We start from the raw sequence: 133,160 nt of genomic DNA on the forward strand, positions 1-133,160 counted from the left end.
GTTAAGGCCGTTATCTTTTGTGTCAACAAAAGATAACGGCCTTAACTTGGACTTGGGATTCCTCAACCATTATGGCAGTTTTATGACTATCTATTAGCTGAAGCTTGACCCCCTCTGTGTGAGTGTAGTATCCCCCCCCTCCCCCCCTCGCTTTTGATGTATCTTATCTGTAGCATTTTTTTTTTTCAATCCCTTCTAACATTCTGCTTAAACTTTGTGATTTGTAATAGTACTGTTTGGACTTTGAAGAAGGGGACATACCCCGAAAGCTTGTCCTCAAAATAGTATGTTAGTGGAATACATGTTAAAATATATTCACGTAGGCCAATATATTGTAAATATATGTTGCATTTATAATTTTTTTTCTAAATATATCGGAAATATATTTCTCTACCATATGGGTATGGACATTTGGGACCACAATGCACACAGTAGTGTTTCTGCTGGTGGTTAGTTGTCTGCACAAATAAACAATATCTAAAATTAAATGTAGCCATTGAACCTGCTCACTAAAGCGTGAAATGTGGCCGCATTCATGTGTAAAAACCCCTAGGTGTTGTGAAACAACTGAATAATAATGCCTGGCTTTCTGCATAATTAACCACATGAAGACCAATATATTAAAACTACTTCCTGTCCGGGCCACTCTTCAGTTTTTTGCACTGTCTCACTAATTATTATACAGGATTTATACACTAATCTTTACTTGGTCATGTAATACTGCACCCAAAATTATTTTATATAATTTTTTTGAGACAGATAGAGCTTTCTTATGGCGGTGTTTAATCACCACTGTTTTTTTTAACTATATAAAGGAAAAAATACTGAATTGTTTGTAAAAAAAAAACGTTTCCCTTAGTTTCTGCTACAAAGTTTTGCAAAAAAAATACAGTGCTGTGAAGAAGTATTTGCCCCCTTCTTGATAGATATACCCACATGGAGGAAAAATATTTTTTAAAAATATTCTTCCCAAATATGTTGACAGATATTAGAAATACTACAATTTTGGCCGTAGTCAATATATTTTTATATATATATATATATATACGCACACTGCATGTTGAAATGCATTTTTTATATAGTACAAAATATTTTTTTTAAATATATTGTTCAGATTTTTTTTTAACATATAAGAAAGTCATTTTAACAGATATGTTTACATATATTTGTAAATGCATTCCAAAAATGTACATTGAATGTATTTTTAAAGACATACAGTATATTTTAAAATGTATTTTTAAAAATATCTACATTTTTGGAATGCGTTTACAAATATATGTAAAATATATGTTAAAATTACTTTTTTATATGTTAAACAGAATCTGCAGAATATTTAAAAAATATATTTTCAAACATATGTCTTTGGAAAACACATTTAAATAACATTTATGGAGTGCATTTACAAGTATATTTAAAAATATATGTTTAAATGCATTTTTTTAGATGTTCAAAAATAAAGTTAGAATATATTTAATAAATATATAGTTTTACAAATATTCTTCATATATTTTGTAATATATATAAAATGCATTTCAACATGCAGTGTGTGTGTATATATATATATATATATATATATATATATATATATATATATATATACATACTGCAGGTTGAAATGCGTTTTTTATATATTACAAAATATCTGAAAAATATTTTTTTTAAAATATATTCTTCAGATTTTTTTAACATATAAAAACAGTCATTTTAACATATATTTTTTAATATATTTGTAAATGCATTCCAGAGATGTAGATTGAATGTATTTTTAAAGATATACAGTATATTTGAAAATGTATTTTTAAAAATAGTTTTCATATATTTTGGAATAAAAATTAATTTCAACATGATAGATAGATATAGATAGAGATATATATATATATATATATATATATATTTTGAAATATATTGAATATGGCCAAAATTGCAGCATTTCAAATATATGTCAATATATTTGGGAAGAATATTGTTAAAATATATTTAAAACATATTTTTCTTCCATTCTTCCATATGGGTGTGTGTATGTATGTATGTATATATATATATATATATATATATATATATATATATATATATATATATATATATATATATATATATATATATATATGTATGTATGTGTGTGTGTGTGTGTATATATATATATATATATATATATATATATATATATATATATATATATATATATATATATATATAGTACAGGAACCTTTTCCAAAATTCAGTTGCATTGCTGCAAACAGGCACCATTGAAAAAAAAAAGGGATTTTCATGCACATGTGACTCAAGTTGCATGAACAGAGCCTAAATATCATATGGGACTTTGCCTGCGATTCTCTACCCATTGTGATATTTTTTTAAAGTAATAAATAAAAACAAAAAATTCAGCTTAAAGAAGCCATCCAAGGAAAATTAACTAGGAATAATGTTTGAATGTACACTTTGCAAGGCATTATACATAAAAAAAATAAAATTTATTAAAAAAAATTGATAAAAAAAGGCAAAAAACATAAAAAGAATAACAATACAATTATAAACAATAAAAATACAATGAGGACAAAAAATTCAGCTTAAAGAAGCCATCCCTCCAGGTCAAGGAAAATTAACTAGGAATAATGTTTGAATGTACACTTTGTAAGGCATAAAATATAAAAAAAATAAAATTTATAAAAAAATAAAAATAAAAAAGGCAAAAAACATTAAAAAAAAAACAATACAATTAAAAACAATAAAAATACAATGAGGACAAAAAATTCAGCTTAAAGAAGCCATCCCTCCAGGTCAAGGAAAATGAACTAGGAATAATGTTTGAATGTACACTTTGCAAGGCATAAAACAAAAAAAATTAAATTTATTAAAAAAAATAAAAAATAATAAAAAAGGCAAAAAACATAAAAAAAATAACAATACAATTAAAAACAATAAAAATACAATCAGGACAAAAAATTCCGCTTAAAGAAGCCATCCCTCCAGGTCAAGGAAAATGAACTAGGAATAATGTTTGAATGTACACTTTGCAAGGCATAAAACATAAAAAAAATAAAATTTATAAAAAAAAATAGATAAAAAAGGCAAAAAACATAAAAAAAATAACAATACAATTAAAAACCATAAAAATACAATGAGGACGCAATTAAAAAGAAAGTTTAAATTGTTTGAAGACATAATGTAGAGTCAGGAGTGAAATATAGAACGTGATCTATATGCGTTCCAGCTTTAGGGGCAGTTGGTAGCTACAATCAAAGGGTAATAAAAGATTATATAAAATATATAAAAAATGGCAACACTTACAGACCAAGAAGAGCAATACCAGAGCTGACATGGTTCCTCCAACCCGCAAAACGGAATGTCTACTTTAGCTCAGGCCAGTTTTTTTTTCTGCTCTGCCTCTCATCCGCTCACCCAGACCACAACATGCAGACAGGGCAGACTCACGCCATTTCGAAGAAAAAAAAAAAAAAGAACTCATATCAGGTATTCTGTCAGATGAGGCTAACATTTTACTTCCCCTGCCACAATCTTAAAGAAATATCTCAGGCAAGTTTGTATGAAATCAGACTTTAGTCTACTAATATGTGTTTGGCTAACTATGGTAGAAAGAAATGAGGGGGGGGGGCACCTACAGCAAAAAAAATTGACCCAACATAATAGGTCTATGATGGCAAAGCAACCCAGGACCTCAGTACGTCAGGATCATTGTGTTATGCCCATATGGAAGAGAAATAGATTTCATATATATTTAGAAAAAAAAATTATGGAAACATTTGGAAACTCGTGCACTGCCCGAGGGCCCGGGGTCAGTAGGGGGCCCCATGAGATGCCCCTGGTACCTTTTTCATAGGCTTTTTTGAGTTTGGGCAAGGACACAGGGGCCCCATGATCCCCTATTGCCCGGGGGCCCCCATGAGTTGTCAGTCCACCCCTGTATGAAACGATGCTTCAAAGATTGATGGAGGACCTCTTACCAGATAAATCTGCGCATATCCACTGAATTGGAAACCATATAAGAAATCCAAGAAGGTTTACATTTGCCTGGCATATGATGTCGTTTAATTGAACAAATAATCCTCTGTATAGCCCAGACGCGATGATGTCACCGGAGGAGCACAGAAGCTGGATTGGACGATAAAGTAAAAAAAAAAAAATTATACGTATATCAAAAACTCATATACTACCAAACGGAATACCAAAAAAAAGGAGACATTGCCACCAGACCAATATGGTACCTTTAATAAATGTGGCTCACACCCCGAAATAACCAAGCAGCATGCGATTACTCATATCATCCCTTTGTAATTATATCTCCTCAAAAGAGCCAAAAAATGTTGCCCCAGAATGGGTTCTAAAACACAATATAAAAAGTAACAAATATAATGGATGCTCATACCTACATGGAAGAAAAATATACTTGAAAATATTTAAAAAATATCCTTCCCAAATATATTGACATATATTTGAAATACTAAAATTTTGGCCATGTTTCAAAATACAATTCAATAAAATATATATATATATATACTGTATATATATTTATGTATATACAGTATATATATATTATTTCAAATATACATATATATATATATATATATATATATATATATATATATATATATATATATATATATAATTATTATATTAATATATATATATATATTTATATACATATTATTAATATTATACAGTATTTATAAAGCGCCAATAGTTCGCTCAGTGCTGTACATTACAAAGGGGGACAGAACATGTGACAGAACAATACCAATGCAATGCCAAACATGAGGGGATCGAGGGCCCTGCTCTTTCGAGCTTACAATCTAGGAGGGAGGGGGTGGTGGCACAGGAGGAGATAGCTGTGGGGGATGGAGTGGTAGGAAGAGTGGAGGAGGTCGGCAAGTTAGCAGGGGGTGGGGTAGGCTTCCCTGAAGAGATGGGTTTTCAGGGTGCGCCCAAAGGAGAGGAGAGTAGGTGATAGTCTGATGGGTTGGGGTAGGGAGTTCCAGAGGATGGGTGACACCCTGGAGAAGTCCTGGAGGCGGGCATGGGAGGAGGAGACCAGGGAACTAGAGAGAGGGAGGTCTTGTGAGGAGCGGAGTGTGCGTGTTGGGTGGTACTTGGATATGAGGTCAGTGATGTAGTTCGGGGCAGTATGGTGGACGGCTTTGTACGTCAGTGTTAGGATTTTGAATTTGATTCGTTGGGCAATCGGAAGCCAGTGGAGGGATTGGCAGAGGGGGGTGGCGGAAATGGAGCGGTGGAAAGGTGGATAAGCCGGACAGGGGGGCGGGTTTCGAGGTCAGCTGAGATTTTTTTTTTTTCAGGGTGTGGGGCAGGGGTGGTGAGGTCGGGGGTGTGTGTTTTAAGGTCTGCTGAGTTAGTTTTTTTTTGGGTGTGGGGGTGGGGTGGGGGTGGTGAGGTCAGGGGGTCGGGTTTCGAGGTTCATCTGAGATGGGGTTTTTTTTGGTTTGGGGTGGGGCAGGGGTGGTGAGGTTGGGGGGCGGGTTTTGAGGTCAGCTGAGGTATTTTTTTTTTTTTGGTTTGGGGTGGTTGGGTGGGGTGGTGAGGTCGGGCGGCTAGTTTTGAGGTTGGCTGAGATAGTTTTTTTTTTTTTTTGGGGTGTGGGGGTGGGGCTGGGGTGGTGAGATCAGGGGGATGGGTTTCGATGTCAGCTGAGAGAGTTTTTTTTTTTTTTTGGGGTGTGGGGCTAGGTTGGAGAGGTCAGGGGGGTGGGTTTCAAGGTCGGCTAAGATAGTTTTTTTTTTTGGGTGTGGGGCTGGGACAGGGTGGTTAGGTCAGGGGGGCGGGTTTCGAGGTCAGCTGAGATAGTTTTTTTTTTTTTTTGTGTAGGGGTGGGGCGGGGGTGGTGAGGTGTGGGGGATGGGTTTCGAGGATGGCTGAGATAGTTTTTTTTTTTTTTGGTTTGGGGTGGTTGGGTGGGGAAGTCGGGTGGCGGGTTTCGAGGTCGGCTGAGATAGTTTTTTTTTTTTTTTTTTGGATATGGGGGTGGGGCAGGGTGGTGAGGTCAGGGGGGCGGGTTTTGAGGTCAGCTGAGCTATTTGTTTTTTGGTTTGGGGTGATTGGGCGCGATAGTGAGTTCAGGCGGCTGGTTTTGAGGTCGGCTGAGATAGTTTTTTTTTTTTTTTTTTTTTGGTGTGGGGGAGTGGGGCGGGGGTGGTGAGGTCAGGGGAGGTGAATTTCGAGGTCGGCTGAGAGAGGTTTTTTTTTTTTGGCGTGGGTGGAGTTGGGGCGGTGAAGTCGGGGGGCGGATTTCGAGGTCCGCTGAGATAGTTTTTTTTTTTTTGGATGTCGCTGTGGGGTGGGGGTGGTGTAGACAGGGGGGCGGGTTTCGAGGTCAGCTGAGATATTTTTTTTTTTTTGGGGTGTGGGCTGGGGGTGGTGAGGTCAGGGGGGGGGTGTTTTGAGATCTGCTGAGATAGTTTTTTTTTTTTTGGTGTGGGGGTGGGGTGGGGGTGGTGGGGTCGGGTTTCGAGATCAGCTGAGATGGGGTTTTTTTTTTGGTTTGGGGTGGTTGGGCGGGGTGGTGAGGTTTTTTTTTTGGGGTGTGGGGCTAGGGTGGAGAGGTCGAGCGGCTAGTTTCAAGGTCAGCTGAGAGAGTTTTTTTTTTTGGGGTGTGGGGGTGGGGCTAGGGTGGAGAGGTCAGGGGGGTGGGTTTCAAGGTCAGCTAAGATAGTTGTTTTTTTTTTAATGTGGGGGTGGGGCGGGGGTGGTGAGGTCGGGGGGATGGGTTTCGAGGTCGGCTAAGATAGCTTTTTTTGGCGTGGGGGGAGTGGGGCGGGGGTGCTGAAGTCGGGGGGGTGGATTTTGAGGTCGAATGAGATAGGTTTCTTCTGGCGTGGGGGGAGTTGGGGCGGGGTGGTGAAGTCGGGGGGGTGGATTTCGAGGTCGGTTCAGATTGTTTTTTTTTGGTGTGGGGGGAGTGGGGCCGCGGTGGTGAGGTCAGGGGCCGAATTTAAGATCAGCTGAGATAGGGTTTTTTTGTGGCATAGGGGGAGTGGGCCGGGGTGGTGAGGTCGGGAGGGCGGATTTCGAGGTCGGCTGAGATAGATTTTTTTTTTTGCCGTGGGGGGAGTGGGGCGGGGGTGGTGAGGTCGGGGGGGGGGTGGAATTTGAGGTCGGCTGAGATAGGTTTTTTTTGACGTGGGGTGGGAGTGGTGAGGTCGGGGGAGCGGATTTCGAGGTCAACTGAGATAGGGTTTTTTGGGGTGGGGTTAGTGGGGTGGGGGTGGATTTCGAAGTCGACTGAGAGTTTTTTTTGTCGTGGGGAGGTTGGGGGTGCAGATTTCGAGGTCGGCTGAGATAGGTTTTTTTTGGCGTGGGGGAGTGGGGCGGGGGTGGTGAGGTCAGGGGGGCGGATTTCGAGGTCGGCTGAGATAGGGTTTTTTTTTGGCGTGGGGGGAGTGGGGCAGGCATGCTGAAGTCGGGGGGGGGGGGGGGGGGCGGGTTTTGAGGTAGGCTGAGATAGTTTTTTTTTTTTGGCGTGGGGGGAGTGGGGTGGGGGTGGTGAGGTCGGGTGGTTGGAATTTGAGGTCGGCTGAGATAGGTTTTTTTGGCATGGGCGGAGTGGGGCGGGGGTGGTGAGGTTGGGGGGGCAGATTTCGAGGTTGGCTGAGATAGGTTTTTTTCTGGAATGGGGGGAGTTGGGGCAGGGTGGATATGTAGTCTGTACAATATTTTCCCATTTTTTCTTTCTGTGGCACGCCTGGACGTTGATTCTTGGGCTGTAAAGCTGCATGCTAGGTGTGCTATTCAAAATGCATTTTACTGCTCCAGTGCTGGCTATGGAGTCTGTACAATATTTTTCGTCTTTGTCTCTTAAGGAACACACTATAACTTGTATTTCACTATAAAAAGGCCCTTGTCTTTCTCTGTCTCTCTCTCTTTTCTAGTGATGGACCAAACACCCCCCTGTTCGGTTGGTGGTTGAACATTCGAACCTAACAAAAGTTCGACCGCAAACCGGGAAAATTCACTAAGGGGTGTCTTACCACATCCAAGTATGTGGTAATATATCGCACATAATTTTTCCAAAAAAAGCCTACTACAACAAGGCATGAGTTATGTGGTATTTTAGTGAAAACATTCTTTAATGTTTCAGCTGCCACAAGAAAAAAAAAAGAATTGCCGGCAACTAAAAAGTTTGCGACAAAAACGGTGTGGGGTCCCCCCATCCATATCCAGCCTTCAGGTTTGGTATGGATTTTGAGGGGAACCCCCATGCCAAAATTAAAAAGAAAATGGCGTGGGGTCCCCCCCAAAATCCATACCAGACCCTTATCCGAGCATGCAGCCTGGTAGGTCAGGAAAGCTCGCTTTTCCCTCCCCTATCCATTTGATGAGCAAGCGCCACCCCCCTCCTGCACCAGACCACATGCTCTCAACATGGGGGGTGTTTTGGGGCAGGGGGCTCCTCCCCAAAGCAACTGTTGGGGACAATGTCCTCTTGCCCACAACCTTGGAAGGTGGTTGTGGGGGACTGCGGACGGGTGGCTTATCAGAATCTGGAAGCCCCCTTTAACAAGGGGGCCCCCAGATCCTGCCCCCCCCATGTGAATGAGTATGGGGTATGCTACTCATTCACAAAAACAAAAGTGTAGTGTAAATAATGACAGAAGACAGTCTTTGACAAGTCCTTTATTAAAAACAAAAATAAGAAAAGTCCCCCGAAGTAGATCCAATGTTAATCACGATACCCACCCTAAAGGTTGGTGTTACGTTGGGGGTCAGATCAGCTGCTCACTATGGCCACACACATGACAGTCCACCACCCGCCATCACAGTGACATGCTATGCTTATTAGTATCTTTTTGTTACCAAATCATTACAAAGCAGTGGTATGAGGCTGACATGGGGGCATTTTAATGGGAATATCTAGACCCTAATTTGACTGGTGTTGAAAGATTTACACGGCTAATATTTTGCTTTTTGAATTGTTATTAAATGATCTAGGACAGGGGTCTCCAAACGTTTGAAACAAAGGGCCAGTTTACTGCCCTTCAAACTGTAGGGGGGGCCAGATTGTGTCCAGTGGAAGTAGAAAATGTCCTGGTATCAGTGGGACTAAACAATACCCAAGGCTTGGTGGTTAGTAATTGGGGGGGAACAATGCCCCATCGGTGGTGCCAGTGGGGTAATTAGTTCCCCATTTCTGGTATCAGTGGGAGGAATAGTGCCCCGATGCTGGTGTCAGTGGGAGGAACAGTGCCCCATCGTTGAGGTCAGTGGGAAGAACAGTGCCCCATCGTTGAGATCAGTGGGAGGAACAGTGCCCCATCGTTGGTGCCAGTGGGGTAATTAGTTCCCCATTTCTGGTATCAGTGGGAGGAACAGTGCCCCGTTGCCGGTGTCAGTGGGAGAAAGAGTGCCCTGTCGCCGGTGTCAGTGAGAGGAACAGTGCCCCATTGTTGAGGTCAGTGGGAGGAACAGTGCCCAATTGTTGGTGTCAGTGGGAGGAACAGTGCCCAATTGTTGGTGTCAGTGGGAGGAACAGTGCCCCATCATTGGTGTCAGTGGGAGGAATAGTGCCCCATCATTGGTATCAGTGGGAGGAATAGTGCACCATCATTGGTGTCAGTGGGAGGAATAGTGCCCCATCATTGGTGTCAGTGGGAGGAATAGTGCCCCATCATTGGTGTCAGTGGGAGGAATAGCGCCCCATTGTTAGTGTCAGTGGGAGAAATAGTGCCAAATCGTTAGTGTCAGTGGGATGAATAGCACCCCATCATTGGTGTCAGTGGAAGGCATAATGCTTCGTTTGAGTGGAGGGAAAAGTGCCCCAAGGACTGTATAAAAGCAAGCAAAGGGTCACATCCAGCCTGCAGATTGGAGACCCCTGATCTAGAGGAAGTCAAAGGTACTCTTCTAGGGGTTAGTCAGCTAAATAAAGATCTGCAGTGATCATATATTGACATGGCAATCTTTTGTGCCATTTTTGTATCATTTTAATAATTTTGATTCAGAACGAGGAAGCACCCAAAGCTCTCATTGTGTATCTAATTTTTAGTAATAAAAACCTGACAGAGGACCTAACCCTTTCTCACACCATCCAAACCTCTAAAAAATTAAAAGGGGCTTTGAAGCATAGTTTTGAGCAACCAACATATTTTGGGGGTTCACGGGCCCCCTTCATTCGGGATTATGGAGATGAAATAGCTGTAAAATATCATACAAGGGCTTGTTTCAGTCGCCAGACTAACAGGCTTTTCCAAGATGCATACTGTATATCATTTACAGACAGATGCTTCTACATCAGGGATTTCCATACTTTCTAAACAAAGAGCCAGTTTACTAGCCCTCAGACAACAGAGCGGACAGGCTAGCCCGAGGGAGTAGAAAATACCCCCCCCAGTATCCATGGAACTAAATAATGCCTTAGGCTCAGAGGTCAGAGTGAATAAAACATTAAACAGCACCTGTGGTCAGTAGGAGGAAGACTAATGCCCCATCATTGGTACTGCCCATTGTTGGTGTCAGTGGAGAGGAATAGTACCTCATTGTTGGTGTCAGTGGGGGGATTATCACCCCATTTTTGGTGTGATTGGGAGGAATAGTATACCAAGAGCTGGATAAAGAAAATCCAAGGCCTGTTTGGAGTTTGCAGACCACTACTTTAAATAAACGATCACCCAATGCATAACAGATCTTCAACTTGTGCCTACGACTTGTACATAGGTCACTTTTGAGTTTTAGGGTTAAATCTCATTGTGAAAATCCCCTGGAGACTTTGAATATGTGAAGTTGAATTCAGAACGTCATTGGAAGCCTGGAAACATCATCACCGGATAGGAGACTCTGGATATGTCAAGTTGAATTCAGAACGTCATTGAAAGCCTGGAAACATCATCACCGGATAGGAGACTCTGGATATGTCAAGTTGAATTCAGAACGTCATTGGAAGCCTGGAGACATCAACACCGGATAGGAAACTCTGGATATGTCAAGTTGAATTCAGAACATTATTGGGAGCCTGGAAACATCATCACCGGATAGGAGACTCTGGATATGTCAAGCTGAATTCAGAACGTCATTGAAAGCCTGGAAACATCATCACCGGATAGGAAACTCTGGATATGTCAAGTTGAATTCAGAACATTATTGGGAGCCTGGAAACATCATCACCGGATAGGAGACTCTAGATATGTCAAGTTGAATTCAGAATGTCATTGGAAGCCTGGAGACATCAACACCGGATAGGAGACTCTGGATACGTCAAGTTGAATTCAGAACGTCATTGGAAGCCTGGAGACATCATCTCCGGATAGGAGACTCTGGATATGTCAAGTTGAATTCAGAACATCATTGGAAGCCTGGAAACATCATAACTGGATAATCTTCATGTCTCTGTTCTGGGTTTTATTTCAGAGTAGACAACCTGCTGGAAAACAGAAGATTATTATGGATATATATATAAATGGGGGGGGGCCCTTCTATTCTGTTGCTGACCTTTATTGCGTATACAGCCTCAGTATATTCTGTCACTGGACTTGACCATTGATTTATACCAGTGGTGCTCAACCTTTGGCTTGCTGGCCACATGTAGCCCTCGGACCCCTCTGATATGGCCCTCGGACCCCTCTGTTGTGGCCCTTGACCTCAAACCAGGGAAGTGCATGCCTGGGGTCAACAACCCATTGATCACGATCTGGGCTTGCCAACCCACCATCCCAGAGCGTCAGAGTGCATTGAGATGGTGCTGGCAGTGGAGGAAGCAGGTGGCCACAGAGGGAGCAGGAGCCACATAAGCCGATGCTTCCTCTGTAGCGCCGGCTCCTGTCTCAAGTGAAGTAATACCATGTGGCCTTTGCCCGGGACTTTTATAGCTGCCTGAAGCCAGCAGAAGCTTAGACAGGATAGGTGGCGATGGCGGTACCCATATGGAAGAAAAATATATTTTCAATATATTTAGGAAAAAAAATGATACGTGTGAAATATATGTCATGTATTCCAAAAATATATAAGTATAAATGTAATAAATAAAATAAAATAATAAATAAATATAAAGGTGTCAATATAATTGGGAAGAATATATTAAGAATGTATTTTTAAAATATATTTAAAATATATTTTTCATCCATGTGGGTAATACCAAAGATGCATTGTTTCTCTCACTGATGCCAGGACAATTTCTACTCCCAATGGCCACAGTCCAGCCCCCCTAAAGTCTGAAGGCCAGTAAACTGGCCCTTTGTTCAGAAAGTTTGGAAACCCTTGCTCTATATAATAGTAATTGTAATAAAAATGAGAAGTTATCACTTTGAGACCCTTTACGCTTGGAAAGCAATTCTTTCAAATGGCTATTTAATATGCAATAACAAAGCTCTTTATCTCTGGGATGACAACATTGACAACACAGTCTTCGAGGTAACCACTAAAGACAATGAGTTGGCAGCTACCATAGAAGGCAAAGAATTTTTAAAAACCATGAGTAAAGAGTTCTACCAAGATGATTCCAACAGTTGGGTAGCACCTCTACCATTTCGTACCCAAAGAAAGAGACTACCAAGCAACAGGGTACATGCAGAATCACAGTTTGTTTCTTTAAATCCGCAACATCTCCAAGATACGTACATTCCTCACCCCGGACACTACCAAACAACTTGTACACTCCCTCATCATCTCACGCCTAGACTATTGCAACTCCCTTCAAACTGGCCTACCCAAACGAACGCTATCCCCACTCCAGTCGATCCTGAATTCAGAGGCAAGACTCATCCACCTCACCAACTGCTCCACATCTGCCACCCCCGATTGCCCAACGCATCAAATTCAAACTGCTAACCCTGACCTACATAGTCATTCACAACGCTGCCCCAAATTACCTAAACAACCTGATACCCAAATACCACCCTACCCGTGCCCTTCGCTCCTCACAGGACTTCCTACTCTCTAGCTCCCTGGTCTCCTCCTCCCACACCCGATTGCAGGATTTCTCCAAGACCTCCCCCATCCTCTGGAATTCCCTACCCCAGTCCATTAGACTGTCACCTACCCTCATCACCTTCAGGCGCACCCTGAAGACCCACCTCTTCAGCGAGGCCTACCCCACCCTCACCTAACAACTGACATCCTCCACTCCTCCTACCACTTCATTCCCCACAGCCATTTCCTCTTGTTCCACTTCCCCTCCCTCCTAGATTGTAAGCTCGAAAGAGCAGGGCCCTCGAACCCCTCGTGTATTGTATTGTTTCTTTCCTGTCTCATGTTCTGTCCCCCTGCTATTGTACAGCGCTGAGCAAACCCTTTGGCGCTGTATAAATACTATATAATAATAATAAAAAAATAATAATGCTACTTACGGTTTCAACAATTGTAGGTGAAGCAGCTACAAAAGAAAAAGAAGAATTATTTCAGAGCTAAGTTACAGGGGCAGATATTTCCAAATTTGTAGATTTTGCAGCTACAAAAGAGACCTTTGGGCTTTATGGGCCTATCTATACTGAACATGAGATCAGATATTTCCAATAAACAGTGGGCACTTACGATGATCTGGTGTTTCTAGAGCACTGCACCTTTAACCTTAACTCACAAGTTCTATGTAGGATTTGGATTGACCTTCGGGCCTTATTTGGACCCTGGGTATGAACTCTATATTTTTAACTTTTTGTTTTGTTTTTGAAAAGCTTAAAAAAAGTAACAAGGGGTACCTTATGGATGACTTTTAGTTTTAAAAAACCCACATGGAAGAAAAATATATTTGAAATATATTTAAAAATATTCTTCCCAAATATATTGCCATATTTTCGAAATGCTACAATTTTGGCTATACTCAATATATTTCAAAATATATTTCAAAATATATTTCAATATATATATTGCATGTTGAAATGCATTTTTATTACAAAATATATGATAAATATTTTTAAAAATGCATTTCAAATATACAGTATGTCTTAAAAAATACAAATCTACATTTTTGAAATGCATTTACAAATATATGTGAAAATACATGTTAAAATTACTTTTTTTTATATATATATTAAAAAAAATCTGAAGAATATATTTTAAAAAAATGTTAAAATATTTTTACATATATTTGTAAATGCATTCCAAAAATGTATATTTTAAATTTTTAAAGCATACAGTACATTTGAAATCTATTTGTACATTTTTTTCCATATATTTTGTGATAAAAACGCATTTCAACATGCAGTGTGTGTATGTATGTATGTATGTATGTATGTATGTATGTATACACACTGTATATACAGTTGTGACCAAAATTATTCAACCCCCACTGAAATTGAGTGTTTTGGCCAGTTTGACATTGCTTTTGATCATTCAGTCATCTTGCTTACATTTACATTAAAGAGGCACTTGTAGGTCAGACAAATATAACATAACAGTTATAATGAAATAACCACAAATGTCTTTTCTGTGCTCACAGCATTATCAGTTTTATTCAACCCCCAAGTGACATTCAATCTTAGTACTTAGTACAGCATCCTTTTACAGTTATAACAGCTTTTAAACGTGAAGCATAGCTTGACACAAGTGTCTTGCAGCGATCTACGGGTATCTTCGCCCATTCTTCATGGGCAAAGGCCTCCAGTTCAGTCACATTCTTAGGCTTGCGCACTGCAACTGCTTTCTTTAAGTCCCACCAGAGGTTCTCAATCGGATTTAAGTCTGGTGACTGCGATGGCCACTCCAAAATGTTCCAGCCTTTCCTCTGCAACCATGCTCTAGTGGACTTGGAGGTATGCTTGGGATCATTGTCCTGTTGAAAGGTCCAACGTCTCCCAAGCCTCAGGTGTGTGACGGACTGCATCACGTTTCCATCCAATATCTCCTGGTACTGAAGAGAATTCATGGTACCTTGCACACGCTGAAGCTTCCCTGTACCTGCAGAAGCAAAACAGCCCCAAAGCATGATTGACCCTCCACCATGCTTCACAGTAGGCAAGGTGTTCTTTTCATCATAGGCCTTGTTCTTCCTCCTCCAAACATAGCGTTGATCCATGGGCCCAAACAGTTCTAATTTTGTTTCATCAGTCCACAGAACACTATCCCACAACTTTTGTGGTTTGTCCACATGGCTTTTGGCATACTGCAGTCGACTCTTCTTATTCTTTGGAGACAGCAAGGGGGTACGCCTGGGAGTTCTGGCACGGAGGCCTTCATTACGCAGTGTGCGTCTTATTGTCTGGGCTGAAACTTCTGTACCCACATCTGACAAATCTTTTCTCAGTTCCTCAGCAGTCACACGGGGACTTCTCTCCACTCTACGCTTCAGGTAGCGCACAGCAGTCGAAGTCAGCATCTTCTTTCTGCCACGACCAGGTAGCGTTTCAACAGTGCCCTTTGCCTTGAATTTGCGAATGATGCTTCCTAAGGTGTCTCTTGGTATGTTTAACATCTTTGCAATCTTCTTATAGCCATTGCCCTTCCTGTGAAGAGAAATCACCTCTTCTCTTGTCTTCCTGGACCATTCTCTTGCCTTCACCATGTTTGTAACCACACCAGTAAATGTCTAGAAGGAGCTGAGTATCACAGTCATTTTAAAGCTGCCTAATTGGTGCTTATTATGCTTGATTGCTGCTCGGTGACATCCACAGGTGTTTTCAATACCTGATGGAAAGCACCTGTATGAACCTCTGTTCTTCAGAGTGGTAGTCTTTAAGGGGTTGAATAATTGTGGCAATGAAGAAACCACATAAGAACCATTTACTACTGTATTACATAAACAATTGATGTCATTTTAGTTGCATTTGGGTAGTTACAACGTCCTTGTAGGATTTGATTCTGAATACAATTCCAAATGTACACTATAGTCCCTAAACCCCTTTACAGCATTGGGGGTTGAATAATTTTGGTCACAACTGTATATATGTGTGTATTTACTGAAATATATTGAATATGGCCAAAATTGTAGCATTTCAAATATATGGTAATATATTTGGGAAGAATATTTTTAAAATATGTTTCAAATATATTTTTCTTCCATTTGGGAAGGGCTCACATGTTCAATCATTTGTTGGCAAAGCATGCACTGGGATTCTTCAGTGACCTAGTGGTGGTTTCCAAGTCATCCTTAAGATGACCCTTGTTGCTTTTTTTTAAGCATTAAACTCGAATAAAGGGCTGACTGGTTCACTTTAAAGTGGAGTTCCACCCAAAAGTGGAAGCTGCATTTATCTGCCCCTCCCCTCAGCGAACTGAGTCAGAAGTTTGATCACCCAACCCCCCCCCCCCCCCCCGGCAGCCATCTAGGAAACTCAACAGGTACCAGAGGACTGCGGTCCATTCACAAACTGCAGCACGACTTGCACATGTGCAGTAAGAAGCCATGAGGCTTCACAGCCGGCTTCCCTTAGTCAAGATGGTGGCACCAGCATCTGACAGTTGATTGAAGAATCGGCTCAGGCTGAAGATACCGTGGGATGCCTGGACAGGTAAGCTCCCTCATACAGTATTTGTAGCTGCTGACTTTTAATTTTTCTTTTTTGAACAGGGTGAGGACCGGGGGTCCGGAACTCCGCTTTGAGGAATGAATCCATCCAAAATGAGTGGTCTACTATTTTGTTGAAAAGACAATGAAGATAAAAGTATAATCTGCCACCAGTGCTGCTTACCGGTTATGCTGGTAAAGTTGACATAACATAGGCCTTCATCAGTAGGAATGTGTGCGGCAGGGGCTAAAAAGTTAGAAAAATACAAAATGTTATTCCTAGCTGCAAATAACAATAATAAGAACACCAGTCCATGAGGATATATTCCTCGGGGCTACAGTTTCTAGGAACAAAAGGAAATCTAAATGTATCAATAGGAATGTATTAAAAGAAGAACAATGAAAATCTAAACACTGCGATAATGATGTAATATGTAGCCACTTAAAATACATGATATCGTCCACCAAATAAATGTATTTATATAAATGCAATAAATGAAAATACATTAAATATATTATGAATTAAAATACATTGAATTAAATATATCATTAAAATACATTAAGTTAAATATATTAATTAAAATACATTGAATTAAATATATTATCAATTAAAATACATTAAATTGAATATATTATTAATTAAAATACATTAACTTAAATATATTATTAATTAAAATAAATTGAATTAAATGTATTATCAATTAAAATAAATTCAATTAAATATATTATGAATTAAAATATATTATTAATTAAAATACATTCAATTAAACATATTATTCATTAAAATACATTCAATTAAATAAGTACATTACCTTAAAATATGCCTAACCCTCTATTTTGAAGAATCCAGACCCCCTAAGGCCATCACAGCAATTAATTCATTTCTACTTGCCGCACTGTTGAGTAGCCTACCTTTACGGTTCACCTTAATATCAGCGTACCACATATGTCCTTCCCCAGAGAGATCTCCGTGCGACTCTAAAAAAAATTATTTATTACAGGGTTCTAGTAGGGTGATAATTAGAAAAAGAAACCAACAAATTCAAATATAATATGATTGTGGCATTACTAAATGACGGAACTAACAAAGGACTAGCTTGGAGAAAAGGTTTTTGTGCTATGACAGACCTCTAGTTCAGGGCCGGATCTAGCCTGGCTGATGTGGGAGTGCAATAAAAAATGTCAGAGGGGCAGAGAACAGGAGGTCAGCAGGGCAGTGTACAGGGGTCAGCAGGGCAGTGTACAGGGGTCAGCAGGGCAGTGTACAGAGGTCAGCAGGGCAGTGTACAGAAGTCAGCAGGGCAGTGTACAGAAGTCAGCAGGGTAGAGCACAGGGGTCAGTAAAGCTGAGAATGGGGACAGCAGAGCTGAAGACAGAGGTCAGCAGGGGGGATGACAGGGGTCATAACTGGCAGGGCAGAGGACAGGGGTCACGACTGGCTGGGTAGAGGACAGGAGTCACTGCTGGCAGGGCAGAGGAAAGGGGTCACTGCTGGCAGGGCAGAGGACAGGGGTCACTGCTGGCTGGGTAGAGGAAAGAGGTCACTGCTGGCAGGGCAGAGGACAGGGGTCACTGCTGGCAGAGCAGAGGACAGGAGTCGCTGCTATCAGGGCAGAGGATAGGGGTCACTGCTGGCAGGGCAGAGGACAGGAGTCACTGCAATCAGCGCAGAGGACAGGGGTCACCGCAGAGGACAGGGGTCATTTTTTCCAAAATGTTTGGACTTTTTCATTTATATAGCAAAAAAATAAAAATCCCAGCGGTGAATAAATAAAGTTTTATCTGTCTCAAAAAAAATGCTAAAAAATTCATATGGGTACAGTGCTGCATGACCGTGCAATTGTCATTCAAAGTGTGATAGTGCTGAAAGCTGAAAATTGGCCTGGACAGGAAGGGGGTAAAAGTGTCCAGACCTGAAGTGGTTAAACCATCAATTTTATCTTTGGGTTCATTTTTACATGTTTAAAGCCGTAAGAAATCTTCAGTTACCTGTTTCTCGAGGGGCTGCTGGTTGTTGTTTGCTAGTAGAAGTTAATGATAGTTTGCATCTCTTCTTGTTGACGAGTAATATTACGAGGACAAGGAGAATGCCGATGACCACAATAGCGACCGAGGCTGCTGTGATGTTGTGTTCATGCTCTACACATGTTGGGAAGAGAGATACATTTCGGTTAAGGGAAAGCAGAAATAACATGGACCATTGGGCAAGAATTGGGCCATTTTTTTTTTTAATAGTTGCGTTTATTGAAGATGTACAGTAGTACAGACAAAGACAGGTACATAAAACCTAATCAAATGGTCATTATATGACAAAGTATACAGAATACACAAATAACTGAAAGCAGAAGAGTCCCACAAGTCCCCAAGACAAGCTAGTCAAACAAGAACTTAGTGTGACCCAAAGGCCGGTGTCTAGCCAGGGAAGGACAAGGAGGACGAAGGGAATAAGGTGGGGGGAAAGGGGAGGAAAGGGGAGGAGCAGGAGGAAGAGGGCATGGGAGGAGATTAGGAGGTGCAGACAGCAACACAGTGTTCAGGTGCTACAAAAATCTTCAGATAAAATACCTGGAGAAACCACAACCTATACTGTGAGACCCAAAGCCTCCACCCACCCAGCTCAGATTTGATCAAATTTTGCTGGACAGTACGTATGTAAGCCCTTGGAGGTAAAGAGCACCATTAATTACCTCCTTCCAACCAGAAACCGTGGGTGGGGTCGGCAACTTCCATCCCAAGAAAATTTTTCTTCTAGCATCATAAGTAGAGAAGAAGACCAACAGCTTACTATGCTGAGGTGCCTTCACAAGATCAGTAAGTCCCAACAGCAGTATCAGCGGGTCCATAGGAACAGACAGGGTACTAACTGCATTGATAGTGTCCAATACTCCAGTCAAAACGGGACGCAGCCTCAAACAGAACCAAAACATGTGGTTAACTGCCTCCTGCCTGCTATATAAAGAAATGATGGCCATCGGCGGTTCTCTCATTCTGGGAGGATGTCATATGACGTCCTCCCACTCTAGCAGTGCATGCGCACCCCACGGGGGGAGCACGGCGATCAGTGGTGCGCTGTGCCCCTGCGACACAGATGATCAGAGTAAAGAGCTGATGACGTTAGCTCTGTCATGTGATCAGCTGTGTCCAATCACATGTAAACAGGAAGAGCCAGTAAGCGGCATTCCTCAGAGGGGACATGTACACTGATCATCAGGGCACTGATCATTAGGGCACCGATGATCAGTGTAGCCCCATCAGTGCCACCAGTCAGTGCCCATCAATGCCACCTGTATTTGCCCATCAATGCCACATACCAGTGTCCATCAGTGCACATCAATACCACATATCAGAGCCTACCAGTGCAATCAATGCCACATATCAGTGCCCATCAGAGCTGCCTTTCAATGCCAACTATCAGTTCCAGTCAGTGCTACCTATCAGTGCCAGACAGTGTCACCTATCAGTTGCAGTCAGTGCCCGTCAGTGCCGCCTAACAGTTCCAATAAGTGCCGCCTAACAGTTCCAATCAGAGCTGCCTATCAGTGCCAGTCAGTGCCGCCTATCAGTGCCATATATGAGTGTTGCCTTACTGTGCCCATCAGTGATGCCTGTCAATGCCCATCAGTGCCACCTATCAGTGCCCATCACTGCAGCCTAATTAGCGCACATCAGTGAAGGAGAAAAATCACTTATTTACAAAATGTTATAACAGAAACTAAGAAAAAATGTGTTGGCTTTGTCTTCTTTACCAAAATCAATAAACCTTTACTGGAGTAACCAGTGGCACTCCCATCCTCTTACACCTTGCTTAGAATTCAATATAGAGTTGCTTTAACCATTGAAACATCTCACATAACCATTGACATAATATATTATCCGTGATTCCAATATTCTGCATCCACACCCTTACCCTTTATCTGGACGGATACCTCCTCACTCCTTTTCTTTACACTGTTGGACGGAGTTCTCACTTCACAGGAATAATTCCCAGTATCCTCCATCTGAGCGGCTTGGACTCCATATTGATTGGACAAATTGAATCCTTGAACATTCCGTCCATTTTTGTAGAAAGCAAACTGCAGTTCTGTCCTCTCTCTGAACAGTCTCATGTTACATATCAGGATTAGAATGTCACCTTTCATCACTGTATCTTGTATTGCGGTAAGATTTGGTTTTAGAAACAGCTCTAGAAAACAACATGAGGACAAAAATGTAAAATAAATGCTACTTTGAAAATGTAGCACCCTTCTAGCCAACTAGGGGGAGCTAGATTCCAATTGTTAGCAAGGAGGGCTGAGTAGCAGCCTGTTTGTGATAGCTTGCAGGGGTCAAATTGTGGTCAGAGCTGAGAGGCTCTGCATATCAGCCCTCTGGAATTTCCCCCTGCTCTAGACCTTTGGAGAAAGATCTAGAATCAGTGGGTGGATCTGAAGAGTTTGTACTTTTAGAGCACCTTGGCCAATCTCCAACAGGAGGCTAGGTAAGGGGCCAGGACCACCCTTAACCGAGCGTGCTCAGCAGGAGAGGAGGAAGAAAGTTCGGGTGGAAGTTGGAGATGGAGTGAGGCTTGAGAGAAGAGCCTGGGAGGGGGCTCAGATGGAGAGGGGCTCACCTACAGGTAGTGGAGCTTGGAAGGCCCTTGGAAGTTCATTCTCCGGAGCTTAGTAAATGCGGTAAAGCTTCACTTTGCAAAGAATGCCCAATCACAATCAAGAAAAAAAAAACTGTGTATTTTGCTTGCACGTGATTGGATGATGGAAGTCAGCAGTGCTTCTCATTTACTAAGCTCTGGAGCAACCACACTTGAAAAAAAAAGTCTATTTGCCTTTAGTAAATCAACCCCCCAAGTGAGTGTTTAGCAACAACAATAGATTCACCTTGTATCTGGATATATAATTCTGCACTTCTTTTCACGACAGTGTAGTCTGCAGTTCTCACTTCACAAAAATAATTCCCAGAATGCTCTAGTCTGACATTTAGGACATTACTGGTTGAATTCAAATTCGGCACCTTTTGTCCATCTCTATAGAAAGTAAACTGTAGTAAAGTCCCCTCTCTGTGTGGACTGAGACTTGTATTACATGTTATGTCGTCACCTTCTCTTACTGGATTAACCTCCTCCCATCTGGCCCATGTCAATAAACGGCAGCACGGGAGCGCTGCCGATACAGGTGCCCCCCGCATCCATTGCCTGTGCGCGCTCCCTGGGATCGGTGCCCACTGGGTCCTCCGGACACACCTCTGTGTGAGGTCCCGATTCATGTGATCACTGATTGGATCAATTGTGGGTGTATGATTATAACTTTTTTTTTTTTTTAATGGTTTAACTGGATGGATTTTTGTCTTTTTTCAGCCAGACTAACTATGTAACTATAACTATGTGATCCCTGATTGGCCAATCAGTGATCACATGAATAGTAGTAAGCAAGATGTCACTTCTGACATCATTGCTTACTACGTGTGAAATCTGTGAATGATCACAGAGGTCACATGGTACAGGGCTATTCCCAACAGCCTTGTACCATGTGACAAGCTGTAACCAATCACAGCTCGCACAGTATTTCTCAATGGCTGCAGGAATGCAGCCAGAGAGAAGGAGAAATGATTGCTGTTACAGCTTTTATTGGTGTAAAAGCAATCGCTGTAAAAAAAAGAAAAAAAATCTTCATCTCCCCCTACAAGTAGTACATGGTGACACTGTACTACTGGGGCGACGGTATGTTTAAAAAAAAAAAAAAAAAAAACATAAATAATATAAAAAAATAAAATAAAAATGTGAATTTGTTTTGTAAAATTATAATTTTTGGTTATAAACTAATTTGGGTTATTTTTTTTTTTAACTAAAAAGATAGATGAATAAATGTTGGCCAAGATTTATGAAGAAAGATTATTTATTTGCAAAATTTTTTAATAAAAACACTTTTTTTTCAAACTTTTTGGACTTTTTCATTTATAAAGCAAAAAAATAAAGATTCCAGTGGTGAATAAATACCACCAAAATAAAGTTTTATCTGTCTCAAAAAAATGCTAAAAACTTCATATGATTACAGTGATGCATGACCGCACAATTGTCATTCAAAGTGTGATAGTGGTGAAAGCTGAAAATTGGCCTGGACTGGAAGGGGGTGAAAGTGTCCGGACTAGAAGGGGGTGAAAGTGTCCGGACTGGAAGGGGGTGAAAGTGTCCGGACAGGAAGGGGGTAAAAGTGTCCGGAGTGGAAGGGGGTGAAAGTGTCCGGAGTGGAAGGGGGTGAAAGTGTCCGGACTGGAAGGGGGTGAAAGTGTCCGGACTGGAAGGGGGTGAAAGTGTCCGGAGTGGAAGTGGTTAAAGAGGAACTAAACCCTCCTCTCCTTTACAGCCAGGGAAACTGCCATCTTAAACTCTGTTTGATCTGCAGTTGCCATGGAGCTGCACGTCATCAGTTATGACACCAGATCAGGGGCGGACTGACAACTCATGGGGCCCCCGGGCAATAGGGGATCATGGGGCCCCTGTGTCCTTGCCCAAACTAAAAAAAGCCTATGAAAAAGGTACCAGGGGCATCTTATGGGGCCCCCTACTGACCCTGGGCTCTCGGGCAGTGCCCGAGTTTCCAAATGGTCAGTCCGCCCCTGCACCAGATATTATTTGATGGGTTTAGTTACACTTAAAATACAATTTAATTTAAATAGCAGATGGGCTCTCTAGTTTTGTCATAATTCAAATATTCACTGATTCCCCCCTAAGCTACCAAGCTGCTGTGCCAATTTTTGTATAAATAATACCTCCCTACAACCTCTAACTCACAATGATCCGCAATTCTAGGGTGGGCAGTTGGGAAAAACTTCCTCTTCACCTGAACATTCCATAATGGATACCCATCATCCTTCACATGAACCGCCCTTGTGGCTTCACACTGCCCATCTGACTTTCTTCCTCCAATCAGGTAAGACCCACACCCCTCCACACTGCACTCACATTTTGCGACACTTTTCTGACCTGTTCCTCCCCTTATTCAGGCAGACCCTCCGTCTGTTTTTTTTTTTCTTCTCCAGGTCTCACTTTCGCAGGAGCTGGCTCCAGCAGACTCATTCGATTCAGACAAGAGCTGCATGTCTTCCCAATGGCACAAAATCTAAATGTTGCCTACATATAGGCAAATGACCTTGTGGAATGTAGATCCTGAGGATATTGTTTTTGGGATCAATAGGGACTATTTTTCTTGTAGGAGAAAATTTTACCATACTTTATAAAGTATTTATTTATTAAGAGAAAGTTATAATATTGGGATTTAGATTTTTTTATTACACACTCTTGAGAAATGAAATTTAAATTCTAAATTTTTTGATATAGCTATCGTAATGGCGTATTTGGCTTTAGGACCTCCAGACTACCTGCACAGTTGTATCGGTTCCTCTTCTGGACTGAAATGGTTTACTCTGATTTCACCGCACAGTGGGAGCTTCTCACCACGTTCATTAACCTCCCTGGCGGTATTCCTGAGTGTAGCTCGGGGTAAAATTTCAGTACCAAGAGCGGTAACCCCGAGCTACACTCGGGCTTACCATGCAGCGTTGCTCAGGGAGTCCCTGCAGAGCTTACCTTGTCCTTCGCTCCCGCGATGTGTCCCCTGCAGTGTCCCCGGCCATCTCCTTCGGCCGATGCCTGTCCCTGTGACATTGGGCGCCGGAGCCGGCGGCAAATTTTAAAATTTTAAAAAATGCCATTTTTTTGAAAACGAATATCACATAGTAAAACATTCCTGTATCAAACCATTTCATATACATTTTGTCCCGAGTGCGTTGTCCGGCGCCCTGCCTGCATTTTTACTGATCTTTCTGCCTGGAAACTGAGAAACGTCCATGGCGTCCAAAAAGCGTCCCTTTAGGTCAAAAGCGGTTTTAGACCGACTAGAGAACAGCGATAGTAAATCAGAACCACTTGCAGAATTGAGTGATAATAATCCGTGGGGGAAATTCCTCATCAGACACTGAAAACGATTCTGCGACTTTGCTCAGTGATGTGCGAACTTGGCGCTCTATTTCACATTTCAGTGTTTTTGGTTTGATTATATTATTGAATTAAATTTATTATTATTATATTATTATTTTTTATGATTATTTATTATATTATAATTTATGATTTCGTGTTTCAAGTTTATCATACCCGGGATGTTTACTAGACTCTTGTTCGGGCAGATTTCAGTGAGTTATTCCTAAGAATTACAGCCTACAATAAAAAAAATACATATTTCCATGCAAAAAAATGTAACGCTTTCAGCACCAAAAATCTGAAATAATCAGACCGCTAGGGAGGTTATTAGATGCAGCAAGAAGGGCAGAGCATGTCTCGTTTCCTGGCTGGAGGAAGGCCAGTGTCATCTAACTCTTTCCTACCCACCCTGACTATAATTGGTCCAACCCTTTCATTCGTTGGATTTCAGTTCTTTCAGTCGTGGAGGCTCAGCATCACATGTGGGAGTCTGGCAGGTGGTAGATTTTATTCATTCTGCCAATATGTTGAAACACTTGTTGGGTATGACCATACCAGAGACCTAGAGTTACAGTTGGTGTTATAGACACTTCCATGGCACTTACTGTCATGAGCACTTACCTCTGATGTGTAGGGACACTTCATCTGTGCAAGTTACATGTTCATCCCAAGAGAATGTTCTCTCACATCTGTATCTTCCAACTTGGGTTTTATTTTGTGGAATTTTAACCACACCAGGATCATTGGTTGAAGACTGTATGACACCTTCTTTTTAGAATGTTGTATTGATGACCCTATACCCAGGGCGGCTGTGACATCTTAGGACCAGGTCACCACTACCCTTATATACAAAGGGAGGAGCCTGCAGGATGACCGGACCTGCAGCACAAAACTATTATCAGACTATCTATAATAAAGAGAAGCTGCCCACATGGAATAAAAATATATTTGAAATATATTTTAAAAATATTCTTCCCAAATATATTGCCATATATTTGAAATGCTACAATTTTGGCGATATTCAATATATATATATATATATATATATATATATATATATATATACCCAGGGCTTTCTTTCTGCCGGAACGCGGCGGTACTGCGTTCCGCCACCTTTTTCTTCTTGTCCCCGCTCACCGACTGCCTCTGCAGAGCTGACAAGCTATGCAGAGCAGCGAAAGTGACAGGTGCCGGACGCGGCTTGTTTATGTCATGCTTGCGCGTGCCCGGCACCTGTCACTGCCGCTGCTCACAGCCGGTGAGCGGGGACATGCACGCTTCACCCCCCCCCCTCTACCGCCAGCGTGTAAACATCGGGGGCGCGCGGCCACCCCCATAGGAAAGGTGTATCTTAGTACACCCGGCGGTGCGCGCTGACGTCATCACGCCCTCTGCTCGTCGATCCTACCATAGCGCGGATCGTCAGCATCAGGTAAGGAGCGGCGATACAATTTTTCTCGCTTTTCTTGCTAATGTGGGGGGGGGCAGTGTTACTCGCTATTCCTACTAATGTGGGGGGGGGGGCGGTGTTAATTCCATACATTTACTTTTATAGCCCCTCCCAAATTTTACTTGCATTCCTGTTCTCTAAAGGGGTGGTCCTAGGGTTTGATGGGGGCGTGGCCAGGTTTGGGTGGGGGAGTTCCACCACCTTTCCTCTGAGAAAAAAAGCCCTGTATATACCCATATGGCAGAAAAATATAGTTAAAATATATTTTTTAAATATTCTTCTCAAATATATTGACATATATTTGAAATGCTACAATTTTGGCCATATTCAATATATTTCAATATATATATATATATATATATATATATATATATATATATATATACCCATATGGCAGAAAAATATAGTTAAAATATATTAATATATTGACATATATTTGAAATACAAACATTTTGGCCATGTTTCAAAATACATTTCAATAAAATTTATATATATATATATATATATATATATATATATATATATATATTGATATATATATAGATATATTTATATATCTATATATATATATATCAATATATATCAATATATATATATATATACACACACACACACACTGCATGTTGAAATGCATTTTTATTACAAAATATATGAAAAATATTTTCAAAAATACATTTCAAATATACTGTATGTCTTTAAAAATACAAATCTACATTTTTGGAATGCCTTTACAAATGTATGTAAAAATATATGTTAAAATGACTTTTTTATATGTAAAAAAAAATCTGAAGAATATATTTTAAAAAAATATATTTAAAAAAAATATTTTTCATATATTTGGTAATATATAAAAAACGCATTTTAACATGCAGAATATATATATATACTGTATATATATATATATATATATACACATACTGCATATTGAAATGCATATTTTATATATTCCCAAATATATGAAAAATGTTTTTATAAATATATTCTTCAGATTTTTTTTAACATATAAAAAAAGTCATTTTAACATGTATTTTCTACATATATTTGTAAAGGCATTCCAAAAATGTAGATTTGTATTTTTAAAGACATACAGTGTACGGTATTTGAAATGTATTTTTAATAATATTTTTTATATGTTTTGTTATGTATAAAAAACACATTTCAACACGCAGTATATATATATATATATATATATATATATATATATATATATATATATATATATATTGCATGTTGAAATGCGTATTTTATATATTACAAAATAAATGAAAAATATTTTTATAAATATATTCTTCAGATTTTTTTTAACATATAAAAAAGTAATTTTAACATATATTTTTACATGTATTTGTAAATGTATTCCATAAATGTAGATTTGTACTTTTAAAGACATACAGTATATTTGAAATGTAATTGCAAAAATATTTTTCATATATTGTGTAGTAAAAACGCAGTTCAACATACTGTGTATGTAAATATATATATATATATATTTATTGAAATATTTTTTGAAATATATTGAATATGGCCAAAATTGAAGTATTTCAAATATATGTCAGTATACTTGGGAAGAATATTTTTAAAGTATATTTCAACTATATTTTTCCTCCATGTGGGTAAGGAGGATTTATGAAGTAATGAACTCACCATCACTGACATCCAGCCTGAATTTAGCACTTGTTTTACCGTTTTTATTCCGGCACTGGTAGGTCCCGCTGTGTCCAACCTGAGCAGATGTGATTGTATAGCTCTGTCCTTCTGCCGCTTTCTGATTATCTTTATACCAGTAATGCGTCACACCACTTCCTCCATTGAATGTCATCGTTATATTCTCTCCTGTCAGTAACTTGTCGTATTCTGGTGTGAAGATCCCCGGATCCCCCTCTACAGGAACTTGAAGAAGAAAAGAATAAAATGACCTGACCTAATTCCGATTCAAGGGATCATAGGAAACAGAGAACTCTGTATAAATGAATCATAATCCATAAATCAGATACAATGGAAGAATTGTGCAAAGGATAAACAGACAGAAATTAGAAGTAGTAAGATTATGATCATCTGTATAAGTGCCCGGTCATACCGATGCGATTTCAGGTGCGGTTTGCGAATTGAAATCGCATCTAATGAATGTCAATGTCAGTGTCTTAACATGTGCGATTTGCTTCTAAAGTAGTTCTTGCATTACTTTTTCTGCAGTTTTGTTGCAATTTCACATACATAGAATATAATGGAAATCGTACTGCAAATTGCAAGACATCTTCACAAGTAGTCTTCAGAAATTGCGCTGAAAGTGATTGTAAATTGCAGCGGTGTGACTGGTGACTTAGGGCCGATTCACACTACAGAATCGCAGTCCAGATGCGTTCTGGATACTTTCTGCATAGCGTTTCCGGTGCGTTTTAGATGCATTTTTGATGTATTCCAGTATGTACTCAGATGCGGTAAGATACCGCTTAGTGAATTGTTCCTGTTTGGAGTTCAAGGTCGAACTTTCATTAGATTTGAATGTTTGACCACAAAGCAAACAGGTGGTGTTCTGCCCTTCATTATTGGTGATCAGTGGTTTTGATGCCCCCTGACATTAGTGGTCTGTGGTTTTGGTTCCCCTTGCATTGGTAGTCAGTGGGTTGTGTGCCTTTTACATTGTTGGTCAGTGTTTTTGGTGCCACGTTTACATTGGTAGTCAGCGGGAGTGAAACAGTCATTGGTGTCAGTGGATTACCTCTAGGGATTCTGCCTTAAGCTGGAGTGTCCCTATTCCAAAGTTTGCAGTAAGCTAAGCTATAGTCAGCCTGAGCTCTAGTTATAGGTTTCTTCTAAGTTCAGACTGTTGTCTACTTCTGTCTTTTGTCAGGGAGCAGGGGCGGACTGACAACTCATGGGGCCCCTGGGCAATAGGGGATCATGGGGCCCCTGTGTCCTTGCCCAAACTCCAAAAAGCCTATGAAAAAGGTACCAGGGGCATCTCATGGGGCCCCCTACTGACCCCGGGCCCTCGGGCAGTGCCCGAGTTTCCAAATGGTCAGTCCGCCCCTGTTAGGGAGTGTCCCTGGTGGATAGAGCAAGAAGAAATATTATTACCTACAGTATTCTGCTCTGGAAAATCACTGGAGGGTTTATTGCCTGTGGTGCAAGCTGGTTGGTCAGAATAGTGCCCCCTTTTAGCTGGTGGCTTTCCTTTTAGTTGGCGGTCAGTGTAGAACCCTTTTGTAGCTTTGGTGAAAGATTGTGGTGACTGTTTTTAGTTGGTGTAATGTCCATTTTCTAGTTGGTGGTCAGTGTTTTGGTGCACGTTTATTTAGATGGTGAGTGCTTTTGATGCCCCTTACATTGGTGGTAAGTGGTTTTGGTGACCCACCCAATGTGGCCGTTGGTTTTTGTGCCTTCTGCTTTAGGGATCAGTGTTTTTGCACCCAATTTACATTATTGGTTAGTAGTTTTGATGCCCTCTGCAACAATACAAGGCCCTGCCATAGCAAAAACCTAGGAGAAAATAGCACAGGATTCTCAAAGTTGTAATTTGAGAAGTTCCAGGTAGTTTAAACCACAGCATTTGTAATCCCAGATGTAGATTGACCTGAATAGAACTGTCTTCAAGCCTTACACTGGGCTGATTCCTTTCCCAGCTGTAGAGGCTGTCCTTTTCCCTGGTGGACTGCGGGGCAGTGAAGATCCCTCTTTTCAGCTCCCAGACTGAAGGTAGACCTTCCTTTTCCGGGACCCTCTCTCAGGCCCCACACCTGCAGCACTTCCTCACTCCATCCTCCACCCAACTTCCCTCCTAGCCAGGCTCTGTCATATTTATGGGCCAGTCTGCCACACTGCCAGGCCCCCTGCCTGGAACTGGTCAGACATATGCAGTTCTGCCCCTCCTACCTTCCGCCTTCTGACTTCTAGAAACTTTTCCAGGCTTCTAGAGCAGGGGGAGGCTCCAGAGGACTGTCCTGTAGAGCCCTCCAGCCCTGACCTTAAGTAACCCTCTGACTTACACGCAGGTTTCTAGCAAGACTCTAACTATACTGATAAACTATCTATACCAGAGGGAGCTACACATGGGCCAGGTAATTGAGTCCTATCTATATTGGGTTCCACAAGGCACTAGCCACATGGGGTTGTGTTGATGCTGTTTGATAACTTTATCCTTGCAAGCCTGCAGTGTACAGGGATGCTAGAACCAAAATTAACATAATGTTCGTATTGATCATAGTACAGAATTTTTAAGAAAGCCTGGTTTGTTGGCTCTCATAAGCCCGTTCATGAAAATCATATTTCTTGTGTGTAATTACTTCATTTTAATTTATTTTTAACACTTTAGGAAAGAGATATCTGAAGAAAGTAAACAATATTTACCTGTGTATTCTATATTGGTATCATGAGTACTATACGTCTTATTGAAAGTAGTCAGGACTTGTTTTGAACAGCTATAAGTAGCTGGTGAGTCTATAGATTTTATAGGCAGTAGATCAGATTCATTGGTCTGGATTATCAGATTGTCCTTGTAAAATATTGTCCGTACGGCAGGATATGGTGAGTAGCATCGAAGAGACACATCATCACCTTCTTAAATAGAGACTGGAGCCTGAAGGACGACCCAACCTGAAACATGGCGAGAGATCTATTATATCCATTATGTCACACACGTAACTCCGGGGAATTAATAAGATTGACCAAAATGGGACATACAAGGTTCAAGGTTCTATTGCAATTTTCAGCTCTTTTAGAATTTTCTAGTATAACATGCCACAATTGCAACCGAATTATTTTTGTAGGCTTGAACTCTGGTCAGCCATTAAATGCCATTAGGTGTAATAAATTCACTAAAGGAAAATGTGCATAGGCAGAATTGCATAGGTAAGCACAGAGGTAAGCTCTTCATAGGATCGATAGCACCACTATCAACACATCCCTACATGCCAGGGTGCTAGGTGTAACTCTGGATTCTGAGCTATCCTTTCAGGCCCACATCCAATCCCTGTCCAAATCATGCCGCCTCAACCTCCACAACATCTCCAGAATACGCCTCTTTTTAACCAATGATACCACAAAGCTCCTAATTCACTCCCTGGTCATCTTTCGCCTCGACTACTACAACTCCCTCCTCATTGGCTTACATTTACATAGGCTATCCCCCCTTCAGTCCATCATGAATACTGCTGCCAGGCCCATCTACCTTACCAACCGTTCAGTGTCTGTTACCCCTCTGCCAATCCCTCCACTGGCTTCCACTCAGTGTCCTTTACCCCTATCTGCCAATACCTCCACTGACCTCCACTCAGTGTCCTCCACCCCTATCTGCCAATCCCTCAACTGGCTTCCACTCAGTGTCCTCCACCACTCTCTGCCAATCCCTCCACTGGCCTCCACTCAGTGTCCTCCATCCCTCTCTGCCAATCCCTCCACTGGCTTCCACTCAGTGTCCTCCACCCCTCTCCGGCAATCCTTCCACTGGCTTCCACTCAGTGTCCTCCACCCCTCCCTGCCAATCCCTCCACTGGCTTCCACTCAGTGTCCTTTACCCCTATCTGCCAATACCTCCACTGACCTCCACTCAGTGTCCTCCACCCCTATCTGCCAATCCCTCAACTGGCTTCCACTCAGTGTCCTCCACCACTCTCTGCCAATCCCTCCACTGGCCTCCACTCAGTGTTCTCCACCCCTCTCTGCCAATCCCTCCACTGGCTTCCACTCAGTGTCCTCCACCCCTCCCTGCCAATCCCTCCACTGGCTTCCACTCAGTGTCCTCCACCCCTCTCTGCCAATCCCTCCACTGGCTTCCATTCAGTGTCCTCCACCCCTCTCTGCCAATCCCTCCACTGGCTTCCACTCAGTGTCCTCCATCCCTCTCTGCCAATCCCTCCACTGGCTTCCACTCAGTGTCCTCCACCCCTCTCTGCCAATCCCTCCACTGGCTTCCACTCACTCAACAAATAAAATTTAAAACAATAACTTACAAAGCCATCCACAACTCTGCCACCAGCTACATGACCAACCTGGTCTCAAAATATCAACCAAACCGTTCTCTTCAATCCTCCCAAGACCTTCTGCTCTCTTGTTCCCGTGTCACCTCCTCCCATGCTCGCCTCCAGGACTTCTCTTGAGCTTCTCCCATCCTAAGGAACTCCCTACCCCAATCTGCCCTGCAGTCACCTAATCTATCCACCTTTAGACGATCCCTGAAAACCTTTCTCTTTAAAGAAGCCTATCCTGCTTCTACCTAGTCAGCCGCCATTTATTTCCTCCATCAGCTCATCCCCCCACAGCTATTACCTTTTGTATCACTCAACCCTTCCTCCTAGATTGCAACTAGCCGGGCTCTCTGGTTCCTCTTGTACCAAATTGGATTGTAACTGTAATGTCTACCTTCATTTTGTAAAGCACTGCGCAAACTGTTGGCGCCGTATAAATCCTATATGATAATAATAATAGCCTTCCTAAAGGACTAACAAATAGCATTTTTAGAATTTCATTTCTAACGTGTTTATTTTAAATTTATTGTATGAAAAATTTTTTTGATGTACACAATAAGAGATACGGTGAAACTTTTGTACATTAATCAGACATTTTTTTTTTTTGCAAGAACAATAAAAATACAGAAATGAACATAGACCAGAACTGGATTCCAAGTTAATTTTAATTGGTGGAAAAAAGTCATATAAACCTTTTTAAAGATAATTAAAATGATCTTGGGCACTTTTATACAGTTCTGAAAGCATTTCTGAGTGTTCTATAGTATATTAGAGAACTTTTTACATTTGCCATAATCTATAAGATTTTCCTTTTCTAGGGGTATTGTCCACAATCTGGCAACTGCTATTTTCATTGTAAGTCGGTATTAATGTAAATAGTTTAAAGTAGAAGGGAAAAGCTAAGCAATAAAATCTTAAATTTTTTTGCCTCCCCAGTATTCCCAATTGCCCTGTATACATTTTGTCATACGTTGCAATCTAAGTTTTTAATGTATTTCTATGTGTTCACATGACCGCAAAGCTCTGACCCCTCTCTGTAAAGGTTGAGTGGTGACAACAGGAGCAGTGGTCTCCAAACTGGGGCCCTTTGCTTCCATTAATTTGACCCGTTGGGGCAATATTCCTCCTATGGACACCAACAATGAGGCATAATTCCTCCCACTGATACCAACGATCAGGCACCATTACTCCCACTGACACCAAGGACGGGGCACTATTCCTCCCACTGATACCAAGGATGGGGCACTATTCCTCCCACTGATGCTGATGATGGGACACTATTCCTCCCAGTGATACAAATTATGGGACACTATTCCTCCCCCTGATACCAATGATGGGGCACTATTCCTCCCACTGATACCGATGATGGGGCACTATTCCTCCCACTGATACCAATGATGGGGCACTATTCCTCCCACTGATACCAATGATGGGGCACTATTCCTCCCACTGATACCAATGATGGGGCACTATTCCTCCCACTGACACCAATGATGGGGCAATACTCCTTCCATTGACATCAAAGATGTGGCACTATTCCTCCCACTGATACCAATGATGGAGCACTATTCCTCCCACTGATATCAAGGGTGGGGCACTATTCCTCCCACTGACACCAAGGATGGGGCACTATTCCTCCCACTGATACCAATGATGGGACACTATTCCTCCCAGTGATATCAATGATGGGACATTATTCCTCCCAGTGATATCAATGATGGGACACTATTCCTCCCAGTGATATCAATGATGGGACAGTATTCCTCTCACTGATACTAATGATGGGGCACTATTCCTCTCACTGATACCGATGATGGGGCACTATTCCTCCCACTGACACCAATGATGTTGCACTATTCCTCTCACTGATACCGATGATGGGGCACTATTACTCCCACTGACACCAAGGATGGGGCACTATTCCCCCCCAGTGATACCAATGATGGTGCAATACTCCTCCCATTGACACCAAAGATGGGCATTATTCCTCCCACTGATACCAAGGATGGGGCACTATTCCTCCCACTGATATCAAGGATGGGGCACTATTCCTTCCATTGATATCAAGGATAGGGCACTATTCCTTCCACTGATATCAAGGATGGGGCACTATTCCTTCCACTGATGTCAAGGATGGGGCACTATTCCTCCCACTGATACCAAGGATGGGGCACTATTCCTCCCACTGATATCAAGGATGGGACACTATTCCTCCCAGTGATATCAATGATGGGACATTATTCCTCCCACTGATACTAAGGATGGGGCCCTATTCCTCCCACTGATACCAAGGATGGGGCACTATTCCTCCCACTGATATCAACGATGGGACACTATTCCTCCCAGTGATATCAATGATGGGACATTATTCCTCCCACTGATACTAAGGATGGGGCACTATTCCTCTCACTGATACCGATGATGGGGCACTATTCCTCTCACTGATACCGATGATGGGGCACTATTACTCCCACTGACACCAAGGATGGGGCACTATTCCCCCCCAGTGATAACAATGATGGGGCACTATTCCTCTCACTGACACCAATGATGGGACACTATTCCTCTCACTGACACCAATGATGTGGCACTATTCCTCCCACTAATACAAACTATGTGGCACTGATCCTCCTCCTAGTGACCACCAGCGCTATGAAATTTTTTTATTTCCACTGGCAACAATCCACCCCCGTAAAGTCTAAAGGACAGTAGACAGTAAACTGACCTTCTGTTTAGAAAGTTAGGAGACCCTTTACATAACATTGATGTCAAATTGGGTCAATCAAGAATGTTAGCTTGGGTTAATGTGAAAATTGTGATCCAAAACTGTTATATTTGCAGACACTGCTATCAGATATGATACGTCTCCCACCTCAAAGCAGCTCCTAAAACACATAGTAGATAAATACTAAATGTTTAGACGTAATAAGCATTTGTGGACAGGAAGCTTTAGATCAACTCACCTTTGGTAACATTCAGTGTGACAATCTCACTTCGCTCTCCAGCACTGTTCTGGCACTGATAATCTCCACTGTGTCTTATCTCGGCCATTGAAATGACATAGTCCTTTCCTGTGTATATTAGGATATTATCCTGGTACCAATAACAGCCCAATGCATCAGACTCCACATCACAATTCATCGTTATCTTCTCTCCTATGAGGATCCTATTACAGTTTGGAGTGACCATCACCACAGGCCTCCTCGCATATTCTACAAGACAATGTACATTAGTCAACTAGAAAAAAAGTGTACCTATCTGTAAATAAAGGTATAGTTATATACAGTGGGGCAAAAAAGTATTTAGTCAGCCACCAATTGTGCAAGTTCTCCCACTTACAAAGATGAGAGAGGCCTGTAATTGGCATCATAGGTAGACCTCAACTATGAGAGAGAAAATGAGAAAACAAATCCAGACAATCACATTGGCTGATTTGGAAAGAATTTATTTGCAAATTATGGTGGAAAATAAGTATTTGGTCAATATGAAAAGTTCATCTCAATACTTTGTTATATATCCTTTGTTGGCAATGACAGAGGTCAGACGTTTCCTGTAAGTCTTCACAAGGTTGGCATACACTGTTGCTGGTATGTTGGCCCATCCTCCATGCAGATCTCCTCTAGTGCAGTGATGTTTTGGGGCTGTCGCTGGGCAACACGGACTTTCAACTCCCTCCAAAGGTTTTCTATGGGGTTGAGATCTGGAGACTGGCTAGGCCACTCCAGGACCTTGAAATGCTTCTTATGAAGCCACTCCTTCGTTGCCCGGGCAGTATGTTTGGGATCATTGTCATGTTGGAAGACCCAGCCACGTTTCATCTTCAATGCCCTTGCTGATGGAAGGAGGTTTGCACTCAAAATCTCACGATACATGGCCCCATTCATTCTGTCCTGTACATGGATCAGTCGTCCTGGTCCCTTTGCGGAGAATCAGCCCCGAAACATGATGTTGCCACCCTTATGCTTCACAGTAGGTATGGTGTTCATTGGATGCAACTCAGCATTCTCTCTCCTCCAAACATGACGAGTTGTGTTTCTACCAAACAGTTCTATTTTGGTTTCATCTGACCATATGACATTCTCCCAATCCTCTTCTGGATCATCCAAATGCTCTCTAGCAAACTTCAGACGGGCCCGGACATGTACTGGCCTAAGCAGGGGGACACGTCTGGCACTGCAGGATCTGAGTCCCTGGCGGCGTAGTGTGTTACTGATGGTAGCCTTTGTTACGTTGGTCCCAGCTCTCTGCAGGTCATTCACTAGGTCCCCCCGTGTGGTCCTGGGATTTTTGCTCACCGTTCTTGTGATCATTTTGACTCCACGGGGTGAGATCTTGCGTGGAGCCCCAGATCGAGGGAGATTATCAGTGGTCTTGTATGTCTTCCATTTTCTAATTATTGCTCCCACAGTTGATTTGTTCACACCAAGCTGCTTGCCTATTGCAGATTCAGTCTTCCCAGCCTGGTGCAGGTCTACAATTTTGTTTCTGGTGTCCTTCGACAGCTCTTTGGTCTTCACCATAGTGGAGTTTGGAGTGTGACTGTTTGAGGTTGTGGACAGGTGTCTTTTATACTGATAACAAGTTCAAACAGGTGCCATTGATACAGGTAATGAGTGCAGGACAGAGGAGCCTCTTAAAGAAGAAGGTACAGGTCTGTGAGAGCCAGAAATCTTGCTTGTTTGTAGGTGACCAATTACTTATTTTCCACCATAATTTGCAAATAAATTCTTTCCAAATCAGCCAATGTGATTGTCTTGTTTTGTTTCTCATTTTGTCTCTCATAGTTGAGGTCTACCTATGATGCCAATTACAGGCCTCTCTCATCTTTTTAAGTGGGAGAACTTGCACAATTGGTGGCTGACTAAATACTTTTTTGCCCCACTGTAGTTAGTCTCGCTGAAAAAAGACAAAAGTTCATCCAGTTCAACCATTAAATAAAAAACAAAAGTTATAATCCTACACCCACAGTTGATCCAGGGGAAGGCAAAAAAACCCAGCAAAGCATGATCCAATTTTCTCCTGCAGGGAAAAAAATTCCTTCCTGATCCCCCGAGAGGCAATCGGATATTCCCTGGATCAACTTTACCTATAAATGTTAGTATCCAGTTATATTCTGTGTATCCAAGAAAGAATCCAGGACATTTTTAAAGCAATCCACTGAGCTGGCCAGAACCAACTCTTGAGGGAGTCTATTCCACATTTTCACAGCTCTCACTGTGAAGAACCCTTTCCGTGTTTGGAGGTTAATTTCTTTTCCTCCAGACGTAAAGAGCGCCCCCTTGTCCTCTGTGATGACCTCAGGGTGAATAACTCTACACCGAGTTCACTATATGAACAACTGATGTATTTAGCAGCAAACTCCTGAGGCTCCCTACAGCATCCCCTGCATCCAGTAAGCCACCTCCATCTCCATCCACCTCCACCCCCACCCCTGCATCCGGACAAGACATCCCCATCTCCGTCCATCCTCATCCCCCCATTTCCATCCATCTTCACAGCAGTGTTCTTCCCCGCGGACACCCATGGCCGTTGTCACTAGGGGTCACCCGTGGCCTGGTGCATTGGCTTCTCCCCATCGGCTCCAAGGGACATCAACTCTTCAACTCCCATCCATCCCTCTCCTCCTCAAGCCTACCCTCCTCCTTCAACCTGGAACCTCCACCTGGACCCTGAACCCTGCCAAGCAAGTCTCCGCAAGAGCACGTACATCCTCCCGCAAGAAACAGCCACACAACGCTCCAGACCCGACCACCCAGAAACAACTCACACTGACCCCAACCCAGCTTGACCCAAAGGACTAGAAATAGCCGCACAACGCTCCAGATCTGACCACCCAGAGACCACTCATGCCGGCCCCAGCCCAGCTTGACCTAAAGGACTAGAACTCTAGCTGAATGACACTACAACGAAAAACCCCACTGCACGCTAGACAATCTCCAATCAAGCTCCCCTGGAAACCATCTCTCCAAACCCGATCCCCACTCCCTACACCCTTAATCTCTAGCTACTGGAAGAAAGACATAGCGACGAGATACGCCACTGCACGCTGGACTATCCGCAGCCAAGCCTCCCACCACACCTATCCGCCACCCCGTGTATCTCCCTAAAATGCCTCTTCCACTCCTCATACTCCTCTCCTCCGTTCCCAAAATCTCTTCGCTATATTATTATTATTACTATTACATCTCGTTTATATAGCGCCAAAGGGTTTGCTCAGCTCTGTACAATAGAGGGGTGGACAATACATGAAACATTACAGCACCTACAAGCAGCACACGAGGGGTTATACGGCCCTACTCTTTCGAGCTTACAATCTAGGAGGGAGGGGGTAGTGGTACAGGAGGAAGTGGCCGTGGGGGATGGAGTGGTAGGAGGAATGAAGGAGAGCAGCAGTTAGGTGAGGGTGGGGTAGGCTTCCCTGAAGAGGTGGGTTTTCAGGGAGCGCCTGAAGGTGAGGAGGGAAGGTGACAGTCTGATGGATTGGGGTAGTGAGTTCCAGAGGATGGGGGAGGACCTGGAGAAGTCTTGCAGTCTGGGGTAAAGAAGGTGCGTATTTTGGCGATGTTCTGGAGGTGGAGCCTGCATGTGTTTGTAAGTGATTTGACATGAGGTTGGAAGGAGAGGTTAGAGTCCAGAATGACTCCAAGGACTTTGGCTTGCGGAGCGGGATTGATGGTGGTGATGTTAGTAGTGATGGATAGGATGGGGGGGGGGGCGCGGGCAGGAGGGAAGACGAGAAGCTCGGTTTTGGAGAGGTTGAGCTTGAGGAAATGGAGCGACATCCAGTCAGAGATGTCGTTTAGGAGGTGAGTGATGCGGGCGGAGAATGTGGGGGTGAGGTGGGGGGTGGAGAGGTAAATTTGAGTGTCATCAGCGTAGAGGTGGTAGTTGAAGCCGTGGGAGTGTATGAGTTTGCCAAGGGAGGAGGTGTAGATGGAGAAGAGAAGGGGTCCAAGGACAGAGCCCTGGGGGACCCCAACAGAGTGGGGGAGGGAAGGGGAGGTGGCACCATTGTAGGAAACGCTGAAGGAGCGTCGGGATAGGTAAGAGGAGAACCAGGAGAGAGCGGTGTCTCTGATGCCAAGGGAGAGTAGTTTATTAAGGAGGAGGGGGTGGTCAACTGTGTCGAAGGCCGCGGAGAGGTCCAGGAGGAGGAGGACAGAGTAGTCGCCTTTGGCTTTGGCGGTTAGTAGGTCGTTGGTAATTTTGAGGAGGGCGGTTTCAGTGGAGTGTAGGGGACGGAAGCCGGACTGTAGTGGATCAAGGAGGTTGTTGTCAGTTAGGTGGGCGCTTAGGTGGTCGTAGACTAAGCACTCCAGGAGTTTGAAAGTGAGTGGCAGCAGGGAGATGGGTCTGAGGTTGTTTGGGTCAGAGGGGTCCAGGGAGGGCTTTTTGAGTATGGGGGTGATGTGCGCATGCTTTAGGGGGGAGGGGAATACGCCAGTAGAGAGGGAGAGATTGAAGATGTGGGTGAGGGACCAGATGAGGGAAGAGGGGGGTGACTGGAGGAGTCGAGAGGGGATAGGGTCCAGGGGGCAGGTAGTGAGGCGGGCTTCTGAGAAGACCCTGGTGACTTCCTCAGTGGTAGCGGGGCTGAAGGAGTGCAGAGCTGGGGGGGTTATGGTAAGCGGGGTCTTGGGTGTGGAGGGGGGCAGTGCGGTTGCGAGGTCAGAGGAGGGAAGAGATGAGGGGGAGATAGGGGGGGGGCTAGGTGGGGAGGTTGATTGCGAGTTGACTATGTCCTGACGGATTGCATCAATCTTGTTGTGGAAATGAGTGGCAATTTCGTGGGCGGTGAGTGAGGTACTGAGTGGAGGAGGGGGGGGGAGAGTAGGGAGTTGAAGGTGGAGAAGAGTCGGCGAGGGCAGGAGGAGAGGGTGTTGATCAGGTTTACGAAGTAAGCCTGCTTGGCGGCGTGGAGGGAGGAGGTGTAAGTGAGGAAGGCAGATTTGTAGAGGGAGAATGAACGGGGGGACCTGGTTTTGCGCCATAGTCTCTCTAGCGCGCGACTGCGGCGTTTGAGGCATTTAGTGTGGTCGTTCTGCCATGGTTGGAGCAGTCTGGGTTTGATGTAGCGTGTGGTTAGGGGTGCCAGAGAGTCTAGGGTAGCTGATAGTGAGTCGTTGTACGTGTTAGTGGCTAGGTCAGGACATGACAGTGGAAGGATGCTGTCATGTAGGCGGTCGGCAGCTGAGTGGAGGGGGGCCGGGTTCAGGTTGCGGAGGTTGCGGCTGGTGATGGTTTGGCGCTCTGGGGGGGGGGAGTTAGGGGAAGGGGAGATGGAGAACGTGAGGAGGTGGTGGTCGGAGAGAGGGAAGGGGGTGTTAGAGAACTGGTTGAGGGTACAGAGGTGGGAGAAGACGAGGTCCAGGGTGTTCCCATTGATGTGGGTGGAGGATTGAGTGTGCTGTGTGAGCGCGAAGGAGGAGGTTAGGTGGAGGAGTTGGGAAGTAGCCGGGCTGTTGTCGTTGATGGGGATATTGAAGTCCCCGAGGATGATGGTTGGTAGCTCAGAGGAGAGGAAGAAGGGAAGCCAGGCGGCGAAGTCATCCAGGAAGCGGGGTATGGATCCGGGAGGCCTATAGATCACTGCGATCCTTAGGGGGGTGGGGGTGATGAGCCGGATGCAGTGAGCCTCGAAGGAGGAGAAGGTTAGGGAGGGAGGGTTAGGGAGGACCTGGAAGGTGCTCAGCGGTGATAGGAGCAGGCCGACCCCACCACCTTTGTGACCGCTCAGTCTTGGTGAATGGGACCAGACGAGACCTCCATAGGAGAGTGCCGCAGGGGAGGTGGAGTCAGTGGCCTGTACCCAGGTTTCGGTGATGGCTAGGAGGTTAAGGGAGTGGAAGATAAAGAGGTCATGGATGGCAGTAAGTTTGTTGCAGACCGAGCGGGCGTTCAGGAGTGCAACCGAGAGAGGGGGGATGGATGCGGGGAGAAGGGGCACAGGTATGCGGTTGAGGGGGTTACGGCAGCTGGCGGGAGCAGGGGGGTCCCTAGAGGAGGGGTGAGGTGGCGAGGGGCCAGGGTTCGGGGAGATGTCCCCAGCGGATAGGAGAAGGAGAAGGGTGAGGAAGGTGGCATGGGGATGGGAAGTGCAGGAGCATGTGGGTCTGATAGTGGTGGCATGTGGGTCGACGGGGGAGTGGAGTAGCAGGAGGAGGTGGTGAGTGCCGTAGTGGGGAGAGGGGAGAAGTGAAGGGGCAATGTAGAGCTGTTTTGGGGGGGTAGGCGGGTAGAGGGAGGTGATTTTTGGGATGCTGGAGAGGAAAACGAGGAGGAGGAGTGCAGGAGGCATGTTGGGGTGGGTGGGGTGACGGTTGGGTCAGGGGAGGTGAAGGGAAACAGGTCAGGGCAGGGTGGTGTGGGGAATCTGTATTACCGTGGGAGAGTCATTTGAGTCCTTCTGTAGGGGTAGAGTGAGGGTGGCAGCTGGTTGGCAGCAGTCTGTGGGTGCAGTAAGCTGGCGACCGTGGATGCTGTGGCATGTCTTCAGTGGGTACGGTGGTTCGGCTAGCGGAGGGGTCGTAGGGTGCGATGGCTGGGGGTGTTGGTAGGCACGGCGACTGATGATGCTGGCGGCTCTGTGACTGGGGTTGTTGAGGCCAGGCGTCGGGTGCTGCGGGCTCGGCGTCGTGAGGCGCTGAAGGTGTTGAAGGGCGCAGCGTCAGGAGGTGTTGAAGGATCGTCGTCAGGGTCGAGCGATCGTCGGCCCTGCGTGGTTTGTGCTCAACCTCGATCTGTTGCGGCCGGTAGGAGAGACCGCGGCTTCAAGGGTCGTGGTGGGCCACTAGTCGCCGGGGCAATGCCAGAGGGAATAGCGTGCCGGAAAGCAGGGTGCTGGGTGAGCGGTCCCTGGTGGGGTGGCTGGCTGGTAGTCCCAGGTGGGGTGGTGGGCAGGGGATCCCTGGTGGGATGGTGGCCGTGCTATCCCTGGTGGGGTAGTAGCGACCCCTGGAGGGATAGTGGCTTAGGGTCCCTGGTGGTTTGGGGTTTCCGGTGGATGGTGGGATCTCTGAGTGAGTCCCTGGAGGCTGGCGGTGTGATGGTGGTTGGGCTCCCTGGTGGGTAGTGGGCGCCCCTGATGAAGTACCTGGTGTCCTGGAGCGTCGGGGTGGAGGTGGATCCCTCCTAGGTTAGCAGGACCGTTGGTGGTGGTGGTGGTGGGTGGCTATATCCCTCTGCTCCTCCCAAACAACTGTATATTATGCCCTCACTGCTTACTTGGCCCCTCTACGGCACCCACCACCTCCTCCTAATACTCCACTCTCCCACTGACCCGAACACCTCCACTGGTGGACTTACACGCTCCTGCACATCCCGCTCCCATGCCACCTTTCTCACCCTTCTTCTCCTCCTAACCGCGGGGGACATCTCCCCAAACCCTGACCCTCCACCACCTCGCTCACCCACACGACACCCTCCCACTTCCACGTCCGGCCGCAACCCCCTCAACCTAGTATCTGTCCCCCTGCTCCCTAAACCCCCCCATTTTCGTGTGCACTCCTGAACGCCCGATCGGTGTGCAACAAGCTCACCGCCATCCACGACCTCTTTGTTTCCCGCTCCCTAAACCTCCTAGCGATCACGGAAACCTGGATCCAAGCCACTGACTCTACCTCCCCTGCTGCACTCTCCTACAGAGGTCTCACCTGGACCCACTTACCCAGACCCAACGGTCGTAAAGGTGGTGGGGTTGGTCTTCTCCTGTCACCACAGAGCACCTTCTGAGTCCTCCCAAACCCCCCCTCTCTATCCTTCTCCTCCTTCGAGGCCTACTGCATCCGACTATTCTCTCCAACCCCCCTGAGGATTGCTGTAATCTACCGGTCTCCTGGACCCATATCCCGCTTCCTTGATGACTTTTCTGCCTGGCTACCCTTCTTTTGTCTCCTCCGAGTTACCCACCATCATTCTTGGGGATTTCAACATCCCTGTCAACATCGACATCTTTTGCACTCGCACAGTGCATACAATCCACCACCCACTCCGACAGGAATATCCTGGACCTTGTCTTCTCCACGTCCTCTAACGCCTACCCATCCAAATGTCATACTACTACCGGTTGTAACCTCCGCAACCTGAACCCTGCCCCCCTCCACTCTACAGCTGATCAACTTTACGACAGCATCCTTCCCCTGTCCTGCCCCGACCTGGCCATGACCGCCTATAACAACTCACTGTCAACCGCCCTTGACTCGCTAGCGCCTTTAACCACACAAAACATCAGACCCCGACCGCTCCAGCCCTGGCAGACTGATCACACCAAAATTCTCAAACGACGCATAGGCGCTGGAGCTACTATGGCACAAAACCAGATCCCAACTAGCATTCACCCGCTATAAGTCTGCCTTCCACACCTACACCTCCTCCCTCCACGCTGCCAAACAAGCATACTTCCTGACCCTCATCAAGACCCTCTTCTCCAATCCTCGCCGACTCTTCTCCACCTTCAACTCTCTACTCTCTCTGCCCCCACCTCCACCTAGCACCTCACTCACCGCCCTTGAGATTGCCAATCACTTCAAAAACAAGATTGACGCAATTCACAGGGACATCGCCGCTGCTCAAACTTCCTCTCCACCCATCCCCTCTCACACAGCAACCCCCTCATCACCCCTCTCCCTCGGCCTCACCACTGTTCAGACCTCCACCTCACCTAACATTCCTTACACTGAAGCTCCCTTAACACTCCACTTCTTCGACCTTACTACCATTGAGGAGGTCACCAAGGTCTTCTCTGAAGCCCGTCCCACGCACCCTCACCCACATTTTTAATCTCTCCCTCTCTTCCGGCACATTCCCCTCCCCTCTGAAGCATGCACACATCACCCCCATACTTAAAAAGCCCTCCCTGGACCCCACTGACCCGAACAACCTTAGACCCATCTCCCTGCTGCCATTCACATCCAAACTCCTCGAGCGCTTAGTCTACAATCGCCTAAGCTCCCACCTCAACAACAACAACCTCCTCGATCTCCTACAGTCCGGCTTCCGTCCCCTACACTCCAACGAAACTGCCTTACTGAAACTCTCCAATGACCTGCTAACTGCCAAATCTAATGGCCACTATTCAGTGCTCCTACTCCTCGACCTCTCTGCTGCTTTCGACACAGTCGACCACCCCCTCCTCCTCAAAAAACTACACTCCCTTGGCCTCAGAGATTCCTCTTTCTCCTGGCTCTCGTCCTACCTATCACAACGTTCCTTCAGCATTACCTATAACGCTACCACCTCCCCCTTACTCCCCCTCTCTGTTGGGGTCCCTCAAGGCTCTGTCCTCAGGCCCCTTCTCTTCTCCATCTGCACCTCCTCCCTTGGTCAACTCATACACTCTCATGGCTTCAACTACCACCTCTATGCCGACGACACGCAAATCTATCGCTCGACCCCTCGCCTCACCCCCTCAGTCTCCGTCAGAATCACAAGCCTACTGAACGACATATCAGATTGGATGTCGCTCCACTTCCTTAAACTGAACCTCTCCATAACCGAGCTCCTAGTCTTCCCTCCAGCCCGCACACCACCCCCCACTGACTTCTCTATCATGTCCAACAATGCCACCATCAGGCCCGCCCCGCAGGCCAGAGTACTTGGTGTCATTCTTGACTCCAATCTATCCTTCCAGCCCCAAGTCCAATCACTAACAAACTCGTGCAGACTCCACCTCCGCAACATCGCCAAAATACACACGTTCCTAAACCCAGAAACCACTAAGCAGCTCATCCACTCCCTCATCATATCACGACTCGATTATTGCAACTCCCTCCTATCTGGCCTGCTTCGCCATAGGCTATCCCCACTTCAGTCGCTTCTGAATACGGCAGCCAGACTTATCCACCTTACCAACCGCTCCGTTTCCGCCTCCCCCCTCTGCCAATCCCTCCACTGGCTTCCGATTGCCCAACGGATCAAATTCAAAATCCTAACACTGACGTACAAAGCTGTCCATCATACTGCCCCAAACTACATCACCGACCTAATATCCAAGTACCACCCTACACGCACTCTTCGCTCCTCACAAGACCTCCTTCTCTCTAGTTCCCTAGTCTCCTCCTCCCATGCCCGCCTCCAGGACTTCTCCAGGGCATCACCCATACTCTGGAACTCCCTACCCCAACCCATCAGACTATCAACTACTCTCCTCTCCTTTGGGCGCATCCTGAAATCCCACCTCTTCAGGGAAGCCTACCCCACCCCCTGATAATTCCCGACCTCCTCCACCCTTCCTACCACTCCATCCCCCACAGCTATTTCCTCCTGTACCACTATCCCCTCCCTCCTAGATTGTAAGCTCCAAGGAGCAGGGTCCTCAAACCCCTCTCTCTCCCCCGAAAGATAAGAAGCGCCTGAAGCTACAACTGCAGATATTTGTGAAATGTCTGATTTAAGATCAGGTAACAACAATGGTGTTTTGGAAAAAATGTGTTAAGGCTTGGAGAGGAAGTGTCCTACTTCAAAAGGTTAGAAGTAGAGCACAGCACTTGGTTTGCAGAATCAGCTCCACCAGCAGCTGTGCTACTTTTAACAGTCTCTATTACATTGGTGTAAAAAAAAAAAGTCAGCGTCAGACCACACTCATGTTCTAAAGAAAAAGAAAGGTTGTCAGAAATCTGTTCATTTTGGCAAACACGTAAGATTTTAAAAAATTTTTTGGAGGCTGCAATTTTTACTTACAAGAACAAAATCTGTAATAAACAACAGCTTACCTGGGTGTTCTACCATTAGATCTGCAAGAGAACAAATAGTTTGTTATACAGATGATTCTGCAGGTCGGTATTCCATTTGCAATCCACAGGGACTATAAATGGTTCATCCTTTAAAGTTCTGTGGTCCTGAAGACTATCTTAGAAAATGGTGATCCTAAACTGTTCCTACCGTCATGAAAAAATATGTCACAGGCAGCCTTGTCCAGGGGCAGAATAATTCAGAAGATGTGGGCGAGAGTGCTCAGATTCTAAATTTTGATTCGTAGTACATGGTTAGTTGTTTGTAAAAAGAGTGCAGAGTCTTTGGTTAGGCAGGTCCTGTGCATGGAAAAGGGCCTCCATATAGAAGGAGAAGACCACCAAACCAAATGTATAGAGTCCAAAGTATTCCCTCATGAAAGGTAAGAAAAGGTTAATACTAAAAGTAACTTGGGGAGGGGTGGATGAGCGTTTCTCTTTAAAGTGATACTAAACCCCGGACCCTGCATTCACTATATCCGGTCTCCCCCGGACCCTGCATTCACTATAGCTTGTCTCCCCGGACCCTGCATTCACTATAGCTGGTCTTCTTGGACCCTGAATTCACTATATCAGCTCTCCCCAGACCCTGCATTCACTATATCCGCTCTCCCAGGACCCTGCATTCACTATATCTGGTCTCCCCAGACCCTGCATTCACTATATCCGCTCTCCCAGGACCCTGCATTCACTATATCCGCTCTCCCCGGACCCTACATTCACTATATCCGCTCTCCCCGGATCCTGCATTACTATATCCGGTCTCCCCAGACCCCGCATTCACTATATCTGGTCTCCCCGGACCCTACATTCACTATATCTGGTCTCCCAGGACCCTGCATTCACAATATCTGGTCTCCCCGGACCCTGCATTCACTATATCTAGTCTCCCTGGACCCTGCATTCACTATATCTAGTCTCCCTGGACCCTGCATTCACTATATCCTGTCTCCCACAGTACACACAATATGGAAATGCAATTTATTTAGTAAATGTAAACTGCTAAATAATCTTTTCTCAGCAGTTAGAGCAGTCTTGTGAATTCAGCAGAGCACTGGTTAAAGCTTGTAGGAGGAGTTTTCTTTCTGCTGTAGGAGGATGTGAAACCTGTGACCCTCTGTCTGGAAAGTGCTGATTGGCCCTGTGCTGATCACATGCACCCTCCTAAGAAAAAACAAAACAAACCTCTCTACCAATAAACACCAAACTGAGCATGTGCATGTGACCACGGGTTCAGTCTGTATTGGGTGGTCATTTAAACAAGAGGAGGGGCAGAGAAGACAGGATCAAACAGCCTTTTTTACACAATGCAGAAGATTAACCCCTTAGGTTCCACAGTGAGTATAACCAGCATGCTTTACTGCATCTACAGACTGATTGGACTGTTGTGGGTTTAGTAACACTTTAAGTTTTTTCGAACATGTGCCGTTCATATATAAAAACTGAAATCAACAATGCTGGACATTCAGCAGTAACAGACAGTAACCAGTGAATGCTCTGCTTTAGGCAACCCAAGATTACAAATAGCGCCCTATCGGAATAAAATAGGAATAAAAAAAATAAAAGAAATTAAAAGAAATTACAACCCCAGAAAGAAAGTTCAGGGGAAACTTTCCAGCAAAAAAAACAAAAACAAAAAAACAAAAACAAAACATAAAATAAAGAATAACCTAAAATAAAGACCCAATCAATATAAAATAAAAACCAAAATGCCCCCAAAATAACCCCTTGCCCTCTGGAAGATCTACCCCTTCTCCTGACCAGGCCATTTTTTGCTATACGGCACTGCGCTACTTTAACTTACAATTGAGCGGTCATACAACACTGTACTCAAATGAAATTTATATCATTTTTTCCACACAAATAGAGTTTTCTTTTGGTGGTATTGCATCATCACTGTTTTTTTTTTATTTTCTGCGCTGTAAGCTCTCACGCACACTTGACGTTTTGTTAACGCTGGTAACGTTAGCTGTGTAAAGTCACGTTAAAAACGTGAGTTTTTCAGCTATTTTTAGTGTTTTATCATTAGCGTTTCGCTGCATTCTTTAGCGTTTAGTTGTGTTTTCCACGTTTGCGATTTTTAGCATTTTTTCACAAAAAAGTCCAAAAAACGCCGGTTTGTGGCGTTTTACCATATTTTGCCGCATTTTACAGCATTATAGCGTTTTTACAGCTGAAAAACCCACTAGTTTCGTTTTTTTTTCCAGCCAAAAAATGTCCCAGCCAAAAAATGTTGATTACAGCCTATGTGTTCATGGATACAAAGGATAACATGCTGGGGGGTTTATTGACTGTAGAAAAAAAAACATCAAACGCCAAAAACAGCAGCGGTCAGGGGCGGACTGACCATTTGGAACCTCGGGCACTGCCCGAGGGCCCGGGGTCAGTAGGGGGCCCCATGAGATACCCCTGGTACCATTTTCATAGGCTTTTTTGAGTTTGGGCAAGGACACAGGGGCAACAGATCATAAGCGAAATCTCCTGCGCTCAAGGACTCAGGCGGGTGGCGAATAGATGGAACCAGACCTGGAAAGATCGACCACCAATGCATGTAGAGTTGTGCAGCTCCAAATAAGGCTGGGGAAGCCCGACCAATACTGCAAATCGAAACAAAAACGAGAAGCGCACCAACCTTGCGCATTACCTCAGTAACCAAAGTTTATTAATTGTAAAATAATACTCACAAACAACGAACAAAATCAGGCATATAGGTCCTCAAAGGGACCTGAAAAGTAGAAAGCCAGCGCAAATCCCATCATGGGGGTAGATACTCAGTACAGCTGATGCGTTTCGAAGGGCATCCCTTCTTCATCAGAGCTCACTGAACTGAGAGGGCTCACTCCCATATATACCCAAGAACTGAAAATAAGCCCTCCCCACTGGGTTGGGCAGTCTCAGGTTGGGAGGAGGGGCCAAGGTGTCATCAAAATGCAATTGCCATTTGTAATGCCAACAGAAATAAATAAATAAACATAAACAAAAAACCACTCAATATACCAACAAGTGTATGCACAGGCCAGGTAATACAGGTTGTTTTATTATTTTATTATCTTTTTATTCTACATTATTCTACACAATCATTTATATGTATGTGTGTATATATAGGTTTATTTATTTATTTATTGACAAATTGATGCCTATATGCCTGATTTTATTCGCTGTTTGTGAGTATTATTTTACAATTAATAAACTTTGGTTACTGAGGTAATGCGCAAGGTTGGTGCGCTTCTCGTTTTTGTTTTTCGAAGGACACAGGGGCCCCATGATCCCCTATTGCCCAGGGGCCCCATGAGTTGTCAGTCCGCCCCTGGCAGCGGTAAAAATGTCCAGTGTGCATGAGGGCTAAATGAAAAAAGACCGAAATTACAAGAGCCAATGACAGCGGGTTAGGATGGGGAGAGACAGTTAAAGAGTTAGTTAAAACTGCCTGTTGATCTCAAATTAACCACAAAACAAAATGAAAAACATAAAACAGGCAGCACAAGGTTTGTTTGCCCAAAGAGCTAGCAATCAGGACCAAAGTATAGTTTTCTAACTGCCCTGATCTTTCCTTATGCAGTTTGTGAGCTTTTCCTATCCTTTCTCCACAACAGCTTCCATAGCTGCTCTGTGCCCCTCTTCTTCGGTGAGAGGGGGCTTGACCTATCCAAAAGCCCCCTTATTGGCCTTACTAACATTGCTGTCCAGGGTTCAAAGGCTTAAAAATGATTCTCCAGAGACAATCTGCAAACAAATTAGCAAAATCTCAAACCCACAGGATTCCCCTCGAACCTAAACCTCATCCCTAATGTTAATGAACGTGCATACAAAATATGCATGTATAAAATTTCCATTACATATGAAAAAGTATTTTTTTTTTTGTAACCATTGGGTCCCCAAGATAAATCAATTGACTATTAGTCCCTGACAGATACATGCACCCAGATAGTGGAACAAGACATAGCGAATCCAGTAGTAATTGGTAATAATATTCGGAATAGTTTCCATACTTACAGACGAGGATGAATATCTGGCTTGGACCCCACAGCCTACACATTACTCCAACTAGTCTCGGCAATGCTGCATCTGTAGGAACCAGCAGTTTTTTGGCAATATATGTCGTAGACAGAGCAGGACTGAAATGCTAGGTGTAGTACTCAGTTGTTTAGAGAAGTCAAGCTGGAAGGGGAAGGAAGGTAGACAACCACAGGTTGGACAGATACTAGATGAGCATCATCAGAACAGTCAAACTACTGAAATGTATCATCACAACAACCTGGTCGCAAGCATTTTGAGAAGGAGACCATCAACAGCAGGCGTCATATCTCAAGCTTGACTGGTTTCGTTCATAAGAGACCATTGAGATGTCATTTCACCACTAACAACAACTATATGAGAGAAGACCAAGAGTGTGAAAAACCACAAGATGGCCTATTAACAAAGAACATGAAAACGAAAGTTCAGCTACGTAGGCATATGAAGAAGAATATTAAAGAGGAACGTAGAAATGAAACTATTGACTTTTTCTAAATTATCTGCAGATTTATTCTATTCCCTTTTGGTAAAAAAATAAAAAAAGTTTGATGTAATGCAGAATACAGGTTCTCGTGCTATACTCACTCACATACAGGGGCGGACTGACAACTCATGGGGCAATAGGGGATCATGGGGTCCCTGTGTCCTTGCCCAAACTCAAAAAATCCTATGAAAAAGGTACCGGGGGCATCTCATGGGGCCCCCTACTGACCCCGGGCCCTTGGGCAGTGCCCGAGTTTCCAAATGGTCAGTCCGCCCCTGCTCACATACACACACCTCGGTTTTTGCATTTCTCATATATTGGTGGATATCTGGCTCAAACTGTATCTGTAAAACTGTAAAGAAGTATCTGCTCTGACTTCAATCACAAGAGTTTAGCAGCAAAAGCACTTGACTGATCATATTTTTTTTCGCTCACATGCTATGAGCCATTATTTTTGGCCCTGTAGACAGGAGTAGGGGCGGACTGACCATTTGGAAACTCGGGCACTGCCCGAGGGCCTGGGGTCATTAGGGGGCCCCATGAAATGCCCCTGGTACCTTTTTCATAGGCTTTTTTGAGTATGGGCAAGGACACAGGGGCCACATGATCCCCTATTGCCCGGGGGCCCCATGAGTTGTCAGTCCGCCCCTGGACAGGAGCGTATTTATCACAAGGCAAACAAGGCACTTGCCTAGGGTGGCATTCTTCAGGGGGGCAGCACTTCCCCCCAGAAGAAGGGATTTAAGAAGGGACACACGTGCTTTGGAAACCAGGTGGGATCTGAGAGAGGCTGCAGGCTGCTTGAAGGTGTATGTAGGGCCTGACTCTTGTTCCCAGAGCTGTGAAGATGAGTGTCTTTTTCTCTATTATATAAGAAAGGGGGGAGGGTAGTGGAAGGCTCTCCCAGGTGGGGGTAGGGGCAGAGGCGGACTGCAACTTATGGGGCCCCCGGGCAATAAGGGATCATGGGGCCCCTGTGTCCTTGCCCAAACTCAAAAAAGCCTATAAAAAGGTACCAGGGGCATCTCATGGGGCCCCCTACTGACCCCGGGCCCTCGGGCAGTGCCCGAGTTTCCAAATGGTCAGTCCACCCCTGGGTAGGGGTGTTGTTGGTCATCAATGTCAGGCTCTCTCTGTGGACTGGGAAGGAGGGGGTGTTGGTCTGTGTCCATGGGGCAGACGATTTTTGTGTTGCCTAGGGCAGCACAAACCCTAAATACACAACTGCCTGTAGACCGTATTCTTGGAGAGATATGAAACTCTATCCCTGGAGACATCCATGCTGGATGTGCATTCAACTGGTATAAAGGAAGGCTCCGATCACTGTCCTGAAATGAGTAATCCTCCCATGTTTTGGGATGTGAGATGGAATCAGGCATGTAAATACTTAACTAGTGTAGAATAGATGTACTAAACTAAAACCATAGCTACTGATGCATACTCCCCCAACTCTAATTATACCAATGAAGGAGACCAAACCCAACAGTTGGAGTAAAATGGCCATCATGGCCTTCTATTAACAATTCAACTTAAATAACACAAAACATTCCTTAAAACAGAAACATAACCATAAAAGTTGTTGGTCTTAGAAGGCCCAAAACAATACCGTTACCCCTTGACCAAAATATTAATAATAAGCCTCCAGCCGCAAAGCACCGGCTCGGAGACAAAACTCACAATCCGTAGTGCACAACATCCACCTTCCAGTTAACCTCCCTAGCGGTCTGATGATATCCATATTTCTGTGCTAAAAGCGGTACATTTTTTTGCATGGAAATATGTATTTTTTTATTGTAGGCCTGTAATTTTTAGGAATAACTCACTGAAATCTGTCCGAACAAGAGTCTAGTAAACATCCCGGGTAGGATAAACCTTGAAACACGAAATCATAAATTATAATATAATAAATAATCATAAAAAATAATAATATAATAATAAATTTAATTCAATAATATAAAACACTGAAATTTGTAATAGAGCGCCAAGTTCGCACATCGCTGAGCAAAGTCGCAGAATCGTTTTCAGTGTCTGATGAGGAATTTCCCCCACGAATCATTATCACTCAATTCTGCAAGTGGTTCTGATTTACTATCGCTGTTCTCTAGCCGGTCTAAAACCGCTTTTGACCTAAAGGGACGCTTTTTGGACGCCATGGACGTTTCTCAGTTTCCAGGCAGAAAGAACAGTAAAAATGCAGGCAGGGCGCCGGACAAAGCACTCGGGACACAATGTATGTGAAATGGTTTGATACAGGAATGTTATACTATGTGATTTTAGTGATTTTAATGAATGTCACTTTTTGTCATTTTCAAATTTCCCGCCGTTCCGTCCTCATACGTCCTGACATCACAGGGAACGGAACCCAGATGACAGATGCCGGCATCCGCCGGAGGACATTGCCGGGGACACTGCAGGAGGGACATCGCGGAAGCGCAGGACAAGGTAAGTGATCGAGGGATCGCGGAGCAGTGCCGCATGGTAAGCCCGAGTGTAGCTCGGGGTTACCGCTTTTGGTACTGAAACTTTACCCCGAGCTACACTCGGGAATACCGCCATGGAGGTTAAACCTTCGTTAATTGGAATGCACCCGGGAACACCATACCACCGATGGGTCCCAACCATTCACTTTAGCTTCAAATTTTTTTCCACCTCCGAAGACCAACAATCCGCCCAAGAGCCATAATAGACCAGGAACCAGAAGACCTAAAACCAACGCAAGGGAGGGTGGGAGGGAAGTTTCTTCTTCCGCTGCCACTCCTGTTCTGAAACTTTTTACCCTACACCATTCCCAAGGGTGCTAAAGACCCCACCCCGCACCACGCAATCACCAATTGGGTAAGCCTTCGTGTTTTAAAGGCTTCCAGCCTATACTTAACCCTCTCCTGTCTGTACTACCCTTTTCACACATTCATGTCTGCCCTTTGCTATTTTTTTTTTTTTTTGCTACGGGCATCACTGTATGTTCTGTTTTGTGCTATGCACCAATTAGAGTTGAGGGGACACCATATCACCGATGGGTCCCAACCATTCACTTTAGCTTAAAATTTTTTGGTGCCTCCGAAGACCAACAAATTGCCCAAGAGGCATAACAGACCAGTAACCAACAGACTTAAAACCAACGCAAGGGAGGGTGGGGGGGAAGTTTCTTCTTCTGCTGCCACTCCTGTACTGAAACGTTTGACCCTACACCACTCCCAAAGGTGCTCAAGACCCCACCCCGCACCACGCAATCACCAATCAGGTAAGCCTGCGTGTTTTAAAGCCTTCCAGCCTATACTTAACCCTCTCCTGTCTGTACTACCCTATTCATACATTCATGTCTGCCCTCCGCTATTTTTTTTTTTTTTGCTACGGGCATCTGTCACGGATCCACGGTCGCCGCCACCAACAGGCGACAATCGCACGACCGCGACTAACAGTAATACGTCACGCCCACGGCGTCAGACCCCAGACCTTCTCACCAAACTCGTGACCGAAGGACTGGCCGATCTAAAACCGCGGTGTGACGCGCGTAACAAGGCCACATTTAGCTGCACCCAGCACAGCGATTGCCCAGCTAATGGACTACAATCGGTGCCTGCAGCCTAAATGCGCTTGTTACTGGGTCGGGTTAGTTAGGCAACTAACCCTCTACTGCCACCACCACTTTTGTCAGAGACTGGGAAACTCCCGTTATCAAATATACACTATAATGATTGAAATATTGATCTATATAGCACGGCCCGCAGACCTGTTATACAGAGATATAGCAAACAGTAGCGTCTCTTCAAAGGCAGGGATTCGTGAATTGCAAGTAAGCGCTTAGAAACAGTTTAACACTTTCAGAAAGAAAGATTTATTACAAAAAGGGTCAAAACAGGTGCAATAAAATATTTACAAAGAGATGTCACAAAAATATATATATATGTATATAAAGACACAGCAAAGGGATAATTAGGAAGAAGATTACAGGGTTAAGTTACTTGCCCATATACCTGGGTTTGCAGATCCAAGTTGAAAGCAGGGTGATTTCTTGATCTCCTTTTGTTACGATGTTGCTGGGAGATCTCTGTGTGTGTGTGTCAAGCTCTAACTCACTTGTCTCTCTTAAAAGTCCCTCTCAAAGGGGGGCTCTGACTACACGTTTTGGGAGTGGTCAGTGGGAAACTCTGTATTAACTATAGCCTCATAATACATGACATGAAACATACGGTTGACCTGAGGAATGTGCAATTACTCTGGGCAGTTTGATAATGTGTGGGCTTACGCCATTTTGGGTCAATGCTTCCCAGCCCTCTGAGAAATGCTGCATTATCAGACGTAGGTGAGAAAGGTGACAGTTCCCCCAGACTGCTGGTGCCAACTCAAGATGTCTTAACCTGGTTGACCCGCACCATCTGTCAGGAGATAACGTTTGCCTCGCAAGACTGGAAAGGGGGGATGTGAGGAATGAGCGAGGAATACCTCAAATAACAGAACGGAACAAGAAAAAAAAGGTTGAAGGAGAACTCCGCTCCAACTCTGATGAGCAGGTTTGCTACAGCATCGCTGTATGTTCTGTTTTGTGCTATGCACCAATTAGAATTGAAGGCTATTTTATTCCTTTATTACCTTCTCAACATAACCTGTATGATTATACTGTAGCCATAACATCCAAATTGTTTGATGTTTCCAGAGTAACAGTTATGCTTGCATTGACAAAGCTTGATTGTGAAGAATTGTGGCCAAAACCCACAACTGACTGATAAAGACCATCAAACACCAATGTGGATTGTGGCTAAAAACCCAGAAGTACAGAAGCAAAAGTGAAAGCAGAATTCAGTATATACTGTAGCTTGGAGAAGCCATTTCCACAAAAATAGAACTTCACAAATTTAAAGTGTTAGTATAAACTGAAGGTTTTTTTACCTTCGTGCATTGTATGCATGAAGGTAAAAAACCTTCTGTGTGCAGTATCCCCAGCCCCCCTAATACTCACGTAAGCCCCCTCTCGATCCAGTGATGTGCACTGGAGTCTCGGCTGTCCTGGGACTCCCTCTTCTCATTGACTGAGACAGCAGCGGGAGCCATTGTTGTCAATCACAGCAAATGAGCCAATGAGAGGAGAGGGAGGGCGGGGCCAAGCTGTGGCTCCGTGTGTGAATGGACAAACAGAGCAGAGGTTGCCCCCATAGCAAGCTGATTGCTGTAGGGGCATTCGACTGGAAGGAGGAGCCTGGAGTGCCGGTGGGGGACCCAAGAAGAGGAGAGAAAAACCACTACACACAGCAGGTAAGTATAGATATTTTTGTTGTTTAAAAAACAAATGATGCTTCTAGAATCATTTTAACATTCATGTAGTGGAAACCAACACTAAGGCCTAATTTACACCAGAGGCCTACCTACAAGGGTCACAACTGCTCCCCTGTACACTTGGATAGGAGTGGCAGTGGGGCGGCATATAGAGGAACCAATGCCCTCCACTTTTCTCCCGCTGCCTTTTAACGACTGCAGGAGAAAAATGGAGGGGATTGGTTCCTCTAAATGCCGCCCACGCCGCCCTCCTATCCAGGTGCTACTGCCCCCAGGCCCTTGTCTGATCCCCTGCCCCCCCAGGTCCCCCTTGAAGTGCTGACAGGTTTCCCCCTCCCCACTTCTGTTGGTTGCTGATTGGGGATGTGTCAGGATGGAGAGCGGGGAGGGGGCCAGTAAATGTGTAATTTACCTGTTTCTTCCTTGTCTTAATGAATAGAGTCAGTGATCGGTACCAATCACTTTCGCTGTTCATTCATAACTGAAGCATAGTAAACCGTGATTACTATGTTTCAGTTTGCGAATGAATGGGAAGCTCTGTACAGAGCTATTCCTGTCCATTCATTCTGTGTAGCTGAGGCTACAGGAGGTGGAGATTGAGGGCTCTGTCCTCAATCTCCTTTCTCTGTCTCAAAGGTGGAACATCAGAGGTCTGTTTAGACCCCTGATATCTCACCAAAGTGGGGGTCCTAAAAAAATGGTAAAAACTAATAAAATAATAAAAAACAAAAATTGTAAAAAACATAAATAAATAAAATGTTACAAAAATTTAAAAAAAATAACAAAAATTACTGAAACCACTGGCAGAACTACCAGGGTCCCAAAGGCTGACCTTGTGATTGGGCCTTGGTGTTCCATCGAAGGGAGGCCCCAAGACAGCAGGAAGGGGGCCCTATAAAGAACACGTGAAAGGGACTGCTGTGGGAGTAAAGGGCTCCGGGATCAGTGGGAAGTACCCTGGCCTAGGGTTGGGGGGGGGGTCTTCATGGTTTCTTACACCAGGGCAATGGAAGTTTTAGCTATTTACCACAATGAACTATGACGCAGCACATACTTTTTTGTGTGTTGAGGTGCCCTGAATTAAGTAGCTCATTTAAAGACATGTAAATTTAGTGCATTTTTTTGCAGTTCATTGCAATGCATATTGTGCAGCGTGGTGTGCTTCAGTGTGTTGCAGCACAGGTGTATTATGGGGGTACACTGGGGTGCCATTCAAAATGAAGTGCACCACAAAGCACCAGTACATGTACGGTGTGTTACTACATATTGCCCTACAGAGTTGAGATTTCTTCTTACTGGCTGATGAAATCTTGCAAGTTAAAAATTACTAAAATGTGCAAGTAGACCCAGAAACACAGATATCAAAAGAACCATTTTTCCCTGTAGTTAGTCAAGTTGAAAAAGGATCATTGAGTAAACTTTCCTTTTTTAGCTAAACAACGTAACTTATATGTATAATGATAAAAGTGTTACAAAGAAACAATTCCAATTTTTTTTTGTGCTGCTTTTAATGAACCACTGAATAAAAAAACTTTTGAATATCATCAACATTCCAAAAAAACGCAAAAGTAGTAAAAACAAAAAAACTTTAAAATGTTTTATTTTTAGATTTACAATTTCAGACATGATCTTAAAAAAAATTCAGTTATACAAAACATTTACAATCAGTCAGACAAAAAGTACCTTCGTAAATATTTTAAACATTTAGGAAGAAATACCCACATAGGAACCCACAGAATTTCTTCTGTCTTCCTCTTTGAGGTATAAGTGGCTACATCCACAATTTTATCTGCCAGCTCTCATCCAGCCCCATCAGCAGTATTGGCTTTAAATGCAAGTGGCATCTACTTCTAACACCTGCATCCATCAAGTGGCATCTACTTCCAACAAGTGGCATCTACTTCTAACACCTGCATCCATCAAGTGGCATCTACTTCCAACAAGTGGCATCTACTTCTGACACCTGCATCCATCAAGTGGCATCTACTTCCAACAAGTGGCATCTACTTCTGACACCTGCATCCATCAAGTGGCATCTACTTCCAACAAGTGGCATCTACTTCTAACACCTGCATCCATCAAGTGGCATCTACTTCCAACAAGTGGCATCTACGTCTAACACCTGCATCCATCAAGTGGCATCTACTTCCAACAAGTGGCATCTACTTCTGACACCTGCATCCATCAAGTGGCATCTACTTCCAACAAGTGGCATCTACTTCTAACACCTGCAGCCATCAAGTGGCATCTACTTCTAACACCTGCATCCATCAAGTGGCATCTACTTCCAACAAGTGGCATCTACTTCCAACAAGGGACATTTATTTCCAAAAAGTGGAATGTATTTCCAGCAAGTGACCTCTACTTTCATTGAGTGGCCTCTTCTTCTAACCAGTGGCATCTACTTCTGTCAAGTGGCCTCTACGCCCATTAATGTCATCCATTTCTGACCAGTGGGGGTTTATTTACTAAAGCTGGAGAGTCCACAATCAGACTCCCTTCTGCATAGAAACCAATCAGCTTCCAGGTTTCATTGCCAAAGCTTCATTGAACAAGCTGAGGTTAGAAGCTGATTGGTTTCTATGCAGAAGGGAGTCTGATTTTGGACTCTCCAGCTTTAGTAAATAAACCCCGTGGTGTCTACTTCCAATAAATGGCATCTATTTCCAGCAAGTGGCCCCTACTTTCTTTAAGTGGCCTCTACTTTCATCAAGTGGCCTCTTCTTCCAACCAGTGGCATCTACTTCTGACAAGTGGCCTCTACTTCTGTCAAGCAGTCTTTACTTCCATCAAGTGGCATCTACGTCTGACCAATGGCATCTTCTTCCAAGTTGCATCCACTTCCGGCAAGTGGCATCTGCTTCCAATGAGTGGCATCTACTTTCAATCCATGGCATCTGCTTCAGAAGAGATTGCTTCTACAGTGTGATTTTGTACTTTGTAATATTATAGCAATACTGGGTGCTCTGCTATATGATCTCCTATGATCTGTGTTTAGAGTTCAACTTGAAAAAAAAGAACAATATGCCTGCTACCCATATATAATATGACCCAAAATCCATCAGTTATACATTTGGCTACTTCCATACCTATTTCATTAAACAATCTATCAATGAAACTGAAAAAATTGATTTGGTCAAATATTATTTGATTCTCCATCAGGCTTGAATCGGCTAAAACCACAATTTATTGCAACCACTAGATACAATTTAATTTTTTAAATGGTCATAATATCAGAAAACTGTATTGCTCCACAAATGGTCAGCATTGGTAGAATGATTCGTCCTACCGGACTCACAAATACCCAGTGGCTAATAACTTGCAGAACTGAATCTGTATTATGTTATAACGTTGACAGTTGGGCTTGTCTCTAATATTAGATAATAATGGTCATCATCTCAATTAACGGGAATGCCATGATGGAAGCAGCCATGCTTTGATTCATGTCCAACTTTCTAATTCCAGGGTCTGGACTAAATGAACTGGTTTTGCTTCACTACCCAAGACCTAGAAGGTGGCATGATCCAGAAAGTGTCTACTTCCTTCAATGTTTAAGCACACAGTTGTTCTGTCCACCGTCAGATCCCCTTTTGGAAAGGTCATTAACCAAAAGTGTCTAATCAGAATTCAGTTGTCTCAACTAGAGTTACATGGAACCCTAGAGTTCCTCCAGAGGTTTCTAGGGATTCCATAAACTGTGGCTGATGGACCTCCCATTTGACGGTGATTGCAGAGTTCTTGGGCTAACGCCACTTAGAAGAGCCAGCTGACTTTAAGGGTTCCATTCTGACCACCACTGTAGGGGAAGCACTTGTCCCATTGACCACCAATGTGAGGGACATTTATCCCACTGAATTTTTTTAGCAAGGGTTTCCCTAAACCTGAAGATTATTTCCAGGGTTCCTCTGGGGTAAAAAGGTTGAGAAAGATGTCTATAGAGGAATGAAAATTGTTCCGGTAAGAGAGGTTGCACAACCTAAAGAACTGAATAATTGGCTGTTGAGTGGAAGCTGTTTGCACATGGTCTAGAGAGATGATTCTGATTGGTTGCTGCATGTTACTACTCTTGACATATTGGTCTGAACTGCATGTTACTACTCTTGAATTGGTCTACTTGTTTTCCAGTCAGTTTCTTTGGGTCCAGAGAAGCCCCTTACTCTAGGACGAGGCTGAATATAGAGCCTCTCCAAGTCAGGATTGAACTCCATCCTTTCCTTCTGTCTTGCAGAGCTTTATGGGCTCATCTGTTCTACTGAAATTGCTCACTCTGATTTCACAGTGTGCATTAGAAGCTGCAGCAGGTCATACAGAGCCTTCCTCATTTCCTGGCTAGAGGGTGTCCAGCAATGTCTAGTCCTTTGCTTTCTAGCTTGACTGTCGCTGGTCCACCCCATTTGTTCATTAGATTTCAGTTCTTGCAATCACGGAGGCTTAGCATCAAATATGGGCATTACCAAGGAAATTCAGTATGCAAATGTAGTCTGCCTAAGGACACTCGCTCCACCAAATTGACATTCACCCATCAAAAGCACTTACAATATTTGCATTTCTACACCAAAGAGCCATCCCACTGCTTGCATGGGAGCTGATGGCTTCTCAAGAGGAGTACTGAGGCAGGATGCAGTGATTCTTTTAAGAAGCTACGTATAAAACCCTGCTGGCCCCTCCCACCAGTCATGTTCTGCCTGGATTGCATAGATAAGCACAAGGACCCAATGATGACATCAATGCCTCTACAATAAGTTATTTAATGAAAATTAAATTACTTTATTGAAAAATGTCCTTAGCATGTTGATGATGGGAGAAAGGGGAAAGAAAGCAGAAAAGGCAATATGTCAGCAGATTAACCACTTGCCTACCAGCCACTTATACCCCCTTATTTACCAGGCCAATTTTCAGCTTTCAGCGCTGCCGCACTTTGATTGACAATTGCGCGGTCATGCAACATTGTACCCATATGAAATTTTGATCATTTTTTTCTCACAAATAGAGCTTTCTTTTGGTGGTATTTAATTGCCACTGGGCGCTTTACTTTTTGCGCTATAAATAAAAAAAAGTGCAAAAAATTTGAAAAAAAAAAAAAGTTTCTTTGTTTCTATTATAACATTTTTCAAACAGGTAATTTTTCTCCTTCACTGATGTGCGTTGATGAGGCAGCACTGATGGGCACTGATAGGCGGCACTGATGGGCACTGATAGGCAGCACTAAAGGGCACTGATAGGCAGTACTAATGATGTGGCACGGATAGGCAGCACTGATAGACAGCACTAATGAGGTGTCACGGATAGGCGGCACTAATATGCAGCACTGATAGGCGGCACTGATAGGTGACACTGATGATGGGTACTGATAGACGGCACTGACTGGCATCACTGCTGGGCACTGACTGGCGGCACTGACTGGCACAACCGCTGGGCACTGACTTGTGGCACTGACTGGCAGCACTGCTGGGCTGCACTGGTGGGTGGCACTGGTGGGCATCACTGGTGGGTGGGCACAGGTGGGTGGCACTGGTGGGTGGCACTGGTGGGCACAGGTGGGTGGGCACAGGTGGGTGGCACTGCTGGGCCCAGGTAGGTGGCACTTCTGGGCATAGGTGTGTGACACTGCAGAGTGGCACAGGTGGGTGCACTGCTGGGCACAGGTGGGTGGAGCTAGTGGGCGCACTGCTGGACACAGGTAGGCGGAACTTGTGGGTGGCACTGCTGGGCACCGATCATCAGGGCACTGATCATCAGTGCCCTGATGATCGGTGCCGATCCTCGCTCTGACAACTGCCGGTTCTCGGCAGTACTTTCCTCACGATCTGACAGCGTGAGGAAAGTGCAGCCGAGAACTTGCATTTCCCTGTGATCAGCATGTCATTGGACACTGCTGATCACGTGGTAAAAGGCCGCTGCGATTGGCCTTTTACCACATCACGTGATCAGCTGTGTCCGTAGGACACAGCGATCACGGAGATTGCCGGGTGCGCGCCCCCTGGGGCACGCAGGAGAGCGCGTTCTGGGAGGATGTCATATGACGTCCACCCAGAACTGGCCGGCCGCAGTGCAGCCGTCATTCGGCTATCTGCGGTCGGCAACTAGTTAAAATTCAGCTTCAAACCATGCCTCTCCATTCACTGAGCCTCTACCATTGACAAAGCCAAGTGTGATAGGGGTTTAAAGGACAAAGCTTTCCAAGGAGATGCGGGGGTGAGCCTTATGTACTATGAGCCAGAGTACATGCACCTCCCCAGGCTCAAAAAAGTGATTAACCGCTTCCCCGCCGTCCTACCTGCGCCACCATTCGTGGCCACAGCTGTCAATCACTGGATCCCGGCTGGTGATTCCCCGCCAGTGCCCGGTGATTACCAAGGATCTCCGATGTGGGGAGGGCTGCTTTGTTTACTAACAGTCCTCCTCTCTGTCGACTCGGCAGAGCCGATGGCACAGCACAGCCATCCAGAGCAGTGTGCTTGCAGTGAAGCACCAACATACCACCCCCCAGTAAAACACACCCAGCACACAGTTAACCCTTTGATTTTCCCATATGTTAACCCCTTCCTGCCCAGTGCCATTAGTACAGTGTCAGTGCTTTCTTTTAGCACTGATCACTGCATTGGTGTCACTGGGGATGTCAGTGACACCAAGTCAGTTCCCCCCAGTGTCAGAATGCCCACCGCAATCCTGCTATAAGTCGCTGATCGCCGCCGTTACTAGTAAGAAAAAAAAAATTCCAGTATATATAGCGCCATTTGTAAACGCTTTAACGTTCACGTAAACCGATTAATTTACACACATATTGGGATTTATTTTTAGCAAAGACATGGAGAAGAATACATTTTGGTCTAAATTTATGATGAAATTAGATTTTTTAATTTTTTTTACTGGACATGTTTAATAACAAAAAGTCAAAAATATTGTTTTTTTCTCAAAATTGGCAGACTTTTTTTTTATAGCACAAAAAATAAAAAACGCACAGGCGATCAAATACCACCAAAAGAAAGCTCAATTTGTGGGAAAAAAAGGACGTAAATGTCATTTGGGTGCAGCGTTGCATGACCGCGCAAATGTCAGTTAATGTAACGCAGCGCCATAATGCAAAAAATGATCTGGTCAGGAAGGGGGGTAAATCTTCAGGAGGGTGAGGGATTAAAGAGCAAGTAATGGTATTGGCAAGTGCAACATGTTGTCAACATTTCTCCAGCTATGTTGACTCATTGATGGACGGGTCAAGTTCAATTTTATCAAGCTTTGGAGTTAGTCTTTGGTCTTAGTATTTGTAGCTTCCGGAACCAAAAATCAGAAATCCATTCAGACTCCAACACAGGAAGGGACAACAGTGCCTGGTCTCGATCATCCTCATGTTTCTGCTCTGGCTTTAATCTCAGAGTAGATGACCTGCTGGAAAATATAGAAAATAGTACTTAGATTTATATTGTCTTCAATATTTTTTAGTCAAGAAAAATTTAAATATTGCATATGAATATTTCAAATAAAATTTTCAGCCAGCAGGTGGCACTCTAGGCTCAATTTCACATGGTTACCTGTCTAAAAGTAGAGCTTCACCCTCGCAGTCAACATTGGCTATTTTTACTCCTTATGCTGCTAGCATTAGTAAATAGATAGGAAAGTTTATGATTTTTACTTGTTTTCAACTTTTTTTAAAATTCTTTAAACAGTTTTTTACATTTCTTTAGTTACTTTCTGGTTTCCATGGCTAGGCAAATGATGTCATACATCACAGGAGTCTTTAGGATGGGGGGGAGGTGTTTTCTCAGCTAAGCACACCTTCCTGCCTGCATGGCTGAGCTAAGGGCGGATGGATCCCAAGATGCTACATGAACTTTTAGCCCTTACTTAAGATGGCCACCTCCTGAAATGTTAGAGGGATATTTTTCAAAGTGATTTTTCAGCAACGTAAAGCATGTAGAGATGGATGTATGGGTGAGTTTAAAAATGAATTAAATAGCGGGTTTTTAAAATATATTTTTATTCATTTTTAACATAAGTAAACAAAATATATCTAAATGGACAACTGAATTCCATTCAAATAGAATTAAATAACAGAACAAAAAGAAAAAAAAAATAGATCAAGACAAAATAAATTTAAAAAACAGGCATTCTCGTATCCATACAATTTTTGATATAGATATAGCATAGAACAGCAGTGATCTGAACATTATTAATTCAGTATTTTGGCATATTTCATAATGTTTGCATGTTATAAAGAACAAAATCTCAATGCTTAAATGAGTGAATAATAACCTTGTAATGGGAAATGCCTCAAAAAAAAAAGAAAAGAAATTAAAATAAATAAATAAATAGAAAAGAAAAAGAGCATGTAGAGGACAAAGACAAAAATAAATAAAGAAATAAATAAAAACAATAAATAAAATAAATAAATAAATCAATAAATAAATAAAAATAAATAAATAGCGTTTTTGATATGTGGCTGTCAGATGCAGTGTAGTTCCACACAGGGGTGGACTGACAACACATGGGGCCCCCAGGCAATAGGGGATCATGGGGCCCCTGTGTCCTTGCCTAAACTCAAAAAAGCCTATGAAAAAGGTACCAGGGGCATCTCATGGGGCCCCCTACTGACCCCGGGCCCTCGGGCAGTGACTGAGTTTCCAAATGGTCAGTCCGCCCCTGGTTCCACATTAATATGTCTTTTTTCTTCTGAAGTCAATAGTTCTAGCTGAAATTTGTATATATAGTTCAAAAGATTGACTCACTTTCTCTACATGCCCCTTCCAGGGAGGTTTCAACTAAGCTGACCATACAACTTTTGAATTTTACATGAAAATGTTCATTTTTGAAATGTTAGTTTGATTTGCTATTGGTTAATGAGAACAAAATGACGACAAATTTCAACTTTTGTGATGAGAAAAATCAAAGGCAGAGGATGACAAATGTTACTTGTTTGTTATCTGGTGGAAATAAATTTTAAGTGTTAACATTCTTCTCAGACCGGAAAAATCCCGCTAATTATAATGCGCTTGTGCCAGGAAATTAGAACCTTGTGGTCATGAAGATTTGTTATTTTAAATGATTATATAGGTATAGCAATGCATGAAAGAACAATACAAGCAAACTCACATTGGGAACCAAATGTTGACCTGTATGTAATTTCTGTTGAATGCCCTTCATCTGATTGATGCTACCTCAGGGGCGGACTGACAACTCATGGGGCCCCCGGGCAATAGGGGATCATGGGGCCCCTGTGTCCTTGCCCAAACTCAAAAAAGCCTATGAAAAAGGTATCAGGGGCATCTCATGGGGCCCCCTACTGACCCCAGGCCCTCAGGCAGTGCCCGAGTTTCCAAATGGTCAGTCCGCCCCTGTACACCCCCTACCTGGAAATGCAAAGGGCTTGCTGTGGGGGCACTCAGCAAGGGGGAGGAGCCAGGAACTTCGGTGGGGGAACCCAGAAGAGGAGGATCAGGGCTGCTCTTTGCACTATGGCATAGAGCAGGTAAGTATAACATAATTGTTATTAAATTTCCTTTAGAATCGCTTTAAATGCTCTGAAGTGGGATCTTTCAGATTTTCGTACAGCCATCTTTAGAAAGGAAGAATCTGAATGCAAAAAAAGTTTTTAGAAAACTAAATGTTTTGTGATGCTGTTATCGGGGGAAAATTCTGTATTAAAATATTGCATATTCATATTTCATTTTTAAATTTCCATGCAGTAGGTGGCGCTCTAGGTTCCTTTTCACATGTTTACTGTACCTCTCTATTCCAACTGCTCTGATTTAAAAAAAAACCTGTTTAAATTAGAGAGAGACATTCTGAAGATGTATTTTATGTTTTCTGTATCTAGTATCATGGGAAAACACAGTTTTAAATATTGATTCGTCAAGCAAAGATCCTAAATAAATAGAAAAATATATAAATGATAAAAACATTTAAAAAAATGAAAAAAATAAAATTGTCCCCAAACTAAACTAGTTTGGCCCATAAAATTGAGAACAAATTTAGATTACTTACATTTTCAGTGGTTTTAGGTGAAGAAGCTAAAAATGGAAGGAGAAACACCCATCAATATCATGTTATACACAGCAAATATTTGTATCCTTCATTAATTGCTATTTAACTGTTACTCTTTCATTCAAGTTAGGCTTGACCCAACCTCCTCCACCTTCCAAGCATCTTTTCTTTTTATTGTTTTATTGTGACAAGAAGACTCCTTGACCAACAGAGAAGCTCCAATTTATTCATCATATGTTCAGCTCATTTTGAATCATTTTCTAAAACCCTGTTTAAAAAAAGCTGCTGATACTACAATGAACCAAAATGCGCCTGTCTATGATAAAAAAAAAAAAATTATATAATACAGTTGCAAAAAAAAGTATGTGAACCCCTTGGGATTACGTGGAGGTTTGCATGAATTGGGCATAAAATGTGCTCTGAACGTCATCTAAGTCACAACAATAGAAGAACACAGTCTGCTGAACATAATACTACACAAACATTAGATGTTGCCATGGTTTAATTGCACATAACATGTAAACATTCACAGTGCAGGGAGGAAAATGTATGTGAGGCCCTAGCTTAATGACTTCTCCCAGAGCTAATTGGAGCCAGGAGTGAGCCAACCTTGACTCCAATCAGTGTGATGATATTGGATGTGTTGCTGACAGCTGTCCTGCCCTTAAAAAACACACACCTGTTTTGGGTTTACTGGTTTCAAGAAGCACTGTCTGATGTGAACCATGCCTCGCAGAAAAGAGCTCTCAGAAGACCTACGATCAGTAATTGTTGACTTGCATGAAGCTGGAAAGGGTTACAAAAGTATCTCCAAAAGCCTTGATGTTCATGTGTCCACGGTAAGACAGACTGTCTACAAATGGAGAAAGTTTAGAACTGTTGCTACTCTCCCTAGGCGTGGTCGTCCTGTAAAAATGACTGCAAGATCACAGCGCAGAATGCTGCATGAGGTAAAGAAAAATCCCAGAGTGTCAGCTAAAGACCTACAGAAATCTCTGGCACATGCTAACATTTTTGTTGACACATCTACAATAAAACAATCTAATGTTTGTGTAGTATTATGTTCAGCAGACTGTGTTCTTCTATTGTTGTGACTTAGATGACGTTCACAGCACATTTTATGCCCAATTCATGCAAAACTCCATGTAATCCCAAGGGGTTCACATACTTTTTCTTGCAACTGTATATATATATTGCATTCACCTTTTCAAGGTGCTCCTATGAAGTTACATATGTATCAACATGGAAAAAAAAATAACTTACAAAATATGCTTTAAATATAAATAAATAACACATTTTAATAAGATTAAACAATTAAAAGTGAAAAAGTGAAAACAACTTCCATTTAAAAGCAACTAAGTCCAAAGTAGTAACATAAAGTCCATCTAACAAGGTAAGATCTCATTTTCTGTGCTGGTGCACTTTAGAGATGGGATATATCGATTTTTCATCAAATGCTCAGTTTAAATTGCCATAACTTTTGGAACATTAAAAAAAAAAAAGGACATGAATTTCTTTTTTTTTAATTGGAATTAATATATTATATTAAACTGACCTACTGTACCTCCGGACATCCATGATGAGCTGTTACTACCTTTTTGACCGATTTTAAGGTTGGCATAACATAAGTCTTCATCAGCGCTGGAGTTGGTGGCAGGTTCTGGTAAAACAGAAAATACCAAATATAATTTATTACTCAGATCAGACGACAGTCCCTCAGTCTGGCTGTTCAGTATGTGATTACCCTGTAGACAAACATACCGATAGTCCCTGGAAAGAATGACCAGCCTAGTCAGAAAACCTTGACGGTCCCTGGCATTTCCACTAAGATAAGCTGATTATTATTATCTTTTAATTAATATCTATTAAATATAATTTTTTTTTATTAAGTTTTTGATACAAAATCAATTTACAACCAACATTTCAAAATACAAATTTTTATATAAATTTACCTCTTCCCTTCACCCCCACCCCCTTCCAACAAATTTCCTCCTTTTCACTTACTATTTTCTTTTGCTTCTACTTCCTCAAGTATTTTTTTTTTTTTTTTTTTTCGATCTACAGGTATCTTCACCCCCCTTCTCTCATACCTCCTCTCTCTTAACCAGGCTGCTAGATGTAATCCTGGACTCTTTTCCTTCAGGTCCCTTCCAATCAATGTCCAAATCCTGCCACCTTCACCTCCCCAACCCCACTCATTCACTCCATTGTTATCTCTTGCCTCGACTGTTGCAACTCCCTTCTTGTTTATTTTAGTGCTTGAACTGGATGGACATTTGTCTTTTTTCAGCCAGACTAACTATGTAACTACAAGACCTTGCTGTACCAATGTTTAGAACGTGGCTATGAGTTATTGCACAATATATTTATATGTTTGGTATCCCTATTAACATTATAATGGAGATTAATTGGTTTTAAATTGTTACTAAACCCTGTTACTAAACACTGTTTTTTTCAATGGGTTACCAACTTGTATGTATATGATCTAAAAATAATTTGATTGGGTGAATTTGCTGATTCCTAGTTGACCATTCTCATTCTTTTACCCCCTCTTGAGACAGCAATGGCATGAAAGAGACCAGTTGGGTGTTTTGAGAGAAGGCCAATTTTTTTAGACCCATCTTTCAATGAATTAGCATAGCACTGAAGGGAATGCAGGCTGCTTTCCCATGGGAAGGCTTGCCTGCTTATGGGCGCTAACAGGGGCAGACTGACAACTCATGGGGCCCCCAGTCTATAGGGGATCATGGGGCTCCTGTGTCCTTGCCCAAACTCAAAAAAGCCTATGAAAAAGGTACCAGGGGCATCTCATGGGGCCCCCTACTGACCCCGGGCCCTCGGGCAGTGTCTGAGTTTCCAAATGGTCAGTCCGCCCCTGGGCACTAATCAATGGGGTACCAGCAGTGGTGTATCATCCATGGGTGCAAAGTGTACAATGCATACGGGCCCCGAGTGGGTATGAAGCCATTGTGCTCCCACCCACAGTGCACCCATGGAAGAGACAAGCGCTGCAGCTGGACCTATCACTGCCCGATCTTGTGCTCCTGTCACAGAGGATCCTGTGTGACTTGCTTCTCACTCACACAACAGATCCTCTTACTGGTGCTTTGGGTGGCTGTCTGGGGGCAGGAACTGCTTCTCTAGAGGGGGCAGGGTGTTGATGTCATCCATCAGAGCGCCGGGAAGCAAAGGAAGTCCCCCACGCCTGTGAGAGATGTGATTCTGAGGTGAGCTCTTTGAATTTAGGGAGGAGGGGGACTTGTGCAGACTGGAAAGGGGATTTCTGCAGACTGGGAGGGACTTGTGTAGACTGGGAGGGCAACTTGTATAGACTGGGGGGGGGGCACTTGTGTGGACTGGAGGGGACTTGTGCAAACTGAAGGGGGGCACTTGTGCGGACTGAGGGGGGCACTTGTGCGGACTGGGAGGGGGCACTTGTGCGGAAAGGGGGGGGGATTTGTGTGGACTGGGGGCAGGGGACTTGCTTCTCTAGATGGGGCAGGGTGTTGATGTCATCCATCAGAGTGCCGGGAAGGAAAGGAAGTCCTCCATGCCTGTGAGAGAGATGTGATTCTGAGGGGAGCTCTATGAATTTAGGGAGGAGGGAGACTTCTGCAGACTGGAAGGGGGATTTCTGCAGACTGGGAGGGACTTATGTAGACTGGGAGGGCAACTTGGATAGACTGGGGGGGCACTTGTGTGGACTGGGGGGGACTTGTGCAAACTGAGAAGGGGCACTTGTGCAGACTGGGAGGGCACTTGTGTGGACTGGGGGGGGCACTTGTGTGGATTGGGGGGGCATTTGTGTGGACTGGGGCTTCAGTAGATGGGGCAGGGTGTTGATGTCATACATCAGAGCCCCGGAAAGGAAGTCTCCCATGCCTGTGAGAGAGATGTGACTCTAAGGTGAGCTCTTTGAATTTAGGGAGGAGGGGACTTGTGCAGACTAGGAGGGCAACTTGTACAGACTGGGGGGCATTTGTGTGGACTGGGGGGGAGACTTGCTTCTCTATTTAGGGAGCAGTGGGACTTGTGTAGACTGCGGGGGGACTTGTGTAGACTGGGAGGGCCACTTGCACAGACTGGGGGGGGGCACTTGTGTGGACTGGGGGGGACTTCCGCAAACTGAGGGGGCACTTGTGCGGACTGGGGGGAGGGGAGACTTGCTTCTCTGGAGAGGGAAGGGTGTTGATGTCATCCATCAGAGCCCCGGGAAGGAAAGAAAGTCCCCCACGCCTGTGAGAGAGATGTGACCCATGCCGCATTACTTCTCTACTTGAAGTTCCCAAAATTACCCAAATCTTTTACAATCCTAGCAAGGTCCCAGCCACTATGAAAACCATGCCCACACTTTGCCACAGTACACTAAGCATGCCACAATTTGTTTTTTCAGCAAGCAATGAGGCCTAGCTTATGATCTTGCACACAAGCCAAGTGATTTCATAAAGCCAGGTTGTATATCTATAATATAAAAATATTTTGATACGGTGGACTTTCAGGATTGGATTTTTAAATAACTTACAATATTGAGTCATCTCAGCATTGGTTCATTGTATGCACACAGACAAATCAAGTTCTTTGGCAGCCTACCTTTCTTTTTGAAATGGACTTTAGCATAATATGCATCTTCTTCTTCAGAGAGGCCCCTGGGTGACTCTAAAAAAAAAAAAAACAGCAAAAATAACAAAAATGGTGGACTTATAATTACAAATAAGAATGAGCTAAAGAAACAGTCACATACAGCAGGCTGGCTACCCAATCAGCGGCGGCCGCATGTAGCAAAGGGTGGGAATGCTGGTGAATTCATTGGTGTAATATGGACACATGGACATCTATGGATAATGTAATTGACCAGATATGGCCATGGGACCATATTAAGTCAATGGAGTCATCAGCTTCCCTCTCCCTATGCTACGTGCAGCAGCAGCTGATTGCCCCAGTGGTCTGCAGTCATGTCGCAATTTCCCAAAAATTCAGGCCAAACTCAGTTTGGCTAAAAACTTAGCCAACAAAGCATACAAATTTAGAAGGTGTGGAATAGGGAAAGTACAGCACAGCATACAAATATGGAAGGTGTGGAATAGGGAAAGTACGGGACAGCATACAAATTTGGAAGGTGTGGGAAAGGGAAAGTACAGGACAGCATACAAATTTGGAAGGTGTGGGAAAGGGAAAGTATGGGACAGCATACAAATTTGGAAGGTGTGGAATAGGGAAAGTACAGGACAGCATACAAATTTGGAAGGTGTGGAATAGGGAAAGTACAGGACAGCATACAAATTTGGAGGGTGTGGAATAGGGAAAGTACAGGACAGCATACAAATTTGGAGGGTGTGGAATAGGGAAAGTACAGGACAGCATACAAATTTGGAAGGTGTGGAATAGGGAAAGTACGGGACAGCATACAAATTTGGAAGGTGTGGGAAAGGGAAAGTACAGGACAGCATACAAATTTGGAAGGTGTGGGAAAGGGAAAGTACGGGACAGCATACAAATTTGGAAGGTGTGGGAAAGGGAAAGTATGGGACAGCATACAAATTTGGAAGGTGTGGGAAAGGGAAAGTATGGGACAGCATACAAATTTGGAGGGTGTGGAATAGGGAAAGTACGGGACAGCATACAAATTTGGAAGGTGTGGAATAGGGAAAGTACAGGACAGCATACAAATTTGGAAGGTGTGGAATAGGGAAAGTACGGGACAGCATACAAATTTGGAAGGTGTGGGAAAGGGAAAGTACAGGACAGCATACAAATTTGGAAGGTGTGGGAAAGGGAAAGTATGGGACAGCATACAAATTTGGAAGGTGTGGGAAAGGGAAAGTATGGGACAGCATACAAATTTGGAGGGTGTGGAATAGGGAAAGTACGGGACAGCATACAAATTTGGAAGGTGTGGAATAGGGAAAGTACAGGACAGCATACAAATTTGGAAGGTGTGGAATAGGGAAAGTACGGGACAGCATACAAATTTGGAAGGTGTGGGAAAGGGAAAGTACAGGACAGCATACAAATTTGGAAGGTGTGGGAAAGGGAAAGTACAGGACAGCATACAAATTTGGAAGGTGTGGGAAAGGGAAAGTACAGGACAGCATACAAATTTGGAAGGTGTGGGAAAGGGAAAGTATGGGACAGCATACAAATTTGGAAGGTGTGGAATAGGGAAAGTACAGGACAGCATAATCCTACACCCACAGTTGATCCAGAGGAAGGCAAAAAAAAAACAACCCAGCAAAGCACGATCCAATTTGCTCCTGCAGGGGAAAAATTCCTTCCTGATCCCCCGAGAGGCAATCAGATATTCCCTGGATCAACTTTACCTGTAAATGTTATCTAAAAAAGAATCCAAAGCAATCCATGGAGCTGGCCAGAACTAACTTTTGAGGAAGTCTATTCCACATTTTCACAGCTCTCACTGTGAAGAAACCTTTCCGTCTTTGAAGATTACATTTCTTTTCCTCCACCATCATACCTGCATCTGGAGGGTCCATTGGTGTCCTTGTGGAAGTCAGTGATGGTTTGCGTCTGTACTTAACAACAATGATCACTATGATGGTGATGATGAGGAAGAGGAGGATGCAGAGAATGATCAAAACGGTGTATGGGATTGATGTAGCATTGTCAGAATTTGTCCCTATTGAGGAAGAAATACATTTGAGAGAAAACAAAACTCAGTGAGCACAGGCCACTGGACAATACCTGGATGGGATGATTTTGCATAGGACAACAATGTGAGAGCCAGTAGACTGAAGATGAACATCAGTGGGATGGGTCAAGGTACAAGCACACAGATACACTGACAGGTTTGCAGGAGTCCTGCATGGCACCAACAATCTGCTGATTGCTGTGCAATGCTTTCCAGGCTCAAAAAAACAAAATAAAATGTAAATGCACATTTTTTTACCTGCTAAAAAATGGGCATTTGTTACTTTTTTTAAAAAAAAGTGAACTTGAACTTTCATTTCTGATTTAGAGTATTAAGAGATTCGGCTTGATGATTTATTGTTTCCATGAAAAACATATTTACAGAAAAGGTACTATAAAACATACAATAGCAACAGTAACAAAATGGGGTTAAAAGTGAAAAGTACTAAGCAAAATTTGCCTGGTCTTTGGTTTTGTGCAGAGTAGTTTGCTGAGTAGTCCAAGCTGATAACAGCTCTCATGAGTGACTCTTAAAGTGTTACTAAACCCCGGAATCTGCATTCACTATATCTGGTCTTCCCGGACCCTTCATTCACTCTATCTGGTCTCCCCGGACCCTACATCCACTATATCCGCTCTCCCCAGACCCTGCATTCACTATATCCGGTTTCCCTGGACCCCGCATTCACTATATCCGGTTTCCCTGGACCCCGCATTCACTATATCCGGTTTCCCTGGACCCCGCATTCACTATATCCGCTCTCCCCAGACCCCACATTCACTATATCTGGTCTCCCTGGACCCTGCATTCACTATATCCGGTCTCCCTGGAACCTGCATTCACTATATCTGGTCTCCCCAGACCCCACATTCACTATATCTGGTCTCCCTGGACCCTGCATTCACTATATCCGGTCTCCCCGGACCCTGCATTCACTATATCCGCTCTCCCCAGACCCTGGGTTCACTATATCCGGTCTCCCTGGAACCTGCATTCACTATATCTGGTCTCCCCAGACCCCACATTCACTATATCTGGTCTCCCTGGACCCTGCATTCACTATATCCAGTCTCCATGGACCCCGCATTCACTATATCCGCTCTCCCCGGACCCTGCATTCACTATATCCGCTCTCCCCAGACCCTGCATTCACTATATCTGGTCTCCCCGGATCCCGCATTCACTATATCCGCTCTCCCCGGACCCTGCATTCACTATATCCGCTCTCCCCGGACCCTGCTTTCACTATATCTGGTCTCCCCGGACCCTGCATTCACTATATCCGCTCTCCCCGGACCCTGCATTCACTATATCCGCTCTCCCCGGACCCTGCATTCACTATATCCGCTCTCCCCAGACCCTGCATTCACTATATCTGGTCTCCCCAGACCCTGCATTCACTATATCTGCTCTCCCCGGACCCCGCATTCACTATATCTGCTCTCCCCGCTCCCTGCTTTCACTATATCTGGTCTCCCTGGACCCTGCATTCACTATATTCAGTCTCCATGGACCCTGCATTCACTATATCCGCTCTCCCCGGACCTGCATTCACTATATCTGGTCTCCCCGGACCCCGCATTCACTATATCTGCTCTCCCCTGACCCTGCATTCACTATATCTGGTCTCCCCGGACCCTGCATTCACTATATCTGGTCTCCCCAGACCCTGCATTCACTATATCTGCTCTCCCCAGACCCTGCATTCACTATATCTGCTCTCCCCTGACCCTGCATTCACTATATCCAGTCTCCGCGGACCCTGCATTCAAAAACAGCCTTTTTACACAATGCAGAGGATTAACCCCTTAGGTTCCACAGTGAGTATAACAAGCACGCTTTACTGCCTATACAGACTGATTGTACTGATGTGGGTTTAGTAACACTTTAACATTCCTTCATAGTTTCAATGAGGGTGAGAGCTACTGAGCTGCATATGCAGCCATCTTTTCTGGTCCCTGAAAAGGGCGTTTACAGAAATAACACAACCAATCAAAGGCTCTGACGGGTGAGCTAAACAGATGTTGAAGTGTTTCTTGATGTTCCAGTGGACACGCATTTAATGCCAACTTCTCTAACTATATCTATGTTTTCAGACGACAAGTTTCCGCAATCCAACAACTAACATAATATTAAATAGAATGAAATTATGATTTGATAGATACCAAATATGATACATCATATGCATTTTTGCTTAGGGGGTCTAATGTATTTTATTAGCTGTTAAACCATTTTAAAAAAAAGTCGAGAGGAGAGCCTGGTCTTGTGACCTGTCCAATCATGGAGCTCTCTCTGATCCATTGAGTAGAAAGTATTTTGTGGTATTTGTCAGCTACACACCGTGACCCAATTTTTACGAATGAAATGAGCCACAATGTATATTGCTTGGTGGTGCATAACGGAAATCTATTTCAGTTTTCACTATGTGTTTATATCTAGCAAGGAATATAAGTATATTATAGCTCATACATCATTGAGATTCAGTGTGCATTTATGTCCAACCTCCAGACTAGAGCTTGTTTTAGTGGCAGTACTGTCAGGGTCTTAACACAATATCTGGAGCAGCCTTTCTCAACCAGGGTACCCAGGCACCCTGGGGTGCCTTGAGGTTTCTTCAGGGGCGTCTTGGCAAAATGTCTAAAAATTGCCCAAAATTTGTATACAAGCCAGCGGGTGGAAGAAGCCTGCCTTTTAGTTATACGAAGCCACTTGTCTTCACTGTGCGCCATTACCACCTTCTAGCCGCTGGCATCCTGACAACCAATGACATCATCAGTTGATAAGGAGGATCTCAGCTGCCTGCACAGCATCCTAGTTTGACCTTCCCCTGCCCCTCTCCATCAGTGCTGGGGTCACATTAGCTCAGTGATGGAAAAAAACTGAAGGAGAAGAGAAACATAGGAATACTAGTCAGTACCAGTGTGCAAAAGTGTATTTGCTTTGAAAGAATAAATCACCTCTAACGTTGGGTGTCCTACATGTGTGGGTGTCGCTGCGGTATATAAAACTATTAGAATAGTCTTAGACATTTTAGTATGGGGTGCCCTTTTAAAATGATGGACAGTCTTGAGGCACCCCATTTTACAATGGGGTGCCTCAAGACTATCCATAATATCTAGAGCAGCCTTTCTCAACCAGGGTGCCTAGGCACCCTTGGGTGCCTTGAGGTTTCTTCAGGAGTGCTTTGGCAAAATGTCTACAAATTGCCCAAAACTTTTATACAAGCTTTACGATGGGGTGCCTCGGGACTGTCCATAATTTTAAAGGGTGCCCTGGCTGAAAAAAGGTTGAGGAACGCTGATCTAGAGAATATAGGTGTGTATGACTCTTCAATGAGCTATAAACCGGATGCTCACCTTTTATCTGCATATATAATTCTTCACTTCTTTTAATTACACTGTCGATAGCAGATCTCACTTCACAGGAATAATTCCCAGAATCCTTTGCCTGAGCAGACTGGACTCTATATTGATGAAATGAACTAAATTTCTGTACCTCTAGTCCATCTCTGTAGAAAGCAAACTGCAGTTGTGTCCTCTGTCTGAGCGGACTGAGACTCGTTTCACATGTCAGGGTCATGTTGTCACCCTCTGTCATTGTATACAGCGTGGTGGTAATATTTGGCTTGGTGAACAGGTCTACAATTGAGAAAATCATTATATTTAACAGTTTTTAACTAAAATGGAAAGCACATAAATTACAAGACAAATGTAGAGATCCTGCCCTATGCAGTGATGTCCTTAGCAGGGGCGGACTGACCATTTGGAAACTCGGGCACTGCCTGAGGGCCCGGGGTCAGTAGGGGGCCCTATGAGATGCCCCTGGTACCTTTTTCATAGGCTTTTTTGAGTTTGGGCAAGGACACAGGAGCCCCATGATCCCCTATTGCCCCGGGGGCCCCATGAGTTGTCAGTCTGCCCCTGGTCCTTAGCTTAATTTAGTGTTTTGTAGCTGGGCACTAAGCAGCTGTTATTTACTTTTTCAGTCTTCCGTAAGTCTGGTGGGTTGATTGCTTCCACCTATGGCTGGGAGGAGGCTCCAGTAAGCAGTGTTGGAAGGTTTTCTCCATGTGGTTGTGAGTTTTTATTTGACCCCACCAATCCCTGAGCAGATGGCTCAGAGGTATGCCTTGGGGAGATGATACAGCTATTCATCCATTGCGGATACTGCCAGCAGAGACTCACAGCAAGACACCAAGTGCACCCAATCCATACCATACTGATATTGCGACCTATACCACACTTATTCCAAACCTAGACAACACCTATACCGCACTATACCAAACCTTTACTGTATCTGAACCACATCTACCTTGCTCTTGTATCATACTGTACCTATACTGCATGCAAGTGAACTGAGACTGTTGTTAAGTGCACCAACACTCTTAAAGGACCCCATCGATAGCCGGCAGAAGGAAATCTCACATGACTGACCCTGCATAATTATTCTGCGGGTCCCTTTGTTCTTCTGCCCCCCCCATTAGTGCACGCACAACTCTTTTTCGAAGACTAGCATCACCGTTGTAAATGCTCTCTGGCAGTATAGTTTCAACACTTGGTAGACTGAACATTACTGCTGCTCACTACTGCACTTGAGGTGGCCTTGCTGCTGCTTATGCTGACCTGGATGCCAAATGATTGCTTATACCAATGTATTTCATTGATATAAGAAACCATTTTTACTGAATGAAACTGATTCATTCAGTGTCTTTTGTTGTGATTAGCTGTGATTGCTGACAGCCAATCACATGGTACAGATGGGCTGTGTTTGGCCCTGTCTGTACCATGTAATCACTGTCACCAATCACAGGTATTAACACAATTGTATACAATAGATGGCATGAAAGGAAGCCATCCAATGTTTACAATTCTCATGTGATATGCAGTGATTGGTCACAGCAATCACATGACACTGGCAGTGAGCAGGTGTAGTGATCAGTCATCAGCTATGTCCGGTGGACACAGTTGGTAACAGATCGCACTGCTGTGCAGCCCCGCAGCGCCTTCTTAGAGGACGTCTTATGACGCCCGCTCAAAAAGAGGAAAGTCTTGCTCGGTCATCAATTTGCTATAGGCCGGGCAGGAAGGTGTTAATTACCTAGACCAGGGGTCTCCAAACTCTGGCCCACGGGCTGGATGTGGCCCTTTGCTTGCTTTTATCTGGCCCTTGGGGCACTCCACTGATAAGAGGCACTATCCCTTCCACTGACACCAAAGACAGGACACTATTCCCCCCACTGTAACCAACGATGGGACACTATTCCTCCCACTGAAACCAATTATGGGACACTATTCCTCCCGCTGATATCAATCACGGGACACTATTCCTCCCACTGACATCAATGATTGATGCACTATTCCACCCGCTGATACCAATGATGGGGCACTATTCCTCCCACTGATACCAATGATGGGGCACTATTCCTCCCACTGACACCAATGATGGGGCACTATTCCTCCACTGATACCAATGATGGGGTACTATTCCTCCCACTGATACCAATGATGGGACACTATTCCTCCCACTGATACCAATGATGGGGCACTATTCCTCCCACTGACACCAATGATGGGGCACTATTCCTCCCACTGACACCAATGATGGGGCACTATTCCTCCACTGATACCAATGATGGGGCACTATTCCTCCACTGATACCAATGATGGGGTACTATTCCTCCCACTGATACCAATGATGGGGCACTATTCCTCCACTGATACCAATGATGGGGTACTATTCCTCCCACTGATACCAATGGTGGGGCACTATTCCTCCCACTGATACCAATGATGGGGCACTATTCCTCCACTGATACCAATGATGGGGCACTATTCCTTCCACTGACACCAATGATGGGACACTATTCCTTCCACTGATACCAATGATGGGGCACTATTCCTCCACTGACACCAATGATGGGGCACTATTCCTCCCACTGACACCAATGATGGGGCACTATTCCTCCCACTGACACCAATGATGGGGCACTATTCCTCCCACTGACACCAATGATGGGGCACTATTCCTCCCACTGATACCAATGATGGGACACTATTCCTTCCACTGACACCAATGATGGGGCACTATTCCTCCCACTGACACCAATTATGTGAAAAGAAAATGTATCCTCATTTAGTAAACCAAGCCCATGGCATTTTCTACTCCCGCTGGCCACAGTCCAGCCACCCCCCTAAAGATTGAAGGGCAGTATACTGGCCCTTTGTTTCAAAAGTTTAGAGACCCCTGACCTAAACAAAGGCTTTAAAGAACTGCGGGTAAAAGCTAATAATCGGGTTCTTTAAATGCTTGCTTTTTTCCTTTCCACAAAGAATTTATTATGCATTTGCAATATACTTTTGAACTATCTAAAAAAAAGACTACTCTTAGGCTCCATGTACACGAGCAGCTCCTAAACTCGAGTTTAGGGGCCTTTGGCATTTTTTTTCCAAAGCTCCTAAACTCAACTCCATAAAAGCCTGTGTGTCCATGTACACACAGGCTTTCAGCAGAGTTTAGGAGCTACATAGTTACATAGTTAGTCTGGCTGAAAAAAGACAAAAGTCCATCCAGTTCAACCATCAGTTATAATCCTATACCCACAGTTAGGAGCTGCTGTGTTTAGGTGAGGTTAAACCTCCCTCTGCTGAATGCAAAAGAATCGCGTTCAGGATAGAAACGTTTTGACCGCCGACCGTGGGAAAATGCAAAATGCGGCAACCGCTGTACTGCGTTTTTGCACGATTTGCGTTTTCCCGTGGCCGGCGGTCAGGGTAGGCTCGTACACATGAAGCCTTAAAGCAGTGGTTCTCAACCTGTGGGTGGCGACCCCTTTGGGGGTCGAATGACCCTTTCACAGGGGTCCCCTAAGACCATCAGAAAACACACATTTCCGATGTGTAAAGAGCAGCTACTGTGTAGAAAGCAGCTGCTGTGTTGAAAGCAGCTACTCTGTTAAAAGCAGCTACTGTGTTGAAAGCGGCAGTATTGGAGGTAAAACGACACTCATGAATTATAATTACTGGGTAAATAATTTTATGGTTGGGGGGTCACCACAACATGAGGAACTGTATTAAAGGGTCGCGGCATTAGGAAGGTTGAGAACCACTGCCTTAAAGAGTCAATTCTCTAGCACAGTCCCCCCTCCTTACGCATTATAGCCTTCTCCTATTCTGGGAGTGTAATTACTTTCTGTGCTGGCCCAGCTCCTCCATTCCTTCCCAACCTTTTATGTAGCTTCTCATGACAGCATAATAATAAGCAACTGGCTCCAATAAATGGTCAGATACAAAAAAACTGAGCCGTTGAAGCTGTGATCTTGGTGGAGAAGGAGTTCTTGCTCACACTGGTATGGGACAGATGGCCGGAACCATAGTTATTTTTCATTAGTTACAGACAGACAACACCATAGACCAGGGGCGGACTGACCATTCGAGCACTCGGGCACTGCCCAAGGGCCCGGGGTCAGTAGGGGGCCCCATGAAATGCCCCTGGTACCTTTTTCATAGGCTTTTTTGAGTGTGGGCAAGTGCACAGGGGCCCCATGATCCCCTATTGCCCGGGGGCCCCATGAGTTGTCAGTCCGCCCCTGCCATAGACGCACAATGATGAGGACTTACCTCTGACATGTAGGGACACTGCATCTGTGTACGTTGCATATTCCTCCCGGGATAAAGTTCTCTCACATCTGTATGTTCCAGACCAGTCATAGTTTCCTTCAAGAAAGGGGAAAGAGAGATCCCTGGATGGTCCATATATGAGACGATTATTCCTGTAGAGTGTTGTCCAGTGTACAGAATAATCAGGATGGCTGTGACACTTTAGATTTATGTTTCTTCCCCGATACACAAAGAACGGAGCCTGCAGGATAACCGGACCTACAATACAAAATTATTATTAAACTATTATTATTTTTATTAGAATTATTCAGAATTTATATCGCTCCAACAGTTCGCTCTGTGCTTTACAATCTAAAGCAGTGGTTCTCAACCTTCCTAATGCCGTGACCCTTTAATACAGTTCCTCATGTTGTGGTGACCCCCAACCATAAAATTATTTACCCAGTAATTATAATTCATGAGTGTCGTTTTACCTCCAATACTGCTGCTTCTGATGGTCTTAGGGGACCCCTGTGAAAGGGTCGTTCGACCCCCAAAGGGGTCGTGACCCACAGGTTGAGAACCACTGATCTAAAGGGAGGCAGAACAGTTGCAATACAATAAAGTAGGGAGAAGCAGTACCAAAGGGTATAACCAGGACCTTTCTCAGCAGAAACGCAGTTCTGGATCTCCAGCGCTGAATGTACGTAATGGCAAGGGGTGTTCTGGAGGATCTATTGTTGCTGTCTGCTTGGGGATCTATTGTCACTGAAGGGGATCTATTTTTGTGTAGTGGTCTATTGTTGCTGGGGAGGTCTATTGTTGCTGGTGGGTGGTCTATTGTTGGGGAGGTCTATTGTTGCTGGTGGGCGGTCTATTATTGATGGGGTCAATTGTTGCTGGTGGGGGTCTATTTTTGATGGGGTCAATTGTTGCTGGTGGGGGGTCTATTATTGATGGGGTCACTTGTTGCTGGTGGGGGGTCTATTATTGATGGGGTCAATTGTTGCTGGTGGGGGGTCCATTATTGATGGGGTCAATTGTTGCTGGTGGGGGGTCTAATATTGATGGGGTCAATTGTTGCTGGTGGGGGGTCTATTATTGATGGGGTCAATTGTTGTTGGTGGGGGTCTATTGTTGATGCGGTCTATTGTTGCTGGTGGGAGGTCTATTGTTGATGTGGTCTATTGTTGATGGGGTCAATTGTTGCTGGAGTCAGTTGTTGCTGGTGGGGGGGGTCTATTGTTGATGGGGTCTATTGTTGCTGGTGGGGGGTCTATTATTGATGGGGTCAATTGTTGCTGGTGGGGGGTCTATTGTTGATGGGGTCTATTGTTGCTGGTGGGGGGGTCTATTGTTGATGGGGTCAATTGTTGCTGGTGGGGGGTCTATTATTGATGGGGTCAATTGTTGCTGGTGGGGGGTCTATTATTGATGGGGTCAATTGTTGCTGGTGGGGGGTCTCTTATTGATGGGGTCAATTGTTGCTGGTGGGGAGTCTATTATTGATGGGGTCTATTGTTGCTGGTGGGAGGTCTATTGTTGATGTGGTCTATTATTGATGGGGTCAATTGTTGCTGGAGTCAGTTGTTGCTGGTGGGGGGTCTATTGTTGATGGGGCCTATTGTTGATGGGGTCAATTGCTGCTGGAGTCAATTGTTGCTGGAAGGGATCTACTGTGCATTGAGGGGTCTATTGTTGCTAGCTGCTGGAGAGTCTATTGATGCTGGCTGCTGGGAGATCCTCTGTAACTGCTGGGGGTCTATTATCCTGGGGTGGTGTTTTGCTTTGCGGACCCATTGTTGCTGGTGGAATCTATTGTTGTCAGGGAGGGTCTATTGCTGCTGGTTGTGGGGGATCTAATTTTCTGCTTTTCTGTTTTATCATTAACAAATTCCATACAGGTTATTTAGCACCACAAAATGATACTTGGCTCTGCAATCTCTAAAATGAGAGGTACTGGAAGGTGGGTAGGGGGTGGAGCCAAGTGACAATGCTCGGAGGTGGGTGGGGATGGAACCAAGTGACAGTGCTCGGAGGTGGGTGGGGTTGGAACCAAGAGACAGTGCTCGGAGGTGTGAAGGGGGTAGAACCAATTGACAGTGCTTGGAGTTGGGAAGGGGGTAGAACCAATTGACAGTGCTTGGAGTTGGGAAGGGGGTAGAACCAATTGACAGTGCTTGGAGTTGGGAAGGGGGTAGAACCAATTGACAGTGCTCGGAGTGGGAAGGGGGTGGAACCAAGTGACAGTGCTCGGAGGTGGGAAGGGGGTGGGTTATTTTTTTTTTTTTACTGAAAAGATAACTGAATACATTTTGGCCAAGATTTCTGAAGAAAGATTATTTATTTGCAAAAAAAAACAAAACACTTTTTTTCAAAATTTTTGGACTTTTTATTTTATATAGCAAAAAAAAAAAAATTCCAGTGGTGAATAAATACCACCAAAATAAAGTTTTATCTGTCTCAAATAAAAAGTTAAAAAATTCATATGGGTACAGTGTTGCATGACCGCTCAATTGTCCTTCAAAGTGTGATAGCGCTGAAAGCTGAAAATTGGCCTGGACAGGAAGGGGGTGAAAGTGTCCAGACTGGAAGGTGGTGAAAGTGTCCAGACTGGAAGGGGGTGAAAGTGTCCGGACTGGAAGGGGGTGAAAGTGTCCGGACTGGAAGGGGGTGAAAGTATCTGGACTGGAAGGGGGTGAAAGTGTCTGGACTGGAAGGGGGTAAAAGTGTCCGGACTGGAAGGGGGTGAAAGTGTCCGGACTGGAAGGGGGGGAAAGTGTCCGGACTGGAAGGGGGTGAAAGTGTCCGGACTGGAAGGGGGGGAAAGTGTCCGGACTGGAAGGGGGTGAAAGTGTCTGGACAGGAAGGGGGTGAAAGTGTCCGGACAGGAAGGGGGTGAAAGTGTCCAGACTGGAAGGGGGTGAAAGTGTCCAGACTGGAAGGGGGTGAAAGTGTCCGGACTGGAAGTGGTTAAGGACATTTATGCAGCAGAAGCGCGATTGCATTGTCACTTTTAATTTGATGTTGGACTGCATTTTATTTCATTCACAATTTGATATCATTTCTTATTGCAATTGTTAGTGGAGCGCGACACAAATTTTTTTTTTTGTTCACATTTTGACAAACTTGCCTGTCCTAATGTGACCTCCGGTCAGGGGCGGACTGACCATTTGAGCACTCGGCCACTGCCCGAGGGCCCAGGGTCAGTAGGGGGCCCATAAAATGCCCTTGGTACCTTTTATAGGCTTTTTTGGGTGTGCTTTGAGTGTGGGCAAGGACACAGGGGCCCCATGATCCCCTATTGCCCGTGGGCCCCATGAGTTATCAGTCCGCCCCTGCCTCCGGTACAGCAGTGTCACAGATCCCGCAGGTCCTGGGGGTTCCCATCTTCGCTCGGTTTTCTATCCAGGTTCCATCTCTTTGGCTGGTTTTAAAGGCTGGGCAGCGGCGATGTCACCCCAGCAGCCAGAATGAATGTGTGATACATTTATTGAACCAATTCTGCTCTTTGGACGTACTACACACGTCCAAAGAGTGAACCGTACAAGCTGATGGCTGCAGTAGCCATCAGCTTGTGTGTTTCTTGTTCAGCCGACTCCTGGCTTGGAAGTAAAAGTGAACTCCAACCAGGGGCAGACTGACAACTCAGGGGGCCCCCAGGCAATAGGGGATCATGGGGCCCCTTTGTCCTTGCCCGCACTCAAAAAAAAGCCTATAAAAAAGGTACCAGGGGCATTTCATGGGGCCCCCTACTGACCCCGGGCCCTCGGGGCAGTGCCCGAGTGCTCGAATGGTCAGTCCGCCCCTGACTCCAACTATCACAGAGCCGGCAGCGCAGTGCCCCCCTCCTCCTCTCCTACTCTTACTGGAGCCCGGGAACATGTCCACCGGCTAGGGCAGTGGTCGGCAAGCCGCGGTTCGCGAGCCATATGCGGCTCTTTACACACTTTAATGCGGCTCTTCTGTGTGCCGGGCGCCCACTCCCCTCCCTCCTCTCGGGCGGCCGCCCCAAAAGTCAGGACTCTGCAGCTAGCCCAGCAATGGGCAAACTACGGCCCGCGGGCCGTATACGGCTCGGCGGACCTTTTAATCCGGCCCGCGGAGCGTGGGAAACATTGGCTGTCAGGATGCAGGCGGGGAAGCGTGACGAACTCCTCTCCTTTCACAGTCCGCCCTGAAGACCGGAACGGCGCGGGAACACGGCGAGAGGAACGCGTGGAGCAAAGGTAAGTGAATTGACACAATATGGGGAATGAATTACTATGGGGGGAATGAATTACTATAGGGGGGATGAATTACTATATGGGGGATGAATTACTATAGGGGGGATGAATTACTATGGGGGATGAATTACTATATGGGGGATGAATTACTATAGGGGGGATGAATTACTATGGGGGATGAATTACTATATGGGGGATGAATTACTATATGGGGGATGAATTACTATATGGGGGATGTATTACTATGGGGGATGAATTACTATATGGGGGATGAATTACTATATGGGGGATGAATTACTATATGGGGGATTAATTACTATGGGGGATGAATTACTATATGGGGGATGAATTACTACGGGGGATGAATTACTATATGGGGGATGTATTTTCAGTTTTAAAAATGTGGCTCTCAAAATAAATTTCAATCGTGGTTTTGGCGAGATTTGGCTCAGTTGAAAAAAAAGGTTGCCCACCACTGGGCTAGTGGAGGGAGAATGCTGTGAGACCGAGGCAAATCCATGCATCGATTTCACATGCAAAAGTGATGTCACTTCCAATTTCAGATGCACCCTTATTGACGCATCTAGATGGTGTGAAGGGCAGGGGAGACATGGGGGTCTATTTGACTCCTGGGCCCTGATTCACTATTGGGCGTGGGCGCATATTTATGGGCTTAAGCCCAATTTTCATGGGCGTCCGTCATTTTTTTACCCTGCAACCTAATTCACTATTGAGCAGAGCCCATAAGCAGATGCCCAATCTAATTCACAAACAGACACACGCCCGAAATCAGACTCACAAAACAGACTTGCTAAGAAGCAAGTCTAAAACCATGAAAAATCACTGCAGAGACATGTTCACTTAGAAATTTGCTTTGCCAAATATCAGGACTTCACTTTAAACAATATCTGCTATTTCCAAAAAAATTAAAAATGTGTTAAAAATCGTTTTTTTCAAGGAAATCGACACAGTAAAAATCTAGAAGCCCGTGCAGTGTCTTTGGCAGATACAACTGAGCATGTGCAGAACACATTTTAGACTTCTGCCATGGGCGTTTGCTTTTTAGCCACTGACTAATAGTGAATCGGATTGTGGATTCCTCTGAGAGCCGGCACTCGCTCGCGACTATTGTGTTTAATAAACAGCACTCGGCATATCTTCATGTAATCTAACTAGATTTCCTTAGTTCTAGTGATTCTATTTTTGTTTCTTATCCTTTATAATTATTTCTGTAATGATTTTACTTATTTCAAAGGTCTAGATAATATTTATTTTGACAGCTGAATGTAAAAATAAAGGTCCACATTAAAAAAAAAAAAAAAAAACAGCGTGGGTCCCCCCTCTCATCCATACCAAGCCCTTCAGGTCTGGTATGGATATTAAGGGGGAACTCCACGCTGAAATTTAAAAAAAAAAACAGCGTGGGTCCCCCTCAATATCCATACCAGACCCTTATCCGAGCATGCAGCCCGGCAGGTCAGGAAAGGGGGGGGACGAGCGAGCGCCCCCCCCCCCTCCTGAACCATACCAGGCCACATGCCCTCAACATGGGGGGGTGCTTTGAGGCAGGGGGGCTCCCCCCCCCAAAGCACCTTGTCCCCATGTTGATGAGGACAAGGGCCTCTTCCCCACAACCCTGGCCGGTGGTTGTGGGGGTCTGCGGGCGGGGGGCTTATCAGAATCTGGAAGCCCCCTTTAACAAGGGGGCCCCCAGATCCCGGCCCCCCCCCCCTACGTGAACGAGTCTGCGGTAGATGCTCCCGCAGACTCCTTCACAAAAAAAAAAAGTGTGGTGTAAAAAAAACACAGTACAGGGTCTTTGACAAGTCCTTTATTAAAACAATGTCCCCCGAAGTAGATCCAACGTCAATCACGGCGGCGGCGGCAGGGATCCGAAAAAAGAAAAAAAAAAAAAGGTTCCGCTCCCGTCGGAGGCTCCCAGCCTTGTGAAGAAGAGGCTAGCTGACAGTTCTTATATAGGTATGGGGCGGGGCCAGCCGGGCACATCATCCCCGCCCCTTACCTATTTGAGAAATGTCACCCTGTCTCTCCGCTGAGGCTAACTAGCTGAATGCAGGAGACAGTCTGACATTTCTTATATATAGGTATGGGGCGGGGCCAGCCGGGAACAGCAAGCATGTGACATGGGGCGGGTCACTCGGATGATGTCCCCGGCTGGCCCCGCCCCATAGCTATATAAGAAATGTCAGACTGTCTCCTGCATTCAGCTAGTTAGCCTCAGCGGAGAGACAGGGTGACATTTCTCAAATAGGTAAGGGGCGGGGATGATGTGCCCGGCTGGCCCCGCTTCATACCTATATAAGAACTGTCAGCTAGCCTCTTCTTCACATGGCTGGGAGCCTCCGACGGGAGCGGAACCTTTTTTTTTTTTTTCTTTTTTCGGGTCCCTGCCGCCGCCGCCGTGATTGACATTGGATCTACTTCGGGGGACATTGTTTTAATAAAGGACTTGTCAAAGACCCTGTACTGTGTTTTTTTTACACCACACTTAGTTTTTTTGTGAAGGAGTCTGCGGGACCATGTACCGCAGACTCGTTCACGTAGGGGGGGGGCCGGGATCTGGGGGCCCCCTTGTTAAAGGGGGCTTCCAGATTCTGATAAGCCCCCCGCCCGCAGACCCCCACAACCACCGGCCAGGGTTGTGGGGAAGAGGCCCTTGTCCTCATCAACATGGGGACAAGGTGCTTTGGGGGGGGAGCCCCCCTGCCTCAAAGCACCCCCCCATGTTGAGGGCATGTGGCCTGGTATGGTTCAGGAGGGGGGGGGGGCGCTCGCTCGTCCCCCCCCTTTCCTGACCTGCCGGGCTGCATGCTCGGATAAGGGTCTGGTATGGATATTGAGGGGGACCCACGCTGTTTTTTTTTTAAATTTCAGCGTGGAGTTCCCCCTTAATACCCATACCAGACCTGAAGGGCTTGGTATGGATGAGAGGGGGGACCCACGCTGTTTTTTTTATTATTTATTTAATTCACGGAAATAATTTAAAATTCAGCTGTCAGTGGGAAACCCCGATGACAGCTGAAACATTCCTTCTGTCCCTGCAGAGAGCTCCGCTATTATATTTGACATTAAAAAGTATAGAGACTGCAACATTGTATCCATTTGTATCCATTCCGGATATAGATGTTTTTATTCGGATACAAATAGATACAATGTTGCAACCTTTATACTTTTTAATGTCAAATATAATAGCGCAGCTCTCTGCAGGGACAGAAGTAATTACTTCGCTATTATATTTGCAGGCCGTAGATGGGGCGAAAATCGAACAATTTTTTTTGCCATTGGTGGTAACGTCGGCCCATTGAACAACCGATTTTTTTTTTTTTTTAAAACGGTCAGTTTTCGCCCCATCTAAGGCCTGCATTTTTCTTTTTCTTATTCTTTTTTTTTATTCTTTTTCTTGCAGGTCATGGCTCATGTGCAGATTATTTATCTGTTAAAAGATCAGCCAATTTGCCGATCATTGCAGCTAAAATCGGCCGATCTGCAAAATCGGCCAATTTTTATCCAAATTTACCAATTAAAAAAAGTTGCAAAATCCCCAAAAATGGCTGACCAATTAACCCACTAACGGGCTGAAAATCAGCCGATTTTTTTTGCGGACGATTTTAGACCCATCTAAAGCAGGCCATAGATGGGTCTAAAATCGGCCGATTTTTCTGCCGAAAAGAAAATCGAACGATTTTCGGGCCGTTAGTGGGTTAATTGGTCAGCTGTTTTTCGGGATTTTGGCACATTTTTTTTATCAGTAAATTTGGAACAAAAAATTTTCAACTTTACTGGTAAACAAAATATGCTAAAATCCCAAAAAATGGCTGACCAATTATCCCAATAACGGAAGAGGCCCTTGTCCCCATTAACATGGGGACAAGGTGCTTTGGGGGGGAGCCCCCCTTCCCCAAAGCACCCCCCCATGTTGAGGGCAGGTGGCCTGGTATAGTTCAGGAGGGGGGGCGCTCGCTCGCCCCCCCCCTTTCCTGACCTGCCGGGCTGCATGCTCGGATAAGGGTCTGGTATGGATTTTGGGGGGATCCCCAAGCTGTTTTTTTTATTTCAGCGTGGAGTTCCCCCTTAATATCCATACCAGATCCGAAGGGCTTGGTATGGATGGGAGGGGGGACCCCACGCTTTTTTTTTTTTTTTTTACATTCAGCTGTCAGTGGGGAACCCCGCTGACAGTTGAAACATTAACACATGGCTGTCGCTCCTACAATCCCGCATGAGTTATGTTATCAACTCATGCAGCATTTTAGTAGCGAAAACCAATGCAGCGCTCATGTTTCAGCTGTCGGCGGAGTTCCCCACTGACAGTTGATGTAAAAGTATTGCAGGGAATTATAAACAATTTGTAGAAAACCCGGCGTGGGGTCCCCCCTCCCATCCATACTAAGCCCTTCGGGTCTCGTATGGATGTTAAGGGGTAACTCCACGCTGAAATTAAATAAAAAACAGCATGGGGTACCCCCCAAAATCCATAACAGATACTTATCTGAGCATGCAGCCCAGCAGGTCAGGAAAGGGGGGGGGGGACAAGCGAGCGCCTCCCCCCCTCCTGAACCATACCAGGCCACATGCCCATACCAAATTATTCAAACATTTGTAAACAGACCAATTAACTGAAATGGTTTGGCATTTGTACCCCAAATATGACGTTCCCTGAGGCATTGGTAAACCGAGGTACGCCTGTATTAGTATTGCAATCCTTTGTATTGGGATACATAGAACCATCATACATGTGAATTGGCAACATAGCACAACATTTGTGTCACATTGGAGATATCTGGTAGTTACACTGAACTTGCCCAGGGACCTAAGATTGATTCACAGCACAGAAATACAGGCTGGGTTAGCAATGTAGCTCCGTGGATTAGTGGTTAGCACTACTGCCTCACAACTCTAGGGTTGTCGGTTTGAATCCCAACCACGGCAAGTGAAGTAGTATGATCTCCGTGTGTGGCTGTCTTCAAATAGATGTTCTGGCAACATCTTTGCTTTCTGTCTAAGTGATCCCTAAAATGTGAATTAGAATGAGGCCTTGTCTGTTGAAACACCTTCAAAGCTGCACCTTATGTGAATGTCATACAATGGGGTAAGATAAGAGCCTGGAGCACTAATAGATTTGATAATGATGGTTTACACTCAACCCACTTTTGTGAAGGATTTGGCAAGCAAAGAGCTGACAGAGAGAGAGAAGAGCGAGCCAGTGAGATGAAGAAGAGTGAGCGAGAAAAACATACTGAAGAGTGATAAAGAGAGACATACAGAAGAGTGAGCGAGAGAGAAGAGCGAGCCAGTGAGACAAAGAAGAGTGAGCGAGAGAGAAAAGACTTGGTTGGTGAATCCACACATCAAACTTGTCACAAATACTGGTATGGATTTTTCCACCAAATGCAAAGCAGACCGCACGCCTTCAAAGATTTATTTCCTTTGTTAATTCTCCTGCTTCGCTCACACTATATGCAAATGAAAATTACTGTTTAAGTTGCCAATTTTACTGTGTTTTCTAGAGAATTACTAACTAGTTGTGTTTTCAATTGTGTGTAGCATTGCGATTTCTATTTGAGTCTAGATGTTAAATTGCTAATAAATGGCCAAAATCTTCAAATACCTTTGAACTCTCACTGCAACAAATGGCGTACGTTAATACACTCACATTCACATTCATTATATCCAATATCAGGTACCATGTCAATTCACAAATCGCACCTGAAATTGCACACCCTGGATGCGACTTGTCATGCGATTGGCATGGCCAGCAACTTGCCCTTTGCATGGCAAATTGCACACAATGTTACTGGGGGCTAACACCACTGTCACATCTAATCCAATGCGGCAATTGCCCAACTTACAGTGAAGTTGCACGAGTTCACAATCCAATTGGATGTGAACAGAGCCTACAGTGGCCAATAGGGTGCGACTTGGTCTACGATTTGCAAGTCGCCTGTAATGCCAATTGCATGGCAATCGCAAACAATGTTACTGGGGGCTACCCGGTCACATTAAAGCAGATTTCTAAGTGGTGTTATTGACACCACAGTCACATCATGTGACTTGCATAGAAGTTGCATGATTTCAAAGTTAGGGTACATGGTGATTTCAAGTGCAATTTGCAAGACAATCGACATCGATCTCTCAGCAAATTGCATGAAAAGTAGTATATTCATTACTCTATTATTACTTGCGGCTCCAACCAAGTTTGAACCACAACAATATGAACGCTCCAATAGCGTGCACATTGAGTGGGACTTGGCATGTGATTTGCACAACATGCAAGTTGTAAATCGTCTGCAAAGTCGCACCCTATTGTCTGCTATTAGAGTGACCACATGGGTGCGTTTCAAACACTGATTTCTATAGTAGTACATGTACTACTTTAGTGGCAATTTGCATAGAGATCTGTGTCAGATGTCTTGAAAATTGCATTAAAACGGTCAACTTTACTGTAAGTCGCAGGATTTGTAAATCAGCTTTGCCCAGAGTGTAATGTTTGGTGATGTTTGATTTCTGGAGTGTTTTGCCAATTGATGGGAAATTCACCATACTAGTCAAATCGATTTGTCATTTTCAGTATTGCATACAAGATGTGGTCATGTGACTGTCTTAACTCATGCGAGAATCTGGAGGGAATTGTGACCATAGTAGCAATAATGGTTCCAATTGGGGTTCCCTTTCACATCCCTGCTCAATGTTCTGTTGTATGCTGCACACGTACATTTCACTGTATATATCTTTCTGATTTGTGGGGCCTGTATACCAAGGGTTAATGCAGGTAGGAAGCGGATTCATCAGGTGAAAACACTTTCACTGACCAAACTAAGGTCAGTGGTGGGTGTGGCTTCATTGGGTGTGGGGCCTTGTTTGGCGTGCTCCAAATACAACCTAGCTTATATAAAGACGTGCAGTAGGGAGTGATTTGGCCTGTTACTAGGCCGGGTGGTTTGTGACTAAGTCCTTGCTTGTAGTGGTTTGGGGGAGGAAGAGATTTTGTGCTGAATTGCCCCAGACACCACTCAGGCTGTGTTTGGAAGTGGGCTGGAAATGTTTGCATATTTTTGGCCTTGTAAAGTGTTTGTGTGTTATTGCACAATGATTGTGTTTTTTCTCTTTGCATTGAAAGCCTCACACATGTCAATCGTTTTGTTTAAAATCTGCTCTTGTTTTAATTTTGTTTGCTTATTTAGACTCCAATGCATTTTTCTGACAAACCTGCTGACAAATGTATGTGTAGGGGATTTGTAGAGGTGGGAGGGGATTTGTAGAGGTGGGAGGGTTTTTTTTCACATGCTTTGTTTTCTTGATATTTTGATCTGAAGACTTTTTTTTTTGAATGGATCTTTATACTACGTGATTGTGTAAGTAAATCCTATGTGCATGAAAATGTTACTTGATTCATCTTCCCCTTTGTTTCCTGCTATAACCTGAGCACGCACCGTTCACTAGAAGTATCTTTAGATTGTAAGCTCTTATGACCAGGAGTGTTTTATTTTTGCCACATCAATCCTATTTTTGTGACTCACCAAGATATTGACTGTACCTACTTGTTCCTGCTGACCAAATAAATGACGATATATTTGATCAATAAATATTTGACCGATGTTTTTGTGTTTATTTTATGTTCAATATATGAACAACCTTAATAGTTACTTTGTATACTTATATAATCTGCTCAAATGTAGCTTGTAAGAGCGTGAATATGCAAGTGGGTGCAAACTGACTTTTTCAAAACCAAAAAAAAAAAACCCACTTGCACCACAATATTGTTATGTACTAATGAATGTCACATTCACTGTGCAGCCAGCTACAGGTTTTCTACAATTCGATTTACAGTAATAAAATAGTCCACACTTTGTTGATTTTTGGCCTTTGGCAACAAATATTAGCCAAGGTTAAAAAAAACAAATCAATAAGAAACACACATTTGCGAAAGCTATCATAGCCGCACATAAAAATGCGCGATTGCAAACAAATAAGCACCAAACAGGTGTCCGCATGGCGCATGAACGGCTATCCTGGAAGTCCGTCATCACGTGCGCGCACCCGGAAGTGGTTGTGGGGAGTGTAAGTGGATGAGAAGTGGTTGGAGGTTTTGTGTTGGTTGAAAATTTTGATAACCTTATTGGCATTTGGACATGGCGAGAGCACAGTTCTCAGCTGAGGAGATGATCCTTATATGTACAGTAAGTGTGGCCATTGCAAATATGTTAATAACATGTGAGGGACAGGTAATTGCAATTTTGTGGGTGGGGCCTAGCAGAATCTCACTTGGTGCACATGCTACTTATCTGTACATTAGCTCCTGGGTATTGATGGGTCAATGATATTAACCACTTGCCTACTGGGTACTCCTACCCCCTTCCTGTCCTGGCCAATTTTCATCTTTCTGCACTGTTACCCTTTGAATGACAATTGTGCGGTCATGCCACATTGTACCCATCTTAAATTTATATCAGTTTTTTCAGACAAATAGAGCTTTCTTTGGGTGGTATTGACTTGCTGCTGTGAGTTTTACTTTTTGCTCGATAAACCACAAAATAGCTCATAATGAATAAAAGTCTGTTTATATTATAACATTTGGTAAACTGGTAATTTAGCAACACTGATGTGCGTTGATGAGGCAGCACTGGTGGGTGGCACTGCTGGCCACTGGTGGGCACTGATCATCGGGGCCGACCCCTGCTTTGATAACTGCTGGTTCTCGGCAGTACTTTCCACACATTCTGATAGCGTGATGAAAGTGCAGCCAAGACCTGGCAAATGCATTTCCCGGTGATCAGCGTGTCATTGGACATGGCTGATCACATGGTAAAAAGCCGCTGTGATTGGCCTTTACCACATCACGTGATCAGCTGTGTCCTTAGGACACAGCAATCACGGAGAGCGCGTTCTGCCAGGATGTCATATGACACCCTCCCAGAGCTGCCTGGATGCAGTGTAGCGTTATTCGGCTATCTGCGGTCGCCCAATAGGTAACCAGCTAGGCCTTCATGGCTAATCTTTGAATATCTGGACATGTATACTGCGTATAATGCATTACATTCTACAATGTGTTGGTGTACATGGTATTACAGTGTGCAATGCGTTGCTGGATTCTGCATGACAGTGGACAGCGTATCACAGTGTGCAATGCGTAGCTCCATCCTGCATGACAGTGTACAGTGCATTACAGTCTACAATGTGTGGGTGTACACGGTATTACAGTGTATTACAGTGTGCAATGCGTTGTACACTGCAGTGTGCACTAAAGCATTTTACACTCATGCACTGTACACACTAACGTATTTGACATTTTTAGTGTGCAATGCGTTAGTGTGCAATGCGTTAGTGTGCAATGCCTTGGACAGTACAATACATGTGCATACCCTGAAAAAGGGTCCTGCACATTTTTGGCCCGGATGCGGTGCAATTTGAGGTGTGCAAAATGTTTGTCTCTAATTGCAACGCACACAAATTGCATGTGATTTGCCCAGGAGTGCGGTGTTAGACCACAATGCATGTATGTGAAGCCAGAATAAAAGGATGTGGATTTTGTCTACTTTTACTTGCGCATGTTAACATTATGTAAGTGCATTTTTCTTCTGTTTAACATGCTATAGAAATGCAACATGCATTTGGATGGAGTGTTTTTGTATGTGCATTTTGGAAGTATTCTAAACACACATTGACCCTAGGGCCACACCATATCTTATGCAGGCCATAGATGGGTCGAAAATTGGCTGATTTTTCGTCCGAAAATAAAATCGGCCGATTTTCGGATCGTTAGTGGGCTATTTGTTTGGCCGTTTTTCGGTATTTTGGCAGATTTTTTTTTTCGGTAAAGTTGGAAAAAAAAACGGCCGAATTTGCCGATCGGCCGATTTTCGCGGCAATGATGGGCAAATTGGCCGATTTTTTACTGATAAAAAATCTGCACATGAGCAGTGACCTGCAAGAGGAAGACAAAAAGAAGAAAAAGAAGAAGAGGATGAAGAAGAGGATGATGATGAAGAAGAAGAAGAGGATGATGATGATGAAGAAGAAGAAGAGGATGATGAAGAAGAAGAAGAGGATGAAGAAGAAGAAGAGGATGAGGATGAAGAAGAAGAAGAGGATGATGATGAAGAAGAAGAGGATGATGATGATGATGATGATGAAGAAGAAGAGGATGATGATGAAGAAGAAGAAGAAGAGGATGATGATGATGATGATGAAGAAGAAGATGAAGAAGAGGATGATGATGAAGAGGATGATGATGATGAAGATGATGAAGAAGAAGAGGATGATGATGATGATGATGATGAAGAAGAAGAGGATGATGATGATGATGATGAAGAAGAAGAAGAGGAAGAAGAAGAAGAGGATGATGCAGAAGAAGAAGAAGAAGAGGATGATGATGATGATGAAGAGGATGATGATGATGATGATGATGAAGAAGAAGAAGAAGAAGATGATGAAGAGGAGGATGATGATGAAGAAGAATAAGAGGATGATGATGAAGAAGAAGAAGAAGAGGATGATGATGATCAAGATGATGAAGAAGAAGAGGATGATGAAGAAGAGGATGAAGAAGAAGAGGATGATGATGAAAAAGAAGAAGAGGATGATGATGAAGAAGAAGAAGAAGAAGAGGATGATGATGATCAAGAGGATGAAGAAGAAGAGGATGAAGAAGAAGAGGATGAAGATGATGAAGAAGAGGATGAAGAAGAAGAGGATGATGATGAAAAAGAAGAAGAGGATGATGATGAAGAAGAAGAAGAAGAAGAGGATGAAAAATGAGAGGAATTCCAGTATGGCAAAAAGTGTCCCTGCAGAGAGCTCCGCTATTTCTTTGACAGTTCCTTGACATTTACAGCGGTTGCAACATTGTATCTATTTGTTTCTGAATAAAAACATCTGTATCCTAAATGGATACAAATAGATACATTGTTGCAACCGCTGTAAATGTCAAGGAACTGTCAAAGAAATAGCGGAGCTCTCTGCAGAGACACTTTTTGCCGGCTGTAGACGGGATGAAAATCGGCCGATTTTTTTTTTTACCATTGCTGGCAACGTCGGCCGCTTGAACAACCAATTTTTCATTTTTTAAAAGAAAAATCAGCCGTTTTTCTCCCCGTCTATGGCCTGCATAAGCATTAGTGTGCCTGGGGGAGGGGGGGACCTTTGGCCTTTCCAAACACAGTAGATGCTCCAAGAATGTTTCCTTGAACTCTTGAAATGGTTAAAAAGGAAAGACACTCTAGATAGCCTGCACTGAGAATTGACTGTCATGATGACGTGTCAATGATTATTTGCTCTCATTTTTCAGGAGTGGTACTGCTTGCGGTTGAAGCTGGTAGAAATCCACCTTCACGTCCTCCACTCACCTTCACTCGTGGCCAGTGGATATTTTGTGGCCGCAGGCAAGAACTGGCATCGAGGACCTGCATAATGACCCTGGCATGCCTGAGGTGGTTTGGAAGCAGCACAGCAATTTGACCATCCCTTTCCTCTATGTTGGTTTTAGGGGTGCAGAATTGCTTCTCGTTCGTGAACGGACTGTCGCCGGATATCAGAGTCCCCATATTTTCAAGATATGTTTTAGCCATGTTGGCTTATTTTTATGTTATTTTCCAAGTGTGTCGCACCTAACCGCACAGTAGTGTGGTGCCATGCGTATTTGTGGCTGTGAATGGGGCTGTTTTTAATAGACGTGTGTAGGTGCAACAACGTTTTCATCATGGTACCTGCACACATCTACATAGGGCATTGCATTTCTTTGCTGTGCTGGAAAATGTGTGTTCTTGCATGCGTTTCTGCACCACCAATGGTGTGAACAAGTCCTAAGGGCCGGTTCACACTATAGAAACAGTCTAGATGTGTTCCTGATGGGTTTTTTTCATGCCCTTTTGGCATGCATGTTTAGTGTGTTCCAGTACATTTTGAATGCGTTTTGGACATGTTTACATTGCATTTTTATATCCCTTCCACTTATTTTTTTCTATTTTCTTTGTATTCAATGTAGTTAGGGACATGTGCGTTTTAGTACATTCAAGGACGTTTCAATGTGTTCCAGTACAGTTCTGTGCAGAAACAATGCAGCGTGGTCAACTTTGTTTACAGCACCTGCAATGCACTGAAAATGCAAGTGCTGATGTGAACTATGACATTGACAACCATATAACCTTCTTTCTGTGCGTTTGTGATGCCGAAAAAGCAACTGAAACACATGTAGTGTGAACTGGCCCTAAAGTTTATTAGAGGTCAGGGAACGGGACTGACCATGAATTGTGAATTCAATCAGACTAGTGGTGAGATACAATCAGCAATTGTATAATAATGTGAGATCTGAGCTGTAGCTGATAGAAAATGAGACACATTCACTTGATCAGTAAATAGATAGTTAAAGAGTGGGGCGGTGATCCATAGATTTGCATATGGGACAGGTGATGGCGGGGTGGGGGAGGGGGTCAAGTTGTATAAGGAGACAGATTTAAAAGAGAAAAATGTTACAATGAAATATACACGGCATGAAACTTGCACATTTCCTAATTGGCAGAAGAGTACATTCATCCACTTTCTAGTCATTAGGCAAAATCATAATTGTTTGATCAATATTCCTGGCACTGACACAACCCAGAAAATTGATCTCCATTTTTTAGGATGTAGCCATGACCGGGATTAGAACCCATGACCCAAGTGCTGTAAGTTCTGAGCTCTAACCACTAAACCACTGTGGGAGACACAGTTTGAGTTATAATGTAGAATAGTTCCATTGTTTGAAAATGATAGAGCGAGCGCTGGTCAAATGATATAGACTAGTAAAATGGTATTACACAAGATAAATATAACCACGAACAGTAGTGCATGAACTCGTGAAAGGTCATCCACCCCTGTGACAGTGTACTACACTATTGAGCACCTTTCTGGCTCCTGTGGCTGAGCTAATTCCTCCCCAGGACCATTTGGGCACCCACCCTGATGGATGGATGGATGGATGGATGGAGCTGGATGACTAACCCATAACTGCCAGCATACCGCTGCACCCCCAGATGTGTGGAGTGTATAACCCATACACATTAATACTTTTGTTCTGGTGAGTGTAGACCAGTCCCAAGGGTGGTTTACCTTTCACGAGTTCATGCACTACTGTCCGTCACGGAGAGACCACACGTGCCATTCAGAGGCACTCTCTGAGTTGGTACTCTCACACGAAGGACATTCCATTATTCAGGAATGATTCTATGAACTTATTTTAGCACCATTTACAATATTACATCATTGTTGCAATTCTTTGCACTTTTTGGTTTTTACATGCGTTCATTATTGATCACATGCATTTATAGCGCTGCACTTGTCTTTAACATAGAATAGTTACCTGATTAAAGAGAATGAAGATATATAATTATATTGGGAAATTAGAAGTATATAAATTATTTGAGATATAAGTGTGTAAATGTTTAACATTTGAGTACAGAATGTTTGACATTCATTAGTAAATGCATTAGTTTCCTGATCATTTTGGAGACACAGCAAGAAAATAAATAGAAGAAAATAGAAAATTCTAATACAGGTGTACAGGTGTATTTATAACATTCTAAGAATTCTTTTGCCATCATGAAAACGCCAATGTAAATAAAGCCCGCGCTTGTGCGCCATCTAGCGAACATATCCGGTATTGCACCTAAAAATGTGCCAGTGATAGCAAAGTAGTCAATAGACGCTCGTCAATGAGCTTGCTAGACGCTGGTCAGACGACTGATTGATTGACCGGAGTCTGCCTGAATGGTCAGTCTCTGCTATTACACTCACATCTTAGTGAATCAGGGCCCTAATGTCTCCATAAAGAGTACCTTCCACCTGCCCAAAGCTATCACATAGGGAACGGATGTCAAACTGGTGGCCCTCCAGCTGTTCCCAAACTACAAGTCCCATGAGGCATGGCAAGATTGACAGTTACAAGCATGACTCCAAAAGGCAGAGGCATGATGGGAATTGTCGTTTCGCAACAGCTGGAGGGTCACAAGTTTGACACCCGCCGTGAAATAGGGGTTTATTAACCCCCTGTTCTAGCAATCAATAAAAATAAAAAAAAAAGTTTTAAAAAATACAATTATAATAAAGTATATATATTAAAAAAACTGCAGTAACCCCCATTGCCCAGTACACCTGACCAGAGGCGGACTGACCATTTGGAAACTCGGGCACTGCCCGAAGGCCCGGGGTCAGTAGAGGGCCCCATGAGATGCCCCTGGTACCTTTTTCATAGGCTTTTTTGAGTTTGGGCCCCATGGGGCCCCATGATCCCCTATTGCCCAGGGGCCCCATGAGTTGTCAGTCCGCCCCTGGATCCTACTCACGCCACTGAGTCACTGGCAAGTGATTTCAATAAGAGGTCACTACACGATGACCAAATTGTTACCATTAACTCAGCGGCTGTCGTAGTATCCTGTGCTCATTAAAGTGGGACCGCCATTGGATCCTACCAGGGGCGGACTGACCATTTGGAAACTCGGGCACTGCCCGAGGGCCCGGGGTCAGTAGGGGGCCCCATGAGATGCCCCTGGTACCTTTTTCATAGGCTTTTTTGAGTTTGGGCAAGGACACAGGGGCCCCATGATCCCCTATTGCCCGGGGGCCCCATGAGTTTTCAGTCCTCTGCACCTGACCAAATGCAAACGGAAGCCCAGGGTGTGCACGCGTATGTAAACCGCGGTCGCACCACACATGTGACACATCGCTGCGAACATCAGAGTGAGAACAATATTTCTAGCACAAGAGCTCCTAGTTAACTCTACATTGATGAGCTGTAAAAGGTTTTAAAGCATCACCTATGGTGATTTTTTGTCATCGTAGTTTATGGCGATACAATGGGCGCAAGCAATTTTAAGACATGGAATATTTGGTATCTATTTACTTGATGCAATTTCATCTTTTATATTTTACCAAAAATGGGTATTCTATTGCTTGTTAATGCTAAAATTAATTTTTTTTTTTCTGAAAATTTGTATTTAACAAAGAGTTGCGCAAATATAATGTGACATAAATAATTTGCAACTATCACCTTTTCATTCTACAGGGCCACTACTTTCAGAAAATATTTAATGTTCTGGGGGTTTAAATAGTTTTATTGACAAAAATTAAGATTTTTACATGTATGGCGCCAAACTGGTTAAATGAAATAAAGCGCTCGGAAGAAATGAACTGATTGGCTCACCATGGCTGACTTCCAGGCTGAATATTAAACTAACACCTTGATTTGTCCGGCACTGGTAGAACCCGCTGTGTCCAACCTGAACAGATGTGATTGTGTAGATCTGTCCTTCTGCCACCCACCCACCATTGTGAAACCAGTGATAAGTCAGGTAAGTTTCTCCATGGCAGGTCATTGATATATTCTCTCCAGTAAGTAACTTGTTCCAGTTTGGTGTGATGGTCACTGGAACAGTTCCAGACATTTCTGAAAGACATTGTAAACAATTATAAGTAAAGAATAACATATTTGGAATTATTTATTAATGTTGAATTGAAAAAGTACAAGAAATGTCTACAATACATGTTGCTAGAACATGCTAGGGCATTCACAGGTAGCGTGAGGGATGCTAACGTTTTATCGAAGACAGTTACAGCCCACTTCTTTTCCACCTTGACTCGCAGTGAGTACAAGTGCCAGGAGTCTGTGAGTGAGCCCTTGTAGCTCAGGATTCCCTAGGCCGTGGAGTCCAAGCCCCAGCCTGCTTCTTCACCAGAACCTATGATGGTGGGGATGGCCTTACAGAAAACTGGAACGAGGTGGGACCACTTAGTGTGTGCAGGGTACAACAGCAAGAGACTCAAAGGAAAACCAGGAAACATGCTGAGTCTGTGAGTGAGCCTTTGTAGTTCAGGGTTGCCCTGGCCATGGAGTCCAAGCCCCAGCCTGCTTCTTCACCAGAACCTATGATGGTGGGGATGGTCTTGCAGAAAACTGGAACCAGGTGAGACCACTTAGTGTGTGCAGGGTACAACAGCAAGAGACTCAAAGGAAAACCAGAAAACATGCTGAGTCTGTGAGTGAGCCCTTGTAGTTCGGGGTTGACCAGGCCATGGAGTCTAAGCCCCAGCCTAGAAATAAGGAAAAAACCTCCTGCGCTTAAAATAGAGCCCTAACCCTAGAAGCTGCTGACACTAACCTTATACCTATTAGGTGAAGTGACTAATTAATACAAAAAAGTGTAGCGCTAAATAAATATAAAATAAATATATTAAATTAAGAATAATAAAGAGTGAAGTGACACACTCAATCCCCTTAAAACCACACAAAGAGGGGGATAACACACAAATTTGTGCAACACGTGTTGCACAAATTTGTGTGTTAAGCCCCAGCCTGCTTCTTCACCAGAACCCATGATGGTGGGGATGGCCTTGCAACAAGCTGGAACCAGATGAGACCTCTTAGTGTGTGCAGGGTACATCAGCAGGCGACTCAAAGGAAAACCAGGAAACATGCTGAGTCTGTGAGTGAGCCCTTGTAGTTCGGAGTTGCCCAGGCCACGGAGTCCAAGCCCCAGCCTGCTACTTCACCAGAACCCATAATGGTGGGGATGGCCTTGCAGAAAACTGGAACCAGGTGAGACCACTTAGTGTGTGCAGGGTACAACAGCAGGAGACTCAAAGGAAAACCAGGAAACATGCTGAGCCTGTGAGTGAGCCCTTGTAGTTCGGGGTTGACCAGGCCATGGAGCCTAAGCCCCAGCCTGCTTCTTTACCAGAACCCCTGATGGTGGGGATGGCCTTGCAACAAGCTGGAACCAGGTGAGACCTCTTAGTGTGTGCAGGGTACATCAGCAGGCGATTCAAAGGAAAACCAGGAAGCATGCTGAGTTTATAAGTGAGCCCTTGTAGTTCGGGGTTGCCCTGGCCACGGCGTCCAAGCCCCAGCCTGCTTCTTCACCAGAACCTATGATGGTGGGGATGGTCTTGCAGAAAACTGGAACCAGGTGAGACCACTTAGTGTGTGCAGGGTACAACAGCAAGAGACTCAAAGGAAAACCAGGAAACATGCTGAGTCTGTGAGTGAGCCCTTGTAGTTCGGGATTGCCCAGGCCATGGAGTCCAAGCCCCAGCCAGCTTCTTCACCAGAACCCATAATGGTGTTGATGGCCTTGCAGAAAACTGGAACCAGGTGAGACCACTTAGTGTGTGCAGGGTACAACAGCAAGAGACTCAAAGGAAAACCAGGAAACATGGTGAGTCTGTGAGTGAGCCTTTGTAGTTCAGGGTTGACCAGGTAATGGAGCCTAAGCCCCAGCCTGCTTCTTTACCAGAACCCCTGATGGTGGGGATGGCCTTGCAACAAGCTGGAACCAGGTGAGACCTCTTAGTGTGTGCAGGGTACATCAGCAGGTGATTCAAAGGAAAACCAGGAAAAATGCTGAGTTTATAAGTGAGCCCTTGTAGTTCGGGGTTGCCCTGGCCACGGCGTCCAAGCCCCAGCCAGCTTCTTCACCAGAACCCATGATGGTGGGGATGGCCTTGCAGAAAACTGGAACCAGGTGAGACCACTTAGTGTGTGCAGGGTACAACAGCAAGAGACTCAAAGGAAAACCAGAAAACATGCTGAGTCTGTGAGTGAGCCTTTGTAGTTCGGGGTTGACCAGGTAATGGAGCCTAAGCCAGAGCCTGCTTCTTCACCAGAACCTCTGATGGTGGGGATGGCCTTGCAACAAGCTGGAACCAGGTGAGACCTCTTAGTGTGTGCAGGGTACATCGGCAGGCGACTCAAAGGAAAACCAGGAAACATGCTGAGTTTATAAGTGAGCCCTTGTAGTTCGGGGTTGCCCTGGCCACGGAGTCCAAGCCCCAGCCTGCTTCTTCACCAGAACCTATGATGGTAGGGATGGCCTTGCAGCAAACAGGAACCAGGTGAGACCACTTAGTGTGTGCAGGGTACAACAGCAGGAGACTCAAAGGAAAACTAGGAAACATGCTGAGTCTGTGAGTGAGCCCTTGTAGTTCGGGGTTGCCCAGGCCATGGAGTCCAAGCCCCAGCCTGCTTCTTCACCAGGCCCCCTGATGGTTGGGATGGCCTTGCAACAAGCTGGAGTGAGGTGAGACCACTTAGTGTGTGTAGGGTACAACAGCAGGAGACTCAATAGAAAATCAGGAAACATGCCAAATCTGTGAGTGAGCCCTTGTAGTTCAATCTGCTATAGGCCGTCAATCTGCTATAGGCCTGGACGGGAAGGTGTTAAAAAAGGTCTGGATTCTTTCTTAGATACGCAGAATATTGGATCATGATTTGCTGGGTTTTTTGCCTTCCTCTGGATCAACTGTGGGTGTAGAATTACAACTTTTTTTTTTTAATGGTTGAACTGGATGGACTTTTGTCTTTTTTCAGCCAGTGTAACTATATAATGAATAAATCTGAAATTAATTTTGTTCCATTTGTTATGTTATAATTCTGAGATTCTGATTGATCCACCTCCGTCCAACCCAAACAGAGTGCATAAGTCATCTCCATGTATAGCGAATTAACGTTTTAAAATGAATATGGCCAATCTTCCAAAATACAAATCGATTCAGAACAACGAATATATGAAACGAATCCGAATATGTAAAATAAAATTGTAAAACAAATCATTCTAACATAATAAATATGATGAAACAAAATTAATAAATCCAATCCGAAACAAATATTTCCGTCATGCACATCTTTAGCTGAATATCCCACGGCTGAAGTGGTGGTGTGAGTGTTGGCTGAATGTCATATTTCAAACTCATGCAAAGCAATGCCCAAAAAATTCCAAAGAGTGTGCTTAGCCATTTGGCTCAGTTAACTCCCTCCAACCTGGCTGTTGGGGGTCATTTGGCAAGCACTGAAGACATCGGTGATATGCGCCCTTTTGATAGAAATGTGAACTTAGGGTAAAACAAGTAAAGATGGACTATATGTTCAAGTTGAAGGTCAGTTCAGCTTAAGCATCAACCATCCGTGTGGCAAGGGTGTTCAGTTTGAACGGCAAAGGCTGTTCGCCCACCGTGTCCCACAATGCACTGCGCCCTGACAGTGCATTGTGATTGGCCATAGCAATGCACCTGACCACAGGACCAGTGCAAAGCTTTGGCCAATCACTGCACATGATGATACCAAGCCTCCCCCGCCCCTATGTTGAGGACATGTGGCCTGGTATGGTTCGGGGGAGGGGGGGCGCTTGCTCGTCTCTCCTCCTTTCCTGACCTGCCGGCCTGCATGCTCAGATAAGGGTCTGGTATGGATTTTGGGGGGGACCCCCATGCCATTTTTTTTTTAATATTAGCGTAGGGGTTCCCCTCAAAATCCATCAGACCTGAAGGGCTTGGTATGGATGGGGGGGACCCCACCCAGTTTAAAAAGGGTCAAGGCACCCTTTAAAATTATGGGCACCCCATTCTACAATGTGAAAAGCGATTCTAATAGTTATATATAACGCAGCAACATCCACACATGTAGGACATCCAACATTAGAGGCGATTTATTCTTCCAAAGCAAATACACCTTTACACACTGGTACTGACTAGTATTCCATTGTTTCTCCTCTCCATCAGTTTTTCTACATCACTGAGATAATGTGACCCCAGCACTGATGGAGAGGGGCAGGGGAGGGTCAAACTAGGATGCTGTGCAGGTAGCTGACATCCTCCTTTTTAACTGATGACGTCTTTGGTTGTCAGGACGCCAGCAGCTAGATGGTCGTAATGGTGCCCAATGAAAACCTGTGACTTTGTGCAACTAAAGGCAGGCTTCTTCCAGCTTGTATATAAGATTTGGGCAATTTGTAGACATTTTGCCAAGGCACCCCTGGTGGAACCTCAAGGCACCCCTGGTGGAACCTCAAGGCACCCCAGGGTGCTTGGGCACCCTGGTTGAGAAAAGCTGGCTTAGTGAATTGCCCCCTCTGTTTGAAGTTCACGGTCGAACTTTCGTTGTGTTCGACCGCAAACCGAATAAGGGGTGTTCTGCCCATCTCTAAAAACAAGATGCTCTCTTATCTGTTGTCCTCCCCCTTCCCCCCTCCTGCCTACGCTTGGTTTGCAATCAGATCATTTTAATTTACTGCTTAGCATTTTGCAATCTACAAATATAAATTCGCTCAGTTGGATTTACCTGTGTAGGAAATAGTGGTCCCGGCGCTGTACGTTTTGGTGACAGGAAAATGTTTGGAACATCTGTAGGTGGCTGTCAGGTCCGTATGTTTTACAGTCAGTTGTAGGGTATAGTTGGTGGAGGATTTCCAGAGTGTCTGATTGTTCCTGTAGAATATTGTCTGCATTGCAAGTAGTTCCGGAGGACTGTAGCATTGGAGAGATATGTTGTCACCTTCATATACGTAGAGAGGAGCCCGAAGGATGACCGGACCTGAAACACACCGTGAGATCTGTTATATCGGAAGATGCGATGATTTACCATCGATGGAAACATATCATTTTGTGTTGGGAGAAACTACAATTTCCATTTAATTGGATGCATCTTTCATTTATTAAGACATTAATGACATGAGTAGATGGTCTCCAAAATACCAAAACTGACAATAAAATACAATGTGGTATATGAATACATTTGGTTATTTAAATGGTTTATTTAGATATTATACTTTAAATTAGTGAACACTGAAACTGAAATTTTCATATGGACAGCTTTTAATACCTCAGTACTGCAAATTTATCATTTTAGTAGTTTAAAGTACAATGTGTGCCTAATTACACTGTTCAACAAATTTTTATTTTTTGCCAGTTTTGGAAACAAAAGGATCCATTTCTTAATGAATTTCACATTCTGAGTTCAAATATAACAATGAAATTTGTCAATTGGCTCTAGTTTTTCTGTAAACGGAAAGTTTTCTACTATAGGCGTAATGACTACATAATGCACAATAATTATATAGATAGATGTCTTTCCACAAATATAAAGCAAGTGATATTGACTACATAACAAAGCCTAAATGGCATAATATATTGCATAGGATTACCAAGAAAAATTATAGCCATAAGCTAAGTTGAATCATTTTAATACTTAGGATTCTCACTAGTTTTGTCTTCAGTTTGTGTCGGTTTTGCTTCTCTTGGCTTTTCTCTTGTATTCGAGGAAAGGGCTATCTCTTACAACTGTCCAGCAATAGTCAGCAAGCATTGATGGGCTCCATTTACCTTGATATCTTCTTTCCATAGCTGCAATGTCTTGATGGAAGCGCTCTCCGTGTTCATCACTCACTGCTCCACAGTTTGGTGGGAAAAAATCCAGATGCGAATGTAGAAAATGAATTTTTAGAGACATGTTGCAACCCAGATTTCTGTAAGTCTGGATGAGTTTTTCTACCACTTTCTTGTAGTCTGGTGTTTTATTGTTTTCAAGAAAATTTGATGTCACTGATTCAAATGCTGTCCAGGCAGCCTTTTCCTTTCCACGCAACAGAGAAAGAAACTCATCATCATGAATAAGTTTACGAATCTGTGGCCCAACAAAGACTCCTTCATTTATTTTTGCAGCACTAAGTGCTGGAAATTTGCTAATCAGGTACTTGAAACCTGCTTTATTCTTGTCCATTGCCTTAACAAAGTTTTTCATTAATCCCAACTTGATGTGTAATGGAGGTAATAAGATCTTATTGCTGTCTACAAGTGCTGGATAGTTAACATTGTTTTCTCCAGGCTGCAATGACTGGCGTAATGGCCAGTCTCTTTTGGCATAGTGCATTTCTCTCGCACGACTGTCCCACTCACAGAGGAAGCAGCAGTACTCAGTATATCCACCTTGAAGTCCAAGTAGGATAGCAATCACCTTCAGGTCACCACAAATCGACCATTGATGTTCATCATAGTTGATGCACCTTAAAAGCTCTTTCAAGTTTTCATACGTTTCTTTCATTGAAACTGCGTATGCAACTGGAACTGACGGCACCTGATTGCCATTATGGAGCAAAACAGCTTTAAGACTCGCCTTTGAAGCATCAATGAACAGCCTCCACTCATCGGGATCATAGCATACGCCGATGGCTGAGATTAAACCATGAACATTGTTACATACAGCAATATCACCTTCCTGGACGAAGAATGGGATCAGATCTTTCTGACGATGACGGTAGAAAGACGTACGAACATCACTTGCTAGGAGATTCCACTGTTGTAGTCTTGACCCCAAAAGCTCTGCCTCGTTCTTTGGAAGATCCAGGTCTCTGATAAGATCGCTCAATTCCACTTGTGTAATGAGGTGTGGTTCAGTGGGTGTGGATGGAAGAAAGTCTAGGTCATGTGAGGTTGACGGTTGATGACTACACGCTTCAGATTCTTCCTGACTTGACTCAACCACGAAGGATTCTGGTGCTTTAGGAATTGGTAGCCCCTCTCCATGAGGAACTGGACGTATTGCCGATGGAATATTTGGATAGTGCACAGATAACTTTTTCTTCTTATTTAGCCCTTTTGTTGGAGGCACCATACAAAAGTAACAATTACTAACATGATCTGTTGGCTCTCTCCAAATCATTGGCACAGCGAAAGGCATAGATGCCTTTTTTCCATTCAACCATTGCTCCAGTGCCGTTCAACAAGAATTGCAGCATATATGTGGTGCCCAGCTCTTGTCCTGGTCTCCTATCTTGCAGCCAAAATACAAGTTGTAGGCTTTCTTAATCATTCCTGTTATCCTCCTTTTTTGTGAGATAAAAGTTATTTCACCGCAGATATAGCAGAAATTATCTGCTTTATTCACACAAGTTCGAGGCATTACTGAGTAGCCTATATAAGCAGAAAACGAAATGTAAAGACGCTGTCGAACTACAATCAGCTACAGATACTGCAGCTTTTATGCAGTGAAGTGATGCAATTAAAGGCTAATATTGCATCATCTCAGTATACATGCAATTTTCTATTGGTCACCAGTATCAATTGCGCAATATGCAGCTGAAGTTGCATCATAATTTTGAATGGCTTACGTCATTAGATGGGTGAATATATCATGGAAACTAGAGCCAATCAACATTTTTTAGGGTCATTTTCGTTTTCAGCACCCCAAAATTATGTAAGATTAGCTAATTTTATGCCCAAAACTTTTTACCTGTTGAACAGTGTTATAAGAAGATAAAAGCGTCCCCTTTAAGCCGCTCAGATGGGGTAATGATCCCTTTAAGCAGCTCAGCAGCACCTTCCTCTTTCTTTGACTGGAGACAGAGAGCCGAGTGAGAGGCTGAAGAGGAGAGCACACAGCAGGATCTTCATTGGTTGCTTCTGCTGAAGTGTTCACAAGTCCACTCCTAGAAATGGGCAAGGGTGGACTGTGATTGGCTGCGGCAATCAAGAATGTTAAGTCCCATCCAATACCAGATGGAGAGAACAATGTGAGCATGGAGGGCAGGCAGAATGTGGGAGAGAGCACAGGATGGGGTAATGATCTCTTTAAGTAGCTCAGCAGCACCTTCCTCTTTCTTTGACTGGAGACAGAGAGCCGAGTGAGAGGCTGAAGAGGAGAGCACACAGCAGGATTTTCATTGGTTGCTGCTGCTAAAGTGTTGACAAGCCCACTCCTAGAAATGGGCAAGGGTGGACCTGTGATTGGCTGCGGCAATCAAGAATGGTAAGCCCCATCCAATACCAGATGGAGAGAACAATGTGAGCATGGAGGGCAGGCAGAATGTGGGAGAGAGCACAGGATGGGGTAATGATCTCTTGTGGTGCTAGGGCTTGGAGCCAGCTTCGTAAAGTTCCCAGGAGCCCAGAGTTGAAATGATCTGCATTGGGCTCCATGTACTAGACCAGAGCTGGCCTGTGTGCTAGAGAGCTGCAGAGACTATGTGACATATTTCTGCTGTGAGAAGACCATGGGATTTTTTTTTCTACTAGTAATGGCGGCAATCAGTGACTTTTAGCGGGACTGCGGCGGACATTCTGACACTGGGTGACATCCCCACCCATATGGAAGAAAAATATGTTTGAACTATATTTTAAAAATATTCTTCCAAAATATATAAACCTATATTTGAAATGCTACAATTTTCGCCATATTCAATATATTTCAAAATATATTTCAATAAATATATATATATACATACTGTATGTTGAAATGCATTTTTATTACAAAATATATGAAAAATATTTTTAAAAATACATTTCAAAAATACTGTATTTCTTTAAAAATACAAATCTACATTTTTGGAATGCAATTACCAATATATGTAAAAAATATATGTTAAAATGTTTTTATATGTTAAAAAAAATCTGAAGAATATATTTAAAAAAATATATTTTTTAAAATATATTCTTCAGATTTTTTAACATATAGAAAAGTCATATATTTTTACATATACTTGTAAATGGATTCCAAAAATGCAGATTAAATGTATTTTTAAAGACACACAGTATATTTGAATATTTGAATGTTGATATTGGATGACCTTACCATGGCTAACACTCAACGTGACAACCTCACTTGTGTCGCCAGTGCTGGCACGGCACTTATAATATCCGCTGTGTTCCATCCCAGCAAATACAATCACATAGTTCTTGCTTCTAGATATCTCAGTGTTATTATGGTACCAGAGATAGAACAATGCAGGAGACTCCACATTGCAGGTCATTGTTATAGATTGTCCTAAGTGGATCTTATTCCAGTCTGAATTGAAGGTCACCACTGGTCTCATTGCAGATCCTGTGGGATATTAAACATAATCTATAAAAAAAATCAGAACATCTACCTCAGTGGTGTATGTAAGGTTTGTGCTGGCCTAGGCAACATGAAAATCGGCCACCTCTGTGGAGAGAGCCTGACACTGACCAACGCTACCCTCCCACCCCCGCGGAGGAGACAGCCTGACACTGACCAATGCCACCTTCCCACCACCATGGAGGAGAGAGCCTGACGTTGAGCAACGCCACCTTCCCACCCCCCCGCAGAGGAGAGAACCTGACACTGACCAACACCACCTTCCCACCCCCACGGAGGAAAGAGCCTGACACTGACCAACACCACCTTCCCACCCCCGTGGAGGAGAGAGCCTGACACTGACCAACGCCACCTTCCCACCCCCCGCGGAGGAGAGAGCCTGACACTGAGCAACGCCACCTTCCCACCCCCCCGCGGAGGAGAGAACCTAACACTGACCAACGCCACCTTCCCACCCCTGCGGGGGAGAGAGCCTAACACTGACCAAAGCCACCTTCCTACCTCCGCGGAGGAGAGAGCCTAACACTGACCAATGCCACCTTCCCACCCCTGCGGAGGAGAGAGCCTGACACTGACCAATGCGACCTTCCCACCCCCTGTGGAGAGGAAAAAAGAGAGAAAGAGGCAAGAGAGAGAGAGAAAACATAGAGAAAAGAGAAAGAAAGAGAGAGAGAGAGAGAGAGAAAGAAAGAAAGAGAAAGAAAAAGAAAGATGAATCCAAACCAAACCACGAAGGGGAGGGAGGGTGGGAAGCTTCTTCTTCCAACTTCCCCCACTGGACTTCCTGAGGTCGGACCCTCCTTTTCCTCCCTGTGAACCCTCCCCAACATCCCCATCCAATCAGGTAAGCCATAATCCCAAAACGTCCTACCCTTTTTTTAACCCTATATGTTGTCCCTCTAGTCATGTCGTCCCTGCGCTTAATTTTTTTTTTTGCTCCTGGCCTACCTTTCTCCATTGGTTGTATCCAGCTGCCTGTATTGTGAACAGTAGTGTTGAGAAGGGGATGGACATAATGGGGGATCAGGACATCCTTAGAGAGTTAGATGGGCAAATCTAATAGGAACCATTAAGAATTTGGTTTTATAAAAATGTTTGTATGTGTAAAATTTGCTAACAATTAACAGAATATTTGCTGACGTCATTTGATTCTGAATGACTACATACCCATACATTATAAAAAAAATAAATGATGTGATACATCATTTTCTAGCGTACAATATGTGTATGAAAAATGCAAACTTACCTAGCTGTCCAATCAGAGCTGTTAGAGAACAGAGAGAAAAAAAAAGAAGTATAAATAATTAATGTGGTGTGTATTTAAAATTAATGTTTCCCAAAACCTGTCCAGTTCAAAACTGGGCATATGATAAATGAATACATAAGCTGAGATGACCTTCAATAAAAATTGATCATGTCAAATAATTACTAGACCCAGAGATATGGGCAGCTGAATTTTTTTGTCCTTAAAATCCAAATCCTTAAAATCCCCAAAAATGTTTTTTTGCTGGACCTGCCACTAATTCCTGTCCTCCTGAGTTACACTTAAGATAACTACTACTCAAGGTCCACCACAGCCCACAGGCCCATGCACAGGACTATCATCCTACGTTCAGAGTATATGACATTTATAATGTGATTTATATCATTGTGGCCAAATCATCCATTCTGGGGACTTGTGTGGTCTATGCTCACATATTAGGCAAATATTTGAATTAATACTTTATATATATGTTGTTGTTTTGTTTATATATTTACAGTTGCAAGAAAAAGTATGTGAACCCCTTGGGATTACGTGGAGTTTTGCATGAATTGGGCATAAAATGTGCTCTGAACGTCATCTAAGTCACAACAATAGAAGAACACAGTCTGCTGAACATAATACTACACACACATTAGATGTTGCCATGGTTTAATTGCACATAACATGTAAACATTCACAGTGCAGGGAGGAAAAAGTATGTGAGGCCCTAGCTTAATGACTTCTCCCAGAGCTAATTGGAGCCAGGAGTGAGCCAACCTTGACTCCAATCAGTGTGATGATATTGGATGTGTTGCTGACAGCTGTCCTGCCCTTAAAAAACACACACCTGTTTTGGGTTTACTGGTTTCAAGAAGCACTGTCTGATGTGAACCATGCCTCGCAGAAAAGAGCTCTCAGAAGACCTACGATCAAGAATTGTTGACTGGCATGAAGCTGGAAAGGGTTACAAAAGTATCTCAAAAAGCCTTGATGTTCATGTGTCACGGTAAGACAGAAAGTCTACAAATGGAGAAAGTTTAGCACTGTTGCTACTCTCCCTAGGCGTGGTCGTCCCAGTCTCTTACCCTGCAATGTGGACCATTAGGATTCAATGGTCAACAGCGGGAAGAAACAACAAATAGGGGTGTGCAGAGATGAAGGCTGGACCTGGGGCAAAAAGCCTCAACAATGGATGATAGGCACACAGGCAATTATGACCAATGGTCAAAAGAGCTTTAGATGAATAAGGGTCTCCCCATACCGCAGCTCAGAGTGCAAGGAATAGTAAACTAGAAGGTTGCCAATACTTTTTTACAATGTTATGCCATCCCTCTGTGGTCAGCACTTTATAAGTAGAGATGGGTCGAACACCCCCCTGTTCAACTTGAACTTTGAACACAAACAATTTTCTGATCGGTATCTTACTGCATTTGAGTGTGTGGTAATATACGGCTCAGTTACTAAAATATGGCATGAGTTATATTATTAAGTCCAATTTAGGAGTGAAACATTTATTGATGTTTCAGCTCTTGGTGGGGTTGACAGTTGAATGTCAAAAGAATTGTTGGCATTGCCTGACAATTAAAAAATGTTTTAAAAAACAGCATAGGGTGCCCCCTCCCATCCATACCAAGCCCTTCGGGTCTGGTATGAATTTTGAGAGGAACCCCCATGCCAAAAATGTTTTAAATGGTGTGGGGGTCCCCACAAAATCTATACCAGACCCTTATCTGAGCATACAGCCTGGCAGGTCAGGAAAGGGGGGGGATGAGCGAGTGCCCCCCCCTTCCTGAACCATACCAGGCCACATGCCCTCAACATGGGAGGTGCTTTGGTGCGGGGGTTCCCCCTTGAAGCACCTTGTCCCCATGTTGATGGGGATAAGGGCCTCTTCCCCACAACTGTGGCTGTGGGGGTCTGCAGGCGGGGGGCTTATCAGAATCTGGAAGCCCCCTTTATCAAGGGGGCCCCCTGAACCCGACCCCCTTATGGGTACATGGTATCGCAACCCATTTGCAAAAATAAAAGTGTAAAAAAAGAGAGGAGACAGTCTTTGACAAGTCCTTTATTAAAAATAAAAATTAAAAAAGTCCCCCTAAGTAGATCCAACGTCAATCACGATGCCCGCCACCTCCGCTACCCAAAAAAATGAAAAAAAACCCCACTGCGCTCGCGACTCTGGCTCCCGCTGTCGGACAGCTACGCCCACGATGACAGTTCTTATATACTGTTATGACGTCACAAGGGGGCGAGGTTCACCCACCCCCTTGTGACATCATCAGACACTTTAAATGGTCAAAGCATTGCACCTGACCTGTGGTCAGGTGTATTGCTTGACCTATCACAATGCACTGTCAGGGTGCAGTGCATTGTGAGGCGCGGCAGGAGAATAGCCCACTGATCGCCCATATCGTTCGTGTGTTCGCCAAACACATGAACGGTCAATGTTCGAGTCGATCTTATGTTTGACTCGAACATGAATCCCATCCCTATTAATAAGGGCAAATTTCATAACACAGCAGGACAACAACTTGAAATAGACTTCTTATCTATGCCAAACTATGGGAAAAGAAGACGGAGTAATGTCTTTTCCGGCAGAATTACCAGATCTCAAATCTGTCTACCTCTTGTGGGAACAGCTTTACCAAAAGGTCAAAGAAAAGATCACCACTGGGAAAAACTAAAGATGGGGGTTGACTGACCATTCGAGCACTCGGGAAAACTGCCCGAGGGCCCAGGGTCAGTAGGGGGCCCCATGAAATGCCCCTGGTACCTTTTTTATAGGCTTTTTTAAGTGTGGGCAAGGACAAAGGGGCCCCATGAGTTGTCAGTCTGCCCCTGGTTGGAGTTCACTTTTACTTCCAAGCCAGGAGGCGGCTGAACAAGAAACATACAAGCTGATGGTTACTGCAGCCATCAGCTTCTACTGTTTACTCTTTGGATGTGTGTAGTATGTCCAAAGAGCAGAATTGGTTCAATAAATGTATCACATTTTTGAATGTGGGCAAAGACACAGGGGCCCCATTATTCCCTATTGCCCGGGGGCCCCATGAGTTGTCAGTCCGCCCCTAGTAGTAAGGTCATCAAAACTGTAATTCAGGGGTGTCAAACTCCATTTCATCGTGGGCCATATCAACATTATGGTTGCCCTCAAAGGGCTGGTTGTATCTGAAAGACTAGATGTCCAGAGCACCCCCATCTTCCCATTACATCAGATGTCAAGAATCCCACACCCCTCCTAACATCACTGTGCATCCTCTTTGGGGGCAGAGCTGGAAAGCACAGGGTCTGGAGGAGGACCAGAGGAGTCAGTTTCCAGAGTCTGCTGAATGCTGAGACCAGGGGAGGCAGAGATGAGGGGGTGCTGCAGCTGCACCGAGAGGTGCAGGATTTGGCAGAGGAGTTCTATTCTCTTCTCTGCTGCCAACTGCTTAGACAAGGTGGGGCGGATACAAGAGGGAACTTACAGGAAAGGTGCAAGGGCCACATGAAACTGCCTGGAGGGCCGGATTCAGGCCGCGGACCTGGTGTTTGACACCTGTGCTATAATTGCTGCAAATTGATTATTTTACTCAGGGTTTTTTTGTCTCAGAGAATAGGTGCAGGAACTTCCTTTTTCTGAGTCACCGATTGTCTTCACCCCCTACCCACGTCTGAGCAGCATCCCTTGATTCCACCCTCTACCCACCTAACAATACAACCCCTTTTTGAGAACGCAGAACCAAGTATTTTATGGTGCTAAGTATTTTATTTTAATGATAACAAGAAAAGAAGTAAGATAGATCCCCTTGCAGTCATCAACAATAGAAGCCCACAGCAACAATAGATCCCCCAGCAATAGACACCCCCACAACAATAGACCTCCCCAGCAACAGTAGACCCCCCATGCAAAAATACTCTATTTCGCCAAAAGTATTGGGCTGCCTGCCTTTCTACACACATGAACTTTAATGGCAACCCAGTCTTAGTCCGTAGGGTTCAATATTGAGTTGGCCCCACCCTTTCCACGCACATGAACTTTAATGGCCCCCCAGTCTTGGTCTGTAGGGTTCAATATTGAGTTGGCCCCGCCCTTTCCACGCACATGAACTTTAATGGCCCCCCAGTCTTAGTCCGTAGGGTTCAATATTGAGTTGGCGCCGCCCTTTGCAGCTATAACAGCTTCAACTCTTCTGGGAAGGCCATCCACAAGGTTTAGGAGGGTGTCTATGGGAAGGTTGGACCATTCTTCCAGAAGCACATTTGTCAGGTCAGGCATTGATGTCGGGGGAGGAGGCCTGGATCACAGTCTCCACTCTAATTCATCCCAAAGGTGTTCTATGGGGTTGAGGTCAGGACTCTGTGCAGGCCAGTTAAGTTCCTCCACCCCAGACTCACTCATCCATGTCTACATGGACCTTGCTTTGTGCACTGGTGCGCAGTCATGTTGGAACAGGAAGGGGCCATCCCCAAACTGTTCCCACAAAGATGGGAGCAGTAAGTTGTCCGAAATGTCTTGATATGCTGACAACTTAAGAGTTCCCTTCACTGGAACGAAGGGGCCAAGCCCAAACCCTGAAGAAAAAAGCCCACACCATAATCCCCCCTCCACCAAACTTTACACTTGGCACAATGCAGTCAGGCAAGTACCGTTCTCCTGGCAACCGCCAAACCCAGACACGTCCATCGGATTGCCAGACAGAGATGCGTGAGTCATCACTCCAAAGAACACATCTCCCCTGCTCTAGAGTCCAGTGGTGGCGTGCTTTGCACCACGGCATCCGACACTTTGCATTGCACTTGGTGATGTAAGGCTTGGATGCAGGTGCTTGGCCATGGAAACCCATTCCATGAAGCTCTCTACGCACTGTTGTTGTGCTCATCTGACGGCCACACCAAGTTTGGAGGTCTTCAGCTATTAACTCTGCAGACAGTTGGTGACTTCTGCGCACTGTGCTCTTCAGCATGCGCTGACCCCGCTCTGTCATTTTCCGTGGCTGGTGGCTGAGTTGCTGTTATTCCCAGTTGCTTCCACTTTGTTATAATCCCACTAACAGTTGAGCGTGGAATATTTAGTAGCCAGGAAATGTCACGGATGGACTTATTGCACAGGTGGCCACCTATCACGGGACCACGCTTGGAGTCACTGAGCTCCTGAGAGCGACCCATTCTTTCACAAATGTTTGTAGAAGCAGTCTGCATGCCTAGGGGCTTAATTTTACACACCCGTGGCCATGGAGGTGATTGGAACACCTGAATCTAATGATTTGGAGGGGTGTCCCAATATGTTTGGCAATATAGTATAGATCCCTCCCAACTACAAAGATCCCCCAGTAGCCAGCATCAATAGACCCTCCTTCACACCCAAGCACCCCTTGCCATTACATACATTCAGTGCTGGAGGTGCAGGAACTGTATTCCTCCACGTTCCTACTGCAAAAAAGCTCTGATTTTATTCATGTAAAATCTAATGAACAGAAGAATTAAAGGAAATAAAAAAGAATGCTATGGTATTGGCAAACTGACTGAATATAATTTTTGGCCAATGCTACTTTGGGGAATGAATGTACAACTTATAATGAAAAACATGAGCATTGCTGGGTGATTCTAAGCATTTGAGCTTTAGTTTATACAGTTGATATATATTAAAATATCTATATAAAAAACACAAAGGAGGTATTGAGAAAATCACATACTTACAGATTAGAATGATCTGGAATGGAAGCTGCAGTCCCATCGCTCTACCGATATTACACAATCCTAATTTTGTCCTGAAGAGAAATACAACCAATAAACAAACATAATATTAGGTGCTTCTGTATAGAGACAAATGTATTCAGCTTGCATTGAATATTATTTTCTAATGCTTCTGTGTTCCTTCACTATTGCATCTGGCCACCTTCTGGCCATCTTCTGGCCACCTTCTGGTCATCTTCTGGAATTCTTCTGACCACCTTCTGGAATTCTTCTGACCACCTTCTGGCCACCTTCTGGAATTCTTCTGATCACCTTCTGGAATTCTTCTGATCACCTTCTGGCCACCTTCTGGCAACCTTCTGGAATTCTTCTGACCACCTTCTGACCAGCTTCTGGCCATCTTCTGGCCACCTTCTGGTCCTCACCCATTTTAAGTCAAGCTGCGCTGAGCTATTTCATATTTACAATTACAGAGAAAAGCGGTTCTGAATAGAACAAATGCCAGTACCCTACAGATCCTAATTGATGTAATGAAGCAGGTTGCAGGGAGAGCTCAGTTGCAGTCAGCGTAAAAGAGGAAGGAAGCAAAAATGGTTTCTGGAAGGGCAGCGGATACAAGGGCTAAGATCATTCTGATCAATTTTCGCAATCTTTAACTCACAGGAGAATTGTAAACTTAAAAAACTCAACCCACTGCCGCTTATGACAGTACACCCACACTGCAGATCCAAAGAAAAGTATGTATTACAGATAAGAAAACGATAGAAAAGTTTGCAGAATGGTCTGGCAGCCCTTGCTGATGAGGAAAAGAGGAACCATCTCCTTTATGTTCTACCAGGGATATAAAGACTGAATGGTGGGATTTGTTGACACTGGCATGGAAGCAAAGTGTGCTCAGGCAACAGCAGAAGCAGATATAGGGAAGAAACAGTCTTTAACCCCTCGCCTACCGGGCACTTATACCCCCTTCTTTACCAGGCCAATTTTCAGCTTTCAGCGCTGTCTCACTTTGAATGACAATTACGCGGTCATGCAAGATTGTACCCATATGAAATTTGTATCACTTTTTTCTCACAAATAGAGCTTTCTTTTGGTGCTATTTAATCGCCGTTGGGTGTTTTACTTTTTGCGTTATAAACAAAAAAAATTTCTTTGCTTCTATTATAAAATTTTGCAAACAGGTAATTTTTCTCCTTCACTGATGTGCGTTGATGAGGCAGCACTGATGGGCACTGATAGGCAGCACTGATGGGCACTGATAGGCAGCACTGATGGGCACAGATAGGCAGCACTGAAGGGCACTGATAGGCAGCACTAATGAGGTGTCACGGCTAGGTGACATTGATAGGCAGCACTGATGATGAGTACTGATAGACAGCACTGATAGGTGGCACTGACTGGCATCACTGCTGGGCACTGACTGGTGGCACTGCTAGGTATTGACTGGTGGCACTGTTAGGCATTGACTGGCGCAACTGCTGGGCACTAACTGGCACAACCGCTGGGCACTGACTTGTGGCACTGACTGGCAGCACTGCTGGGCTGCACTGATGGGCACTGGTGGGTGGAACAGGTGGGCACAGGTGGGTGGCACTGGTGGGCATAGGTGGGTGGGCACAGGTGGGTGGCACTGCTGGGCACAGGTGGGTGGCACTGCTGGGCACAGGCAGGTGGCACTTCTGGATGGCACAGGTGGACACTGCTGGGCACAGGTGGTTGCACTGCTGAGCACAGGTGGGCGCACTGCTGGGCACAACTGGGCGGAACTGGTGGGTGGCACTGCTGGGCACCGATCATCAGGGCACTGATCATCAGTGCCCTGATGATCGGTGCCGATCCCTGCTCTAACAACTGTCGGTTCTCGGCAGTACTTTCCTCACGATCTGACAGCGCAAGGAAAGTGCAGCCGAGCACCGGCAATTGCATTTCCCTGTGATCAGCGTGTCATTGGACATGGCTGATCACATGGTAAAAGGCCGCTGTGGTTGGCCGTTTACCACATCACGTGATCAGCTGTGTCCGTAGGACACAACGATCACGGAGATTGCCGGGTGCGCGTCCTCGGGGGCATGCAGGAGAGCACGTTCTGGGAGGACGTCATATGACGCCCTCCCAGAACTGGCCAACCGCAGTGTAGCCGTCATTCAGCTATCTACGGTCAGCAACTGGTTAATCCCTTTCTCCCAGAAAGCTTTTTCAAAACCACAAAAAATAACATGGAAATTCATGGAAAGTCTGTCCAAAACTCTGGATCAACTCTATTTCAAAAACAGTAAATATACTGTAGACATGCCCATCTCATTGCATAAAAAAATAGATTTTCGGACGAAAATTTGATTTTCGGACATTCAGATGTATACGAAGCTCCGAACGGACAGAGTAACGCACTTCAACTAATCCAAAAAAAAGTTATAATATAAATTAAGGCATTTGTTACATTCAAAGGATGCTACATGGTGCGGGAGTAGTTTGGGCCCATGGGGAAATTAATTCAATTTGAAAATTAATTCTATAATTCAGATTCGAGTAAATTTGTGTTTTCAATTGAATTTTAATTATCACAGTGCGTCGGTTCAGTTCCACAGCCTAAAGCAATTCTCAGGTTTCAAAAATTTGGGGCCGCTGAATTTTACATTATTTATTCCATTGTGTCCGAAAGTATCAGATAGTTTTGATACACGCAGGGGAGTATTTACCACAAGGCATTAGCCTAGGGTGGCATTCTTTTTGGGGGGAGGGGGCAATGCCGCCTTCTTGGAAGAAGAGATGGAAGAAGGGACACACGCAGCATGGGGACCAGGTGGAAACCGAGAAAGACTGTGGACTGCTTGACGGTGAATGTAGAGCCTGACCCTCGTTCCTGGGGATGTCCGGAGATGTGAAAGTGAGTGTCTTTCTCTCTCTTGCCAGGGGAGGTGGCTGGTGCATGGAGGGCAATGGTAGTGGAAGGCTCTCTCGGGTGGGGGGACAGGGGTGTTGTTGATCAATGTCAGTCTCTCTCCGCAGGGGCGGTGGTGTTGATCGGTGTCCAGCTCTCTCCGCAAGGAAGGGGGGGTGGCCAATTTTTGTGTTGCCTAGGGCACCACAAAACATAAATACACCACTGGATACACGGTATTTATAATGAATCCACCTGAAAACTAATATATAGCAATCTTTCAAAAAAACTGCTAAATTTTTCGAATCCTCCCAGGCCAACGAATATATGAAACAAATGCCAAAGATAGGAAATTAAGCCCAAAAACAAATCTTTTAAACAAAAATCACCAGCGCCAAAATTCGTGAAAATTATATACCAAATAAATAAATGCTGCTGCTCATTAGTGTAAACACAAAAAATACATAAAACATCAAAACAGCGCAAATATATAAAAATAAATAAAAAAATATACACACTGCAACAAAAAAAATAAAGAATAATAATATGTAAGTCCCACTCTAAATCAATAGTGACAAAAAATATATACAATTAAAAAATATAAAAAAATATAAAAAAAAATTATAAATTCATGAAAGTCCTCTTTCCAAAGAAACTTTTAGCCCGTGCTTGCACCAAATTAGTGCTCAAATACTACACCGCACTCACCAGATATTGGGGAAAAAAACACCTTTTAGGGTTTTTTTGGGATCCTAGACCCAGTAAGTATGCCTCCAATCACCAGATATGTCTATATTCTTGCCTGGAGTGGGGGAAATCCAGGAATGATCAAATGAAGAAAGGATCAAAATGAGAAAGGATCTCTTATACTACATTGTACTAATACTATTCTATACTATACTATCCCAGGGGCGGACTGACCATTTGGAAACTCGGGCACTGCCCGAGGGCCCGGGGTCAGTAGGGGGCCCCATGAGATGCCCCCCGGTACGTTTTTCATAGGCTTTTTTGAGTTTGGGCAAGGACACAGGGGCCCCATGATCCCCTGGGGCCAGTAGGGGGCCCTATGAGATGCCCCAGGTACCTTTTTCATAGGCTTTTTTGAGTTTGGGCAAGGACACAGGAGCCCCATGATCCCCTGGGGTCAGTAGGGGGCCCCATGAGATTCCCCTGGTACCTTTTTCATATGATTTTTTTAGCTTGGGCAAGGACACAGGAGCCCCATGACCCCCAGGGTCAGTAGGGGGCCCCATGAAATGCCCCTGGTATCTTTTTCATAGGCTTTTTTAAGTTTGGGCAAGGACACAGGGGCCCCATGATCCCCTATTGCCCGGGGGCCCCATGAGTTGTCAGTCCGCCCCTGTACTATCCTATACCATACTCAACATACTCAGAATCTAGGGTGAGCAGAGTAAGCAATGCAAATGAAGATATCGTACCTGGTTATGTCATAGGATGTCGAGGAATCCTGCTGATCTTCTTAATGATGATGTCCTTCAAAGAAGAATAACTATTGATAAAGACTGGAGCCTATTATCACAAGTAACGGCATCTCAGAAAACCAGATCCAGACGGAGCAAGATGACCCTGAGAAGCCATGTGCCAATGCCCTTATAGCCTTCCTGTCTTTGATACATTATCATGTGTTTTTTTTTGGGGAAGTGATGCTTCTTGATTAAAATAAACCACATTCTGACGTCATCTACTGTACGTGCTTTTGGAAATGGATCCTCCAGATTGTCCACATGGTGGACATGCAAGTATTGACTTGAAGAAATATGATTCCTCCTCAATTAATTTCAATCTACAAGTTTATATTCTGAATTTTTAAAGTAAAAATAAAAAAAAATAAAATAAAATAAAAAAAGAACACAGTGCATTCATGGCACTCAGTTTGCAAAGCATGCTGGATTTCAAATATTTATAGCCAGCACAGCTTGCATGCTTATTGGTAGATTGTATTTGAAGTATTTGTATTTGAAACAGTGTATCTAAACCCAAAAACAACCATGTAATTTATTTCAGCTCACCAGTACTTGTATGTGTGTTGGCTGCATTATTTTCCTTTTCGAGGCTTTTTTTCATTTTCACCTGGTGATCCTGCCAGTAACACACTTCCTGTCCCAGGGTGACAACGCTCACTTACTGCACTGTATCCATGGAGTAATAGCATTGTCACCTTAGGCTGCTTGCGGCTGATTTGGACTCCAACCCCCCATCTAACCTCCCTGACATAAGGTAGTCTATAAAAAAAAAAACTGGAGTGGAATAATAACATTGTTTGGAAATTTTGTTCAGTCCAGAGGAAACTACAATGGCAAATGTGAGCTTTGTACTGTATTCAATCTATGTGTCTATCCAATTATGTGTTTTGAGTTTGTTGGGGTTGTGGGCAGCATTTAATAGCTTTGGTGCAAAAAACATAGTAGTGAATAAATTGGGCCACTCCCCCTGATGATGTCTGCTATGACGAAATGCATTGGGCAGGGCCAAAGGAGGTGACTCCATCATGCAGGCCGAGAACCAGAAGTGGGCTGTTGCTGGGTACGAGCGGAGGTTTAGAAGCTTGTATAGCTGTTCCTTGAGATTATGCCGGTTCCGTCTTTTTAACCATAATAAATTAGAGGATTTTGTACCTACTACACTATAAGAGTCCTTTCTCTCTATTTCAAATTTTTTGGTTATCTGTGAGACGAGGTGTGCGGGGGGAGTTTTGTTGTGAAAGACAGAGATATCCTGGCGTGGATGATATTTAAAGCTTGTGTGACCATCCTTTCATTGGTGGTCATACTATCTGGTAAGGTGGATCTACGCACACTGTGGTGAATTGGTGGCGTGTTTCCTTACCATTCTGGCTGGTGGGATGTCCATTTGGAAGGATTTATTTTTCCCAGTTTTTGAAATGGCACTGATATATTCACTTCCTTGTGGTACACTTTTTCTGGGGGGAGGGGGGCATTATTCCTCCCATTAATACCAATGATTGGGCACTATTCCACCCAGTAATACCAATGATTGGGCACTATTCCACCCAGTAATACCAATGATTGGGCAGTATTCCTACCATTAATACCAATGATGGAGCACTATTCCTCCCAGTAATACCAATGATGGGGCACTATTCCTCCCAGTAATACCAATGATGGGGCACTATTCCTCCCAGTAATACCAATGAAGGGGCACTATTCCTTCCAGCAATACCAATGAAGGGGCACTATTCCTCCCAGTAATACCAATGAAGGGTCACTATTCCTCCCTGTAATACCAATGATGGGGCACCGTTCCTCCCAGTAATACCAACAATGGGGCACTATTAATCCCATTAATACCAATGATGGCGCACTATTCCTCCCAGTAATACCAATGACGGGGCACTATTCCTCCCAGTAATACCAATGATGGGGCACTATTCCTCCCAGTAATACCAATGATGGGGCACTATTCCTCCCAGTAATACCAATGATGGGGCACTTTTCCTCCCACTGACACCAATGATGGGGCACTATTTCTTCCTCTGACACCAATTATGGGGCACTATTCCTCCCACTGACACCTATGATGGGACACTATTCCTCCCACTGATACCAATGATGGAGCACTATTCCTCCCACTGATATCAATGATGGGGCACTATTCCTCCCACTGACACCAATGATGGGGCATTATTCCTCCCACTGACACCAATGATGAGGCACTATTCCTACCATTAATACCAATGATGGGGCACTGTTTCTTCCAGTACTGCCAACAATGGGGCACTATTAATCCCATTAATACCAATGAAGGGGCACTATTCCTCCCAGTAATACCAATGATGGGGCACTATTCCTCCCAGTAATACCAATGAAGGGGCACTATTCCTTCCAGCAATACCAATGAAGGGGCACTATTCCTCCCAGTAATACCAATGAAGGGTCACTATTCCTCCCTGTAATACCAATGATGGGGCACCGTTCCTCCCAGTAATACCAACAATGGGGCATTATTAATCCCATTAATACCAATGAAGGGGCACTATTCCTCCCAGTAATACCAATGAAGGGGCACTATTCCTCCCAGTAATACCAATGATGGGGCACTATTCTTCCCACTAATACCAATGATGGGGCACTATTCCTCCCAGTAATACCAATGATGGGGCACTTTTCCTCCCACTGATACCAATGATGGGGCACTTTTCCTCCCACTGACACCAATGATGGGGCACTATTCCTCCCAGTAATACCAATGATGGGGCACTTTTCCTCCCACTGACACCAATGATGGGGCACTATTCCTCCCACTGATACCAATGATGGGGCACTTTTCCTCCCACTGACACCAATGATGGGGCACTATTTCTTCCTCTGACACCAATTATGGGGCACTATTCCTCTCATTAATACTAATGACGGAGGCACTACTCTTCCTCCTACTGACCACCAGCCCTGAGGCCATGTTTATTTTTACTGATGCCGGGCCCCTACTGCCCATAATCCAGCCCTTCTAAAGTCTGAAGGGTGAGGAAGATATTTAATACAGGGTTTACTTCAATACCATGCTGTCAGGAAAGCATTTACTTTGAGAGGCCTCTCTTCACAATGATAACTCCAGGCATCTGCCCCCAGGGTCCCATTGCAACACAATGGCACTAGAGACAAGGCTTACACTAAATTTTGGGAGAAGAGGAACCCATGTGTAGCAGCCTCCTGGCTTTAAATAAAGTTCTTAGATAAATTTAGTTTTGCTCCACTGTAATCAATAGAGCAGGGGTTGATTGATTAGGGCTGCTCAGGTTTTCACAGGCTGCTTCTCTGCAACTTCCCCCTGTATTCTGGAGCTCTCTGGAGGTTTCCAGAACGCAGTGGGTGAGAGGGCAGAGGCTGCAGTCTGAATATTTATGGGACTGCCACCAATCTTTGGGAAGGTGTGCCCATTTGGAAGCATTCCAGGGTCCAGCCAGGAGGAGACCCATGCTGATGGGCCTTGCCATCATGGGCAGAAGCCAGGGAAAGAGGCAGCTGAAGACACCAAGGTCCCAGCTAGACTTAGCTGGGGGGACCCAAGCAAAAAGCATCCCATCTATCCAGAGGTCAGGAGAATGTTCACAGGAGAAGAGCCAGGAAAGAAACTGTGGGAGAGAGCCCAAGTTGTCCAAGAGGCTGAGTGAGTCTTCATCTACCTCACAGAGAAGGAGCCTGGTGGAGGCAACTGATGATCCTGTGTGAATACGAAACCCCAGAGCTGCAAGAGTGATCATGTAAGGCTTTAATCTCGAGAAGAAGACAGGATCACAGGCAACTGAGGGATTGTATGGGATTTGTTTGCTAAGAAAAGTACGGCCTAAAGTGTGCCAGTACAACCAAGCAGGGGGGCAGCACATGCAGTACAAGCCTTTTTGTAACAAAGTGACAAGCGCAGGTGGAAAGTTCCTCAACCAGTTCAAGTTTCACAGTTCCGGGTTTACTCATGCTCCCTATCTCCATCCAAGTTCATCATTCCCTAATAAAAAATGCCATCTGCCTGGCTGTGTGTGCTCTACAGGGAGGAAATAGGTCCAAACTACACATGCACCCACGGCCGTGGATAAGGGGGTACCACCAGTCCTCCTGTGCAGGGCCCAGTCAGCTGGGTGAATCGTATGTGGGAAGGGAGATTGGTCAGCACAGTGTAGGGGGAAATTACTGGAACCGATCCCCTGTATGGATCCCTCTGCAGCAGCTGAAAGCCGGCTTCTTCTCCTCTCCATACAGGGGATTGGTTCCAGTAATTCCCCCCACTGCACCCATGACCATCCCTGTACACCATACATTTTCCCCTGCTGCCCAAGCCCCCCTGTGTGCCCCCCAACACCCTGCAGTTCTGTCGGCTTCCATCCTCTGCTTCCCTCCGGCAGCTACAAGCACGCATTAGGATCCTTCAGGATGGAGAGTGGGGGAAGGGTCCGGTGAAAATGTCACATTTACCAGCCCCTATTTTTCCTGAATGAACACAAGCGGAACCGATCACTCACTGTGTTCATTCATAACTTAATCATAGTAAACTGTGTTTTTTTTGGGGGGGCCCTGTAAGGTTGGCTGTATGGGGCCCCATGGTTACTAACAACAGCCCTGGTGCTGCCGGCTTCCCTCCTCTGCTTCTCACCGGCAGCTACAAGCACGCATTAGGATCCTCCAGGATGGAGAGTGGGGGAAGGGTCCGGTGAAAATGTCACATTTACCAGCCCCTATTTTTCCTGAATGAACACAAGCGGAACCGATCACTCACTGTGTTCATTCATAACTTAATCATAGTAAACTGTGTTTTTTTAGGGGAGGGCCTTGTCAGGTTGGCTGTATGGGGCCCCATGGTTACTGACAACATCCCTAGTGCTGCCGGCTTCCCTCCTCGGCTTCCCACCGGCAGCTACAAGCACGCATTAGGATCCTTCAGGATGGAAAGTGGGGGAAGGGTCCGGTGAAAATGTCACATTTACCAGCCCCTATTTTTCTGGAATGAACACAAGCGGAACCGATCACTCACTGTGTTCCTTCATAACTTAATCATAGTAAACTGTGTTTTTTGGGGGGGGGGGCTGTAAGGCTGGCTATATGGGGCCCCATGGTTACTAACAATAGCCCTGCATGCACCTGTGCCACAGTGTGATGACCATTGACAGGCCAGCTGCTACGAATTGCTAGTAAGATGCTGACAATTATTTACTTCATTTCCAAAAAAGGTGGGAATTCAGACCTGTACACCTCCTGAAGGCTTCAAATGACTGTGATAAACTAGAACTGTAGACTTCTCCAGCTTGCCATCAGCACTTCCATTGTGTCTCCAGACAGTGAGTAGCTGGTGATTTGCTTAGAGATGGGGTAAATATATGTTAAAATGACATTTTTGTATGTTAAAAAAAATCTGAAGAATATATTTTAAAAAATATGTTTAAAAAAATGTTTTTCAAATATATTCTTCAGATTTTTTTTAACATATAAAAAAGTAATTTTAACATATATTTTTAGATATGTTTGTAAATGCATTCCAAAAATGTAGATTTGTATTTTTGAAGACATAAAATGTATTTGAAATGTATTTTTTAAAATATTTTGTAATAAAAACGCATTTCAACATGCAGGATATATATATATATATATATATATATATAGTTGCAAGAAAAAGTATGTGAACCCCTTGGGATTACGTGGAGTTTTGCATGAATTGGGCATAAAATGTGCTCTGAACGTCATCTAAGTCACAACAATAGAAGAACACAGTCTGCTGAACATAATACTACACAAACATTAGATGTTGCCATGGTTTAATTGCACATAACATGTAAACATTCACATTGCAGGGAGGAAAAAGTATGTGAAGCCCTAGCTTAATGACTTTTCCTAGAGCTAATTGGAGCCAGGAGTGAGCCAACCTTGACTCCAATCCGTGTGATGATATTGGATGTGTTGCTGACAGCCGTCCTGCCCTTAAAAAACACACACCTGTTTTGGGTTTACTGGTTTCAAGAAGCACTGTCTGATGTGAACCATGCCTCACAGAAAAGAGCTCTCAGAAGACCTACGATCAAGAATTGTTGGCTTGCATGAAGCTGGAAAGGGTTACAAAAGTATCTCCAAAAGCCTTGATGTTCATGTGTCCACGGTAAGACAGACTGTCTACAAATGGAGAAAGTTTAGCACTGTTGCTACTCTCCCTAGGCGTGGTCGTCCTGTAAAAATGACTGCAAGAGCACAGCGCAGAATGCTGCATGAGGTAAAGAAGAATCCCAGAGTGTCAGCTAAAGACCTACAGAAATCTCTGGCACATGCTAACATTTTTGTTGACACATCTACAATAAGGAAAACATTAAACAAGAATGGAGTACATGGGAGGACACCACGGAGGAAGCCATTGCTGTCCAAAAAGAAGATTGCAGCACGTTTGAAGTTTGCAAAAGAGCACCTGGATGTTCCACAGCACTACTGGCAAAATATACTGTGGACAGATGAAACCAAGATTGAGTTGTTTGGGAAGAACACACAACACTATGTGTGGAGAAAAAAAGGCACAGCACACCAACATCAAAACCTCATCCCCACTATAAAACATAATGGAGGGAGCATCATGGTTTGGGGCTGCTTTGCTGCCTCAGGGCCTGGACGGATTGTTGTCATTGATGGGAAAATGAATTCCAGAGTTTATCAAGACATTTTGCAGGAAAACGTACGACCATCTGTCCGCCAACTGAAGCTCCGCAGAGGATGGGTGATGCAACAGGACAATGACCCAAAGCATACAAGTAATTCAACAAAACAATGGCTGCAACAGCACAGAATACGCCTTCTGGAGTGGCCCAGTCAGAGTCCTGACCTCAACCCGATTGAAATGCTGTGGCATGACCTTAAGAGAGCGATTCACACCAGATATCCCAAGAATATTGCTACACTGAAACAGTTTTGTGAAGAGGAGTGGTCCAAATGACTCCAGATCGTTGTGCAGGTCTGATCTGCAACTACAGAAAACGTTTGGTTGAGGTTATTGCTGCCAAAGGAGGGTCAGCCAGTTATTAAGTCCAAAGGTTCACATACTTTTTCCTCCCTGCACTGTGAATGTTTGCATGTTATGTACAATTAAACCATGGCAACATCTAATTTTGTGTAGTATTATGTTCAGCAGACTGCGTTCTTCTATTGTTGTGACTTAGATGACTTTCAGAGCACATTTTATGCCCAATTCATGCAAAACTCCACGTAATCCCATGGGGTTCACATATTTTTTCTTGCAACTGTATATATATTTATTGAAATATATTTTGAAATAATACTGTTGGATAGCCATACAAAATTCCTGCAGATATGGCTTCCCTGGCTGGATACAGCCCAACCATCGAGATTTGACCAGTCCCTTCTGTCGATATGAGGATCGATTCTGTTGTGGTTGCCCTGGAGCCCTTTTGTGTTTTTTTTTTATGTTTTGTGTTTGTCCTCGTCTTTTCATCAGGTTGTCTAGTCTCTAGTCTTCAGTCCAATCTGTTCTTATGCTAATTGTAATGATTGTGATCATTGCTCTGTGTGCTGCATCTGCAATACTACCTATGCAACCTGCACTCCTTTGTGAGCCCGATGTCTGGAATATATATGAACATTTGGAGAGGCTTTATTTCATGCCTCTCCTGTTTTCTATACGCTGATACAGCAAAACTTTTTCTTAGAGTTTGCATTGTTATTGACCTCCAAATGTTTGCTCATCGTCTTCCCCCTACTCCCCATTTTTTTTATTTTTTATTTTTTCTCTCTTTTGTGCAGAAGTTTTGTGGTCAGGATAAATAGGATACATCGGAAGGAAATGGAGGCGCCGATAGTGAAATTTTCTTTTGAAATTTTGTGCATTTTGTAATGCGATGGCGCAATCATTGATTTAGAAATTTGACCGACCAAGCCTTTAACCCCTTGACGCCGACAGCACACAAATATGCAGCCTCACGGAACTGGGCTTTTTTCCGTGGAGCCACATATTTGCGTTCCTGTCTTTGTGCTGGGAGCGTGCCCCCAGCACAGAGACCGCGGTGTCACTGAGAGCCCCGGGACTCCCGATTTCGGGTCACGTGATCGCTGTGATAGCCTCTGATTGGCTATCACAGTGATCAGTCACTGTGCAGCCCGGCCCCCTTGTTTTTTCTCTCTCTATGAATGGAGAAGAGAGATACATTGTATCTCTCTAACTCCCGACATAGAGAGAGAAAAAAACATGTTTGTAAAAAAAAAAAAAGAAGATAAATAAATAAATATTAAAAAATAAAAGCAAAAATAAAGAAAAATACCTAGATCAAGGTTTTTAGCGACCTAATACACTGAATCTTGACTCCAGTGGCTCACAAGTCCATTCATATAATATTCAGTACCAGAGTTAGTGTTTGGGTCAAGGTCAGGGTCAAAGGTCAGGATTTAAAAAAATTTGGTGTCAGTGTCAGTTAACGTTAATGTCAGTTTCAGTGTGTTTTAGGTAAAAAAAATGACAAAAAACAAAATGCACACTATTGTTTCTGGGCTGTACTACGGGTACAAACAACAAATAACATACACATATATGGTATCGCTGCGATCGTCAAGAGCTGGAAAATTTATTTTGGGTTGTTCTATGGAGGTAGGTTATGGTCGTAACGAGAAACACACAGCTAAATAAAAAAAAAAAATTTTTCACTATTTTGGGCCAGTTTTCCATTGATAAAAAAAAAAAATTAGGAGCTATCCATTCCCATTTACCACCAAATGAAAGCCCAATTTGTCCTGAAAATAACGCGGTATAATCCACCTGGATGTACAAAGTAGTTGTGATGATATGTGTGGTTTTACTAACACATGTCAACGTTGCAGAATTGTGCTTAGGCACAGGGGCGGACTGACCATTCGAACACTCAGGCAATGCCCGTGGGCCCGGGGTCAGTAGGGAGCCCCATGAAATGCCCCTGGTACCTTTTTTATAGGCTTTTTTGGGTGTGCTTTGAGTGTGGGCAAGGACACAGGGGCCCATGATCCCCTATTGCCCGTGGGCCCCATGAATTGTCAGTCCGTCCCTGCTTAGGCATTTAGATTTGTTTTACCCTTAGGTGTGAAGGGGTTAATTCCCCCTCATGTTGCTACAGAAAAGAATTTTCGTGGCCAAGAATTTTCTCTTCTGTCCAGGTCACAGCTCACGCTCATTTCTTTTTCGATTACATTTCTCGCACGATTCTTCCATCATTGATTAGAAATTCATTTGTTTTTCAAAAAAGTTCCAACATGACCGATCACACAAGATCGGTGGTCCTTCAAAAACTTTCTGTTACAGTGGCCCACTAATGGCGTGAAATTCAAAGGAAAAGTCTCAGAAAAATTAAAATTATTTTGCAATTCGATCTATATATGGCCGGCTTTATGCAGGTCGAATTCTGAACTAATTTTCTCCAGAAAATCTGCAATTTCATGCACTTTGTAATCCGATGGTGCCACCCTTGATTTTGAAATTCAGCCAAGCAAGACTTCAGTTTCACCTGTTGCTACAGAAAACAATTTTTGTGGCCAAGAATTTTCTTTTCTATCCAGGTCGCAGCTCATGCTCATTTCTTCTTTGATTACATTAACCTCCTTGGCGGTCTGATTATTTCTGATTTTTTGTGCTGAAAGCGGTACATTTTTTTGCATGGAAATATGTAGTTTTTTATTGTAGGCTGTAATTTTTAGGAATAACTAACTGAAATCTGTCCGAACAAGAGTCTAGTAAACATTTCGGATATGATAAAACTTGAAACACGAAATCATAAATTATAATTTAATAAATAATCATAAAAAATAATAATATAATAATAATAATATATTTAATTCAATAATATAATCAAACCAAAAACACTGAAATTTGAAATATAGAGGCAAATTCGCACATCGCTGAGCAAAGTCGCAGAATCGTTTTCAGTGTCTGATGACGAATTTCCCCCACGAATCATTATCACTCAATTCTGCAAGTGGTTCTGATTTACTATCGCTGTTCTCTAGCCGGTCTAAAACCGCTTTTGACATAAAGGGACGCTTTTTGGACGCCATGGACGCTTCTCAGTTTCCAGGCAGAAAGAACAGTCAAAATGCAGGCAGGGCGCCGGACAAAGCACTCGGGACAAAATGTATGTGAAATGCATTGAAACAGCAATGTTTTACTATGAAATAATCATTTTTAAAAAAATGACATTGTAAATGTAAAATTTGTTTTGAAAAAAATGACATTTTTTAAAATTTTCAAATTTCCCGCCGCCGGCGGCGCCCGTACGTCCCGACGTCACAGGGACCGGAACACGGAAGCCGGATGCCGGCATTGGCCGGAGGAGATGGCAGGGGACGCTGCAGGGGACACATCGCGTGAGCGAAGGACAAGGTAAGTGCTGCAGGGACCCCCTGAGCAACGCCGCATGGTAAGCCCAAGTGTAGCTCGGGGTTACCGCTTTTGGTACTGAAATTTTACCCCGAGCTACACTCGGGAATACCGCCAGGGAGGTTAATGATTTTAATTTGTATATCTTATAAATTACACAATTTCAGAAATAATGTTGTATAGATATAGATGCCCAGAAACAAGAAGTAGTTTTTTAGATCTCCTCTTTTTCATGCAAATCGTGTTACAAAATTGCTAAAAAAAAATGTATTTCGGTGGAATACAAAACTTGTAAAACATTTAACACGAGCACATGTCGTAACACAACCCACAGTACAGCTAATCTGCACAAGAAATTACAGGCGTACCTTAAACGAATTTAATTCGTTCTGCGGGACTTTTCACATTGAGAAAAATTTGTAAAACCCAAAACGCGGTTTCCCATAGGAATGCATTGAAAACCAATTAATCCGATCGTATTGTGAAAAAAAATTGTAAATGCATTGAAAACCAATTAATCCGTTCCGGAGGTCAGAAAAAAGTAAAAAAAAAGTATTTTATCTGTTCAAAACTCTTTATAAAGTGCACTTTAAAGGCATAAATACTGTACAGGGACATGATTAAAAAAATCGTAAATGCATTGAAAACCAATTAATCCGTTCGTGGTTAGCACTTGCGCCTGGCAGTACTAGGGTCGTTGGTTCAAATCCCAACCACAGCACCAACTGCCTGGAGTTTGCATGTTCTCCCTGTGCCTGCGTGGGTTTCCTCCAGGTATTCCAGTTTCCTCCCACACTCCAAAGACATGCTGGCAGGTTAATTGGATCCTGTCTAAATTGGTCCTAGTATGTGTATGTATGAATGTGAGTTAGGGACCTTAGATTGTACACCCCTTGAGGGTTAGAGACCTTAGATTGTACGCCCCTTGAGGGTTAGGGACCTTAGATTGTACGCCCCTTGAGGGTTAGGGACCTTAGATTGTACGCCCCTTGAGGGTTAGGGACCTTAGATTGTACGCCCCTTGAGGGTTAGGGACCTTAGATTGTACGCCCCTTGAGGGTAAGGGACCTTAGATTGTACGCCCCTTGAGGGTTAGGGACCTTAGATTGTACGCCCCTTGAGGGTTAGGGACCTTAGATTGTACGCCCCTTGAGGGTTAGGGACCTTAGATTGTACGCCCCTTGAGGGTTAGGGACCTTAGATTGTACGCCCCTTGAGGGTTAGGGACCTTAGATTGTACGCCCCTTGAGGGTTAGGGACCTTAGATTGTACGCCCCTTGAGGGTTAGGGACCTTAGATTGTACGCCCCTTGAGGGTTAGGGACCTTAGATCGTACGCCCCTTGAGGGTTAGGGACCTTAGATTGTACGCCCCTTGAGGGTTAGGGACCTTAGATTGTACGCCCCTTGAGGGTTAGGGTCCTTAACTATTTGAATACCGGGCAATTTTACACCTTCCTGCCCAGGTCATTTTCCAGGTTTCAGCGCTCTCACACTTTGAATGACAATTGCGCGGTCATACAACACTGTACCCAAACTAAACTTTTATCATTTTCTTCACACAACTAGAGCCTTCTTTTGGTGATATTAAATCACTGCCGGGGATTTTATTTTTTTCTAAATTATCAAAAAAAGTCTTCACACCCTTTGAAATTTTCCACCTAGTGTCATGTTACAACCAGAACCGTCAATGTAATTTATTGGGATTAGATGTGATAGACCAACACAAAGTGGTACATCATTGTGAAGTGGAAGGAAAATGAGAAATGTTTTCAAACTTTTTTACAAATAAATCTGTGAAAAGTGTGGCGGCATTTGTATTCAGCTCCCCCGAAGTCAATACTTTGTAGGACCCCCTTTGGCTGCAATTCCAGCTGCAAGTCTTTTTGGGGATGTCTCTCCCAACTTTGAATACATATGCATGCCTATACTTTTCAGAGGTCCGATATTGTTCTATGTACAATCCTTGTTTTATTGATTGCATGGAATATTCTCATTTTCTGAGATTGTGGATTTGGGGTTTTCATGAGCTGTAAGCCATAATCATCACAATGATGACAAATCACGGCTTCAACTATCTTGCTTTGCATGTAATGAGTCTCATATATTAGTTTCACCTTTTAAGTTGCTGCACTGAAATAAATGAACTTTTCCGCGATATTCTAATTTTTCGAGTTTCACCTGTACAGCCCCGGGCAAAAGTTTTGAGAACGACACAAATATTAATTTTCACAAAGTCTGCTGCTTCAGTGTTTTTAGATCTTTTTGTCAGACTGAAGTAGAAGTACAAACAGTTCATAAATATCAATGGCTTTTATTGAAAATTACACTAAGTTTATGCAAAGAGTCAATATTTGCAATGTTGAGCCTTCTTTTCCAAGACCTCTGCAATTCGCCCTGGCATGCTGTCCATCAACTTTAGGGCCACATCCTGACTGATGGCAACCCATTCTTGCAATGCTTGGAGAATTTGTGGGGGGTTTTCATTTACTAAAATTTCGATGTTTGTTCCCCAAACCACTTAGTTATGACTTTTGCCTTATGGCAAGGTGCTCCATCATGCTGGAAAAGGCATTGTTCATCACCAAACTGTTCTTGGATGGTTGGGAGAAGTTGCTCTCGGAGGATGTTTTTAGACCATTCTTTATTCATGGTGAGTGAGCCCACTCCCTTGGCTGAGAAGCAACCCCACACATGAGTGGTCTCAGGATGCTTTACTGTTGGCATGACACAGGACTGATGGTAGCGCTCACCTTTTCTTCTCCGGACAAGGTTTTTTCCAGATGCCCCAAACAATCGGAAAGGGAATTCATCAGAGAAAATGACTTTACCCCGGTCCTCACCAGTTCAATCCCTGTACCTTTTGCAGAATATCAGTCTGTCCCTTATGTTTTCCTGGAGAGAAGTGGCTTCTTTGCTGCCCTTCTTGACACCAGGCCAGGGGCGGACTGACAACTCATGGGGCCCCCGGGAAATAGGGGATCATGGGGCCCCTGTGTCCTTGCCCAAACTCAAAAAAGCCTATAAAAAAGGGTACTAGGGACATCTCATGGGGCCCCCTACTGACCCCGGGCCCTCGGGCAGTGCCCGATTTTTTGCAATTGGTCAGTCCGCCCCTGCACCAGGCCATCCTCCAAAAGTCTTCA

At 44.2% G+C, this 133,160-nt stretch overlaps 2 protein-coding genes and 2 pseudogenes across 3 annotated transcripts in view; all 4 read right to left on the reverse strand.

Moving 5' to 3' along the window:
- Positions 1-3,423, reverse strand: part of LOC149438231 (high affinity immunoglobulin gamma Fc receptor I-like) — a 43,402-nt gene extending 39,979 nt beyond the window's left edge. The window contains exon 1 of the mRNA XM_089660104.1: positions 3,289-3,423. Coding sequence (XP_089516230.1) covers positions 3,289-3,319 — 31 coding nt within the window. The 5' untranslated portion in view covers positions 3,320-3,423. The remainder of the gene's footprint in view (positions 1-3,288) is intronic.
- Positions 3,424-4,378: 955 nt separating this feature from the next.
- On the reverse strand, positions 4,379-29,074 carry LOC149438232 (high affinity immunoglobulin gamma Fc receptor I-like; annotated as a pseudogene).
- A 956-nt stretch (positions 29,075-30,030) lies between these two features.
- LOC149438233 (high affinity immunoglobulin epsilon receptor subunit alpha-like) lies at positions 30,031-37,235 on the reverse strand (annotated as a pseudogene).
- Positions 37,236-60,014: 22,779 nt separating this feature from the next.
- Positions 60,015-115,826, reverse strand: LOC149438234 (uncharacterized). 2 transcript variants are annotated; one of them, XM_089660103.1, is made up of 12 exons: positions 115,289-115,826; positions 109,613-109,630; positions 108,103-108,351; positions 103,819-104,070; positions 98,911-99,153; positions 79,513-79,770; positions 75,253-75,534; positions 71,723-71,884; positions 69,844-69,909; positions 66,818-66,913; positions 65,254-65,279; positions 60,015-62,661 (listed from the first exon to the last, which is right to left on the reverse strand). In XM_089660103.1, exons 1-12 carry the CDS (start codon positions 115,323-115,325, stop codon positions 62,620-62,622), a joined length of 1,731 nt encoding a protein of 576 aa, XP_089516229.1. In that variant the 5' UTR covers positions 115,326-115,826; the 3' UTR covers positions 60,015-62,619. The 2 variants fall into 2 exon arrangements, with proteins under 2 accessions (XP_089516229.1, XP_089516228.1); XM_089660102.1 differs by having other exon boundaries at positions 66,809-66,913.
- Between the last annotated feature and the right edge of the window lie 17,334 nt (positions 115,827-133,160).

Source organism: Staurois parvus, unplaced genomic scaffold, assembly GCF_062004578.1.
Source record: "Staurois parvus isolate SC_StPar_1 unplaced genomic scaffold, SC_StPar_1.0 ptg001202l, whole genome shotgun sequence".
NCBI classification, from domain to species: Eukaryota; Metazoa; Chordata; class Amphibia; order Anura; family Ranidae; genus Staurois; species Staurois parvus.

Coding starts and splice junctions, on each gene's coding strand:
- LOC149438234 (XM_089660102.1), bottom strand. CDS start 115,325: ATGGGACTGCAGCTTCCATTCCAGATCATTCTAATCT. Junction 99,154..103,818: donor GACCACTATTTCCTACACAG/GTAAATCCAACT, acceptor AATGTCTTTCAG/AAATGTCTGGAACTGTTCCA. Junction 66,914..69,843: donor AGTCCATTTCAAAAAGAAAG/GTAGGCTGCCAA, acceptor CTGTTTTACCAG/AACCTGCCACCAACTCCAGC.